This window comes from Engystomops pustulosus, chromosome 7 (genome assembly GCF_040894005.1).
Source record: "Engystomops pustulosus chromosome 7, aEngPut4.maternal, whole genome shotgun sequence".
Lineage (NCBI taxonomy): Eukaryota > Metazoa > Chordata > Amphibia > Anura > Leptodactylidae > Engystomops > Engystomops pustulosus.
Genome location: NC_092417.1, coordinates 111,703,920 through 111,831,440, shown reverse-complemented (window position 1 = coordinate 111,831,440; position 127,521 = coordinate 111,703,920). Strand labels below are relative to the sequence as shown.

The following is a 127,521-nucleotide window of genomic DNA, read 5'->3' as shown; positions in this document are numbered from 1 at the left end:
GTACACAGAGGTAAGGGTTTGGTCAGTTAGTAGGTGGTGGAAAGACATGAAGTTCAGTTAAAGAGAACCTTGGGAGATAGTAGACAGGCATCCATTGGTGTTCTGGAGTTGTCGAGGGGTGGAGCTTCCTGGATCATGTGACGCGGGTCACGTGACCGTGACGTCACTCGCATGGTCATGGATCATGTGATTGTGACGTCACACGCCGAGGGGGACCGCGATCTTTAAATAGCTGTAACTCACACTTTGTAAGTAGACCATGAGTAAGCTCACCTGAGCGAAACACGTCGGTCATTTCCTGCAAACCATGAAAATAGAGGTTGTGTATCTTGCCTAACGATTTTATGCCTTTTGGAATTTCAATAAAAGAAAATTTTTAGCATCATTTTTCCCTGAGACGCTGGATCGTTCTTCCTTCTTTGCTACGAAAAGTGTGATAATATAGTTGTAATAGGACGCTGGTAGTTCTATAAATTGTTATGCCATGTAACGATTAATGTCACTACCTTCCTTGTACTGTTTACTATATTTTATATCTTCTGTTTCTAGTCTCTGTATTGTACACTATAATTTATCACACTCAGGGTTAATACCAATAATATTTATTAACACACTAGAAGTATACAATGTTAATCACAATACCCACAAACCCACAGAATCCAACCCACCACAATGCATATAAACACACACACACACACACTATAATAATCCTCACACCTAACTATCCCTATTATTACAGAGAACGAAGGGGGACAGGGAGATTGACAGGAAAGCAGGGGTATAGAGGTAGGTTAATAGATGGAAACAGGGAAGCAGGGGTACAGAGATAGGTTAATAGATGGAAGCGGGGAAGCAGGGGTACAGAGATACAGGTACTCAGCCCAATCCGGGAAGGTGCTATAGTGTCTTCTCTATGGTGATCCTCTTAGCTCGTGGTGATGGCAGATTCCTTCTCCTTTCCTAGTTGGTCTGTAGGGAAGATTTTTCTCCCTCCTTTCCTAGCTGGTCTCCATGGAAGATTTCTTCCTTCTCTCCTCCACACTCATGCCCTTATAAGTCTGCCCCTTGTCCCTTCCCCCCAGAATGGTGAACAACAGATGTTTACCTTCATATCTTGTATATCCATTTGGTCACCCATTCAGCCACCCTCAGGTGGGAAATGACAAAAGACCCTAGATTCCCATCCAGACATATAGTCTCCGAATAACTGACCCTGGGTAGTTAAACAACTTTAGAGACAAAAGGGCCTGGATTCCCATCCAGATATAGAGATATAAATTGTCTCCGAATAACTGACCCTGAGGAGATTGAATGACTTTCCCATAATAAAGGGGGTTGACATCCTGTTGCCAAAGGCCCTCAGTACATCCTGAGTAAGGCAGGTGTGTGCTCTTTCCCAGGGGATAGGAATATGACAGAGGGATATTTTATATATCTATATATATTACAAATATCTATATACACTTCCTTTACATTCCCCCTGTTTTCACGGGACGTGACAATTAAATTTGAGGGAAGTGTTTTGTTGAATTTGCCTATTTAACCATATTTATCCCTGGTAATGATTCAGGATGGAACGAAGTATAATTTTGGATTTAGGTACCAAGACATCACTTTCCCACAGAGCCACCTTCCTGCCTGTCACCGTAACCCAGTATCCTCTGCCCACAGAGAACGTCATCTGCTTCTTGTCTCTTCCTCTCTGAATCACAGTCCTTTACTATGGTATGAGTCTCTTTGGTTGACCTTGTCTGTGTTGCCAGTCTCCTGCTGTAGCCAATCTCAATTGTTATCCTGAGCAATATAGGACTTCTTTAATACTTCCCACAGGCAGGTTTGATAGAAAGGCCATTTAGCACATGCAGCACCACCCTTGATCTGGTGTTATGGTCATGTAGAGTCATCATCCAATCTGTCACACAGGCAGCAACTTTTCATCAGAGGTGTTAACAATGAAGAACAATGAAGAACCTTGATTGAAGTGGTATCCATGGACAGAAAACCTGGATCTTTTCCAAGGCAAAACAGCAGACTAGAATGGGGGGCGATGTCTCAGAACCTAAGGTCAAATTGTGGGGAGGGGCATTGCCTCCCGTGTCCCCAATACCTGACATTCAATCCATTCTGTTATTAATCATACCATATATAAGGTTTAAAGGCAATTACTCACCATCATGTGGGGATACCTTACCTGTCCCTAAGGTCCCTACACATATAAATAACACAGGCACACTCTAAATATTGTGTCACCCTCATCTACCAAACACACAAATTCCCATCATTTAAAAAAAAAAATAAAAATTAACCCAATTAGAGTAAGGACTGTAGTCTGTAGTCATCAAGTTCTTAACGTCTGCCCTCTTATGAGTCCATGATGCTCTTCCTGTCTCTGTTGTGAGGGTTGATCAGTCCTCTCTGATTTTAACTTGAAAATAGTCCATTTTACATAACAGAGACCAGGAATAGAAGAATCACTGTCATTGGGCAAATTAGCATATCAAAGAACAAAGTTGCTTTGGGGCTGTATCCAAACAGTCTCTCCGAGCAGGACACTGCAGAGCCTTTTTTCCAGGACATGGACAATCCCTGCAATCTTTATCTGGTCAAAGTCCTTAATTTTCATTTGGACAGATATCCACACACTTTTCAGGGTTAATTGATGTTCTTTCCTTCAGATCTGCTACATCAATACCTACAAATAAATAAAAGGAACAATGGCCTCCTGGGAAGAGTTCTCCTCCTTTTGAGCAGTTAGTTTCTTCCTGTCATACTAGGTTCCAAATTAGTTTACATTTGACAAGATAAATCCACTGTGTAAACGTCCAGCACCCTTCTCAATGTACGTAACAGCAATTTAAACAAACCATCTATATTGATGCTAAAGTTAATGTATCTGCCTCTGGGACACTTCCCACCAGGAGATTTATATCTACCACAGTATACCTCAGTCATAGGGGTCCCGACCATACAACTATTGGAGAATCCACTCCATTACATATTAGTATCTGCCATTAACATTACAGTATCTAATACCCATTGTGCAGAGACGACAAGTAGTGTTATGCCACCTCCTGTACACAACTGTCCCCATAATGATTACCATAAATTATTGTATGGAAGAAGATCCCTCTATCTGATTATATCTCTGATCTAGTCCATCAGCATGTACCTTCAAACTGCTGATTTATATCTGCCACAGTATACCTCAGTCATAGGGGTCCCTACCATATGACAATTATTAGAGAATCCACTCCATTACATACCATATTCCATCTCTATGGATTGGTATCTGCCATTACCATTACAGTATCTAATACCCGTTCTGCATAGGTGACAAAGTAGTGTTATGCCACCTCCTGTACACAACTGTCCCCATAATGATAAACATAAATGATCATATGGAAGAAGATCTCTCTATCTGATTATATCTGTGATCTAGTCCATCAGCCTGTACCTTAAGCTTTCCAGTTTTACTAGGCTGCAGATCATTTCATAGTATTCTAACAGAGTTGGTGCAGTTTAACTTTAACATTTCAATTGGTCTTTAAATTGTGTGAGGCCTACATCCCCCCTGAATCCCTCAGCATACAATGTGCCTACAGGGTGCAGTTTACATATAAGGATCTATCACAAGAAAACAAACATTACACATACAGGTTACACATAAAACCAAAGACAACAGGTAATCACAAACAGACACCACATAGACAGGACCACAGAATGTAATTTAGGGCCTACTTGTGATTATCCTCCCCAGTTTTAACTGGTCATTTTGAATCATTAGCACATGGTGGGGCACACGTGGCTGGGAAGAAACCTTTTTATATCCATTTTCTTTGTGCCACACAGATGAATTTTCTATGGTGATGTTGCTAGACACCTTACAGCTACTTGCACACGAGCAATGTCTAGCAAAATGACCATAGCTGCCACATTTAAAACATTTCACAAAGCAATGTTTCTTCTGCCTTTCACTATTTGCCAATTTACAATCCTTAGCTATATGACCTAAGCCACCACAAGAAAAACATGTAATACATTTCATGCTTGGCTTAGGACAGTTTAGATTGTCTCTACATCTTCTAAACTTCTCCATAGCTAGGGATGCACTTCTGACAATCCTACTTTTACATGTCCTTACTATACCAGAAAGCAATGTTTTACCTTTACCTTTCTGGCTAGGATCACTGTTGGGGATGTTTAATCTGTTGCAAGCTTTATTCCCCCCTTTTTGCCCTGCAGAGGGCAAAACTTCTGAGGACTCTAGCCTTGACTTTAAGGTATAAGACAAGGCTGGCACAATTTTGGAAAAATTACTAATGATGTCTTGCAAGGTAGATATCAGTTGAGACCGGGCTGCAAGTTCATCATTGAGCTTAGCAATCACTACATCAGTAGATGCTGCCTGATCCTTAAATCTTTTGACCTCAGTATAGGACTGAGTCAACTGTGCCTCAATATCAGCATTGTGCTTACCAATTTCTATCAGTTTTGACTCCAGATTCACACTCTCTGCCAGTTGTGTCTGTAAGGCACAAACCTGCTTAGCGTTATAGACACAACATTTGCAGTGAGATTCTGGGCATTTATTACTTGACACCAAAACACCATGTTCTGGCCTCCACAGCGTCTCATTATAAACATAAATAAGTTTCGCCAGCATGTGGAGCCGTTTAGTAGCCTTATTTAATATTGACTGCTTCTTCATATATTCCTTGTCATAATTCTGCATTTGTTCTAACAAATCAGACCACAGCGTTTCAGCTGACTTGTATGATGTGGGTGGCTCTGGGTTAAATTTACTATTCTTAGCTAACTTCGACAGTGTGGAAAGATCCATACTTACTTGTTCCATGGCCATCTCCGCTGTTGGCGCTGTCCTCTTTGTCTGCGCTGCTTGAAAAAGGTCCTTTATCTTCCGGAACACCTTTTCCCGACCAACTGGACTTCAACCGTACAACATGAACACCAACATTGATGCAGTGGAACGACACCCGGATGGATTTCTCTTCCAACTACTCCTTGTCAAAGAGCCTCACACAGATTTGCAAAGAAAACAGAAAATTATTAATAATCATACAACAGTACACAAAATAAATTAAAATAGGTTCTCTGTTATTAATTCTTCCTTGTCCTCTCAAGCACAGCTGTGTTACCTGTCCGAACTTCAAGGCCTTGCACACAGTATGACACCACACTGCACCGTGTACCAATGTCACCTGTCCGTGCTTCTGCCTATCTTAGTTCACAGTATAAAGCAGCTTAACTTAATGAACACATAAGAACAAATTAATTAACAGTCGGGCCTGGCTCGCCAATGTAATAGGACGCTGGTAGTTCTATAAATTGTTATGCCATGTAACGATTAATGTCACTACCTTCCTTGTACTGTTTACTATATTTTATATCTTCTGTTTCTAGTCTCTGTATTGTACACTATAATTTATCACACTCAGGGTTAATACCAATAATATTTATTAACACACTAGAAGTATACAATGTTAATCACAATACCCACAAACCCACAGAATCCAACCCACCACAATGCATATAAACACACACACACACACACTATAATAATCCTCACACCTAACTATCCCTATTATTACAGAGAACGAAGGGGGACAGGGAGATTGACAGGAAAGCAGGGGTATAGAGGTAGGTTAATAGATGGAAACAGGGAAGCAGGGGTACAGAGATAGGTTAATAGATGGAAGCGGGGAAGCAGGGGTACAGAGATACAGGTACTCAGCCCAATCCGGGAAGGTGCTATAGTGTCTTCTCTATGGTGATCCTCTTAGCTCGTGGTGATGGCAGATTCCTTCTCCTTTCCTAGTTGGTCTGTAGGGAAGATTTTTCTCCCTCCTTTCCTAGCTGGTCTCCATGGAAGATTTCTTCCTTCTCTCCTCCACACTCATGCCCTTATAAGTCTGCCCCTTGTCCCTTCCCCCCAGAATGGTGAACAACAGATGTTTACCTTCATATCTTGTATATCCATTTGGTCACCCATTCAGCCACCCTCAGGTGGGAAATGACAAAAGACCCTAGATTCCCATCCAGACATATAGTCTCCGAATAACTGACCCTGGGTAGTTAAACAACTTTAGAGACAAAAGGGCCTGGATTCCCATCCAGATATAGAGATATAAATTGTCTCCGAATAACTGACCCTGAGGAGATTGAATGACTTTCCCATAATAAAGGGGGTTGACATCCTGTTGCCAAAGGCCCTCAGTACATCCTGAGTAAGGCAGGTGTGTGCTCTTTCCCAGGGGATAGGAATATGACAGAGGGATATTTTATATATCTATATATATTACAAATATCTATATACACTTCCTTTACAATAGTTATGAAGAAAACCAAGAGAGAACATGTCTAACAGAGGGAAAGTGTCCTTAAAGGAAATCTGCCATCAAAATCCAGAATGAAAAACCACGGGGACTTACTTGTAGATCCATCCAATCTTCTTCAGGGCACACGTTTACATCTAATGACAGTTTCCCATAGCCCTTTTAGTACTATTTACTAATCTTCTTTTATAATTAACATTAATGGTTGCACTGACTTTTACAAGTTGATAAAGTATACCTGGCTCCCTGCCAGCAAACTGCATTGGGTCTCGAGGGTTTTGGAGTCCCTGCTGTCATTATCATCATCTGCTATGATCTTTGTCGTTCCCCATCCCTCATGCAGACGTGAGCTGACAGTGATCTGCTTGGACCATGGGGTCAGCAAAAAGCTGCAGGAATGTTGACATTATCTGCTAGCAGAGCAGATAATGATGATGATTGTAGCCTTGTAACAGACATCCCTGTGACTCGATGAAGTTTGCTGGAAGGTAAACTTCTATATACTTTTAAATGTGATTGGAACCAGTAATGTTAATTATAAAAGCATATTGGGAATTTGTGTTTCCATTTTTTGCTCCCCTTCTAAAAAGCCATAACTTCTTTATTTTTCTGTGTATGGAGCTTTACAAGGGCTGGTTTTCTGCATAACAAATTGTACTTCCTAGTAGCTGTATTTAATATTTCATGCTGTGGAATGGAAAGCTGTTATCTTGTATAGGTTCTCACCCATTAGCGACCTGGTCCTTTTTAATTTTTGTGTTTCCGTTTTTTGCTCCCCACCTTCGTAAATCCCTATTTTTTTTTATTTTTCCATGTACAGAGCTGTGTGTGGACTTTTGTAAGTTGAAGTGATGGTATTTAATATTCCAAAGAAACACATTTGCACCGTTTTCTTGTAGGCCCTGTACTTACGCCTCTCCTTTATTCTTTCGGTTGGTACAATAAAAGGGATACCAAATTTATATAGGTAATGATGTGTTTTATTAGAGTTAAAAAAAAAATTAAAACCTGTATGAAAAAAAAAAGTCTTAATTTTGCCATCTTCTGACGCTAATAACTTTTTCATAGTACAGTGTACAGATCATGGTTAGTGATGGAGGTGCAGGTGCACGAGCCGTTATTACCACACAACTCCTATTACTCTCTGTGATAATAACGGCTCGTACACCTTCGTGTCCATCACATCACATGGACAGATTTCTATCCACTGGAAGTAAACAAAGAAGCTTCCTAAATCGGCAAGGAAAGCAGAGATCTAGAAAACCACAAGGAATTGATACAAAAAGTATATTGGAAAATTGTATAACTTTTCCTTACACAAAGCATAACAAATATTTGGTGAAAGTAGACAACTCCTTTAACTCTTGGGTGTCTGATCACTTCTACCATATACTGCAAACCGACATAAGAAACAGTCAAATTACTCTAAATGCAACTTGGTGGCAGTATAGCCATGTGACCAATGAAAGTGACACTGGCATGAGAAGAGAAAGTGTTGACTTTTTGGTACTTTTATTTAAAACGCAGTGGGGCACATTTACTAAGGGTCCAAACACCGCATTTTCGTTGGGTTTCCCGACTTTTTTCCGTTTGGCCCTGAATTGCCCCATCGGCGCCGGCTTGCATGCGACACAAATCGGGGGCCGTGGACGTCAGACAACTCGACTGATTCGGACAAACTGCGGAAGTTAAAAACCAAATTGTGTCACAAGATCAGCACTCACATGCACCGGGAAGAAAAAGGTGAACTCCGGCGGACCTCAACGGGGGAAGCAACACATGCAGGAAATTGGACGCAGGATCGCGGCAGACCTGAATCCTCATCAGAAAAGGCACAGCGGGGATCGCGATGGGACAGGTAAGTAAATGTGCCCCATTATGAATCTGCACATTAGGCTTTAAAGGAGTACAGGATTATATGCAGGAGATTGAATAGTTAAGTAAAGTTATTTACTCAAACACATACAGCTTTTAAGAATCAATGTTTCACATTTGTGTTGCAGTAATCTTACATATAGGAATAAAAAAAGCAAAAAAAACCCCACTGATTAATACTTTTTTTTTTTATTAATATATATCTAATCCAACCATTTACTTGATTAGAGTTGTAAAAATCAGGAATCTAGACTAGTCAGCATAGGTTACAAATATCATGTTTCTATTAGTTGATAGTAGGATACAAAGTTTGTATGTATAGCAAGAACAATGTACAAATTCAAAATACCTTATATCTGTAAGTTACAAATATCCAACAAAAACACTTTCCTGTAAAACACTTTCCTGTAAATATTAATTGATCAACCACTTTTAGGCTGAGTTCTCACATTTTACAACATAATCACAGCAAAAGCTTGGGTTTTCAGATAAAGAGCTCTAATTCAATTGATAATATACCAAACATATGTTTTTTCTCTACAAATCACAAATATTCTGAGACTGTTAAAGGATATCTACCATCAAAATCAAGCATGATAAACCAGGGGCTTCCTTTGAATATCGACGTGTATAATTATTTAAGTGAGACAGAAGGGCTCCTGGGAGTGCTACCATAGCCCCTCTGTGCTGCAGCTTTACAGCCTGCTACAGGGTGCATCTCCCCTCCCCCTGCACTTCCTGCTACTGCTAGATTACACAGGCAGATGGTCACAGTTCCTGGATCAATAGATAAGTGTCTCTGGTTTATCATAATGGATTGTGATGGTAGATTTTATTTAACCGAGTTGAGTTGAATTTTGGTGAAATGAGTTAAAGGACATCTACCACTCATGGTAGACTGTCCACACAATCATGCTTTTTACCTTAGGGGGTTGGTGGCAGTCTTTTTGTGGCTGCCTGGAAGCCTTGCGCATACGAGAGAACACCATTCCCTGCATAGCCAGATGGTAACCACTGTGGATGTGCAAGGAATGGTGCAGGTAGCTGATTGATGTCACTGACTGTCTGGGAAGAGCAGGGACGGCACAGAGGGGTGAATAATGAGTGGTAGGGGGTGTATAATTAGAGGACGGCGGAGCCAGGAGACCCTTAGGTGACGTCAGCCTCATTTACATATTTTTATAAAGTTATTTTCCTGCTTATTCTAGACCCCTGAAATTATGAAAAAGAATGCCATCAAGGTAACGAGCATGATTGTGTGGACAGTCTACCATCAATGATCTGGTGGTAGATGTCCTATAAGACTTTCTTTTGTAAATTTTGCATCTCTTCTCATTCCAGGAGAAGTGGGATTTAGATGAAATAAATATTCCAATCTATTTAAACAACATGACAGTAATATAATTCAGGTCAATATTGATGTAACAATATCAATTACCATTTTCCTTCCTTTTTATTTTTTATGACCAAATAAATAATTGTGAATTACAAAATTTTTTTTTTTAAATGCCTTTATTAGTTTTTTTTATTCTTAGAACCCATCAGAGACCAAGTGATTTTGATGTTCCAACTCAGTGGCCATCGATCCATTTCTCAGGATGGTGGGTATTGACAGGCCAGTCAAAACGTAGGATAGTGATAGGCCAGTGTCACAGGTGCTCCCGCCACCCATATCTCGGGTTGCGGGCTCATCCGTGCCCCTCCGTGTGCACCAGCGCAGCGCTTGCAAGGCTTACCTTTCCCCACGCCTGATTCTGGACCTTGTGCGTCTGAGGAAGGAGGAACTCCCTCCGAAACATCACAGGACACAGCAGGCTTTCGGCGTCTCAGTGGAAGCCAGGAATCCTTAGTGTGGACTTTATTTGGACTTCTGCATATCGAGCAGAGAACTGGTGATGTATATATGCTATTGATGTCTTTGTCATCCAAGATTTATATAAAGAAGATTATTTGGATTTCACATTTGGTCTACGTTTTGTTTGAAGTGGAGGGTAAGTATTTACAGGCCAGGTAGGATGATAAGTATTTACAGACCGGGTAGGATGGTGGGTATTGACAGGCCATGTAGGATGGTAAGTATTTAGCGGCCAGGGAGGATGGTGGGTATTGACAGTCCCGACAAAACAGGCAGGGAAAGCTCTAGCAAGAACAAAGTTTGTGTCCATGTAGCCTAATTCCTCTAACTGAACAATTCTCCCCTCAATGCATTTGTCAGCCAAATAATGGGCTATATTTGATCATATAACAAAAGCAAAACCAAAACTCCACGGCTGGCTCTGATTAGGTCATATTCACACTGTGAATGGAGTCTCATATAACAAAACCAAATCTATTAAACACTTTATGAACAGTTTCTGTCATAAAATGATTATTAAATAAGATCATAGAAAATCAAACAAGTTGTCAATGATTATCTAGTGTCAAGAACTATTTTATTTACATTATTATTATTAAGAGGATATTTATCACTTACGGAGGTTTTCTCTGAATTTATACATATCTTTTGGCGCAAGTAGTAAAGTTCAAGTTATTAAAAGTTCTGAACAGCATTCTTGCAATGTAAAGTAATCCCGTTGTTCTTAAATGTCCGAAATTTCTTCTTATCTAACTAAGCAATCGCCCTGCCAGGACCTTACAATAGTATTAATGGAACATTTTATGGTCTGATGAGGTAAAAGACATTTCTGTACCAATAGATATTACATATCAAGAAAGCAGTGCAGAACTATTAATGGATGTATATTGGTAAAGTACCTAATATCCTGCCCCCCAACACTTAAACACACATAACAAAAAGCATGAGGTAATGTGGCCAACCCTTTCAATGAAGTGAGAGAGATTTAAAGGGGTATTCTCATCTGGGCACATTTAATTTAATTCATCTGTCATGCATACATTTCATCAATTGGATGTTATTAAGAAAAAATGTGCCTGTCTGAAAATAATTTTCCATAAATGTAGTCATATGGTGCCTTACTAACAGAGAATAGCTGTCCTTGGATAAGACCACTGCTGCTGCAAAAAAAAATAGTTTTTTCAAATTAAATGTCTGGGAGTTACTGCATGTTCCACAGCCGTCCTGTGGTAATGATTGGTGGTTGGTAACCTCAATATTAAATGTCTGACCACTGCTGGAAGTGCATTGGTGGTTGTAACCAAAGACAGCTATTTAGTTTCTAAGGGACAACATGGCTACGTCTATGGTACATTATCTTCACACATGGACACTTTTTTAAAAATAACAAGTTACTGAAGAAATGTATATATATGAAGGATTAATTAATTTAATGTTCGTGCCCAGATGAAATTACTCCTTTAACTAAGTATTGAATTTGCTTATTAGAGGTTATATTAAATTGTCAATAGGTGAGATTTGTCAAAGTGCCTGAGAGCAAAACTATTCTGATTGCTCATGACAACCAATCACAGCTCGGCTTTCATTTTCCCACAGCAATTTATGAAATGAAAGCTGAGCTCTGATGGGCTGCCCGGAGCAATCACAATAGTTTTGCTCTCAGACACTCCTGATAAATGAGGCCCTTTATGTTTTTACTACCACACAAAAGAAACCTGCACAGCTAAAGGGTATTTTTAGAGTAACAAAAAGCGGCCAACACACTATAATGACAATTGCACCAACAAAAGACTAAGAGAAGTGTGTATAGGCCAAAAAATCTATACAAATCTTTATTGAATATTGACACCACATAACATCTAAAAACACCTAAAAAGTACATAAGTACATCCGACCATGACCCATGTATAAGATCACAATAGATCAATACATATCACATCGCACCAACAAACAATGAATGTATTATCTTTTGTCCCGTCTAAAAGGGTCAGTGTGAACTATAAATCATACAAAATATTGTTTGAGATAAATAGGAGATAAATGGACCCCTGAGGAAGTCGCACATAGCGACGAAACGCGTGGGGTATTTCGCCCACATAGCCCTTTGTTCACACTCTGTTTGCTACAAATATTATGGATGGGTAATTATGTACCGCTGATCAGCTATTCCTTATTTCAGAGTGTGCCATCTGTTCCTGTAGTATTGCATGCATTCTGTCATGTGTGAACTACACCTATTTATCTCAAACAATATTTTGTATGATTTATAGGGACAAAAGATACCGTATATACCGGCGTATAAGACGACTTTTGAAGACTGAAAAATCTTCAGTCTGGTCTGGGGTCGTCTTATACGCCGGTAATGTTTCTTCTCACCTTTTCCGCGATCCACCGAAGCTCCGCTGCTACACTCCGGCCGCCGGTGACAGCTCCGTGGGTGCCGGCGTCGCAGAGAATATGACGTCAGCACGCGGCTGACGTCATATTCTGTGAGCCGCCAGCGCTGAATGAGCTGTCACCGCCGGCCGGAGTGTAGCAGCGGAGCTTCGGTGGATCGCAGGAAAGGTGAGAAGCTGTTGTATTATTAATGTGCCAAGCAGGCTGGCTATATAGAGGGGGAGGCGGCAGGATGCAAACTGGGGGGCCGGCATTCTGCACAATTGGGGGGCCGCCAGGCTGTATAATAGCTGGCTGTATACTGGGGGTACAGGCTGGCAGTATACTAGGGGGGGGCAGTTTGGCTATATACAGGGGGGCTGGTTGTATACTGGGGGTAAAGGCTGGCAATATACAGGGCGAGCTGGCTGTTGGAAAAGGGGTAGTCTTATACGGCGAATATATCTTAAACTCTATATTTTTAACAGGAAAGTAGGGGGGTCGTCTTATACACCAGGTCGTCTTATACGCTGGAATATACGGTAATACATTCATTGTTTGTTGGTGCGATGTGATATGTACCGATCTATTGTGATCTTATACAAGGGTCATGATCGGATGTACTTATGTACTTTTTAGGTGTTTTTAAATGGATGTTATGTGGTGTCAATATTCAATAAAGATTTGTATAGATTTTTTGGCCTATACACACTTCTCTTAGTCTTTTGTTGGTGCCCTTTATGTTTTTAACAAACTCTGCATACATTTATAGTAAAAGTGATTACAAGAAACTTTTAATATATCTTATCATAGAAAAGTGCTTGTTTCTCCAGTAAGGGCTATTTCACACAGTCAAGCTAATAGTGTGATCTACTGGTCCAAACCAAAATCAGCAGAACAGAACAGAAATGCAAAGTTTAGCTCACACATGTCTCCTCTTAGCTCCTTTCAAGGCCCATCAGCTCCAAGAAAAATGACTTTCTCTGCTGAATTTCAGCTCATTGAGTTTGTAGATTATATAGAGCAGTGATTTTCAACCAGTGTGCCATGGCACACTAGTGTGACGCGACACATGGTCGGGTTTGCCGCGGGGAAAGTTCCCCAAACTATGGTGCCCCCTGTGTTTTGTTTCCCGGCAATTCGAAGCGATGTGCAGTCACGGCTTCTTACAATGTAGGAGACGTGTACAATAACACATGCGCAAGCTTTGAACCTTGCGCGACAAAATGACGTCACCAAGGCCGGCGCATCATCCTGAGAGCGGAGAGACTCTCGCATTTGCCCACCGCCAAGGTGATGCCCACCAATAATGCTGACTATATGAGCTTTTGCCTGAGTATATGAACTGTTGGCAGAATACTCAGCATATGAGCTGGTACTTTTAGTACTCCAGCAGTATACTGCATATAACAATGTGAAATGTAAAATGAGAAATACTATAGTCATGAGGCTGGAGTACTACAAGTACCAGCTCATATGCTGAGTATATGAGCTGGCACTCGTATTCTGGCCTCATGGCCATAGTACTTCTCATTGTACCCCTTTCTTTTGCAGTATATGAGCCACATAATAATCAGCACCATATACTAAAAACAGGGAGAAACTGAGAACTGTTGGGGAAGAGCTTTGTGTGCGTCTTTCCACCATTCCTGCCAGGATATCCCTTTTGTGTTTATCGAAACAGGCCCAGGTTTCACACTGAGTGAGTAAAATAAATTTAGAATCTATATTATTAACTATATGTATAATATAAAATTTTAGTGTAATTTTGTGCTATTTTGGTTGGTGGTGTGCCCAGGATTTTCTAAGTATAAAAAGTGTGCCGCGGCTCAAAAAAGGTTGAAAATCAGTGATATAGAGGTTCTGTGCAAAAGGGAGGGGGGGATAGTGAGTCACGGCAGCTAGTTCTCCATACAGCAGCTCTCAAACAAGTGCAAATAAGTACAAATCACAGAAAAGAAGTCACATAATGACCAGAACCTTTCTAATTCCTCATGTACACACAGTGGACTACTCACATGTTTAACCTGTCACCACAATCCCCCCACCAAACCGCACTCTGTACCTGTTAGTTCTTTTTTATACATGTTACACTGATTTCTCCATCCATGGGATTAGATCCACCATTCCACAAAAAAAGCACATTTACTTTACCCCCTCTGTCTCTAAAGATCTAGTTATGGAGGCGGAGCACCTCCAGCTTGCAGACAGGTGTCAGCAAGAAGGAGGAGGCAGGGTAACTTGACTGTATGCAGGAGATACCCCACCTCCTTGACTGGATGTTTAGGAACAGAGGGGAAAAATAAAAGTCTTTTTACAGGAATGGTGGCTCTAATCCCATGGTAGAGGCATCAGTGAAACATGTATGAAGGAAACTAAAAAGTACTAAGTGTGGTTTGCTGGGGGCATCAATGGTGACCAGTTCCATTTAAAGAAAGGTGAGAAAGGTCATCTTAACATATGTAGGAAAATATCTGATTTTACCTGCACAAACCCCCCCCCCCCCCCGAAAAAAAAAATATGAACATAAGTGCAAAACCATATATGTTGATATAAGTATGTATCAAAAAAACACCCTATAAAAGCATATTAAAGTGGGAGGTGGCAATTGTTCATTGAAATATATGGCATTCAGTTGGCACTATAAAACTTGATAAATAGATGTCTAATAATCTTATAAATGTTTCCTTCTTCATCATGGACAATAGAAATTGTAATGAAAGAGTCTATAATGTACATACAGTATTTTAGCACAGCACAAGTCCTTAGATGTTGTAGATGATGACAAGTTTACTTATATCTTTCAGCCTTGGTCTAATCACTGCTAGGTACCTCTTCTTACTGGCAGTACATTGTTAGGACATTCTTCTGGTTTCCTCTGACTAGCAGAACTGGTGGTCTCAGGTCCTGTGACAATGTCTCCAGCCAGGCCATGTACAGAGAGCTGGGACATTTACCTTTTCTGGCAACAGGCATTGTTCTAATAAAAACAGAAAAAACAATACATCTTTGTCATCTGCCTTCCTATAAATTACACCCATTAGGTGAGCAGGATATATAAAACACTTCCTTCTAAAACGCTATCCTTCCAGAGATATCAAAGGGTGGATGTGCTCATGTGTTTTCTTAACTCTTCCTTTTGGGATGATAAAGTGACGAGTCTTCACGTGGCCTAAGATAAGCCCATCTTATGAATGAGTCAGTTACATTTGAATTGCCTCTTACAAACTTAATATACTGTAGAGTTAACTTTGACTATTTGTGTACAATGACTCAATCTCTGCTCCATGCACTTTTGCCCCTCCCCCTGCAGTCCAGGACAGAGCTCACACACTGACACACAAACACAGAGTTTCTGCCGGCAGCTGAATTTAGACTGTAGAGCTACAGACAGATAAGTTCTGTCTGCAGCTTCACTTGAATGGAACATTGCTGAATACCTAGAACAGCTGCTAATAGTGCATGGAGAATTCAATGCTGATGCCATGGCTCTTTCTTGTGTTGTGGAACCTTAAAATAATCTAGCTAATAAGAAACCCCTGTGATTTTATGCTTTGTACTCACACAACAACAAGTGCAGCATCCCGCGAGTAGTCTAACAGGATTTCATTCATTCGGATTTGCCTCAAAGACTGTAAAATAACATACAAAAGTTACATAAATAACTTGCTATATCATACATGTATATTTACATATACATAGAAAGTACAGAGAAGCCCAGAAAAACAACACATTTGGATGCAGGCTAAAGGCTTGGTAACAGGTTCTTTCATTTACGTGCAAAAATGAAAAAGCACTACTCCATTGGAAAATTAATTGATTGCCTATGTGATCCTCATTCCATATGCAACGTGTGTGGCTCAAAGGCTCACACCTGAGCCGAAACATTGCATATGTAATAAAGACCACAGATACAGCTACATGGCAAAGTGAATACGAGTGTATATCAGAAATTTCTTCAACAACATGTGGTTCCTTCCTTGCGTTCTTCACTCAAACAGCGGCAATCACCAGTGTCCAAGCCAACCTCGTGCCCTGAAGGCCTAATCTCCTCCACCCAAGGACACCACATTGATCCCCCTTTTCCTCTTCTGGCTTGCTTGCAACACAGGCCGGAAAAGGAGAAGACGGAGCCGTAGGGAAAAAAAGCTGAGTGAGTATAAGGTGAGTATAGTTTTTTTTTTTAACCTGGCAACCTTCATGTAGGGCCTAGGTATGTGCGGGAGTGGGGTCTGGGATGCTGAAGGCCCGGGCGCCCACAAATACCACCTGCGTGAAGATCTGCCATTGCTATCACACAACAAAAGGTTAAAGCAGTTCCTTGAAAATGAAAATATTGAAACAATGAAATGGACTGTCCAGAGTCCAGAACTAAACCTCTGCAAACTCATTGGTGACAAAATTATGGCTAAGAAACCCACAACAGTCACAGAACTGTGAAAGACACTGGAAGAAGTGTGGACCAAAATCCCAGCAGAGCAGTGTGAGAGACTAGTGATGTCCTGTGGCCGCAGATGTGCTGAAGTCATTCATAGCAAAGGCCTGTGCACTAATGTAAAAGGCGGTTCTAGTGTTATGGTGAACCCCTGACAAAATCCATCAAATGTTGATCAATGGAGAATAAATTATTTCTGAATTTCAGAGTTTGGTATACAGTGCACAGTTTCTTATAGATGACATATAACAGTTCCCTTAAAAACAGCAGAGAAGAAGTGCTAAGTCAGATGTCTGGTTCACTTACTGGGTCTGCCCTGAAATATAAATGTCATCTGAGAAATCTGAAGAGTTAGAATAGAAGAATGTTTTGCATGTATTGTGATTAGGGATGAGCGGACCCCTTCATGTATGGGTACTCAAATGCACACCCCCACTGGTAACACAAGGTGCTGTTGGATGGGGGTTGATGCCAGACCTGAATGTTCGGCACAGATCCAAACATTGCAGGTTCAGGGCCATAATTGTGATACATTACTAAAGACTTGGCAGACAACTGCGGGAAGTGTGCCCTGCACAACAACAATATGATTGTATGCAGACCTTGGCCCGGTTTCTCTTGATTTCTTCATCTGATATCTTCCATGGACAGTCGCGTCTCATCTCATTTACCAGGAGTTCATCTTTAAAGCCATCATTCAGCATGTAAGGAGCAATGAGATCTTCAAACCGCTTCACACTGTCAACAAACACTTCAAATTTATTGCATTGCTACAAAGAATGACATGTAAATTGCAATATGTTGTCTTAGACAAAGTGCATGGTTAAACACTTAACAGACACTTTGATGAATCTGATGCAGTATAAATCTAAATTTTAAAGATGTGCCTCTCATTGAGAGCAGCAAGTCGGCAGGCGTGATATGATAACGTCATTGCCTGCCAATGAGGGGGGAGTGAGAGTGGGTCAGAGGGGAGAGATTCCAGGGGGGTCACAATAAGAGGGGGGAGATACAAGGGAGCAACTTTAAGAGGAGGGAGATGAGAGGCCATAAAATGAGGAGGGAGATAAAGAGGGCAATAATATGAAGGTGAGATGATTGGCTACAATATGAAAAGAAGATGAGAGGCCATAATATGAGGGGGAGATGAGTGTCCACATTATGAGGGGGAGATGAGAGGGTTCACAATATGAAGGGGAGATGAGAGGGGTCACAATATGAAGGGGAGATGAGAAGGTCCACAATATGAAGGGGAGATGAGAGGGAATAAGAGGGGGAGCTGGAGGAGGCACCAATTGTTTTAGAATGAGGTCCTGTTTAATGCTGAATCTTAAAGGAAACCTACCATTTAGAATGGTCGGTGAAAGCTGTAAGTTACTTTCTTTAGTGTTATAAACCGCGGTATCATGGTTTTAACACTTTTTAAACTTTAGAGCAGAGGAGGCTTCGGCGCTGCGCGCACACGGCAGTGCGCGCGCCTACATAGGAAATAGCGGAAATGTTGCGCGCGCACGGTCGCGCGCAGCGCCGAAGCCCCTTCTGCTCTAAAGTTTAAAAAGTGTTAAAACCGCGATACCGCGGTTTATAACACTAACGAAAGTAAGTACCGGCACCATGAGCTGGTGTCTGGTACTTACAGCTTACACCGACCATTCCAAATGGTAGGTTTCCTTTAAGGCCATGTTCACAAGATGCAATAGAATTTTTAAACATACATCAAGAACATCTGGAATATCTCCTCCCTGAGCACAGATGTCTTTAGGCCTAGATGCTTGTTTTCAGTAAGTAGCGAAGTGTGTGTTTGCCATGTCAAGAAAAAACTTGTCAGACACAAGTATTTAGATCAAGACACATCTGTGTTCAGGGAGGAGATACTGGGGATTCATTTGATGTGCGTTTCAAAATGCAATACAATCGCATGTTGTGAACATGGCATTATGCAGCTCTCACACTATGAGATGTTTTAGAAGTGTATGAGAGCTTAACTATGCTAGTTACCTGTGGCAACCAATCAGAGCTTTGATTTTGTAAACAGCTGCGGGAAAATTAAAGCTGATTGGTTTCCATGGGCAACTAAAACAGTTCTGCTATTACTTCTGATAATTCTCCAGCTATATGTTTGCATTGCATTTTAACCACTTTCTGACCAGGACTCAAAAGTCTTCTTTTTGATGCAACTTTAACATGGGACGTGCAACACATTTCTGTCGGACTTTGTATGAAGCACATGAGCACTGGAATGCCCATTACAGTGCAGAATTTTGTGTGGCATCGGGTATAGTGCAGCTGCGCCACAAAGTGCAGAAATGTGCCTCAGACACTTCTTAAATACACGTGCAAGTAGTTTGCACTGAAAAGAACGTGCTAAGTCAGACAGAAAACTGGCACACATAAAGATAGTTAAATGTAAAAAAAATGTTAAAGGACCTTTTTCCATTTTTCTTTTTTTTGCGGTTAAGTTTTCAAAAACTGGAGAAATATTTTTCCGGGATGTATAGTATATATTTTTAGTTTTAAAACTAACTCAAAATGACTAAAATGCCTATTATAAATAGGCAATAGGGTAAACGTGGTGACTATGGCGATGATTTTTATAGTGTAGTGGGGAATTGCCCAGGATAGTAAATGACTGCTCTTAGTTATAACAAAATAGAATGGGTTAACAAAAACTTTTAATATGTATCTATAGACTGTCACTGACTGTCACTGACTGTCACTGACACTCTCATTCCAGTGACCGTCTCTGACACTCTCATTCCAGCGACCGTCTCTGACACTCTCATTCCAGTGACCGTCTCTGACACTCTCATTCCAGTGACCGTCTCTGACACTCTCATTCCAGTGACCATCTCTGACACTCTCATTCCAGTGACCGTCTCTGACACTCTCATTCCAGTGACCGTCTCTGACACTCTCATTCCAGCGACCGTCTCTGACACTCTCATTCCAGTGACCGTCTCTGACACTCTCATTCCAGTGAATGTCTGTCTCTGACGCTCTCATTAGAGTGACTGTCTCTCATGCTCTCATTCCAGTGACGGTCTCTTACACTCTCATTCCATTGACTGTCTCTTACACTCTCATTCCATTGACTGTCTCTTACACTCTCATTCCATTGACTGTCTCTTACACTCTCATTCCATTGACTGTCTCTTACACTCTCATTCCATTGACCGTCTCTGACACTCTCATTCCAGTGACCGTCTCTGACGCTCTCATTCTAGTGACCGTCTCTGACACTCTCATTCCAGTGACCGTCTCTGACACTCTCATTCCAGTGAATGTCTGTCTCTGACGCTCTTATTAGAGTGACTGTCTCTCACGCTCTCATTCCAGTGACGGTCTCTTACACTCTCATTTAGTGACTGTCTGTCTCTGACGCTTTCAATAAAGTGACTGTCTCTGTCTCCGACTGCCACTTTGTCTATGGGGAGATTTATCAGAAGTGCCTGAGAGCAGAACTGCTCTTGTTGCCCACGGCAACCAATCAGAGATCAAGTTTTCTTTGCCTACAGCTGTTTATAAAATCACAGCTGATCTCTGATTGGTTTCCATGGGCAACTGGAACAGTTTTACCTCAGACATTTCTGATAATTCTCCCCCTATCTCATATTAATAAGTGGATGTTGGAAAGCGCGGGGTGAAAATTTCGGCTCAAAACCGAGTCTATGACATTCCCTGAGTCACAGAGAGCGACTGTGCAAAATTTGATGATGCATTTGCAATAAATTTCAAAATGCTATGCAGGGTATTATAATATGTTATAAGGGAAGTATCATGCTGTGTGGGGGGTCATGAAGAGGTATTTACCTTTACTGTGTGGGGCACTTAGGGGTGGTGTACGGGGGAATATATTTATTTGTATTGTAAGTTTTTCCTATAATCTTTAAGTTAAAATTATGCATATATATGGTACCTTAGTAAGATGTAAAGTAGTTCCTATTTTTCGGAAAAGGAAATCAAATATACCTTTTCAAGGAGTTATAGAAGACAGGTAAAGTAGTCTTAATATATCAACATTTGGAACATAGTCTTTGATTTTTGACACAAAATGAAGTCATGAACCGTCTATAGTGTGTCTATATCATAGACAAATATGTGAGGGTGATTTCTTGCTTTATGGACACAAATATTTTTTCCTTACTGTTCAGGTCGTGGTTTCTGGTTGATATCTGGTAAAACATGCACCTCATGAAACCCAATTCTGAACTTACTCAACAAGGAGATCATCCTGTAACACATTAAAAGATAACAAGGCTGAAACAATGGAATGTCAGTAAGACTTGCAGATAATGTCTATATTCCAGTTTTACTATGATGAATAAAAATAAATGCCATTGAGGTCTCATGCACACGACCGTATGCATTTTGCATTCCTGTATTTGTGGCCATTTTCTAGCCACCAAAACGGGGCGTGTGTCACCCATATGTAACTTAAATGCCACCATAACTGACTGTATCCTCAAATAAATTTGGCGGGCTGGCACCCACGTGACCTGGTCTCCTGGGAAACCCACGTCAAAAACAGGCTGTATACGGTGGACAACATGTATATACGGAAAGCCTTTTTTTGTACTCCCATACACTTCAATGGAGAGTCTGTACCTTAAAAGTTTAATAAGTATTCACTTATCCAGTTCACTGTGAGAAATCCAGATATCAAACAAATAGCCGTATTTCCTACAAAAGTCAATGAGGCTGTTTTTAGACCCCCAAAAAACTTGCGGTGGCCCTTTTTACGTCTAAATAAACAGTTATGAGGCTTTAGAGATAAAATATACATATAGTGAAAAAATATACTATATACTTAGGTGTACTAGTAGTTCATATCCAAACCTATCCTATGGCAGGTATGCCTTCATTAAGTTCGTATGTGGCACTACTGTATTAATTATTCCCAGTATCGGTGTTGTTATAGAAAGAGTTTATCCTTATACAACAGCCCTTTTATTTTATGGACTGTATTTATCATCGTAATACAGACATTTTATAGGGAATGTAACCACAAATCACTCTGATGACCATCAGACAGGATTAAATTTCTACCACTAACCTTTGCAAACTTTATTACCCTTACTAATCATATGCAAATAGCCAACTCAACATCAACTTTAGCACAGACCAACACACTTTCTAGAAAAGCACAGATTACACATTGGGACCTATTCATGTGCATGCCTGTTTATCTGGAATAGCTGCATACTACTGTGTGGTATAATATCCAATAACTTACGCTTTGCGTTCCTCGTCCATTCTGTTGATCTGTCCTCCCACAAACACACGGATTTTAACTTTCTCCCATCTCTTTTTACGGGTAAGTAGGTAGGGGATCAGTAGAGTCAGCCCTATGATAAAGAGAAATCTTAGTTTAACTGTGCGCAGACACTTGCTTCATATTTTGTAAGGTTGGCTGCACACAAATGTGCTCGGTCAACGGAAAGGGGATAGCGTGTTGGTCAGAGCACAGTTACAGTGTCAGCACTGTATGGCAGGCAGGGAGTCCTTGCATCATACTACACTATGATGCAAGGTTTCACGTACACTACACTTTGCTCAGTCCTTGGGATCTGACTAGCGCACTGGTCCATTTCCACAGACCACAGAAGTTCATGTGGAGAGAGGAGTATGGCCTGACATTTAGGTCAATACTTTCTACATTGTGATACCAACCAAAGTGATGGAGTTTGGTAAAGACTAGACTAAGGCTACATTCACATTAACGTGTGCCCGCCATGCTACATCGGCGCACTGAAGAGGAGGAGGGGCTGAGCGCTGCTGGCCCCTGCCTCTCTCGATAGAGACACATGGTGCATGGTACTGTAATATAGGGAAAGATAGGACATGTCCTATCTTTTCCCTGGGTACGTGCGGCACCGTACCGCTTCTTGCACACATTGTCGGCCTATGGGACAGTTTCCCCAACTGTCATGTGAATGTAGCATGAAAGAGGTAATTCCTGCCTATAGGTTATAGGGTAGTGCGGTTGTCTTTATGCTACATACACTTTTGAAAACAGAATAAAATTACTGGACTCTAATAATTTTTTTTATAAGTTAATAAAGGCAGGCAAGGTCTCAGCTTTAGTCTACTTTCACATTGCCAGAGCGATGCATGGCACCCGACTGTAAACATGGGAAAAGATAGCGCATGCTCTATCTTTTTCCCTGTACACAGTACAGTACCACTCGTCTACAGTACCACAACCGGATGCCATAGGCGTCTAAGGGGACGTCTATCCCTACAATGTCTGTGTAAAAGGGGCCTCATATTAATATACATACCGCCATCATCAAAGAGCCAGTAAATATCTATTGTCTTTTTTCCTTGGTTAATCTGGAAAATGGTGCTAGCCTGCTGCTCCACTGTTACAGCATCTGGGTCCACTGAAAAAAAAAAAGATGAATTATTATTGTTTATATTTATGGGAAAAATCTTATGATGTAAAGATGTCTAATGCTTTGTTGAGTACAGAGGTGGACGCGAGAGAGGAACCCTGTGCAAAACGTGTGCTCCTTCATATTCAATGGCTAATTTCATGATACATTTAATACAGCTCCCCCTTACCACTGAAGGCGACTGAACACTCATATCATTAAAGCTTATCTAACTGATGATACTCCCCTGTGATGGTCACAGCATGTGTCTGACACCGGTCACAGTAGTCTACATTGCTACATCTCATTTGTTAGACACTGACAGCCATTCCCTGATGACAATCTAATACAATACTGCAATATTGAGATTTATAAAACATTACTAAATTATGACTGATTTATAGTTTAGAACCTGCCAATATTTTATGATTAATAATTATTCACTACAACTTATTAATATGAATCACTTTCGAGTTTGATTGTCCCCCATGACTGGTCACTTACATGTTCCTTGAGGCATGCCGTCAGCCCCATTTTCAGTGACAGTTTTCAGCTTTGGTTCCTCTGTATGCTGATACACAGGATTAACTAGATAGAACAATATAATCATGTTATTATGTTATTAATGTTATAAAGAGATGCACACAGGAAAAAGCCCACTTACTATGAGCTTGCATGACCCGCGACATGTTCAGACCTTCTTTCATTCTTAGCAGGCACAGTCCACAGTTAAAATCGAAAGCATCACTGCAAGATGGGATAGTTTATATTTGTAGATCTGGACTCAAAACCACTAACGGTTTTGTATATAAACAAAATATACCTGCTTGGGAGGTACACTACATGCAAACGTACAGCCATTAGTTTAACCAACAAACTAGTATACAAGATACCACTTGTGAGGTGTTAGATTCCCTTTAAAGGACATCTACCACCAGGATAAAGGACTGTATGCAAATTAACCTGAGGGGCTCCATGTTCCATAGGTGTTAATGGAGCCTGGAGCCCCTAAGGCTTATTTGTATACAGTCCTTCATCCTGGTATTAGATGTCCTTTAAGGAGTAGAGGCAAGACAAGTAGAAATACATAGCAACATAGTTTCCATGGGTAGTAAATTCTAGAAGACAAATGGTAAATGTATCCACAATACACATAATAAATTTGTTATGAATGCAATTCCCATAATTTTCTTATCTTTAGAGGAGTTGACTGCTTTGGGCAAAGTGATTGATAAATCCCTGCAATGATCAGCAGCAGCCCGTGGGGTAACACAGGACAGGTACCTTATTTTACTACAGTAATATTAATGGGGCAGTGTGAATATGAGTGGAAAATTACTAACTTGGCATTCTCTAGTAGAGAAGCTGGAAATATTTGTACAACACACAGCAACATTAAATGCTACATCCCCCAAAAAACTACTGGATTATATGTAAAATATCTGACAGCTAATGGTCAAAGATGGTACTGTAAAAAATTGCAAATAATGTTTATACTACAAATCTTTGCTTTTTGAAAACTTATGATACTTGATTAATAATTCAGTAGGTTGGTTCTGTCTGGGATTAAGAAAATGTTGTTTCTTTGCCCTTCAATCACAGTTGGTCTTTAAAGGCTGCAGTGATAATGCCCTTTTCACGCAAAAGTTATTTTCCCAGGTCTAGGCTTGTAGGTCCATTTTTATGTTGTGTTTTGCAACCAATATTTGCCAGCTTGTTTTCATTTCTTGTCCTCAAAAACGGTCTTTGTGTCATCTGTATGCCCTCCCTGGACTGATACCAATCAACGTGATGGACATACAGATCTACATCCATGTGTCATGTGTTTTTTTTTTCTGCGGACCTGCCAAAATGGGAGGCAAGCTGAAATGATGTCATTGGCTTCTTGCCTGTTAGATAAACCTGAATGCAATCCTCAAAAACGTAAGACCCACACACTACATGCATACCCATTAAACAAAATAGAGACCCAAGTTATCCACAAATATAGGTCTCGAAAGAAGTACCGCAAAAATGTTTGTATGAAAGAGGCCTAATATTGGTGTGGGCATAATGGAGATCAGCAGTAACAGGAGTGCACTGGACCAGTTAGAAGAGGCAAGCATACTTATTGTGGTTGTAAAACATCTGGAACTAATAAACAGAATTTTCTTAATCCCATACACACCCCTTTAAGTATACACTGTATATATTGATCAGTTATTTCTCTTGCTTATATAGCACTGACATATTCTGTAGTGCTAAATTGCTCAGAGCGAGTACCCAGGGCAGATCCAAACTCCAAGCAGATATTGGTCATGACCAGATAACCCAGGACCCCAGAGCTACTGTTACTGCATACTAATATTGATGATCAGAATATGAGGTTTCATTAAAACATTGCAAATCTTTATACATACTGTAGGATGGCCACATAACTTTCAAGGTTTCGTGGGTGGGATGAGTGCCAGTTCTTCTTATATCCTAAAAACAGAACATTGGGTCTCATATAACCAAGTCCAGAAGCCTAAATAATAGAAAGAAGAAATTCTAGTTTGAGTAAATCAATGCAATGGGCATTTCAGATCACATCTAAAACTTACTCCACAGCTCCCGTCCTGCTACAGCTGAGATATGATCAGGGGCAGATGAAGACCGCTTTGGGCCCTGTATGAATATGATAGTCCTAAGATGTCAGGAATTCGCTACATATAGTACTAGATTTAAGTTTCTTGGGGAATGGAGGATGCGTCTCCTCTTCCTGTTTTCAAGCTGCAGTTTCAGGATCTCTAGAGGACCCTGAAAGTTTCTGAAATGGCTCTTATGTACATGTGTATTGAGAGGAGGAACAGATGTATGAGGATTTCATGGGTAAAGGTCCTTCTCTGTATAAATTTTGGTGGGTGGTTTGGGTGGCCATGGACCCCGGGCTACTATACAAACTGCCTATATTATAATCTACTACTGCATATGATATATTATATTTAGATTTTTGTTAACAACTTGGCACAGAGGACATGGATATGGATGCTATATTGTTCCTGTGGTAAAGATAAGTAATATCTTTGTACAATAATATGGACCGGACATCAGTATATGGTTTATTTTTATTTAATAAAAAAAATCATCTTGGTGCATTTAAAAAATGTTGTTTTCTTGTTGCTCATAGAAACTGATTTAAAGTCAGCTGCAGCAGAAAAAAAGCAGAAACAACATGCTTGTTTTAGAAATATGACACTTATTCTAAACAAAAAGGGACTATTACAATTCAATGCAAGGTGTTGTCCAGTCCACAGGATATGGATATAACTTGCTGATGATTGGGGGGCCTCAATGGATAATGAGAACGGGAGTCCATTGTACCGCAAATGAATGGAGCGGCAGGTCGGACATGTACGTTTCTGTTCCATTTACTACCGAGTACTGAGCTTGACTTTCTCTGTCAGCACTATAAAAATGTATACGTGTAGTAGTAGCATGTTTGACCAGCTACTCTTCATTTGGGGGTACTAGGGACCCCTGTTCTTGTGATCTGCAAGTTATGCGCTGTCCTGTGGATAGGAGAAAACTTGATGTGATTGGACAACCCCTTTAACTAGTAACTACTATTACCTGAATCAGCAACTGGGCTCCACTGCGCAGGTCATCAGCTATTATTCCTGTATAAAAGCCTCTGATTTTTCTCTTATTTAGCCACTTAATATGGCCATCTGGGTTCAACTCCTGGAGTTTTTGTTTACGTGGGCCCTGTGTAAAAAAGTGAAGTTCATGCATATATTGCCTTGGGTACAGTATATCATGTTGCAAAGTGGCACAGTATTATTGCAGCAGTTAAAATGGTTGCATGTCTATAGCTTTTAAAGAACAACGTCTTTTGGTCTATCTATATAGATAATACACATCACATCATACATTTAAACCCTGTACATGAAGAACATCCTTATTGCACACATGGAGCTGCTAAAGCTTTATCTCATACATACAGGTAAGGACTTACAATGATTACATTCCCACAGATCATCAGGCTTTGCTTTTTCGTAAATGTTCCTACAAAATCCACCAGTGCTGGCCGGAAGTTTGGAGGTCCTGTAAGGACTAAACACTGAGGTCTAAACAGATAGGATGAAACATTAATTTTTCATTTCATACACTGATCCTAGTATTTTAAAGTGAGACCCCATTATTCAGTGATAGCTATTTGAGATGAATGCTCAAAATTGCAGTGACAAATTTTCTCCTATAGGAACAAATTCTGTTTAAACAGATATAAGAGAATTCCCTTCAGTTCCTGGGCAGCTGTACCTTTCTATGCACTGAATTCCCCCTAGTGGTACCTGTTGTAAATTCTGTACTTAATATTGGAGGCATTTAACATACCTGGAATTATCATGCCCCCTTCTGCCATCCTCACGCCTTTGCCCCAACCTGGCACAGCCTACAGCAGAATTCTACGCCAGCCACCAGGCAGGATCTGGAGTTGAATTAATCCGAGCGATTGATCCAGTGCCTCATAGTATATACAGTAAGTCATACATTGTATATATGCAGGGGTGAGTGGGGACCCTGGTATGATATCTAGACTGGCTGCATTCACACGTGGAGTTTACATAGCATTTAAAAACGCAATAAAACAGGAGAGGAGATTTGCCTGATTACATTGCAGTTAACATTTGTGTTTACAAAATGCAATGTCAATTCAATGTGTTAGCGTTATGTTAACAGAAGACAAATGTTAACACAATATTAAGAAATGTGATAACGTTGCATTTTATAAACGCAAATGTTAATAGGAATGTAATTATGAAAATCTCCTTTCCTCAGTTATTGTACTGCGTTTCAAAATGCAATGTAAATGCCACATGTGAATGCTGACTGGTGACCAGTCTTGATAAATTCCCATCATTTTTAAAATAAACAATATCTATAAAACACCTGTTCTACTTTATCCAACGTAAAAATTGGTTGATTTGGGAATGGGTTGTGTGAGTTGGGATTTTGTTATGGAGCCTTGTATGTATCTGTATGTAATCCCTATGTTATAGTCATATAGTCACCTGAAATTTTTGATGTGATCCTCCACTTGGTTAAGCCCCACACAGTAAGAAAGAGCCATGTTATAGGATCCGGCCTGCACAGAGGAGCCCCAGTTTGCCTCTATAGAAACATTAAATGAGAGAAGATTATTCTCAATAAATGTCCCATCTCAAATTTGATAAGGTGTCTGAACATTAACAAAACAGCCGCCATTAATTAGTGACAGTAGTATTGATATTTGCAGAGAAAGTATGGGGGTGTTGTGTTGAGGAATTTTACTTAACCCCCTAATGACCTGGACCTTTTTTGTTTTTTCATTTCCATTTTTCACTCCCCACCTTCAAAAATCTATAACTTTTTTATTTTTACACATAAAGAGCTCTGTGAGGGCTAGTTTTCTGCTTAACAAATTGCACTTCATAGTGCCGGTATTTATTATTCCATGCCATGCACTGGGAATCGGGAAAAAAAATCCAAATGCACTGAAAATTATGAAAAACCGCATTTGCACTATTTTCTTGTGGGCTTGGATTTTACTGTGCGAATGACATGTCTACTCTATTCTTTGGGTCGGAACGAGTACGTGGATACCAAATTTGTATAGGTTTTATAATGTTTTCATATATTTATAAAAACTTATATTTATAAAAACTTATAAAACCTCCTGTACTGTACAAAAAATTTGGGGGGATTTTGCCATCTTTGGCACTAATAACTTTTTTATATTTCGTTGTACGGAGCTGTGGGTGTTGTCATTTTTTTCGACTTTTGATGACGTTTTTAATGCTACAATTTTTCGCACTGTACGGCCTTTTGATCACTTTTACTTTATTTTTTATATTTTTCAAAATGGCAAAAAAATGCCATTTTCAACTTTGACACTATTTTCCGTCAAAAGCAGTGAAAAAACATGGCTATATTTTGATGGATCGGGCATTTTCGGACACGGCGATACCTAATGTATGATTCTTACTGTTTATTTATATCAGTTCTAGGGATAGGGGGGTGATTTGAATTTTTAGGTTTTTTTCTTCAAATTTTTTTTACTTTTTAAATTTTTACTTTTACTATTTTTCATACCACCTAAAGTACTTTCATCCTAGTTTGTCTGATTTATCCTACCATATACTGCCATACTTCAGTGGAGATTTTCCTCCTAATTCATTACAATGTGCAAATTGCACATTGTAATGAAATGGTTAAAATGAAACAGTCTCGGGTCTTTGGAAGACCCAAGGCTGTCATGGCGACCGATCGGCACTCTCCGATGACGTCGCAGGGAGCGCCAATCAAAACCAAGATGGCTGCGCCCATGACGATCGTGGGTGTTAACCATAAATCTTTGCTGCAATATGCAGCAAAGACTTACCGGCTATGGAGAGGGCTCAGCCCGTGACTTTTACGGCGCGCGTCATTAAGGGGTTAAAAGATGAGGTATGATACTATGAAGTGATTGAATAAGTAGCCTGTTAGCTTTTAGAGTGCGTCCACAAGTTCAGTTTTTCAGATCCAGTTTTTGAAGCCAAAAGCAGGTGTGGATCAAAATAGGTTGAAACAAATAATTGGAAGGTGCTGCTCCTCCTCTTACTTTTACTCCATTCCAAGTTTGGGCATCAAAAACTGCATCTGAAAAACTGAACGTGTGGCTGCATCCTTAGTCTATGGCACAGTAGTTGTCCTGAACTCTGCTTTATTATACACATCTAGCCTATCCAGAGACACAGATTAGAATACCTTGGCCTACCCTACAGAAATGAAATTGTGGGTGGAATTAAAAAAAAAAACCAAAAACACTGATGTTAATGGAAAACTTCACACAAACTTTAGGGCATTTGAATTTAGCAAAATAAGCGATAGTCCTCAATATTATGTGTTCTGTTCAAATTATGATTTTATTTTGCATTGAAAACAATGTATGGTATATATTTTGAGTCTGAAATAACATAAAGAAAAATCTATATTTACACAAGAACATGTGAAAAACACAATACTTGCCAGGCTTCTTGTAGAGGACATAACCCAATAGGAATATGACAATACCAATAGCAATAAGAGCAGACTCCCAGGCCAGGAGGAACATGATGACCACTGATATTATCGCTCCAAATAATGAGGCCCATTTACTGTAATACTTAAAGGAAGGTCTCCATCCTGGAGGGGGAAATAGTTATAGAATTACTTTAGTTATTATTGTTACCATCATATGTATACAGTAGTATTTTACAATAAGCCTACAATTCTGTGCCCTATCTCCTGTCACAAAGACTGTTAGGCCACATGCAGATGGGGAGAAACTTGATGCATATTTTCTGTGTGGTTATGTGTGCGGATTTGATACAGGTTTTATTCTATGCACTGCAAAAGTTAGAATCTGCAATGAAATCTGCGTAAAATGCTGCAGATTCCTTAATATACCTAATAGGTGAAATACATATTGAACAGATCACCAATATGTCAGTGAAATGTAGAGAAATATAGAGAAAATGGTAGCATGCGTTACTCAGGTGGGATTTTTGCTCATTCTTCCCCGCAAACAGTCTTCATATCCTGCAGGTTCTGCAGGCTTCTTCTATGAACTCTGAACTTCAGTTCTTTCCATAGATTTTCTATTGGGTTCAGGCCAGGTGGTTGCCACTGCCATTCTAGCTGTCTTATTCTCTTTTTGTAAAGATTTCCTTGGCTGTCTGTTTGGCATTATTGTCTTGCTGAATTGTCCATCCTATTTTCAGCTTCATCACCTTGGTAGATGACTCTCCATAGTTTTTTGCAACTATCTCCATGTGTTCAATACCTTTTCCCTGTCTCGTTTCTCATTATTACACACATCCCCTTTCCACCAATGGATCTTTTTCCAATTTACGTTTCTGTTTTTTGTTACCCATCTTTGAAATCCATAATTATTGTTCCCTGTACAGAGCTGTACAAGATCTTATTTTTTTGCATAACAATTTGTACTCTCTAGTATTTTTTTCACCTTATGTGTGATCCTGTCTTTTTACTTTTGATACATGTTCAGTTTTTCCTATCTTGACAGGCGCAAATTTTGGCTTCTTTTTGAGACTTTTTGTTTCTCCTAATTACATTACTGTTAACATTTGAATTTACAAAACGCATAGTAAACGCAATGTTAACACATGCATTAACGTGGCGTTTATATTGTGTTTTGTAAATGCAAATTTTAACAGTAATGAAATAAGGCAAATCACCTCCCCTCAGCTGTTGTAATTACCGTATATTCCGGCGTATAAGACGACCTGCTGTATAAGACGACCCCCCTACTTTCCTGTTAAAATATAGAGTTTAAGATATATTCGCCGTATAAGACTACCCCTTTTCCAACGCATACAAAACACTGGTAAAAATTTAAAAAAAAACAGATTTGAATTTAACATGGTCCTTTTTTTAATTTAAATTCTTATGACATGCAGGTATATAGCAGGAAAACTGTCGCTCATAAACATAAGGCATACAACAACAACATTACCATCGTCCATCTTACTGTAAATGTTACCATACTGTACCTTAAATTTTTATTTTATTAAATATTCCATGCCATGTACTCAGAAGCGGGCAAAAAATTCCAAATGCAATGAAAATGGTGAAAAAACGCATTTGCGCCATTTTCTTGTGGGCTTGGATATTACGTCTTTCACTGAGCGCCCCAAATGACATGTCTACTTTATTCTTTGGGTCGGTACGATTAACGGGATACCAAATTTGTATAGGTTTTATAATGTTTTGATACATTTACAAAAATGAAAACCTCCTGTACAAAAATTATTTTTTTGATTTTGCCAACTTCTGCCGCTAATAACTTTTTTATACTTTGGTGTACGGAGCTGTGGGTGATGTCATTTTTTGCAAAATTTGATAATATTTTCAATGATATCATTTTTAGGACTGTACGACTTTTGATCACTTTTTATTGATTTTTTTAATATTTTTCAAAATGGCAAAAAAGTGTCATTTTCAACTTTGGGCGCTATTTTCCGTTACGGGGTTAAACGCATTGAAAAACCGTTATCATATTTTGATAGATTGGGCATTTTCGGACGCGTCGATACCTAATGTGTTTATGATTTTTACTGTTTATTTATATTTATGTCAGTTCTAGGGAAAGGGGGGTGATTTGAAATTTTATTTTATTTTATTTTTTTATTATAATTTTTTTTTTACTTATTTTTTTTAATTTATACTATTTTTCAGACTCCCTAGGGTACTTTAACCCTAGGTTGTCTGATCGATCCTATCATATACTGCCATACTACAGTATGACAGTATATGGGGATTTTCCTTCTCATTCATTACAATGTGCTATCAGCACATTGTAATGAAGGGGTTAAAACGAAATAGCCCCGAGGCTACCATGGAGACGGATTGCCTTCCCCGATGACGCCACGGGGAGCGGCGATCCCAGGTAAGATGGCGGCGCCCATGCACCGCTATCTTTTTGAGGCTGCCGGCAGCTTTGCCGGCAGCCATAGCTGTGAAAACACCCGCGATCGGTGCTAGCAATATGCAGCAAAGACTTACCGGCTATGGAGAGGGCTCAGCCCATGAGCCCTCTCCATGCAGCGCGGCCCGACCGCCGCCGTGAATACACAGCGGGCGGTCAATTACCGGCGTATAAGACGACCCCAGACCAGACAGAAGATTTTTCAGTCTTCAAAAGTCGTCATATACGCCGGAATATACGGTAGTTTAAAAATGCATTATAAACGCAATTAAACTGCTACGTGTGACCTCACCCTTAGAAGTAACCAATAAAATAAAATAAAAAAATTAAAAATTTTGACAAAAGAGGTTGCTGTGCAAAATTGGCGCAAAAATGGTGCAAAAACGTCAAAATGTTGCACGGAACATCTGGAAAACAAAGATGCATAAGGCAAAATGCACTACTTGTAGACCAAGGCGTACTTGAAAAAGAACAGGGTTAAAAGTCGCAAAAATGGCGCAAAAACGGCAAAAGTCACTAAAATTAGACAATTTGGCTAGCTGAAACTATGATACATGTGCCCCAGTATTTTACATGTCATGCCCTGCACTAGGAAGCTGGAAAAAAATTCCAAATGTGATGAAATTAACGGAAATATGTATTTGTGCCTTGGAGCCCTTCAAGCTTCATTGTAGATTTCTTTTAACGTTTGATAGCAGCACTTTAGGGGTTAACACACACGATTGGTGCCAGCCAGCTGTGGACTTTAGCTGCATAACCCACCTGATATTCTGTCAGCCTGTGACTTGGTGACTTAAGTCAACCTTAATGACTTGGTCCTTGTTCATTTGTGTTTTCAGCTTTTTGCTCCCCACCTTCAAAAATCTATACATTTTTTATTTATCTACAGTGCTGTATGAGGGGTTGCATTCTGTGTAACAAATTGTACGTTACAGTGATGGTATTTAATATTCCATGTTGTGTGATGGGAAGCGGGAAAAGAATTTGAAATGTGGTGAAATTGGCAGACAAATGCATTTGTGCTATATTCTTGTATGCTCTGTATTTACTCCTTTTGCTTTCATTCCAAATGACAACTTCTTATTCCTTGAATTGGTATGATCACAGGGATACCAAACTTACATAGATATTAATATGTTCAATTGATTTTTAAAAATTAACATCTTTTGTATGAAAAAAAGTCTTCATTTTGCCATGTTGTGACACCAATAACTTTTTCTTACTACAACATACAGACCTGTGTATGGTCTATTTTTTGCAGGATGATATGAAGTTTTTATTGCTACTTTTTTGAGGTCTGCACAACCTTTTGATCCCTTTTTATTCAAATTCTTGTGCCTTGTGTAAAGTGGTGGTTTGGATATTTGGGCTCTATTTTCGACTATGGGGTTCACTGCCGGGATTAACTGTTTTCATAATTTTATAGATGAGAATTTTTGGGACATGAGAATACCTAACATGTTTTCACTTGTTTATTTTTTATGTGTTCTACAGAAAGGGGGTGGTTGATTTGAATTTTTAGGTTTTTATTATTTTTTAACATTTTTTTGAACTTTAAAAAAAAAAATTGTCCCCAAAGGGTACCTTAACACTTAGAGGTCTGCTCGCTTCTACCATACACTGCAATATTGCAGTATGTGGCAGTTTTATAAGTCACTTCTTAGTGACTGCCTCAGGCAGATGCTTAGATATCAGGATGAGTGACTGGCCTGCAAGTCTAGCATAGACTCCCAGCTGTCATAGTAACCGATCGCTGGTTCCCCTCGATGATGCTAGTTGTATTTAAGCGCTGCTCCGGCGGCCATGTTTGTTTACATGGCGACCGGACCGGAGCGATAGCAGCGCGGGACACCCAGAGGATGCCCAAAGGTAAGTAGATCTTTATTTTTTTAAGCAGCCCCCTCCGGCCACCTTTAGTTTATTTTTATAACTCTCGGACAACCCCTTTAATATACAGGCATTTGGATTGGATGGGTTGTTAGCGACATCTGATAAGAATTTCAGCCCATTATAGCCATTTACTAGAAAGCTAGTACTTTAGAAAATTGAGGTGGTGGTGTGTTCAATCCTTATTTCTCAATAATAAAAACTTCCCAGTGTGGAGAATTTGCAGTGTATACAATTGTGTGGGCATACCCCATGAGTGAACGGAAAAGGCAAACTGGTGTCCAGATGAGGCTGCAGTAATTGAATATGTGGCAAGTTAAGAGAATATCTGCCATCATTTCACTCTTCATCAATTAAAAATGCTCAGGAGTTTGTCTAGTAGGACAAGATTGTATATTCTGTAGAGAACTCATTCTGTATTGCCTTGGCAATCTATCCAGAAAGTAACTGGAATTGGGCTTTGGGGTTTTCTGTAATACTTCCTATCTCAGACCCTTTAATACTAAAATGTGTAAACACTTACCTGGTGAATTTGTTATTGATGCATGAAAACAACTGAAATTAATCAAAGCGTATGAACACAAGAAGAAATTGGATATGATGGGAGCAATGGTGTTCAGCTCACCTGTAAGACAAAGACTCTCCATGTGATTCATATATATACTGACTTATTCAATATGACTTGCAATCCCTAGTCATAACATGTATTCTATCCAAAAACATTTGAAATGTGAAAAGATGATTTACCATGTTCAGGAAAAATCTGTAATCTACAGAGATGTATCCTGACAGCAAGTTCAGCTGAGTTTGCAAACAAGACCAAGGCACAAGCTGATTCATACTGTGATGCTGCACAAAGTGTAACACTGTAATATGACTTACCAATCAGAATAAATGCGCTTGCTATGACAAATGTTAGGATGTATCCCCGAATAGGCTCATTGTTCTTCCCATATCCTTTCCCAAAGAAGCCAATCAATGGATAGAGGTTGTCTTTGCAAAGACACTGCATGAACATTAACCATTAAATATATTACAAACAGACAAGGTTTCCCTAATGTTATCTTATTCCATTAACAATCCACATATCTTGTCATTAATATTAGTTTGAACTACTATTTTAAAGGAGCTTTGTAACTAGACCCTAAAGGATCACATGGACTTTGCGTTTGTAAGTTTGAAGCCTACAGTATCACATTGCATAAATAACAACATTAAGGGGCATTCACAAGCGGGATGCCCGCCGTGTGCTGGAGAGGAGGAGGAGGAGGTGACCCCCTCCTCCCTCCATAAAAACAGCGCGGCACAGCCGCACACTCGCAGAAAGACAGAGCATGTTCTATCTATTTGCGGTGTGTGGCCTGGATCAGTGCCACGGCCATGTGAATGAACCCTAATAAAGCCTATAAACTATATGATATTTAGACTTAAACAGACCGTACCTGAAATACTTTAGGAGCAGAAACAAGACAAGCCAAAGCAGATGACAAAGTGGCACCAAAAATCCCAGCAGTAACAAGAGGAGCAAATCCAGATACCATACTCATGGCCTGTAAAACAAATGTATTATAAAAGGAGATGTATTTCATTGCACGGAGGGAAACTGGGCTTATATACAGGTATAAGTAACAATAATGCTTAACCTGTTACCAGTTTAAGACTGTCCAGGTCATGTATCTAATATGGACCAAGGTGGTGGCATCATTCAAAAAATGTACTTTGAAGTAAGATTTAAATAATTTGTATAGAATCAGAAAGGGGGAGATCTCACCACTCAAGTCAAGCTTTTCCCAATCAAAGCAGATGTGCATTTGGAGGCTGGGTGAGCTTAACTTCACTGCTAAACTCTCCGCCTCCTTGACTTTATTCAACTAATTTGCATGTCACTTCAAAGCCGATTTTCTGAATGAGGCCACCACAGTGGGCCATGAACAAAACATGATCAGAAAAATATTAATCTGCTTCACAACATACAACGTAATGGTTTATTGAGTCAATTTCTGCTGACAGGTCTCCTTGAATACAACTGTTATAATCATCCACTTAAATAAATATGTTTCTTGCTATTTCGGGTTGTTTCTTCGGTTTTGTTGTTAACTCTGAGCACCGTGACTTCACCACTGCAAGAGCACTGTGGCATGGCTGCTGGAGGAGCACTGTGACATGGCTGCTGGAGGAGCACTGTGACATGGCTGCTGGAGGAGCTCTGTGACATGGCTGCTGGAGGAGCTCTGTGACATGGCTGCTGGAGGAGCTCTGTGACATGGCTGCTGGAGGAGCACTGTGACATGGCTGCTGGAGGAGCACTGTGACTTGGCTGCTGGGGGAGCACTGTGACTTGGCTGCTGGGGGAGCACTGTGACTTGGCTGCTGGAGGAGTACTGTGACTTGGCTGCTGGAGGAGTACTGTGACTTGGCTGCTGGAGGAGCACTGTGACATGGCTGCTGGAGAAGCACTGTGACATGGCTGCTGGAGAAGCACTGTGACATGGCTGCTGGAGGAGCACTGTGACATGGCTGCTGGAGGAGCACTGTGACATGGCTGCTGGAGGAGCACTGTGACTTGGCTGCTGGAGGAGTACTGTGACTTGGCTGCTGGAGGAGCACTGTGACATGGCTGCTGGAGAAGCACTGTGACATGGCTGCTGGAGAAGCACTGTGACATGGCTGCTGGAGGAGCACTGTGACATGGCTGCTGGAGGAGCCCTGTGACATGGCTGCTGGAGGAGCCCTGTGACTTGGCTACTGGAGGAGCCCTGTGACTTGGCTACTGGAGGAGCCCTGTGACTTGGCTACTGGAGGAGCCCTGTGACTTGGCTACTGGAGGAGCCCTGTGACTTGGCTACTGGAGGAGCCCTGTGACTTGGCTACTGGAGGAGCCCTGTGACTTGGCTACTGGAGGAGCCCTGTGACTTGGCTACTGGAGGAGCCCTGTGACTTGGCTACTGGAGGAGCCCTGTGACTTGGCTACTGGAGGAGCCCTGTGACTTGGCTGCTGGAGGTAAAATGAAGTAGTAAGGCAGCAATCCAAATCCTACACAGTCCTCGCGGCTGAAGGTTCTGATGCTCAAACCCAAAATCTGGCACTATTGATGGAGGAAGCCACAGAACCGCAAAGTTAAATACCAAAAGGCTTTATTCACATATCATCCAGGCATAACAGGTGTGACGTTTTGATTCTCAATGAATCTTGATGCTTGATAAAGATTCATTGAGAATCGAAACGTCGCGCCTGTTATGCCTGGATGATATGTGAATAAAGCCTTTTGGAATTTAACTTTGCGGTGCTGTGGCTTCCTCCATTGATATTGGCTACTGGAGGAGCCCTGTGACTTGGCTACTGGAGGAACCCTGTGACTTGGCAACTGGAGGAGCACTGTGACTTGGCAACTGGAGGAGCACTGTGACTTGGCAACTGGAGGAGCACAGTGACTTGGCAACTGGAGGAGCACTGTGACTTGGCAACTGGAGGAGCACTGTGACTTGGCAACTGGAGGACCACTGTGACTTGGCTACTGGAGGAGCACTGTGACTTGGCTACTGGAGGAGCACTGTGACTTGGCTACTGGAGGAGCACTGTGACATGGCTACTGGAGGAGCACTGTGACCTGGCTACTGGAGGAGCACTGTGACTTGGCAACTGGAGGAGCACTGTGACTTGGCAACTGGAGGAGCACTGTGACTTGGCAACTGGAGGACCACTGTGACTTGGCTACTGGAGGAGCACTGTGACTTGGCTACTGGAGGAGCACTGTGACTTGGCTACTGGAGGAGCACTGTGACTTGGCTACTGGAGGAGCACTGTGACTTGGCTACTGGAGGAGCACTGTGACCTGGCTACTGGAGGAGCACTGTGACTTGGCTACTGGAGGAGCACTGTGACTTGGCTACTGGAGGAGCACTGTGACTTGGCTACTGGAGGAGCACTGTGACTTGGCTACTGGAGGAGCACTGTGACCTGGCTACTGGAGGAGCACTGTGACTTGGCTACTGGAGGAGAACTGTGACTTGGCTACTGGAGGAGCACTGTGAATTGAGCTTTCTGGTTACCCTTAAAGGGCGGATTGTAATGCTGATACTGTATAAATGTAACTACTAAACAGGTCGCTTAACTATTGAAGAGTAGCTACATTTATACAGTACAAACATGACATGTGGAACTTCTAAGGCAACAAGGAGGCTGATGTGGCCTTCGGGGAAAATTAGATTTGGAATCAGTTGTTATGTGCACAGCCATAAGGGGCTGATCATTCTCTTTCTGATCAGGCTCTTTTAACCACTCTCATGTAAATGCATGCTAAGTTCAGCCAGTTGTGTACGTGGACTTTATAGGGCATGATTTTCAGATACCGCTCTTGTCTTTTCGGATATCAAAGGACTTAAAATGTTGAAATCTTTATTTTTCTATCGCCATCATCTGCTATAATGGGCAAAATGAGACATTCCCATATACATTACAAGGTCTGCTTGTCCAAATTAAATCATTGAGTTCAGTTGACATATGTGTATTGCCACCCTAGACCAAAAAAATTATGTCCATTTCCTTCCAAAATATTCTATAAAGGAAGAACATGTAAAGCCAAAAGACCCTTGTTTCATTGCTATCCCCTATCCACAGGGGATCAAGGGTAGATTTTTGATATGATTTATGCCAGGATGCATGCTCCACCTGCCGCTCCACCAATATTAGGGGGACCCCTGTGCTTGTAATCAGTGGTGGTCCTGATCATTGGACCACCCACCAAACAGATTTTTAACACTTACCGTATCTTGTGTATATGTGATAACAATGAACTTGTGACAATCACTTTGAGGACAGAATAAGAACAAAATTGGAAAATATGTATATTTATCAATCAACTATATTAAGATCACCTGGTAATAATTTATCAGCCCATATTTGCAGTTCTGTTCAAGGGCACAGCTGGTAAAGTTCCATCCGTATCCACAGGCTAGCCCAACACAGTTTGTGCCTCCTTCAATAATGGTATCATTCAGACTGCCGGAGGCATCTCGGACCACACAGGAGCCTGCAAGTGGATAAAGTGTTACAGTTACAAGTTGTTGTCCAAATTGAACTCTTCTAAAAGGTTCTAAACAAATAAGCCCCATTACGCAAATGGTTTTTTGAGTTGGTCTTTTTTTCATTTAATCTTCATTGGGGGCTTATTAAAGCCTATTATTAGGCAAGTTGTAAAATAGCTTAAAGGGGTTTGCTGTTTTAGCTCCTATCACTCAGTGATGGTCAGTGTAAAATTCCAGAGTGTTGGCGGGGAAGCAGAAACTTTGTGATCCCTCCAGCGGTATAAAATGCTGTGTGCTAAGATTATCATGGTACAGGTTTATCTACACTTCTTTTTAGCTTCTGAACATCCTACTAATATAGAAAAAAAAGAGATGAAACAGAGATGAGAGATGATGAGATCCATGCAATGGATAGAACACACAATGACACACTTCGGCACTGCTACATCTGAACTATAACATACACAGAGTGTCTCCCCCCTGGATAAAGACCTTATCTTATCTTAACCTGTAGAATAAGTCACTGCCTGATGCCATTTGTCTGTGTGTGAGCTCATCTTGTAATGGAGGGAGGAGCGGCTGGAGGCAGAAAGGTTAAGCTGTTCATGAGAAAAATCTGCCATGCCCGACCATAGAAGATTTACATTCGAATCCTGGGGCAACCGAAAGTGTATACACCAGGACTAATGGAATTATATCTGTGAAATGCTGTATTTTTGTTAATATCCGTAAATTAGAGAATGTGTTATGTTATCCTGAGTATATTTAATAATCTTGTCTTTGTGGGAATATCCCTTTAAAGGGAAGCTGACACCACATTTCCACAACTAAAGCTATTAACAGGTGCCAACAGAGCCCTTTTAACTAACTGACACCCTTCTTTTAGCTAACAATTTTCCTTTATATCCCCATAAATCAACTTTATATCGTATTACCTGTCAGAGGGCATGTGTCCTGCTCAGTTGGCTCCTCCCATCTACTCCTCCCTATTCCCCATGCCTCTTCTCAGTAAGTGGCCAGAGTGATGTCATCTAAGGGCCTTTACCCAGTTGGCCACTTCATGTCATGTGACTAGGGGATGTCATCTAAGTTTCTGTTACATTTCAAACATCTACCCCATGTATGGATCTGATCACATGAAATCACAGTATGCCTCCATGGACTCCTATTTCTCCCCATCCTCCACGGAGGTATGCTATGATTTCATTTGATCAGATACATACATGGGGTAGACATTTCAAATTTAACAGGACCTTCTGTCACATGACATGAAGTGGCCTAAGATGTAACATAACTGTCTCTCAATGTTTCACACAGCAGCTTGTCAATCAGGAACAAGGAGCAGGGGCATTGCAGTGAACACTGCATATACCGGACCCCATTACTATTATTGGACTCACTTCAGGTGATTTGCATACAAACTGTGTTTTTTTAACATTGCAGCCATGGAAAGGAACCATTTATAGATAAGGGAAATGCTTTTTTTTAATTATAGTTTTAATGACGTCATTATTTTGAGTGGGTTAAATTAAATGGGAGGTTCTCTCTAACACTGAGAAGAATGAAAAAACAAAATAATTGGATCTATTTACTGTATACAGTGTTCTGGTAAATTAGTACATTTCTAGTTTATTTGATCTCTTTACCAATAGTAGCAGATATAATTAGATAAGAGAAGGTTGTCCAAAAGATGGCCATAAGCGTGCCCTTTGGGATAGCCACTGCTGGGTCCTGAGCGAGAAAAACAGAATTACATTAATAATACAATCAGCACACAAAAATCACACATTTATTCATGACTTGTGAGAAAACAGAATGTGTGTGGGTGAGGAAAATGTGACTCATTCCAAGAAAGGTGAAGAAAGCAATTGAACTGATGTATTAGGGTTATTATACGCTATATTGTTTTTTATCTGCGTAATATAATTTTGCTTTGTTGTGATCTTTGTACCTTTAGATCTCCGGAAATATTAGCTCCTGCCAGAATCCCAGTGGCTGATGGAAAGAAAATTGAGAACATTCCAAAGAAGCTGCCATCCTTTCCCCTCCACTGAGGCACAAAATTTTCAGCAAAAATGTCAGCTGTATAAGAAGATAATAATATATATGGTAGTACAGTAACAATTGGAGATGGCATTGCTGACCATGTGGTACCTCCAACACTTACCTCTGTAGCTGAAGAAACCTTTGGCTTTTTTTTCATCTGTGGCTGGAATTACTGTCCCAACCAAATAGTTTGCAAATGACACCATAATCACAATGAAAAAGAGTACCTGAGCCTAAAACACAGAGATTCATACTGCATAATTTACACTATATTGTAAAATATATACAATTTTACATTTTTGTTAAAGAGAACCTGTCATCAGGTTCTGTCCTGCCAACCACTTGACAGGTTGCTGTAGTCTATAAAAAAAAAGTACATCTACAGATCACACCTGAGTGGGAGCTAACTGCAGTAACACAACTCATCCAATACTTTGATATTGGTAAAATATCAATATGCATAGCCTGAAAAAAATCCCTTGAATGTGTGATCTTCTAGAAATCACATATTTTTCTCATATATAAGTATCTAGCAACATTAGACAGTTTGTTCAATGGACAGTTGCTTTGCAACAATTTAGTTAAAAAAGCAGCACATAAGCAATACAATCTCAAGCCACCTACAAAACCAAATACCACCTGGTTAAATCTAAGAATCAGATTTCTTGTAAAGTTATCTATGAAGCAGTCCTTACCTTAGCCTCCCATTCCATGCCAGCCAGTGAAATCCCTAACAGTAAGGCTACAGTAATGATGCCAATAATTCTTATGTCATTAGAAGGATCCACAATGGTTGCGCCATTTTCCTATAGTTGTGGAAATATTAAGTGTCATTTACGGTATATATAATGGTCATCTATAAATTAGTAGTTTTAATAGATACATCTCAATTTGGCACCTGCATTAGATCACGAACTGTCTCTGCAAATCCAACAGTATGCATGGCGACTGCAACAGCATTGGCAAATGCAAATATCAATCCAATGGATCCTCCAAGCTCAGGTCCCAGACTTCTAGATATAAGGAAATATGTGCCACCTAAAGTTTATGTGAAGAAACATCCCAAAAGTTAGGCTTGTAGAGCCACAAGCAGGCCAGTACTTATTAAATGTATACAGAAAATGGGAGTGGCTGTGGGTGATGACCCTACACTCTACTCTGTCTCAGTCTGGTAGATCCCAAATTCTTCCAATCCACTGCAGAACAAGCTTTCATTACCAAAACGTTGTATTATGCTAGTTAGGCAGTAACCAGATTTTGGATGGCTGCACATCCCACCTCTCTCTGTGATTGGATCAGGGCAGTAAATCACACCCTCCCACTTTCTAATCATAGAAATTAGATATTTACTGTCCCCAAATTCTTCCCAATTCCTAGGCTAGACACACTCTCTCTCACCCTTATCTGGTTACACCATTAGAGGCGGCACTGGGGTGGGAATATGGTGCAGGTGCGAGGTTGTCTATTGTTACAAGGGCATGTGCCTCACTTTATTTAAACTTATTGTTGTACAGTGCACTCTGCACGTGTATGCCTAAAAACATGCAGGATGTTTCTAGATAATCATTTCTTTTTTTCTTTTTTTTTACAGTGGAGACGATCTGTCTATGGCAGCAGACCAAGTATACATATTGAATAATTGTATGCCGTTTCCCATTTTTGTATGCTTCTCCTTTATGTGATGTCCTGCGAAACCACTATTTATGTACTATGCTCACTGTGTGCATTGTATCCACAGATGCCCTTTAATAAGGATTTTTATTGTTTAAAAAAATGTGTACAGGGAATGAGATGTTATTTTACATCATTTTTGGATTAGTATGGACTTTCACACACTGCCACAGCCACAGAATCAGCCTTATATGAAAGCCCAATTGTGCTATATTGTTTTTTTTAAATTTTATTATGTCCAATGTAACCTCTGCTTTCGTCTCATTCCGAGCCGAAACGCGTGTCGGGGCGGGCAGCCATCCCGGGCAGTGGAACTACCTGACTTGTTTTCATTAGGTAAGGACTGTTGCCTCATCTGAGTAGACCCCCATACCCTTACTGTATTGGCCAGGCACGGTATTCATTACCAGCAAGTACGTTCTGAGGTCTCCTCGGCATATACAGCTAACCCAGTCCTGCATCAATATTTTACACCATTATGTTCCAGCTCTGTCTCGGTCTTTGACTGCCATTTTTCTGTGACCCACCATACTGTATGCTATGTATCTTGTCTATGTATGTGTTATATTTTTAATACATTTTCTTGTTGTTATAAATAAAATTTTCATTTTTTACTATCTTATCACAAATTAGTCGTTCCTCTCTTCCCTCCACTTCCATTGGGGGGATACCATTGGTTTTACTCCATGAACAAGCGCACATGTGCAATATTTAACATTCTGAAATGTAGATCCCCCTTCACATAAAAATATAGCCTTCACCTTCTATAGCAGAGAGCTAAGGAGCCATTTACAACACATTACAGTTTAAAGAGTAACTGTAAAGGTTTTTTACACAAATCAATAGCTCTTTCGATGTAAAACATTTTTGCCTATTATCTTTGTTACCTATATTCCATAGTTTCTTTGTTATACCCTCATATTACCTCAGAGCTGCAATGGCTGCTTCCTCTCCATTTGCTGTTAAGCCCTGTGAATCCGTACTTTGATTACACTTTGTTTCTCAGTCGGTTTCATGGGAGGGTATGAGCTGCTGCTCCCTGTTCACAGGGGAGGAGGTCATGTGACAGTGTATGAAGCAGAGCTGGATGTGTCCAAGACAGTGAATGCAGATGTCTCTTGCACAGAATAGTGAGGTAAAAGATCTTCCTGTTCCCCATCAGTCCCTCCATCCCTATCTGTGATTCTACAGAACTTTCCGTCTGTCTCCGCTCTTCATGCTGCTCACTTCTCCCACCTTGTCACAGGCATTATCAGCTCTCTACAGATAAGCTATTAACCCTTAATGTTCACACAGCACAGGTTTTGGACTGCATGTAACTGGTCCACTTATGATTTCTTTCACTTATTACATGTTCCCTGCTCCTTCATGTGATGGAAGCTGCCAGGCTGTCACCATATACATCCTATATGTGCACTGTGCATGTTCCCTGCTCCTCCATGTGATGGAAGCTGCCAGGCTGTCACCATATACATCCTATATGTGCACTGTGCATGTTCCCTGCTCCTCCATGTGATGGAAGCTGCCAGGCTGTCACCATATACATCTTGTATGTTCACTATGCAGTATTCAGTGGATTCACTTGTGGGGAACTAAACAGATTTAATGCTAAATTACTTTGAGAGAGAACACAAGGCATCATGGGATCTGCGGGTAAGCTAGCTGGCCTCAGCCTGAGGGCACAGACTGACAGACATTAGTCTCCACCCACTTCCCCTCTGGTGAGAAAGATTTTTGTCAAACACTTTCAGAAGAAAAATGCCATAGTTTTGGAAAGAAAAGGGTGAGCAGCACAAAGTAGGCATCGTTCTGTTTGTTTTCAAAGGGGGAATCATATAATAATTTGGTAAAATCACTATAGCTTTACAGTTACGCTTTAAGCCCAGTTCACATCTTGGACCCCAGTTATCTTCCATCACTAAAACAATAATAATGGAAGCTTCCATTATTTGTGTGGAAAATTGGAAGAAAACTGCATTGCTTTCTTTTCTGTCTTCAGTAACTGAAGACTAATGGAACTTGTGCAACAGACACAAACTAATGGACAAGTTATTTAGATGGAAAATCCGCAGGGACTACAGTAATTGCATGTATTAATTGCATTTGAAATTAGATTTTGAGGAAAACAGAGCTCCAACCCCCATAAGATATAGTTATAAAATAATCAGCTCAGAATGTTGGACCCAAAAATTGTGTCGTTTTCAAAGGTGAATTCTTGGATAAACATATCACCCTCTCTCTCTCCACAATTTTAAAACTGGCAGAAATACACCAGTGGGAACAAAGTGCCCCACACAGGTGCAATTGCATATATATCTGAAGTCATTGGTGGTGCTCCCATCCGTAGTTTCAAATGGTTACAAAGCATGCAGCAACCTATAGTATGCAATTTTTTTTATATAAAGGCTTTCATTTTCAATGAGAAATTTCAATGCTTTACCTTCATTACTACTTTACCTGATTTGACTTTCCCATTGGTAGAAATGGCTGAGATGGACAATCCCGTGATGCTGGTGACGGTTATAGACATAAAGATTATAAGCCAAGTGAGTGCTAAGGGAAGAGAAAGCAATAAATTACTGTGCAATATATGCATCTAACATGAAATACATTCATTCGGAGGTAAACATAGTACTGACCTATACCGGCCTGAGCTGTAATCCAAGGCAGTCGAAGATAAAGAATCACTCCCCATATATTAAGCATGCAGCGGATCTGCAAAGAAATGGCTACAAAGTTTTGGCAGCTTTTGGCAACAAATAGCAAGCAACAGGTTTAACCGAGCTCCTTGTTCCTAAAGCAAAGTGTAAAAAGGGCCACCACCTACTAGGTGCCATTTATGTACTGCCTCAGGTTTCAAGGCCATGGTGCAACTGCTACTTATGCACCACTTTAAACTGTAATGGAACATCAATAACTGTATCAAACACCCAAAATTGAGGCAACATGCACGCAACTGACGCTTATGTGTAATTCACCATTTTTACTGATCTATTTACCTCAGTGGCCAAAAATGTTATGCAAAACAGGCTGTCATTTTTTTGCAGCTTACCATTACTCCTTTTATCCACCCAAATCGGACAGGTTCCCCTGCTGTTTTCTGCACCACACCATTCTCCGCTTCTCCATCAGGAGAGTCATTACTGGCTTCATACACTGGAGGCTGCAGATGATCATGCTGTAGAGAGATAGGACTTTTATGTAGAGTTTACATCATACCCCAGACAATTCATGTGAAAACTCACAGGCTTCACAATGCAGAAAAGAGATGTTTTATTGTCCTCATAGCTAAAAGACATCTGCAATGTACCAAGCTCCTCTGAGCAATAAACATAGCAGTGAAGTCTCTCTCCAGACTCCATATTCAGAACATTCATTTCAATTTGGCCATACATAAATAATTTTATGTGTATCTATGAACCCATGGTCAGATGTAGATTTTGTATACATTTTCATGGTAAAGGAAATTGTGTCAGCAGTTTGGACAATGCACAACTTCAGACAATGGTTGCAGCACTGGAGAGCTGTTTAAAGGGAAGCTGACAACAGATATTGACATAATAAACCACCACAAATATTTTGACAAAGCAGCTGCACACCTTCCAGATCAAGTTTCTTTCATGGCATGGAGTGTGGTGGCATCATCCACAAAATCAACTTTGAAGTGAGTTGTAAATGTCTTGTATAAAGTCAAGGAGGTGGAGAATTAAGCACTGAAGTCAAGCTCTCCCCACCTCTGAATGATCTGGAAGGTGTTCAACTGCTTGATAATGAACTAGTAGTGGTTCCTGATGATAGGTTCCCTTTGAAGGGAAGTTGTGACCTATTTTTTAGTGCATATTTTTAGAGTGTATATATGCTTAAAGCGCACCAGTCACAAAGAATGTCATTTTTATCTGGTGACAGGTCCCAATTGCCTTTGCTATGCTGATTTTAAGAATCCCTTTGTCAGTATTCTGAATCATTTCAGTAGTTTATAATAGTTTATTTTACATATTTTAAGTGTGTGGCAGGTCTCGTAGGAGGGGATGTCAGCTGCAATAGTTTAGTACCTATGTCTCCTAATTCTTGCCCTTCTTGCTCTCCTTTACACCAAATCCCCTCCCAGTCTGCTCAATGCACATGACAGGAAGTGGGAAGGGAGCTGGATGAGTGGGGAGAAAAGGGAGACTGACACAGGCACAAACAGGGTTCAGCTGCCTTCCTCCAGGACTCACCACATGCTACCATTTTGAGGACTTTTTATTACATTTTTTATGTCATATAAAAAGGTGTAAAAGTCGTGTTTCGGACATTTGGCCGCCATTTACCGTTTTGGAGGTCACCGCTGGCAATAACTGGTTTAATATTTTGATAGATCGGGCATTTTGGGAAGCGGTGATACGTAATGTGTTTGTAATTTTTACTGTTTATTATGTTTTATATCAGTTCTAGGGAAAGGGGGGTGATTTGAATTTTTAAAATTTTATAATTTTTTTACATTTTTTAAAACTTTTTTTTCACTATTTCTTAGACCCTCTAGGGCAGTGATGGCGAACCTTTTAGAGTCCAAGTGCCCAAGCTGCAACCCAAAACCCTGCTTATTTATCGCAAGGTGCCCACCAAAAATTAAAACAGTAACTTATTGCTCCCTGTTCAACAACTTTCAATTATTTTGGCCTCCTGAGGACAACAACACAGTAGAAAGATGTCCCTCTGTACACAGAGAATCGTGGGGCAAGCAGGAGGTCCTCCAAAAATAATTAGACCCTGTCCACTCATTCTCCCTCTTCCTACAGTCCCAAGTAGCAAAGTAAGTATCAAAATATGACTGAAAGCAGCATCTTTTAAGTTGCTTGGAACTGCAGGAAGATTCTTTGAGTACGCTCTGGTGTGCTGGGGTGATGGCCCAGGTGCCCACAGAAAGGGCTCCGAGTGCCACCTCTGGCACCCGTGCCATAGGTTCGCCACCACTGCTCTAGGGTACATTAACCCTAGATGGTCAGATTGTTCCTACCATATACTGCAATGCTACTGTATTGCAGTATATGGCGTTTTTGCATAGGATTCATTACAATGAGCCACTGGCTCATTGTAATGAATCTGCAGAAACCATACAACTTTGCGTCTGGCGAAGATCCACTGCTGTCATGGCAACTGATCGCCGCCCCCCTCCCCGATGACGTTCGTGGGAGTGACAATTTGAAGAAAGATGGAGGTGCCCATGCGCCACCACGTTTTTAAGTGCCGCCGGTGGCTTTGCTGGCGGCAGAGAAGAGGTCGGCCTGTGAGCCCTCTTCATACTCCCTTCATAGCTCTGCTGTCGCAGAGCGTGAAGGGATTAAATAAACTCAGTATAACAAAATAACACATCAGTATAACAAAATAACATAACACTAATTCAAAGTTATTGAGGGCAGATTTATCAAGCAGTCTGAAAGTCTGAATATTTCTAGTTGCCCATGGAAACCAATCACAGCTCCCCTTTAAAATATTCATGAGCACTGGTAAAATGAAAGCTGAGCTGTGATTGGTTGCCATGGGCAACTGGAAATATTCTGACTTTCAGACTGATTTATAAATGTGCCCCATTGTTCTCCAGTCTGACGCTGCACTGAGCTGCTCTCTGCACCATAGCCCCACCCTTGCATTCCAAGATGAGCTCACACAGAGACATCCTGCTGGCAAGCAGGATCGTGAGGCGAGTAAAACTCCAAGCTACAGACAAGGGCTTTATCCAGAGGATGGGGAGGGAGGCATATAATATGGCTGACAGTGTATGTTATGGCTGTTATAGCAGAGCTGAGAATGTAATTGTGTGTTATATGCATCTCACAGATGTCATCATCTCTCATCTCTGATCTGTCTGATCTACACTCACCGGCCACTTTATTAGGTACACCTGTCCAACTGCTCGTTAACACTTAATTTCTAATCAGCCAATCACATGGCGGCAACTCAGTGCATTTAGGCATGTAGACATGGTCAAGACAATCTCCTGCAGTTCAAACTGAGCATCAGTATGGGGAAGAAAGGTGATTTGAGTGCCTCTGAACGTGGCATGGTTGTTGGTGCCAGAAGGGCTGGTCTGAGTATTTCAGAAACTGCTGATCTACTGGGATTTTCACGCACAACCATCTCTAGGGTTTACAGAGAATGGTCCGAAAAAGAAAAAACATCCAGTGAGCGGCGGTTCTGTGGGCGGAAATGCCTTGTTGATGCCAGAGGGGAATGGGCAGACTGGTTCAAGCTGATAGAAAATGACTCAAATCGCCACCCGTTACAACCAAGGTAGGCAGAAGAGCATCTCAGAACTCACAGTACGTCGAACTTTGAGGCAGATGGGCTAGAGCAGCAGAAGACCACACCGGGTGCCACTCCTTTCAGCTAAGAACAGGAAACTGAGGCTACAATTTGCACAAGCTCATCGAAATTGGACAGTAGAAGATTGGAAAAACGTTGCCTGGTCTTATGAGTCTCGATTTCTGCTGCGACATTTGGATGGTAGGGTCAGAATTTGACGTCAACAACATGAAAGCATGGATCCATCCTGCCTTGTATCAATGGTTCAGGCTTGTGGTGGTGGTGTCATGGTGTGGGGAATATTTTCTTAGCACTCTTTGGGCCCCTTGGTACCAATTGAGCATCGTTGCAACGCCACAGCCTACCTGAGTATTGTTGCTGACCATGTCCATCCCTTTATGACCACAATGTACCCAACATCTGATGGCTACTTTCAGCAGGATAATGCGCCATGTCATAAAGCTGGAATCATCTCAGACTGGTTTCTTGAACATGACAATGAGTTCACTGTACTCAAATGGCCTCCACAGTCACCAGATCTCAATCCAATAGAGCATCTTTGGGATGTGGTGGAACGGGAAATTCGCATCATGGATGTGCAGCCCACAAATCTGCGGCAACTGTGTGATGCCATCATGTCAATATGGACCAAAATCTCTGAGGAATGCTTCCAGCACCTTCTTGACTCTATGCCACAAATAATTGAGGAAGTTCTGAAGGCAAAAGGGGGTCCAACCCGTTACTAGCATGGTGTACCGAAAGTGGCCAGTGAGTGTATCTTTCCATGTGTCAGATACTAGTGAATGTTTAAAAGCTAAATGAAAGTGACACAGAATTTTACACTGTCTAGCAAGTGATAGGAGCTAAAACAGAGAAAAATTGTGAAGTAAGGGGTTAAAAATGATATTTATTGTGTAAAACATCACTAGAGGAATGTAATTTAAAAATTTTCTTTCATGGACAAACCCCTTTAATACAACGTCCATACGACCTACTTTTATGACTGTTTTTAGCTCAATGCTCACATTAAAATTTTACCATCAGGTAAAGTAAATCCATATGTTATATCTAAAACACAACTTTGAATATGATCTGTTTAATAGCAGAAAAAAGAAAAGGTGTGATTCGTGTATATACATGGTATTAGCTCAAAACACTGTACAATAAGTACCATTCTTTGTTAAATGTTGCCCTCCACTGGTGGAAATGGGTGCTACTCAATGGCGTTTACAATAATAAACCAATTAAAATCGCTCCAATGTAGGAAAATCTTTCCATCTGGAATAGTTGTACACTGTGTTACACTTGCCTAATTAGCCTCCATATATTGATAACTTTTTTGACCAGATTACACTCCTCTTTTATGGATGTTAATTCTCTCCACCAGATTAGTGCTACATTGCTTGGTGCTACTTGACTGCTATGAAATAATCTCCGAGTGGCTCCCATTCAATCCAAGTCACTTCATTCCAAACCCTTTTGACCTATTGGGCACACAGCATTCAGATTTATTCTACTCCTAATCATTGGTGATAAAAACTAGATGAAAGAAAGCAGTCCTCGGCCACCAACATGTTTTACCAGGAATCTGTTGTCCTTCAGGGGGTATCGGGTCTGGTCTGCACACTGGGTGTGTGTATGAGAGTCTTTTAAAACATACTACTGTGACAAAACATTGGTGAAGGACTCCCTTTAGTAGTATTCATCTCCCTAAAGGCTCTGATAACGCCCCCAAGAGCCCTTCTGGCTCATTTGTTTTACAAGTTTATTTTAGAAGGAAGGAGGCCATAGATAACAAACATAAGAAGACTAGTCCTGGCCCCGGCCCGACTGGCTCCACTTACATAGTGTACAGAGAGCTGGTGATGGGGCTGGGGGCATGAATAAATGATATAGTGGCGGAGCACGGAGGTGCTTTGCAGAGCAAGTTTGCTCATTTGCATATTTCATGAAGTTGGATTTCTACTGAATTAGTCAAAATTATACTAAAAGAAGATAAGTGCACCCGGTGACAGAACGGGATCAAGTAATCTGATGGTAAATGTCCTGTTGGAGATTAGTCAATGGCAATTGGTCTTTATGTAGATGTGCAGTGTTCACCCTACACAAACCCCCTAGAACAAATGATGCACTTGAGATGGTACTTCACCCATAGAAGACTGTGGCAAATCTAGTGCATAGTGAGAAGTTTTTCGGAGCAGGTTTTTGACCTAGTAACCAACATTATATAGGTAGCTAACGCTCTGCATTAGAGCGCTTATACCTCAGCCTGGTGGAGCTATAGGCTAAATTTTTAGATCTATTTGAGGTCTGCACTCATAATAACCTCATGCATTACGTTGAGACTATGGCTATAGATTATAAACACTTCTCTCTTCTTTTTGAGAGAAAAGTCAATTTGCGGTTCCTTCACTGTAGCCTGGCAATCCTCTCTCCTTTTATTTTGCTTTTCCTTTTCTCTTTTTTTTTTTTATGTTGTAGTAGAATCCTGGGCAATGTGTGGCCCCTGTGCCACATCCTGTCCTTTAACAGTCTCTGACTGGCCCATTTGAGCCCATTTGCCTGTTCGCCTGCACACCCAAATGCTGAGGCATCGTGGTTATTCGACCATGACCGGTCCCAGAGTGAAAGTGGGGTGCGTGGCTGTCACTGTGGAAGAGCATGGAGTAATGCACATCTTGTTCTGCCGCTATGCACAGCACCGCACCGCTCTCACTAGGCACCTTATTGCGGGAGAAGAACAGAGGAGAGACGCCACTGGAGAGATCAAAGGAAAGGTGAGTACTGCCATAAAAAGGGGTCAATGGAATCAGGGGACAAAAAATAGAGGTGTTTATAAAAGGGGGCATAAAGTGAGGAGAGGAAGCACTAGAAATGGGGACATAATGGAGGAAGCATTATAAAAGGGGGCATAAAGAGAGGGGGAATTATAAATGAGGGTATAAGGAGAGGGAGCACTATAAATGGGGACATTCCAATTTTTAATGTGGCCCCATAGGAAAATTAATTGCCCACCTATTTTGTAGTACCTGATAATGAGACATTTGTATGTATTGTATTTTTTTTGTTACTCTGTAGTTTGTTTTTAAAAATAAAACTGTATGGGATATGTGTGGGATTTCTATGAAAGTGTTATAAAAAATTATCTAAATGCAAACAAGAAGAGAGGACTCCAGTATAAAGGGTTAAATAGAAAAACCTTGGAAGCAGAACATTCAATTAGAGGAACAAGTGCAACATATAACTCGCTTGCAGGGTTTCATTACTGGTACAATGTCACCAGTAGTGTAACTGCATTTCACATTTTATTTCACGCTTACTGTTAATGGAGTAATTTCATAAATGCATATTTCAATGACATATTCAATTTATTTTTGAGTGCTAAGCTTATAAAGGTTGTGGAACAGGGTGATCCTGGAATCATAGTTATTTCAGCATTAAAAGCAACAACAAAAATACCATCTTGTCATAACCCTAGTATTTCAAACAACAGACTAGTAAGGTCAAAGAGTGTTGGAGTTTATGAGAATAGAGATATATGTGGTAGTCATCCCTGCAAGACAAGAGTAGCATCACCAGCTAAATCCAAATCCAAAGAATTTTTCAAGGTATGTGGTTAGGCCTGAATAACTGGAAATGTCTATGGAAACTCTAAATAAACTAAAAAGAGGAGGGAGTGAAAAAGATAAGAAAGTGGAAATTTATGACAAATAAATACAGATGTAGCCATTATTGAAATACACAGGTAGTAAATGATATAAAGTTGGAGAACTTCAGTTCTAGGCATTACTAAAATAGAGTAACTATTCTTCTCACCTTTAAAATGGAGTGAAGGTCCTCTAACGTTGGTCTGACTTTTTTCACTTCTCCGGAAACCTCAGTATTAGCATAGTGGTCATAGTTTGGAACAGCATCAAGAGTGTTATATCCAAATGTCCTCATGTAAAAGGTATTGGAGTGAGTGAGGTTGTTGGGGTTGAAGGTATCATACGTTGTTTCTTGCTGTCCATATTGAGATTTAGTACTCTCCTCACTGCTGATCAAGGAGCGGATGGTGAAGCGGCCACAGGATGGGGCACTTTCTGCTGTGGTCTCATCTCTGCTTTCAGCCATTTCATCACAAGACTGGTGTTCAAGCAAACTCATTCCATTAAATTGGGAACTGTGGGTTTTATACTTTGTGAAACCAGTAGGAACCAAACCTAAAAATCACTAACCAGAAGAAGAGATTATTAGATTCTTTGACTCCAAATGTCCCAGCCTCAGGCCCCAAAAAACCCTGCTCAATGAACTGAGAACATGTTGAGATGAGCGAGTTGATAAAAAAAATCCACAGTGAGTAAGGGGAAGGAAATGTAGTCTTTGCTTCCACCTCTTTCTATGTCACACTTATATATATGCTTTTGAAAGACTAATTTTTAAAGGCCCATTTGCAGATCCAAAAAATTGCTAAAAGATTCTCATTGAAGAATTTTCAGCTCTTATAGTAATACCACACAAAAAAAATGTTCTTACAGAGCCTATCCTGATCTACATGCCATACATTTAGGACAATCATATTTGGTCACTCTCTCTGCTGCTGGCCGCAGATGTTGGAGAGGCTGAAGAAAAGGAAGCTCTGTACGATTTTTAAGCTTTAGCAGAATAGAGGTTGCTCAGATATAGGGTATGTTTTGCCTCAATTCATTAATGGAAGTACCTGCATGGAATCCACTTGTAAACTGATTATACTTTTTCGCCTCGGAATTGACAAAACCAAACTACAGACGGTGCCCTACTTAAGAACACCTGAGTTACAGATGACCCCTAGTTACCAACGGACCTCTGGATGTTGGTAATTTACTGTACTTTAGCCCCAGGCTACAATAATCATCTGTAACAGTAATCAAACGTGTCTGAAGCTTTATTGTTAATCCTGGCTCTTATGACAACCCAACATTTTTAAAATCCAATTGTCACAGAGACCAAAAGAATTTTGACTGGGGTTACAACTATAAAGTATACAGTTCTGACTTACATACAAATTCAACTTAAGAACAAACCTACAGACCCTATCTTGTACACAACTGCCTGTACTGGTAAAAACCTGCAACTACCCTTTGTAATGAAAGGGAAGCAGATTCCTGGTGATTGTTTCCAAGGCAAAATTCTCAGCAATAAAAGAACAAAACAAGAAAAATGAGAAGATTGAAAAGATGGTGCTCAGGTTTAGTGCTTCTCTGCTATGAACCCTTTTAAAAATGTGCACATAAAGTGAATGACAGCCAAACCCTTTGATTTTAGTAGGGGTAATCAAACATCTTGTATCTGTGTTCAGGAAAGGGAACATTGGTCATGTTGGATTTTGTCCAACTATTTTGTTCCTAAGGGAGATAGGTAGGGTAAGAGAGATAACATAAATACATGGTTTCTGGTGGTGCAAACAGATTCAACAAGTGGTTAACAGCATACCACCGACACAAAAAACTGTTAAATGGTGCAGTGGGAGATGTTATTCATCCATTATATTCTAACAATTAACTAGTGAAATAAAGATTTCATTTCAAAAAGTTATTCACCCACCCTCTAGCTTTATCTCCGTGAGCACCCATTTAAGATGTGGTGTTAGGAAAGATTTCTATTGGTGTATTATGTGACTTTACTTACCATTTGCAGAGGAGCCCTCTGTATTATCCACCATGTGTATTTAGAGGCAGATATTCATCTGCTGAGGTGCGGCTGAAACCTCTCTCCCCGTGTAATCACCAAATATTCCAATGAGTATAACATAAATTGTATTTCCTGTACATTTCCATGGATTTTTTTTCCTCCAAAAACAATACATGTCTGTATTGACCAAAGCACTTGTCTGTTATTAGATGAAAATGGCCGTCCCAGTCTCTTTAATTCTATGTCATTAGGACGAATTGCTTTTTGTCTTTTTTGATCTGAGTCACTTTTAATATAATTTTGGTAATGGCTCAATAATTAACCCGTTTACCAGACCACCTTTCAGAACAACTCAATATAATGCATTCTTGCAGGGGCAAGCGAACTTGGGGAGCTTGTAAGAATAGGTGGCACAAGCCTAAATGCCAGTAAAGGACAGTAAACAAAAAATATCAGTAACACCAATTGTTCAACATTATCTAAATAGGATTGGCTGCAGCATCACTTTCCCAAATGAACATATTCTAAACAGCAACTACAAAGAGTGGTACAAGGTTGATTAACACATTGGGCCAAGGGTCCAGCTGAGGCATCAGGGAGAACCCTGTAAGGAAATTACCCACCAGTCCTTATGGTCGCACTGTGGCAGTGAAGTCGGAGAAGTATATCATGGGTGCAGCGCATTCACAATTTAGCTGGGTTTGTTTCCTGGCCTCATCCAGCATTGTGAGAGGAAGCGAACGACAGTGAGAACTTTAGATGTGAGTCCAATGTGCTCCATCGAACTTGCATATATGTTTCTTATGTTTATTTTTGTACATAGCAATATGTTTTATATATTTTTATGTTATAATAATAATAATCTTTATAAAGCGCCATCAAATTCCGTAGCGCTTTACAAATCATAGGGGACATATACAACTATATTACGTTACAAAGAACAAACAGTCATATGGAACAATAGGAGTGAGTGAGGGCCCTGCTCAAAAGAGCTTACATATGTTGCCCCCATTCGAACCTGTAGTCGGTGTAGGGTCCAAAAACTGGACAGTTCCTCTTTAGAGGAAATCTACCAACAAAATCAAGCATGGATAAACCAGGGACATTTATCCAGGCACTGTGACTTTGGTAATCTTCTTATATTTGTTATCCATGGCCTCCTTTCTTCTAAGGTCAACTTTTGAGATTAAGCCAAGAAGCCTGAAAAGGATACTGAGGCGGTTTCCAGATGCAGATTCATAGGTCGTTATTTTGTGCACGGATCACCTCCCCCTTCCACTTTGTCCTGCAACTTCTTAATCGGGAGTGATATTACATCAGGCTGAGGGAGGGGAGAAGTGCTGAGTGGGCAGGGGTGGTGACAATGTAACAGCCTATGAACTACAGTACATAGGGGCTCTGGGAACCACCCAGTAGCTTTTCAGGCTCTTTAGCATAATTGTAAAAGTTGATTTCTCCAAGGAAGGAGGCCACGGATAACAAATATAAGAAGATTATCACAGTCACAGTCTGGATCTATGAGTAAGAGCCCCTTCTTTATCATGTTTTGATGGTAGATTTTCTTTAACATTTATCTGCATCCTCAGACCCAGGATAGAGTTCAGCAGCAATAAATCGGTCTACTCCTACCCTGCATATAAAGTTTAGGCACAAGACAGTACTACTTCTATTTCATAAATGATCCAATTTCTTCAATTATACATATATATCAGAACAACACTACAATCACTATTGTCAGGATCGGCAGTAGTGGATCCTCTGAATCACTGCGGAAGATGAAACAAGCAGACACCTGGGACCGGAGTCTAAGTGGCTCCCGGTCTTCACCAGAGCATGCCGCAAAGCAGGATGGTCTTGCTGCAGCGTGGTACCACCAAGTTGTTCCACAAGCTTGACTTGTTGGTGGTGGCAGCCAAGGTCAAGGTAAAGGAACGGCAGACAATCTTGTAGTCGGGGACAGGCAGGAGGTCAGGACTGGCAGCACGGGATCAGAGTTGGGGACATAGCAATAGGTCAAGGCAGGCGGCAAAGGAGTGTAGTCAATAAGGAACCGGGGTCACAATGGGAAATCACAATAACAGCACAGGGCATCAGACAAAGTTTTCTCTAAAGCTACATTCCCATCATCCCTCTCCATAGGAATACACAGGCGCCGTATTCCGTAGAAAGTTAGGACGTCAGCCGTATATATGTCCCCCATACGTTCATGTGAATGATGCCTAAGGCACGAAGATCAGGCAGGGAAGACCGAAAGCGGCTGAGAATTTATCAGAATTGGCAGCCAGCCAGCGCTGGATCGCGGGAAGGTAAGAGCCGAGGCTGGGGACCAGGGGCACGCAGAGGAGAACGGGTGCGACCGCAAACCGAGTCGTGGGTCCCAGGAGCACCCATGACAACTATCTTGTATTTATGGGCACTGCACAGCATTACAACTCCAATGCTGCCAACTTGGACACAATATAGTACTACTACTACTCCAATATTGTAAAAATGGCGGCTACACAGTAATGCTTTTTTAACGTGAAAAACACCCTATACACGTCTAAGGAGAATTGCAACACGCTTTTCACTGATCCATTGCCATAGGTAAGACAGGCCACCGTCATCAGGCAGCATGCTTGTGCAAATACAGTTTAACTGGATAAAAATGTACATGAAAGAGTGATATAAAACGGATTGAACTCTGATTTGAAATGTCAGTCTCTCACAGCCCAAACCCAGATCGATCTCTATGCAATGCTCGTGTGAAAGGGGTCTGACTCTAAGCATTAACAGAGAGCACATTCATTTAAAGAAGAAATTTGTAAGGTTTCATTTACATTGTGCAGACACTACAGTCATTGAAAGCTACATAACAATCCATATTCTCAATATGTAAAAAAAAAAAAAAAAAAAAGCTGATGCTTTCTACAATGTCATTCAAAAAGAAATGCCATTTTCAATGCATCAGATTACAACTCTCATTAAAAGTTATTGAATTCTTAGGTCACATGCATCTGTAATGGGCCAGAAGATAGCCATCTATATCGACAGCAATTGAGACCGCAGGCAAATTAGTTCCACTGCAGTCACTTTGGCAGTATACTGAGAAGTTAATGGAAAAAGTGTATTGTCTGCCCTCAGGGTGAGGGGAAATTTATGGTTAAGGGAATTAGCTTTCCCTCCGCTCTGAACAGGGAGTAATATAGTGTAAAGCTCACCAGGTAGAAGATGAAGGAACACCAAAATACAACATTAAATAGTGGATTTTGATCAAAGTATTGGAGAGGCGTTTACGCCAGGTTTACTACAGAACCCACTGTTTACATTATTCATGCTTTTGCTAAAAATTAAAAAAACATTTATTAAATTATTTGATACTGTTCCCTTATGAAGAATGACTGGACCATTATACAAGTTATTATACCTCTTGTGCCCACCCGCCTCATCCTATTGTTCCATATGACTGCTTGTAATGTAATATTTGTAAAGCGCTGCAGAATTTGATGTTACTACATAAATAAAGAGCATTATTATTATTATTATGGGCAGCTATGTAATACAAGGTTATATAGAGCCTGCATGTGAGGGAGTACACAATATGCAGATGTATGCGACTGTTGTAATAGACTACACAGGGTGAGTCTGTGAGCAGTGACCTTGGAGACCCTGGCTCTACACATCAGTTGTATACACCGAAAGGTAGCAGATTTTGGTTAAACTTTTGTGAGAGAGGGACTTTGGCATCAATGTCCAGTTCTGTTCTCTTTCGAACATATAACGATTTTTACCTAGTATTTTTCAGGATATGTGAGACTAAACTTGATAAAACTATTATATTAAATTTTGTTTCCCATTAAAGTTTAAAAAAAAAAAAAAAAGTAAATTTGAATACACTTTTACAAAAATATGTACAGCATCCCTCACACTTATCCATGCAAAGGGTGCATGTACTTCCGCAAACAGTCTCCGTTCAGCCTTCAGCTAGTGGCCCGGAAGGGGACACATTTTGTTTCTAGATTCCACATAACCCAATATATCCACTGTATCAGCAGTGGGGGTCTGTGCATAAAAATCACATATCTGACAGCAACTCTTACAGTGGATATATTTAGTTCTGTAGCACCTTGAAAAAAAATCCTAATTCCATATTAAAGGGAAGAGTCACCCTTGAGAATGAATAGTATGTGCTGTTTTTTTTTTTATACACACTGGAGCAATAAAATGCAAATAATAATTGAAAGATTAGGGCAGCCATGTTTTCATTTGCAATGAAAACGTGTAGTCTTCTGTTAATTCTAGTTTGCACTGTTATTTTTTGGCTGTTCAAGGCCACGCCTTTCTAATTGTATAACAATGTACTGTGCGCCTTGTACTTAATCACAAACCTACACGTAGGACACATCAGAGAATCACGCTTGCTGGCCAGGAATGCTTCTCTGCAGCTGCAAAAACTGACATTAAAAGGAATTGTTTACAGAGATCAAGGGTAGATAAGGGGAGAACATTTGCTGACTGAATTGGTCAGCTATTCTTACCTAGGGCAAAGACTAACGAAATACAGTCATTTATTACAATCAGTAATTGGGGGGGGAATGTACTTCAGAGCGTATTGCTCATGTCACTAAAGTCTTTTTTATTCAAAGGGGTTGTTCAGCAGCGGTAAAATAGCAAATAGATAGATAGATCTCTTCGGTGGGCTTGAAAAACAGTAAACTACTTCTTGTTCACTGCCTCTAGTGCTCCCGTTCTCCCACAAGGTGCATTACTGCAATTTCTTTTACAAAGGCTGGCGGTCCCATTGGGATCACTGGCACGTGCCTGCAACAGGAGTTCAAGCTGTAGCACACACCTGATGGTGGTCGAGACAGCACCGCTAGCTTTAGTATGCAGAGGCTGGCAGTGAGGGCAGCACAGAGGCAGAACAACCCCTTTAAGTTCAAAGCCACTTAAAATGTAATATGTAACATTTCTTACTAGCCTGGATAAAATACCATTTTATCAGCGATCGTACAGGACATTACATACTGATCCAGTACACAACAAATCTTCTTACTTTACAAAGATGAAGGCCCTTTCATTTTATTCTTTGCACAATAGTAAGCATGTTTGAGACAAATTGTAGGACTGAACCAATGTACCAAATGCTTTACCTACATCAAGTTTCGGATTAGGCCGCATTCACACGACCATATGGGGAATGTACTTACAATGTACATACATCACTCATAGAAGGCAATGGCTGCATGGAGCGTGCCATGCTGAGGAAAAGATGTCCTATCATTCCCCGTGTTATGGGTTGTACCTAATGCATTGCATAACCCCTCTTCTCCATTGTGGCTGACGTATACCTGCCTGGTGGCCGTCGGGAGAGCAGGAGGGGGTGAGCGCCGAGAAACATGGGGTATGGCACCATATTACGGGAAAAGATAGGACATGTCTTAACTTTCTCCTGGCTACGGAACGGTACGGCAGTGTGACTATAGCCTTATAGAGGTTTCTTTAGCCCTATTTGAAACTATGAGGAAGATACTTCTATAGCTGAATTTAGTGAATTCTGCCATACTCCATGCCGCCTGTGCCTTATATTATTTTACCTACTGGGGACAGATGAATGGCACACGCTATTAAATACATATGGTTTTGTTTTTAGTCTGTGATCACGGAAAAGCCCATATTAATAAAAGAAATTTAGAAACAAAACAATTAAAATATAGTTTCAAACATGATACTTCAATAGAAAAAGAAGACTGCAAAACTGACTTGGTACAGTATATACTAAAGCTAACCAAATTCAGATGAATCAGGCTACTTCTGATTTCCACGGCAGACATGGAACTGGTGGTGAATATTATGATAGTGACAAATCAACAAGGTATTGAAAACAGAATAAGTTGTATTTAAAATATAACAAAACAACATAGTGTGGAAAGGATGAATAGGGGATCTGCATCAGTTCATTAAGACTTCCATCTGTACAAGTCGAGCATTTGTGTCTCCAGACATTCTGAATGGGATCATTCCAGCAAAGGTGATCAGAGCTCTGGCTTGACTTCGTAACACCTATATAAAATAATATAATAATAAGTCACATGCAAATACAAAGGAAGCAAATCATCTAGATAAGATACTGTGACCCACCGAGTCTTTATCCTCCAGAACTCGCTGCGGTCTTCCAAGAGTAGAGGGGCCACTGCTCTTCAACCTCTTGTATTTTGTGTATAATACGTTCATTGTAGCAAGAAGAACTTCTGACAAATTGTGTCTAATCTGGAGAGAAAATTTTCACCCATGTAATACAAAGAAAACGACTCCACTATAGTTTAATAAACACTCTACATTTGGGATAGAAAGAAATGTCACCTTGCATCATATTTCAATATGATGCAAGGAGCCACATTTTACAGCCCAACCTGGCACCATTCCATGCTTCAAAGGACTGAGCATGGTCAGGTGGCACCGGCCTTATGGAAAGCATCCACTATAATCAGTTGTTTTGGATTTCTTACCTCATCACTGAAGTTTCTGAAAGCAGCAACTCTCTCCTCCACTGTGTCCTGGCTCAGTGGCACAATCTTTAATTTGTCAATAATCTATAAATTAGATACATATTTTAAAATATGTCAGATATAGTGATGAAGCCTCTTTAATCTCCAGGTTGCAAAGGTCAATCCATGTTTTTACACATATTTTGATTGTAGGGTCCAATCTGAAGGGGTCAAACACTTAAAGAAAATCTACCATCAAAATCCATCCTGATAAACCAGGGACACTTACTCATAGATCCAGGGACTGTTATAATCTTCAAAGATTTGTTATCCATGGCCTCCTTCCTTCTAAAATCAACTTTTATAATTATACTTATGACCCTGAAGGGCGTATTTTTGGGTGTTTTCTGAGGCCCTAAGTGATGTGTTTTGAGGACTGCTACAATGAGCAAAGCAGGTCTCCCCTCCCACTGCTCTTCCTGCTGCTGCTAGATTACACAGTCAAAGGAGGGGGGAGCAAGGGGAGGGGGAGACATGTTCTGCTCATTGTAAACAACCTGTAAATGTGCAGCACTGAGGGCCTCTGGAAACAACAACCAGAGCCTCTCCGGTTTATTAGAAAAATATTAAACTTTTTTTTTATTTTAGAAGGAAGAAAGCCAAGGATCTATTAGTAAGTGATAAACTGGTTTATCATGATGGATTTTCATGGTAAATTTCATTTAAAGGGGTTTGCCCTTGACAGAAAGTTTTCAAATTCTACACAATAAAGCTCAATTTTAAACTCCTTACTTTGCAATTTTATTGATATTTTAGTTTCAGTGATGGTCAGTGTAAAAGTGTGAGCAGGGACTCTCATAATCCCTCTAGTGCTGTGAGATGTTATGTGCCAACTACGTGCTTACATTATCAGTGTTTCTCAAAACTTATTTAGCTTCTGAACATTCTACTAGTATCTTACACAGAAAAAGAGAGAAGAGAGATAAGAGATCAGAGTCTTGAGATCTCACACTGTCAGCTGTGCTACATCTCAACCTCTGCCCTGTCTGACCATAGTCAGAAAATTTACAGTTGGATCCCATGGCAACCGTAATTGTATATACCAGGATTTATAGAGACAGGTTGGAATTATATGTGTGAAATGCCATATTTTTTTTAATTAACACTGAATTAGAGAATGTGTTATTTTGTTATCTTGAGTATATTTAAGAAACGTGTCTTCATGGGAACCACCCCTTTAACAGCTTTACATCTTCTGGGGCAAAAAAAAAAATAAGCTAAGGGACTGTAGGTTACAGGTACAATCGCTTCCCTGATGCCTACTTTAAAAAAATAAAATAATAATAATAAAAAAAAAATTTTGTGAATATATTTTGTGAAATTTTGAGGAGTGAGCAGGGGTAGGTATGTGATAACGCACAATTATATTGTAATGCAAATCCTCAAAGAAAACAAAGAATTTGCATTACAGCTGTAATGGGCTTTTGCAACCTGTCTTTAGTAAAAATGAGATCCCTGGTGTCTTCAAGGTACTATAAGAAGTTAAAGGGGCACTTTCACAAAGAGCATTTATGAGCTACCCCCAGGATACGTCAAATGCTTGATAAATGCAGGTCCAACCTCTGGGGGTGTCCGCAAGCACACATCTCAGGGCTGAATAGACGCCGGTAATAACCTTTATTATATTTTGATAGATCGGACATTTGGGACACAGCAATTTCTAGCATGTTTAGGACTTTTACTGTTTATTTATAACAGTTCTAGGCAAAAGGGTGAGTGGTGATATGAACTTTATTTTTTTTTACTATTTTTCAGACCCCCTAGGGTACTTTAACCCTAGGTTGTTTGTTTGATCCTACCATATACTGTCATACTATATACTGCCATAGTATATGGACATTTTGCATATCTTGCAAATCGCACATTGTATTAGCTTTGAACAAAACAGTGTTGGTTCTTTGTATGACCCGAGGCTGTCATGGTGACAGATCCGCGCTCCGGGACGAAGTCAAGGGAGTGTCAATCCAAGTGTGCCGGCTTTTTAATGCTAGCATTGATCGCTAGTGTTACCTATGGGTGTTTGCTTCAATATGCAGCAAGCGTCCACCTTGAATTGAGAGGGCTCAGACCGCGAGCCTTGTTGGCAAAATTTATGGCTATCATCTGCACCATTCATTCCATATGGCTTAGTTATGCTTTAAACACAAATCACTCAAGTACAGATGTCTTCACAGGCTACTATCGCAAACTTACATCAAAGGCTAGATCAATGTGGCCACCATGATAGTTATCAAAGAAAGTCATCAGATCCAACAGAAGATAAAATGTGGAATTTATGGATTTTTCTGCACTTACACCTTGGGATCTGTACCTAGAGAGGAAAAAAGGAATTCCCAAGTTAAATTATAATCTAATATGTAATCATATATCTTGATCCAGGTTGAGGTTTTGAAAGACTTCTTCTGAAATGAGACGCTAGAATGCAGGTATCCCAAATTATTTGACAAGGCAAAAATCCAAGACAGTTATACTATACACAAATATAATGGGAAGAAATAAAGGCACAATTAAAGGATATAAACAACATATAAAATTTATTTATCCGCCACGGAGCTATGAAGGGTGTATGAAGAGTGCTCACGGGCTGAGCCCTCTTCATACAGAGATGGGCTTTGGTGCATATCGCGATCGGTGCTTGCATGGTCAGGTGTTAATCTGTTGTCTGCCTGCGGCACTGGAAGCACGGCGGCGCATGGGCGCTGCCATCTTACCTCTGATCGTTGCTCCCCCGAACATCATGGGGGGGGTGGCGATCGGTTGCCATGGTAGCTTCGGGTCTTCATTTGACCCGAGGCTACATGGTTTCTGCCTATTCATCTGACTATCTAGGGTTAATGTACCCTAGATGGTCTAAGAAAGTGAAAAAAAAAAAAAAAAAAGGGAAAAATTAATAAAATATTAAAAGGTCAAATCACCCCCTTTCCCTAGAACTGATATAAAATATAGTAAACAGTAAAAATCCCAAACACAATAGGTATTGCCGCGTCCCAAAACGCCCGATCTATCAAAATATAAAAACAGTTACGGCCGGCGGTGACCACCCGGACGGCAAATGGTGCCCAAATGTCCGAAATGCGACTTTTACACCTTTTTACATGACATAAAAAATGTAAAAAGGTATGAAAAAGTTATTAGCGTCAGAAGATGGCAAAAACATTTTTTTCTACACATTCGTTTAAATTTTGAAAATGTATTAAAACGCCATAAAACCTGTATAAATTTGGCATCACCGCGATCTACCGCACCAAAGAATAAAGTAAAAGGCGAAAGATTTTTGCGTTCTGAAGAGAAAGCAGAGTATGTACCAAAGAACATAGTAGAAGTGTTATTTGGAGCGAAGAGTGAAAGTTGTAAAAACTGAGCCCACAAGAACGTGACACACACGCGTTTTTTTTTTCTATTTTTCCAAATTTGGAATTTTTTTTTCCGGCTTCCCAGTACACGGCATGGAATAATGAATAACATCACGGGAAAGTAAAATTTGTTACACACAAAATAAGTCCTCACACAGCTCTGTACACGGAAAAATTAAGAAGTTATGGATTTTTGAAGATGGAGAGCGAGAAATGAGCGAAAATACCCTGAGTCCTTAAAGGAAACCTACCACTTAGAATGGCAGGTGTAAGCTGTAAGTACCGAGCACCAGCTCAGGGTGAGCTGGTGCCGGTACTTACTTTCGTTAGTGTTATAAACCGCGGTATCGCGGTTTTAACACTTTTTAAACTTTAGAGCAGCAGAGGCTTCGGCGCTGCGTGCGCACGATCGTGCGCGCGCCTACATAGGAAATAGCGGAGATGTTGCGCGCGCAAGGTCGCGCACAGCGCCGAAGCCTCTGCTGCTCTAAAGTTTAAACAGTGTTAAAACCGCGATACCGCGGTTTATAACACTAACGAAAGTAAGTACCGGCATCAGCTCACCCTGAGCTGGTGCTCGGTACTTACAGCTTACACCGACCATTCTAAATGGTAGGTTTCCTTTAAGGGGTTAGGAAAGGGCGATATTAAGTAAATACTGGCATGTGTACTAGTTTTACAACAAGATTCATATTGAGCAAATAAACACCTGCAATAGAATATAGGGGTGCACTGAAGTTTTCCTAATACATCCAGCTGATGACTTTCATACCTCTAAACTGCTGATCACAATCTTTTGCAAAGGTATAAAGAGAATCTTCTCACCTTTCAGCAATAGACAGTGCCATATTTTTCAGGCGCTCCTTATTGGACTGTGGAGAGCTGATTTGAGAAATAACTGGGCTCAACAACTTATTTGTCAACTCCAAAACCTTATCTGGGTTCTGTGAAGAGAGATTGACATATATTAACTTGTGCATTTAAAACTTTGCTTTAAAAAGGGATGGCATCACCTTAAAACTAAAAGCAATTAGGATTTTGACATTTACATCTATTAGGTAAATTCTACCATCTGTTAATTCTTCCCACTTACATTTTCACTTCGATTTTACACTAAATGCATGGTCAAAGGGGTAGGCCTCTTTAGCCTGGTTTTTGTAATTTAGTGTAAGAGTAGGTGGGATGAATATTAGGTAATTTACCAATATACACCTACTAAAAGTTCAGCACCAAAAGTTTTATTTTGTACAGTGAATCCTCATGTAATTTACCAGACATTCCTGTCCATGAAATGGCTGCAGGGTTGTGTGTTCTCTATCTGTTCAAGAAAAACCGCCCTGACAGGACCATTATCTTATATTCATTAATGTTATCATAAGGTCCTGGCAGGGTGAATGTATATGGACAGTCATCTGTAGCCATTTCATGGACAGGAATGTCTGGTTGAGGAGGTAAAAGACAGGAAACTTCATTTTACATATCAAGAAAGCAGTGCAGAACTATTTAATAGATGTATGTTGCACCCACCACAGGTACAAAAAGACATGATGTACAGTGGCCAACCACTTTAAACAAAATAATTATCGTAATGATGTAACTACATTTCCTGCACTGATGAAAAAAACAAAACAAAAAAAACACACAACATTCTCCAAAACCTTCGGATCAATGTAAGGTGCAGGTTATCATGAGATGCTACAATGTAGGATATTTACCTTTGCCAGATCATACAGCTTTGCAGCTTCCTCAAAGAGCCCCTTTTGTTCTGCTACAGACGCCACTTCGCTTATGATAGGATTTGTGTCCCTCGTAAACTTGTCAATTGCTCCTGGCTGTCAATAAAGTAAAAATTTTGAATAAGGCCAACACTTTACACTAATAAAGGAAGCGGTTTCTAATTTGCTAAATGCTAAATTCCATTACCTTTCTTGTACCATCTTTCTCCAGTTTCCCTAGAAGCATATCAAACTATAAAAAAAAGAATCACGAGAGTCAGAAATCACCTTGAAAAAAAGGAATTTGAAGTTTTAAAGGGAACCTGTCTCAAGGGACCTCATTTTCACTAAAGACAAGTTGCAGAAGCCCATTACAGCTGGATCGCAGAGATGCCTTTCAGCCTTTTCTAGGCATTTGCATAAAAATATAATTGTGTGTTTTAACTTACCTGACAAAATCATTTGGTCCCAAGGTAGGTTTGGATGCATTTGGAAACAAAAAAACATGTGACTTGCCTGTGCTGCTCAATCACTCCTCAACTCTCAGCCCCCACCTTTCTGCTCCTGTACAACTCATCCCGGGGGAATTTATTTTTAATGCATCCAAATCAAAACATACCCTGGGACTCACTTAAAGGGGTATTCTCGTCTCGGCATTCACATTCAGTATCATTAATCTGCCATATATAAAGATTTCTTCAATTGGATGTTATTAAAAAAAATGTTCCTGTGTGAAGATAATTTCTCATAAATGTAGTCATGTTGTTCCTTAGAAACCAGATAGCTTCCTCGGATACGACCACGTCACACTCTCGCAGGGGTGTCCAGACTTGTGCTATAGAGTCCTGCCGGACCACCAGGATTCAGCAATCATTACCACAGGACGACTGTGGGACATGTAGTAACTCCAGGACATTTTATATACAATAACCTTTTGTTTATTTGTGCAATCACTCCAGCAGAGGTGGCCGTATCCGAGGAAACTATCTCATTTCTAAGGGACCACATGACTACATTTATGGAAAATTATCTTCACACAGGAACATTTTTTTTAATAACATCTAATTGAAGAAATGTTTATTAATGGCAGATTAATCAAACTGAATGTTAATGCCCAGACGAGACTACCCCTTTAAGGATTTTGTCAGGAAGCCAGGTAGGTTAAAACACACAATTATATTGTAATGCAAATACTCAGGACGGGTAGAAAGGCATCTTTGAAATGCAGGTGTCATGAGCTTCTGTAAATTGTCTTTAAGGAAAATTAGGGCCCTGGTGACAGGTTCCCTTTAAGAATAAAAATATCTGTACCTCTCGACTTTCAATCACTAGTTCGCTGACACACCGCAGAAACATGTTCTTGTCCTGAGTGTCTTTCTCATTTCTACAAGTTAAAAAGTGACCTGGTATTAGAATCCAATTAGAGAATAAGAGAATGCAGTCAATACTTACGATTTAATTTACTAAACTGATCAGAAAGCACAGAAAAATGAAAGAACGGGCTCAACAAGGACAAAGCTTGCGGAAGCAAAAAGCTCCCCCATGAACTTTGTTCATGTTTTACATCGTCTCCTGACACACCGGGATGCAAAGAGACCTGGTTTATAATTATGGATTATATGGACAGTTCATTTCACATGTGGGGAACAGTGAAATAATATATATTATGAGCATGAAAGGTCCACTCACGCATTGATGACAGTATAACAATAATCCTCCTAAACATGAAATCTTTCTTTAAGTTTATAGGATACATACCTGAGGAAATAAAAATACTGCAAAGCTTCTCGAGGATCTGTTGGTTCAAACTTCCGGGTGTAAAGCATGAGAAGTCGAACAAAGTTGAGACGTCGAACACCAACAGGGTCCCCTCCTTCTTGGCTCACTGCAATGATTTATTACATTACGCAGTTTGTATGTAATAAATATAAAATAGATGCAAACAGAAAGAAGTGATTGTGCCACTAGAGAATGATTGCCTATCCTAATATTTATTATTAATGCTTAAAAAGGTTTTATGCTTTTCCAAAAAAAAAAAAAAAAAAAAAAAGCCTGAAGCCGGCTGTGCGTGGCCAGCTGGAAGCTCCCCGAGCGTAGCTTTTGTGCCCCTGTAAACAAACAGGGGTACAGATCAGACGGTCCACGCCACAGAAAATTGGGAGAGACGGAGGAGGGGAGTACACTTTTATTATTATTTTTTTTTAAAAGTCAGTCAGACCCAGTCTGGTATCTAATAATTTAGTAACTTTGAGACAAAACCCTTTAAAAACATAATATTGGTCACTACCAGGCTCCATTGCTTCCATTCCTGGCAGGCAGGAAGTGCTAACCTCACATTTATTATGGCCTGTGGTCTCATGCAGAGCTCAGGGGATTTCAACATTTCTGGTCCAAGGAAAGGGATAAAAAAAAAAAAAAAGTGACAAAATTGTAAAGTGCTTTATACTTACACAGTTGTGCACTCTGTGAAGAAGACTTCAATAACAATTTTAATTCAAAAAGAGCAAGTGCCACATGTACAGCATGACAACGTGTACGTTCTGTACGGAACAAGTGGGCAATAGCGGCTTCGAACTGAGCAGTAAGGAATAGGACTTGAAAATACAGGAAGGGATGTTGGTTTGCAGCAAAGTGTGATTCCCCTGCAACACAAAACAATCGTATAAAAAAACTTTTGTTAAATTTTCATGTATTTATCATATACATGAATGCATTGCTATTACCATAATCTTCAAGAAGCTGCTTCTGGAACTGTGGAAGAGTAAGCCTGTCCTGAGGAGAGCTGCTGCTGTCGTCATCAAAGCAAATCTGATTCAGCTGTACAGAAAAGACAATAGTAAAAGGTAGAAGAATTTATCTATGCTTCTGGATGTCATGTTTTGATTATTTGTACCAAGCAAAAATAAAAATGGAAGGAAGGCGACATTGTACATTATACCTACAGATAGTCCTCAGATTCATCCATTCAAGGCACTTGATTCAAGGCTCAAGTGAGAAAAGGAAGACCTTTCATGCAATGATGAGTTTTGGGTACCCCCCTCTTATACATGTTATTTATATTTATTGTTAGTTAGGTGGAGGGCACTGTCAATAGGTGGTTGTGTGGGTGTATCCCAGTTTTTAGTAACCAATCGGTAGAAGGCAAGTAAAGGTATATATAACTATTTGAATTGGAAAAGTTAAGTTGTGAGGTTTTTTTTGTTCAATTATGGAGATAACCTGTTTATGAGTAAAACGAGAGATCCGCTGATAAGTTCAATGGAGAGCATTTTTATGACCACCAGTTCACACTGTTAGCCTATTTAATAATTTAATAAGGTGTGCAAGACAATGTTAGTGTAATAACCCTTACCTTCAACCACAGATAGTCCTCTGTTTTATCGGCAACCTCAATATGATTATCTGCAACATCACAGCGGCCAATAATACAGTAAACTGCTCTCTTGTAGGGATCAGTGCTTGACCTTACAGCTCTTCTGTAATGTAGGCGAAGTTTGTTTTCTGTTGATGGACATAACCTGTAGCGAAAAGGTAAGAAACTAAAACACTACAGAAAAGAGCTATGAAATTCAAAACTACAAATGAATTCTAAATTGAGTATTTAAATTGTAATGGTAATTTAAGCAAGGGAAGTCTCATTTACTTGGTGCAGTTACCTGCGATCATCGCTGTGAACATATTCCTGGAACCAGTTCTTAAACTCCCCCAACTGATGCTGTACTCTATTCACAACCTGCTGTGCTGCCAAGATATCACCACAACGCAAGCAATAGTATATCAGTGCCCAAACTGGGTACCCTTCCAGTTCACCGTCCTGCAAATTCACAATTATTAAAGCATTGTTCTTCAAGAACATCATCAAATATACGCATTCATTTGCCAAACAATAACCTGTAGTCCAGGTAGGGGTGCAGGAAGTCTGATATTAAGGAAGCTTCGCACTATATGGTAAGTCCCAGGAACACCTCCCAGCTGAGCTTGTTGCAGGTTAGCATATACACTTGTCATAGTGTAGTTTTTATAACTGTAAATAAATCAAAATGTACACAGTAAGAATACAAAAAATAGATTCACTATGAGCAAAACACACACACACATATATATATTTAATTCATTTTCATAACATCATCCGAGAAAAGGTAAAAGTTTGATAAAAGCCAATGTTCAATGGGCCATAGAAAAAATAAATCCTGACAACTATGCCAGCCATAATAAATACTTAGAAGAACATCCCATCATAAAAAGAAACAATTTCACTTCCAAGAAAGGCATTAAGACCCCTTGTATCAACTCCTGATTATGTCCGATATTACCACCGTGTGATAAGTCTGGTGATATCGTAACTGTTACAGTAAAGAATATTTCCTGTATTAAAGCCAATGTGATACCATCTAAACATCTGTTCCTAAACTTACCTTTCTTCCAGGAACCTTAATGCTTGCCTAACAAAAGCCATATGCATCTGAACTGAACAGCGACTTTTCAACGTATCAGAAGCTGGAACTAGTAGAACATCAGTCATCTGTTTCACCATCGCCCAAACATCAGATACATTCTGCAGAAAAGAAACAACATGACATATAACAATCATAATTAAATATCAAAAATATAGATTTTCTGTAAAACTCTTGGATACAACCGTTACCAGTTTCCTACCTTATCATCCAATCTCTCCGCAACAGCAGTGCACAGGTCAACCAAGTTTGGCTTCAAGTTTCCACTCACAACCTTCTCATTGTATAGATAAATCTACAGTGAACAACAGCTTTATTTGCAATACTGTATAACAAAATATTGTTTTCCTTTGTTTGCAATTTTGTTTACTATGAAATAGATATTCTTGCATCCCAAAATGCCAGATCTAACACATATACAAATAAATAAAATCTCAAAGATCAAGAGAAAATGAGCAGAGAAGAGTCGCATTTGAAAGTCAAGTTTAAAGGATGCAGGGGGAGTGTCATGATCCTTTTATCTTTGAAATGTACCCAGAAAAATGGTATCTTTCAGATAGCATCATACTTTTGTTTCGGTGAGCTACAGAATTGTAAACGGAGGGCTGTACACAAGAATAGACTGTCCGACCCAGTATCCGTTTGAGTGGAGCTCTGCTATGATCATTGCTAGTGATGTGTAGAGTCCTAGCTCCTGCTCACTGTCTCCTCTCATTGACGCCACTGTCTGTTGTAGGTCACGCCTGATGTCAAGGGAGCTGCCTTACAAGGTAGCTAAAAGAGGTGTGGTTTTCATTATCCCATCCTGGAAAACTTTGCATATTTTCCCAGAATCCCCCTAGCGGCGCAGCCATGGCTATAAGACTCCACACGCCTACATGGTGGCCTTAATTGGCATTCTCCTTAAGGAGAACTCTTTCTTCCCGGGGAAGGATGCACAGAGATGGGTCTGGCAATCACGGCAATCTGCCAGCTGGCTCTATATAATGAAAGACATGGCTGCATGGGGAGGAGATTCGACTCCCCATCAGGTTAGAGGCTGTCACTGAGGACCATAAATTATAACACACAGGGGGGGGATTTATCTATGTAGTTTCTTGGCGTATAATTGTTGCAAATACTTGCACAAACATCATTTATGCAGGGTTTTTTAGCGAGAAAAAAATGCAGCTCTACAGTCACACAAACGCGGAAAAAATACACAACCAATTTTCAGAACAGCGCACATTTAATCGCAAAACTACACCACATAGGAGATGGTGTATGTGGGTCCATTGCTACTACACAAGGAAGTTTTTGCTGAATTTTAGGTTTGAGGTATCTGAGAATTTCCTGTGCAAAAAGGCAGAAATTGGGCAGATGTTAAACATACGTGCGACTGGTACAGTCTATTCGCACAGAGCACAAACAGCTGATACTCCCATCAGAAGGCATTTAACACTGCACAGACACCGGACTATAAATCTAACTGGTGGAAACCTGCCAGTCTAACATATAGACAACTACTCAAAATCCTGCCTAATGATAAATCTCCCCCACAGAGCCCAGCTTCAGACTCTGCTGTGGCTGTATGGCTCATTGCTCTTGGATGGGTGTAATTAATCTGAAATCAGTCCCTACATTTTTGTTTACATTTGAAGATTTACATTGTTTATAACAAGGCGATTAATAAAACGTAAAGGGATACCCCATGGTTATGTGGCTGAAGTGAGTATGTATTATGAGGCCAGATGCTGCATCAGGGTGCAAAGTAGATTCAGTTCCTGACGCTGATTCATTAAGAATGAATCAGACTGTAGAAGTATGATAAAATCTTACCAATAGTTTTCATTTGCTCACCTGTCGTGCATATGCCATTTCTACATTATCAAGAGAACTGCGACCTGGAGCTCCATGATCACTGATGTAACTTGTCTGAAAAGTAAATAAACATATTTGTTACAAACATTTGTTATAAACATATGCGTGTATTAATAACAAGATATATATTAGCACCATTGAGCAGGGGTGGCCAAAAAGGGTTCAGGTCTACAAGAAAGTGAAAGTCTTTTGATGCGAACAATTTGTTATAAACATATGCATGTATTAATAACAAAAATATACATTATATCAATACAGAAAACATGATTTGAAGACAAGCAATTTATCTCATACTTCAGTCTCCTGTGAGAATCCCAAATCATCTTCACCGGATGCGAGGAGTGTGTGGAGGATTCGCTGTTTCACTTGTTCCCACTCAACTAGCATTGACTCCCTGTGATACTCTTCTGCCATAGCAAATGTCTGGAGAACATATACATTAATTTAAATGTGATTCTGAAAATGTTTTGAAAATGAAAAGTTAACATATAAAACTTGCCAGAGCAAAAGGCCTCTATATTCTGTCCTCTCCTACCTCCTCTTAATCACAAGTAACATCTGTCACTGTGACTGTATTCTGTTACTTTAAACGGAAAACGTCAGCAGCTCTTCACCATTCTAGGTGGCAATTAAGTCAGCAGCAAATTACAAAGTATAATCCATTTGCGATTATTCCAGATACACGCTACAGAAAAAGCACAGCAACAAAACTCTTCTTGAAGAGTTGTATCTTTTCTATGGGTGAATAAAGAGTTTTGTGGGGGTGCTACTTATGTGGAGTGTGTATGGTTTTAGGGGATTTTTAGCAGGGCTCACCACAGATGAAAATTAACTCTCGACACCATTTGATATTGGAGGAGATTTTTATTTCATTATTTTTTTTAAATGGTGAAAAGGCAGGTTTTAAGACAAAAAGGGTGAGGAAGACCACTGAATAGGGAGTGTGTGGGTTAAGTAGGTATTAATAATTTCCTTTATTGGGCACTACTCCTTTCGGCTGGGGTCCCTAGACTTCATCAGGTGCAAATACATACAAGTTAAAAACTCCATATTTATAGTAACAAATTTCATCATAACAGATAGGGATGTCATATGTAAGAAAATAGTGATTCAGAAAAGTGAAAAAAAAACAACAACATTAAATATCAGTCATTTAAAATCTTAAAATTCAACATCACAGAATGAACATATTAAAGAAAAAAAAAAATAGAAGTACATTGTGTCCTTATTGGTTTGCTCATACATATTAGTGGGATTTCCAACTGATATGGAGCTGGTATGCTTATGCAGGCCTTTAAAAGTCTAACTACAGAGAGCCAGTCTGCATACCAGTCCATCTAAGATCCTATTTATCATATACCATAATAAAAAAACAAATGATCAATAGAAATCTATTGGTTCCATTTGAAAATGTATAAAGATATATAAGGCTACATAACAAATCCATTTGTTTGAACATTACCAGATTACCGTATATACTCGAGTATAAGCTGAGGCCCCTAATTTTGCCACTAAAAACTGGGAAAACCTATTGACTTGAGTATAAGCCAAACCCCCAAATTTTACCACAAAAAAAAAAATGGGAAAACCTATTGACTCAAATACAGGGAGAGGGTGGGTAATGCATTGGTCACATCCTCGCCCCGGTACACAGCCAGCCAGTGCCCCGCTACACAGCCAGCCAGCCATCCGCACCCCCCCCCTCCCCTTGTGCAGACATTTGATTTAAAAAAAAAAAAAAAAAAAAATCTAAACTCACCTTTCTGGCACCCCTGCACGTCTTCTGTGCAATTTGTCGGCGCACAGAACTGACGTCAGCCACCTGGTGCTGACCGACAGATCGCACAAAAGACCTGCGGAGGCGCCGGGAAGGTGAGTTTTGATATTTTTTTATTTTTAAACTAGAGTATAAGCTGAGTTTGTGTTTTTCAGCACATTTTTTGTGCTGAACTCAGCTTATACTCAAGTATATACGGTACATGGTAACTAAAGAGAAGTGAATTATATTAGTTTCCTTTCTTTCTTAGGTCTACAAGAACACAGGGCAACATCAAAAAAGGCTTTCTTTTACATGATCTATCAAAGCATTAAACATCAAAAAATTAGAAGGTTTTAAAGATGCCTAAAGACCATGCCCAGAAAGTGTTCATAACATCTATGAAAGTGCCTGTTACCAAGCACAACTCGAGAAGGTTAGTATACCTTTATTCCTAACTCCTTCAATTTACAAAAGGTAATTGTGCACTAGGTAGCGCTATTTTCTCTGTCTCTATATTTTTGAGCATACTCCTGATGCAAGGAAGAATGGCAGAGAATCCCCAAATCAAGGTGTGAAAAACTTGTTGCATCATTTCCAAGAAGACTCATGGCTGTACTAGTTTGAAAGGTGCTGCTTCTCAATACTGAGCAAAGGGGCTGAATACTTATGACCACAAGATATTTCAGGTTTTTTTGTTCAAAAAAATTAGAAAAATATCTTAATGTCTGTGTTTTTCTGTCAAGAATGGGCAATTTGATCTTACCAATTGGCTGTAATGAAACAGAGTGAAAACATTAAATGGGTCTGAATACTTTTCCTCCCCACTGTATATGGCTTGTGTAACTGTAGCAACTCACCCTCCTCCTTGATTCATCAATGGCAGACAACAGAGCATTATCCTTCTCATTCTTCAAAAAACCCTACAAATAAAATAAACAGCAAGTCAGATTTAATTCCCTAAATTTTCCCTTTCTTAATTTAACATTTGGTAAAACAGTTCAGAAAGTGTATTTTTATATCAGACCGTCCTCCCAGAGTTAACTTTTTAAAGAGACTTCAGTATTGTCAGTCCCTGGGGGTTACGTATAGGATAGGTTTTACAGTTTTTTCTTAAGTTGAATGTGTATGCAAGTTTGAACTGACGTTTTATCACTTTAACTTCAGACAAAATTTATTTTTTCCCTGTGACAGGATTATGAATAAAAAACTTTGTTATAAGCACTTTACAACTGTTCATTGCAGCCAAAGAGCTTCACCAGAGGTCACAATGGGCAGAGAGGTCCATCTGTTAGTAGGGTGTCCGTAAGTCAGTGATCGCTGGTATTTACATATTTTAATTGAATTAAAGAATAACTGTAAAGGATTTTTTCACAAATCAATAGCTCTTGGGATGTAAAACTGCTTGATCTTTATTATCTATATTACATAGTTTCCTTGCTATCCCCCTCAGATAACCTCAGAGCTGCAATAGTTACTTCCACTCCAGGTGCTGATAAGCCCTGTGAACCCATACTTTGTTTCGGGAGGAGCTGCTACTCCCTCCTCACAGGGGAGGAGGTCATGTGACAGTGAATGTAGCAGAGCTAGAAGTGTCCAGGACAGTGAATGCAGATGTCTCCTGCACAGAATAGTAAGGTACAAGATCTCCCTGTTCCCCATCAGTCCCTCCACCCCAGTTTGTGATTCTACGGAACTTTCTCTGTTTGTCTCCTGTCCTTATGCTGCTCCCCTCCTCCCCCTTGTCATGGGCAGCATCAGCTCTGTCAACATAAGCTATAAGCAAAAGACTTCCTGTAACTAGTTTAATAGGATTTCTTCCACTTATTACATGTTCCCTGCTCGTCCATGTGATGGAAGCTGCCAGGCTGTCACCATATACATCCTGTATGTGGAGTGTGCAGTGGATTTACTTATGGGAAACTTTTTGGATTTAAAGCTAAATTACTTTGCTAGATAACACAAGGCATCATGGGATCTGTGGGCAAGTTAACAGGCCTCAGGCTGAGGACATAGACTGACAGACATTAGTCTCCACCCACTTCACCTCTGGAGAGATATTTTTGTCAAACACATTAAAAACAGAAAATGCCAGAACGTTGGAACGAAAAGGATGAGCAGCACAAAGTAGGCATTGTTCTGTTTAATTTCATAGGGGAATCACATATAATAATTTGGTAAAATCACTATAGCTTTACAGTTACACTTTAAAGATTTAATTCTTTCTGACCAAATTAAAAGCAGCCCCAACTAATACACGGATTGCTTTTGGTTTACTATCTTAGTCCTTGTAACATCAATAAAAATTTAGCTTCCAAAGCCACGGCCTGCTGAGCTACAGTGCGGGAAGGTATCCAAAACCTTTATTGAGATCATGAAAGATAGCAACTACATGCCTCTATAATGGAAGTTAAATACAATGAGGGGAATCCCCATCAACAGGTGGCCATTTAAAGCATATTCGAAACCTTGGGCCTGAGCAGACAATAATTTGTATTACTATTGGACTTGAATACGAAGAACTATGCACTCTGATCATCCACTGGCAAATCCAGTGCTTACCTATACCTCCAAATCAGAGACTACATTACTTAGATGGCTTTGCCCACTATTTTGGATGAAGAGTGGAGAAGAAAATTCAAAAGAAGCGTACTCAGGAAAATAAAAAATTCTAATTACAGGTACATAAATGAGGATGTAAAGTTTCAGTAATTCCGACTTGCAAGTCAGCAAAAATGAAAATCTAATGCACTAAAACTCCAGATTTTACATTTTCTGCTTTGCAGAGATGTATTAAGAGAGAATTATGGTTCTACTAGTGTCATACACACTCACAGTATTAGCTTTTTACGCACTCACCTGAATATCTGTGTCCTTTACTGGCTCAAGAGGTTCAAATGTTGTGGCAGCACTCAGACTCTCAAGTCTTTGTGAGATATGAGATATGTCCAATCCTTTGGAGCCCAACAAAACAGAGCTATGTTGGGGACAACAAGAATGTGTTATTTATAACACTAACATATACCATAGCACTGCAGATGCATTGTAATCTTTCACACACCAGATCTTGCACTAAGAACACTTCAGCAATTTTCTTAAATAACAGAAAAATACCTCATCTAAAACATCTACAGGCCTTTGTATCAACTCATGGGTCATTGGAGTACATTAGGGCCCATAGAAGTCTACATCTATCAAAAATAAGCAACTTGGAAATTGAATAGAGGCTGATAAAATGTATCTAAAGCACTGGGTGGCAGACATCATGCTTGTATCAGAAAATAAGGCACATTTTAAACAATACATAACCATGCTACTTTTTTTCCAATTAAAATCAGTCCTTACGCTTTAACATTGGCTGACTCCTGAGAGGTACGGGTCATGGTCCTGGAGCGGAGCCTCTCTCCAGCCTGCTGGATCTCCTGAAGATTTCTTTCCACATGAGGCAACTCTGTTACTCCCTCAGTCTCCGCAGCCAACTGTTCCGCTTGCTGCAGCAGCTCTCCAAATCCCTCAATGTCCATCTTGAGGGCTGAATTGTCAGAAGACACCGTATAAAACACAAAAAAAGATTAATAAAATGCATCACAGGAAGAGCACAAAGATTTATAGGGGTTGTCCTGTACAAAAAAAAAAATATTTAAGGCTTTGCAGTTCGGTCAAATAATAAAACAGAACTTGGATCATGGCTTTCTGGGTCATAAACAACAAATATGGGAGGCAGCATACTTACATCCACTATGGTAGTTACTAGATGCATGTGGAGGAGCTTTAAAGAGAACCTGTCAGGCAAATTAACCCCTGAAACTAAATATAGTTTCATAAACTGCCATTAGAAAGCATTGTCCCTATCCCTAGATTGTCCCTCTACATGACTGTAAACTTAAAGGGGTATTCTCATCTGGGCATTCACATTCAGTTTCATTAATCTTCCATATATAAACATTTCTTCAATTGGATGTTATTAAAAAAAGTGTTCCTGTGTGAAGATAATTTCCCATAAACATAGCCATGTTGTCCCTTAGAAACGAGATAGCATCCTCGGATACGACCACCTCACACTCTGGCAGCAGTGGCCAGACATGCGCTATAGAGTCCTGCCTGACTACAAGGATTCAGCGATCATTGCAACAGGACGGCTGTAAGTCATGTAGTAATTCCCGGATATTTCATATACAAAAACTTTTTGTTTATTTGTGAAATCCATCCAGCAGAGGTGGCCGTATACGAGGAAGCCATCTCGTTTCTAAGGGACAACATGGCAACATTTATGGAAAATTATCTTCACACAAGAACATTTTTTTTTAATAACATCTAAGTGAAGAAATGTTTATATATGGCAGATTAATCAAACTGAAGGTGAATGCCCAGACGAGAATACCCCTTTAAGCAATCAGGTTCTAAAGCTGTACGCAAATGACCTGAGAGATGTCCAAAATGCTTGACTGACAGCCTGTATAAAGATGTGACAATCCTGTGCTGGCTGCCTCTCTAGACTTCCTGGTGCTGGAGCCCCCTGCAGCCTGTGTGTGTGTTTACCTGCTCTAGGATGCAGCCATATGTATAGCAGACCATGTCAGATACATGTGTAGCTGATGTCTGGGTCTCACATGTGTATAGCAGAACAGGTCAGATTCATGTGTAGCTGTTGTCTGTCTCACACACTTGTATGGAGGGACAGAGCATGTCAGCAGATAAAGTACAAGCACTGGCAATGCTTTACTATACATTACACACAGACATGAGGAGGGGGAGTGGAACAAGGGCGTCATCACTGTCTCTCTCCATGTCCCTAGCCTCATTCACATAATAAATAAAATATGATTTTACAATGATTAATGTATGAATTGACTAGATAAAAGTCTGGGATGTAATTCTTGTGAGCTGCATCAACAGGTAGTGGTGACAGAACTAGTGACAAAGACCTGATGTCCGTTAAAGAAAATCTACCATTGAAATCCAGCATGGTAAACCAGGGACTCTTAGTCATAGATCCAGGTACTGTGACTGTGGTAATCTTATATTTGTTGTCCATGGCCTCCTTCCTTCTAATATCAACCACTGTGTGCTGAAACGTCCTCTGATGCTGTGATATTACATCAGACAGAGGTAGGAGGTGAAACAGTGTAACATCCTGTGAAGCTGCAGCAGGGAGGAGCTTGGTTACATACCCACGGACCTTTCGGGCTAATTAGAATAATTATAATTGTTCACTTTAGAAGGAAGGAGGCTGGAAAGCAAATAAAAGATTACGGGAGTCACTGTGCCTGGAGTAAGCAATTTTGATGGTAGATTTTCTTTAGGCCTTTTTAATGGCATATCATGGCTCCCATAGAGTTCTATGGCACCTGGTTACGGTGCACACGGTGTTGCTGGCTTTCCATGGAGAGGTAAGGAGCGAGGACCGCTCACCACGGTTATGGCCCCGCCAAGCACACGGGCCCTCAGCATTATTTCTGGCCCCCTTCAGAGCTCTTTCAATATCTAGATATTTTCTACTACAAAAAGTAAGGAAATGAACTTGCGCAAACGGCTGTATCAAAGAGCCTGTCTCCCACAGCAACTCCCCGAACTGAGGAACTTGAAGAGGCCACTTCACATCTCTATTAGGTCTTTTGTTATTTTGATGCGGTCACATATGGCGCTAGCATTGCATTGCTTTAATACAAGACACCAGGTTCTGGTAGCTGACCATGTGCGTTTCCATGGAAATGTATGTGATCAGGCCAAGTCACACTCCCGCAAAACACTAGCACGTGTAACAGAGATATGACCTAGCCATAAGGCAAGTTGTCCATTTCATACCATTTTGTGACATTTATTATGGGTCGCAAAACAGCAGCAATTATATGTTTTTCTGCCATTTAACGTAAAGGATTATTATTCTTATAGCTCCATGTTTATTTTTATATGCATTCTTAGAAAATAAGAGTGATCTTTAAATTTAACATCCAATTTGCATATGACATTTAAGGTGATGCTTATAGTAAACTTGCAATATTTAACATAAAGGTTATATCATTCCCGGCCTGTGGGGGCTGCTAGTTTAATGGGGTAACATCTGATGACAGGTTGCCTTGAAGAGAAGGGGCACATAAACCAATCAGGTTGCCACTTGCATCAGATCAGCCAGGACTTCCCCAGCCCCTCCAGAATTAATAATATACTATATAGACGAGAATTCAGCCTCTCATCACATGGGTCTATACTTCCTATCCCTGTCACTATGGCGGTGCCGCCTCCCACACAATCACTGCCGCATGGTTTATCATTTCCATGGACATCTCTCTCTATATGAACTCCTGGTACTTATAGTTCTCCAGCCCCCTGAGCGATACCATGCGTGGCCTACAGCGGCTCCGCAGCTCGCACAGTGTGCCATACCTCTCCTCCAGTGCTCTCCTCCCGCTCTCCAGCCGCTACTCTCTGATTGGTCTGCGAGTCATTCCCAGAACGCATTGCGATTCAAAAACTTTATCGATAATAAGAATACTTAACAGAGAGGGGCTCATTATTGAAGGACAATCTTTACCTTTAGTATGGAGAAGCGTGTTACATTTTGTAGCCCGCAGCACAATTGTCTCACAATATGAATGAAATACAAATTCCTGTGTGAGGGGCCGGCGTGTATGTAGTGTGGATATATTAGCATAATCCATTCCGCTTCAGTTTGACCATTTCTTAAAGCCGCTACCTAGGTGCATTCAGTGCCAGGAGTCTAAAACCTCCATTGTATAGAACTAGTATCCTATAATATGGATATCCCCCAGCACATTACTTGTGATAAACTGGATACTTATAAATCGCCCACATTAAGTGAGCATATTCAGTTACTATCTAATGTATATTCCTGGTGTGACAGTATTATACAGTCACTATCTGGTGTATATGTATAGTCCTGGTGTGACAGTATTATACAGTCACTATCTGCTGTATATGTATAGTCCTGGTGTGACAGTATTATACAGTCACTATCTGGTGTATATGTATAGTCCTGGTGTGGCAGTATTATACCATAGTGTATAAAAAGAGAAAAAACAGGTTCAGCTCACCTCCCTTAAAGCCAATGTACATAGATAACGGCGTAGATGCACAGACGGCTGCGTGGGCAGCAGTCTTGATGTGTAATCTGTACAATTCCAGGGAAAACTCCAGCATTCCAGACAAAAATAGGTTAAAAATCCATTCCTTTATTTAACAAAATAAATTAAAACATGCACATGTAGTCAAAAACTGACGCGTTTCGGACTATTACAGTCCTTAGTCGTAGCGTAAAACAGAATGACACATGCAAGAATTATATAGGGAAAAGGAACTCCTAGACACCCCTTCTGGTTTGCAAACTGATGTCACATCAGGGCAAAGTGGATCAACGTAAAACAAAAATATGGAAATATGTAAATATTACAAACATTAGGAGGGAGAGCATGTCAGCAGATAAAGCACAGACACTAGCAATGCTTTACTACACATTACACACAGACATGAGCAGGGGGAGGAGAGGGGAGGGGGAACAGGGGTGACATCACTGTCTCTGACCATGTGACCAACTTCATTTACTTAATAAAGAAAAGATGATTTTACAATGATTAATGTATGAATAAATAAAGGCTGGGATGGAATCATTGTGAGCTGCTCCCACAGTAGTGGTTGACAGAAAAAGTGACCTGATGACAGGTGTCCTTTAATATAAAGGAGCCACAGTGTGAGGTAGAGGTTGGGAGGAGGCACTAAGGGAGGAATTATACTGTGTGTGGATGAGAAAGGGGGTGGGACAAAAGATGTGGCTAGGGGTGGATTTCTGCGGCGTCCTACGCACACCTCAAGTTTTGTTCCTCTTACACCACTGCAAAGGTTGGGAGGTATACATCACAACAGGTGAGAAGAGTAGATTTGTCTGATTACATTGCTATTAACATTGTGCAATGTAATCAGGCAAATCTCCTCTTCTCAGCTGTTGTAATGAGTTTCAAAACGCATGTGTTCACAACACGTGTGAGTGCGACGTAACACTCTGTCCAGCTGTGTTTATTTAAACTGATTGCACTTGATTTGAAAAGCCACACACCTGTCTATTTAAGAATTCACAGTTCACAGCGCATTCCTGAGCACATGAGAATCATCAGGTCTAAGGAATTGCCCAAGGAGCTCAGGGACAGAATTGTGCCAAAACACAGATGTTTCCAAGGTTACATAAGAATTTCTGCAGCACTCAAGATTCCTAGGAGCACAGTGGCTTCCATAATCTTTAAATGGAAGAAGTTCGGCATAACCACAACTCTTTCTCGACAGAGGTAAAGAAACACCACAAGATCACTGTGGCTGGGGTCCAGAGATGCAGTAAGGAGATGGGAGAACCGGAGAACTATTTGTGGCTTTATGGCAGAGTGTGCCTCTCCTCAGTGCAAGATGTATGAAAGCTGCAAACAGATTGGACTCCCAGACTGAGAAATAAGATTCTCTGATCTGAGGAGACAAAGATTGAACCTTTTGGTGTGAATTTTAAGAGGTATGTGTGAAAAAAAACAGGCACTGCTCATCACCTGCCAAATACAATCCCAACAGTGAAACAAGGTGGTGGCAGCATCCTGGGCCGATTGTAGATGGAAAATTGAAATCCCTCCCCCCCTCGCATAATAGGTATAAAAAAAGACCTCATTTGACATCCACAATTAAATTAACCAGTGACTTTGCTAACCAACTAACATTTAAGTTTGGACAGTCTACCATGAATAAATGTTATAGATGTTCCTTATAGTAAAAAGCATTAACACAATTTGACCACTAGGTGGTGCATGTAAATAGAAAAGCACCCAAAAGAGCAGAGACTCCACTATAAGTAGCATTGTAAGTATTGGAGGACAAGTAAGTAGCATTATAACTCTCTTCTTTTTATTATACACATTAATGTGTTCTATTTTTTTACAGGATTAGGGACCCTTTGGATTATTTTTCAACAAGAGGATTTTATTTCATTTAATAAAATGGTCAATTAAGGGTTTGGGGGAGTATTTTTTTCAGTAAAATATTTTTTCATTTGTGTGTGAGTTTTATTTATTTTAACCACAATGAAGACTTAATATTAGTAATATTCGGTATCTTATAGACGGCGACAATTACTAAGGCTAGGGCTTAGTGCTAGCACCATCCCCCAAATAATTACCCCGGCACCCACCACCACCAAGGGTGTAAGGAAGAGCTGGGTACCCACAGGAACAGACCATCTACACTGATGAAATTATTTTTTTACACAGATAATTAGCACACATTGACCTCACACATGCGTAAGAAATAGTCCACCCACAATTGTAACTTGAAAGAATGGCACTAAATGGGGAAAATTTGTGTCACACAAAAAGTCAAAATAGTAAAATATTTTGCTGTCAGTGTTCCTCGGAAGTGAATAAATTATAACACAATACCTTACAATAAAACAACCAAACGGGTAGGGATTGTCAATTGACATATTTGACTGCCCAAATAAAGCTAAGCCCCAACCACCGGGAGCTCGGGCCCCTTGAACAAGTACTCGCGGTTAATAAACACACGGAGACTTGTATTTAAGTTGTCATGTGGGTTGACATGAGGGTCGGCCGCAGCTTTTATATAATTTAACCATCGTATAACCATTACTTTTTTGTTTTCTTGTAATTTTTTTGTAAACATTAATTGAACACATAAACATATTTAAATAACACCATACATAAAGTGCAAAACGTAAAACGTGCAAATATAACAACGAAAATGCCTCAAACAAAGGGTGGGAAACATGAATCCAGAAAGAGGGTGAGTGGAGGCTGCAGCCTGTATTTCCGCTATGCTCACTTCCTGTACCACCCACGCCACAAGCCTAGCCCCTAGTCACGTAGCCTACACCACCATAGCATACACAGGAAATCTAGAGGGGGGGGGGGAATAACTCACTCAAATGGGCCATGTTCTGTACCTAAAACCCACTAGCTAAAACCCCCTTTGTGCAGTCATTAGCCCAACGGCTATATGCCTCCGGGTTTGCAAGATTTACTTCAAAGGAAATAACAGTAACAGAAAAAGGGGATCCTTTCCCTTCTACACTGATGGTCTGGTCCTGGGGTGGTGGCAGGCTTGTTTTGCTAGGCCAGGAAGGGCCAACAGCGTCATAACCTGCCCTGTACTGCTATGCAGCTGCTGCTGGTTGTATCCGGCTGGAGAAAGAACAAATATGGTAAATAGTAATAGTAAATAGTAATTTATAATTTTTAAAAATGTTTTTTTTTAAAAAGTGTGGGATTCCCCTAGTTTTCCTTCTCCAGCCAGATACAACCAGCAGCCTAGGAGGACCATGGCAGAATGAGCCACTGTTTTAGGCTCTTTCTGGCCAAGTAAAATTAAGCCTGCTGCCACCCCAGAACAGACCATCAGTGTAGACAGTCTGTTCCTGCAGATACCCGGCTCTTCCAGACATCGTTGCCGTTGGGTTCCCGGGGTAATCATTTGGGGCTTGCTGCTAGTCTCTTCAGGCTAACACTAAGCCCCAGCCTTAGTAAATGTCGCCTTCTATAAGAAACCGAATATTACTAAGTCTTCAATGTGGTTAAAATAAATAAAACTCACAAACAAATTAAAAAATATTTTATTGAAATAAAAACTCCCCCAGACCTTTGATGGGCCATTTTATTAAATGTAATCAAATGCTCTTGTTGAAATATAATCCAAAGGGTCCCAAAACCTGTAAAAAAAACATTAACCCCTTAAGGACGCAGGGTATTTTCGCTAATTTCTCGCTCTCCATCTTCAAAAATCCCTAACTTTTTCATTTTTCCGTGTATAGAGCTGTGTGAGGGCTTATTTGTGCGTAACAAATTTTACTTTCCCATGATGTTATTTATTATTCCATGCCATGTAGTGGGAAGCCGCAAAAAAATTCCAAATGTGGAAAAATGGAAAAAAACTGCATGTGCGTCATGTTCTTGTGGGCTCAGTTTTTACGACTTTCACTCTGCGCTCCAAATAACACCTCTACTTTATTCTTTGGTTCGGTACGATCGCGGTGATACCAAATTTATACAGGTTTTATTGCGTTTTAATACATTTTCAAAAATTAAACGAATGTGTACAAAAAAGAAAAAAAATTTTTTGCCATCTTCTGACGCGAATAACTTTTTCATACTTTAGCGCATGGAGCTGTGTGAGGTGTCATTTTTTGCGAAATGAGGCGACGTTCTCATTGCTACCGTTTTGAGGACTGTGCAACATTTTGATAATTTTTTATTACATTTTTTATGTCATCTAAAAAGGTATAAAAGTCGCGTTTTGGACATTTGGGCGCCATTTGCCGTTTCGGAGGTCATCGCCGTCAATAACCATTTTTATATTTTGATAGATCGGGCATTTTGGGACGCGGCGATACCTAATGTGTGATTTTTACTATTTATTATATTTTATATCAGTTCTAGGGAAAGGGGGGTGATTTGAACTTTTAATATTTTATTATTTTTTTGCATTTTTTAAACTTTTTTTTTTCTTTTTTTTCCCACTATTTCTTAGACCCTCTAGGGTACATTAACCCTAGATGGTCTGATCGCTGTATCGCAGTATATGGCATTTCTGCCCGTGAGCCTTCTTCATACAACCTTCACAGCTCCATGGCGGATATATCCGACACGGAGCGTGAAGGGGTTAATGTGTATAATAAAAATATGTAACCTTCCACTGAAATGCATTCAATCGGTAAGAAGCACCTGGTGTTTTGCATTGTTTACATGCAAAACACTGGGTGCTCGCTACTGATCGCATGCGTTTCAGTGGAAATTCACACGAACGCATGTCTGCATGGCTACGGACGGATATCTGATGTGCTGGAGAGGAGGAGGGATGCCCTCTTCATATGACCATGCACACAGGGAAAGATAGGATATGTTCTATCTTTTCCCCATGTACGGAGCTAAGGCAGCAGTGAAGATCCCTGTTCCATTGAAGGTGCCTTTGTTAACCAGTGGTGCTCCAAGGATTAACAAATACAAAAGTAGTTATCCTTGCCCCACTGAAGGTGCCTGTGACTGGATCATCACTTTGTTAACCCCTCCTCAGGCTGCTCCTCTTCCTTCTCAACAGGAACACCCTGCGCTGCTCCTATTCACGGCACACTTCCTGACAGCCGACAGGCATTCCATTCCACGGTGTGCCGGCCCTGGCCATTACAGGGCATAGTGCTGTAGTCTATCCACAGTGCGCCGTGGCCATTAAGGGGGGCAGCTACGCAGCCGGACAGCGGCGCCGCCGGCCCGGCAGCACCTCCCAGCACCTGGTGGTGGCGCAGAATTAAAGGGGTATTCTAGTCTGGGCACTCACATTCAGTTTCATTAATCTGCCATATATAAACATTTCTTCAATTACATGTTATAAAAAAAATGTTCCTGTGTGAAGATAATTTCTCATTAATGTAGTCATGTTGTCCCTTAGAAACGAGATGGCTTCCTCGGATACGGCCACCTCTGCTGGAGTGATTGCACAAAGAAACAAAAGGTTATTGTATATAAAATGTCCGGGAGTTACTACATGTTGCACAGCCGTCCTGTGGTAATGATTGTTGAATCCTGGTGGTCCGGCAGGACTCTATAGCGCATGTCTGGCCAACGTTGCCAGAGTGTGACGTGGTCGTGTCCGAGGAAGCCATCTCGTTTCTAAGGGACTGCATGGCTACATTTATGATAAATTATCTTCACACAGGAACATTTTTTTTAATAACATCCAATTGAAGAAATGTTTACTTATGGCAAATGAATTAAATTAAATGTAAATGCCCAGATGGGAATACCCCTTTAACTATAGTGGATGCAGAGGCATGGCCCTGGCAGCATCATGCTGGAGAGGACATCTGATTACAATTGAAGGAAAGATGAATGCAGCAAAACAGAGATATCCTGTATGAAAACCTCTTCCAGAGTGCTCTGGACCTCAGACTGGGCCGAAGGTTCACCTTCCAACTAGACAATGACCCTAACCACACAGTGAAAATAACAAAGCAGAGGCTTCATAACAACTCTGTGACAATTCATGACTGGCTCAGTGGGAGCCCTGACCTAAACAAAATTGAGCATCTCTGGAGAGACTTGAAAATGTCTTCCACCAACATTCACCATCCAACCTGAGGGAGCTGGAGAGGATCTGCAAGGAAGAATGGCAGAGGATCCTCAAATCCAGGTGTGAAAAACATGTTGCATCATTCCCAAGGAGACCAAGTCTGTACTAGCTCGAAAGGTGCTTTTACTCAATATTGAGCAAAAGGCCTGAATCACTATGTGATATTTCAGTTTCTTTGGTTTAATACATTAGCAAAAATATCTACATTTCTGTTTTTTTCTGTCAAGATGGGGTGCAGAGTGTATATTAATGAGCATAAAAAGAAATTTTTTGATCTTTGCAATTGGATACAATGAAACAAAGATTAAAAAATGTAAAGGGGTCTGAATACTTTCTGTACCCACTGTACAACTTCCAACACAATTCTGTTGAGTCGCTGTATTAAATTTGTCGCAAACTCTGACAAAGCACTAACATGCCCCTTTTGGTTCCCCATTTTGTTGGACACAATGTAGCTATGACTCAAAACTGGCACAGACACTTCATAAATACATGTGCAATCCGATTCAACCTTCTTTTATGTACAATGTCACTGAAAAACAGAAGACAGAAGACTATGCTGGGTAAAAGATACGGCTGCCTTTCAACCCTCAGAGGAGAGCCATATCCTTCTGACTTCTGCAAGGAAACGTTTTTGGGTTCCATTTCCTAGTCCCTTTATAACCCAGTGCTCCCTGCACATAGAAATCATGCCTTCTAAATTTGTCTTGGAGCGATCCAAAGTGCTGTTCATTGTCAGTCTCCGGGAATGCCCTGGCCTGGGCTACCCCTCTTTGGGACAGAGACGACCCGGTCACGACTACTCTCATGGCATTTCTGGCGGAGTTCTGGTCTGTGTTTGAAGAACCTGCTCGGGCCTCCTCTGCCGAGACTGCATTGTTTAACCTGCGCCAAGGCAACTCGTCTGTGGGAGAGTGTGCCGTTCAGTTCCGCACCCTGGCTTCTGAACTTGCCTGGAACGATCCAGGCCTCATCTTCACCTTTAAGAAAGGACTCTCTGCGCACGTCAAAGACGCTTTGGTGGCTTGTGACCTGCCGTCAACTCTGAGTGGTCTTATCACTCTGGCCACAGATTGATGTTCGGTTTAAGGAGCGTGCAGAGGAACTACACTCCCTGCACCCTCAAGCCTGTATAAGACATTTTCCTCGCCTGGCTCCTGCCTTCCAAAAGCCGCTCCAGTATCCATCTGTATTGTCTGCTGAGGAACAGGAGCGTTCCAGATGACGTCAGGAGAACCTCTGGTTGTATTGTGCCAGCCCTGAGCACTTCATCGGGACATGTCCGGGAAACGCCAGGGTTCTTGGGAGAAGCGTCCCTAGGTGTGAGCAGAGCTTCTCCACGCCTGACTATTCCCGTGCTCCTCAGCGTTGGCACCAGCACACAGATCCAGGTTTCTGCTGTCCTGGAATTGTGGACGCAGCCCTGGTCTCCTAGCATCACTTCCCGGTGGTTCGTCTCGAGTAACCTTTGTCCATTGCCTCGGTCAGTGGCCAGATTCTCTCCATAACCATCTGGTTTCGCATGGAACCACTGCTCCTGCAAGTTGGTGCCTTACATAAAGAGAGACTTTCTTTATTTGTTCTACCCCAAATCACATCTGCTCTCCTGTTGGGTCTCCCCTGGTTGCAGTGTCATGCCCCTGTGCCTCTGGAGGGGCTTCCAGCTCCATACCTGGACTTTGCAGATCTGTTCTCCAAGAAACAGACTGAGACTCTTCCTCCACATCGTCCCTACGATTGTCCCATTGACCTGCTGCCCGACTCTTCTCCTCCACGGGGTCGGGTGTACCCACTCTTGGTACCTGAGACTGCTGCCATGTCTGAGTATATCCAGGAGAATCTGCAAAGAGGCTTTATATGCAAATTCTCCTCTCCAGCTGGCGCAGGTTTCTTTTTTGTCACCAAGAAGGATGGCTCTCTCCGCCCATCTTAACATGGTCACCCCTAAGAATCTCTATCCCCTTCGCTGATCACGGAGCTGTTTGACCGTTTATGGGGAGCGAGAGTCTTTTCCAAATTAGATCTTCGTGGGGCCTACAATCTCATCCGCATCAGGAAGGGTGATGAGTGGAAGACCGCCTTTAACACCGTGATGGGCATTTTGAATATTTAGTTATGCCCTTTGGACTTTTTAATGCACCAGCTGTTTTCCAAGAATTTGTTAATGACATCTTCAGGGACTTATTGTACAGTTGTGTTGTGTTTACCTGGATGACATCCTTGTGTATTCTCCTGACCTGGGGACATTCTTCTCTTTTGCCTGGGCACCCTGGGGTGCAGCGCTCTGTGGCCCTCATTTACCGATTCTATTGGTGGCCTGACTTGGTCAAGGACATTCAGGATTTTGTGGGTTCCTGTGCCTCTTGTGCCTTACAACAAAAACCTGCTGATCTTCTGTTGCTGTTACCCGTGCCTACCTGCCTGTGGTCTCATGTGGCTATGGACTTTATTACGGATCTTCCGCCATTATCTGGCAATACTGTCATCTGGGTGGTGACTGACCGCTTTTATAAGATGTCCCATTTTGTCCCTCTACCAGGTTTGCCTTGTGCTCCACGTCTTGCCAGCCTCTTCTTCCAGCACATCTTCCAGCTTCATGCCCTTCCCTGGCACATCGTTTCGGATCGAGGAGTTCAGTTCATGTCCAAGTTCTGGAGATCTCTGTGCAGCCAGCTGCAGGTGAAGTTGGACTTTTCTTCTGCCTATCACCCTCAGTCTACTGGCCAAGTGGAGAGGGTGACTCAGTCTTTGGGTTGCTACCTCTGCCACTTTTTGTCCACCCTTCAGGACAACTGGGCTTTTCTTCTACCATGAGCGGAGTTCTCCTACAATTCCCTGGACTCCACTTCTGCCGGTTCTGCTCCCTTCTTTATTAACTATGGACTGCATCCATGACCTCCTCTTCCATTACTCGTGCCTGCAGAGGTTCCGGCTGTGGGACTTGGTACAGGATCTAAAAGCCATCTGGGAACAAGTCTGTACCTCATTGCTCCAAGCTTCGGCTCCGACCAAGCGCCAAGCAGACAAAAAACGCAGACCATTTTCTGTTTTAGCTCCTGGTGACAGGGTCTGGCTATCCTCCAAGCACATACAGCTGAAGATCCCTGTCTACAAATTGGGCCTACGATTCTTGGGTCCATTTAATCCGGGTCGCATCAACCTGGTTGGCCTACAAATTGCGGCTGCCTCCTAACATGCGCATACCCAACTCCTTTCACGTTTCTCTGCTCAAACCAGCCATCTTCAACCGTTTCTGGAAGGTTCCTCCTCCTCCGGCGCCACAGGCTGATTCTACCAATGTCTTTGAGGTGAAGGAGATTCAGGATGTGCAGACTCCAGATTCCGGTCCCAGGTTTGGGCTAGTACCCCCTCCCGCGGTGGTCCAGAGGATCCATGCATCCCAAATCCTAACAGGACTAAGCCAGTGGCCTGTATTTTTTTATTATTAAAATGGTAAATCAGTATGTGTCAGGAATTTTTTTTATTTTAATAAAAGGATACATAAAATTATGTTGTTTTTTTAAACTTTCTGTTAATTTTACCTTAGTAATGATGCTATTGAATAAAAAGGGCCCATTAATAGGGCCAAATCAGGTACAATCCATTATCCAACCCAAAATGAAAGCCCAAAATCAGTGTGCTCACCACAGTGATGTCAAATGTGTTCATACCCGCTTTGCATTTTGTACTTCTTAGAGTGAGGGTAACTATCAAGTGTACTGTACCTCTGCATGAAAAAATAATAAAAGTATTTATCTGTGCCGAGCCGCAGTGTACACACCTTCCAAGCTGTAGTGGGCTAGAGTCTTCTAAAATAATAAAAAATGACACTATTACTTTATTTTTGTAATTGATTTAAAAGATTTTTAATAAATACAATTCATTATGACAGTTTTCCTGGCTTTACAGTGTTTCCTAGACTTTCAGTAGATTGTTTTTATTAACTCTCAGTCATACCACCTGACAAATCTCCTGTACAATATATACAGCATACTATTCCTTATTACAAAGACACATTTGAACAGATTTACAATACTCTAAAAGAAAAACTGTCTTTGTTGCCCAAATGAACCAATTACAACACAGTTTTATCTTTACCGTACTTTAGCATTTTGCGCTTGGAAAATGAATGATACATTGTAATTGCTTTCTTTATGCAATTAATAGCCTTTTTACGATTTACAGGTCAGTTACTGACAACTTTTTTTTATGACTGGCCTAAATAAATGTACATATGATCACCTAATGCTTGTTTGTTGGGTAATTAGATTATTTATGCAGCATAAAAATATATAGAATGTAGCCAACACATAGCCCAAACAAATCCTTGCGGTCTATACAGTAGTAATAATTGCAGACAGTGACTGGAAATGAATCTTTTTATTTAATCATTTTTTTTATCTGCCCCATTTATTGTTATTTTATGTGCCTGACTACCAGACATAGACATTGCCCTGTGTTTATCAGGATACTATGCTAGATAATAAAAATAACCTATGGCCCTGACTTTACAACCAGCAAGTGAGGTAATCAGGTCAGATAATCAGAATAGAAAGTTATAATCACCTTGTACTAAAGAGGATTACAAGCTGCAGGATTTATAGATCAAACACTGGACCAACACAGCATCTGAAAAGTTTCACATTTACTGTTTTCCTGCCTCAAATATTAAGACCAAACATTTCTTGATACTTTTTATAAATTGAGAATCTGGGATAATGTAGATTTTAGCGTGGAAATCAGAAATATCACCTTTAATTTCCATCATTGTGAACATCTTTTTTCACTAGCAAATATCTAATGTAGGAATGAATATGCCAAAATGTACATCCCCTTAATCATTAAAGGAAGTTAACTAGTTCCTAAATCACTGCAGAGATAAAATTGGCAATTTGGAGCAAATGCCACATTTATCTGTATGAAAATGCAGTTTTCTGTACATCAGGGGTTTGGCCATCACTGCTGGTGCACATTTTCTTCTTTCTAGTCCATGTTTCTATGAGAGCGATCAATTGTTTTATATATATTATTGGGGCAGCGCTGAGGAGCAATAGGACATAGTGATAGTCATAGAAAGAAATGTAGAACATAGATCATTTGCATGCAGATAAAAACATTTTCTCTTAAATGACAGACTGCATGGGAAAAGTATGTATGGAAAACCTATAAAGCGCTACACTTTACGATGATGTCTTTTACTATTGATGTCTCTTGCCAGCTGGAAGACTCAAAAGAGAGGAAGGGCAAAGATCATTCTGTATGATATAATAATAAATATTGGCCTGTTGCCTGCAATTACATGTCATTGCTGGTACATCTCAGAAAATATCAAGTATAGTTAAAAACTATACTTACTAAATTAAGGGCTTAGGGTTGAAGGTAAATGTCTCATGTGATCCTGTCAGTTCAAGGCTGGTAAAGGGGTGGAAATGTAGGGTGAGCTATTTGCTAGTCGCATGGTAGGAGATCATTTAGGGGGGAAAATTGTTCAGCTGTGATAGAATTTAGTACTTATGCTGTAAAGTAAACCCATTCAAGTAAAAGTTCTACATAAACCATCTAATGAATAGTTGTCCATCTGGTACATCCATGGCTAGCTGTGTCTTCTGTCTCCGTCGGTTGCTATATGTAGTCCATCTGTCCATTTTTGTAGCTCAGTGTTTCTCTGGAATAAAGATTCCATGCAGATCGAGATGAACATCTGCTTTGACAGACGCACGCCCCACTTCCTTAAAGGTCTTGGCATCCAAAATGAGTAAAAATGGGGATTTTTTAGGGTCAGAAGATACAATAGAGGATAAGATTATTCCTGAAAGATAACATACAGTTTACAATTAGCACAGACTGCAGGAGCCTCATCAGAACTAATGCAGAAGAATAGTAGTAGAGCAGCCCATAGCTATCAGTCTGGTTCCGATTGTCATCTTGCATAAAAGCAAGAATTTGGTTGGTTCCAGAAACCATAACTTTTATTTTTCAGTTTAAATAATATATGAGGGCTTGTTTTATGCATGACAAATCCTACTTTCTAGATGCATCATTTAATATTCCGTACAATGTATTGAGAATATAGCAAAAAAATTGCAGTGCAATGACCGAGAAGCACAGTTGCCTGTTCTTATACTGCAGTACTTATACTTATACTGTATACTGTTGTTCTTACAGCTTTTTCATTGAGGTCCCAATGACCTATCCCTTTTTGGGACAGTATGATCACAGAGATATCAAATTTTGCTATGCTTTAATGCTTGAATGGGTTATATTTGAAGTAAAGGACACCTACCACCAGGATGAAGGATTGTAAACCATGCATACTGACATACTCGTGTGCGCCCCCTTTGGCAAGAGCCACTCTTTTAGCTTGTTATGCCCTGGTTTAAAAAAAAAAAAAAATTATGCAAATAAATCTAGGCTTATTTGCATAATTATAACAGCCTTTTTTTCTTAAAAACAAGGGCATAAGAAGCTTAATGAAGATTTTTTTAACATCTTTATTTTTTTTATTTTTAACTTCTTCATATGCCCTTCTATGTTTGAACCATTCAGATTGACAGGCCAGGGTTCAGTTGACGTTCCCCAGACAGGCCTATAAAGCTAGTTGCCTATTGCCTCCATGTTTAGTACATCATATTTTGCATTATTTTTATTTTTATCACACATTAAGAAGTATGTATTGAGATTCTTGCATAATGTATGCAAGCCACTGACACTTACCATCATCCTCTTCCTTGCCATTGGGATCTGGTACAAACAAAGGCTCTGCAGGCCAGCACATGTCATCAGTCCATTCCAACATCTGCTTTGTCATTGTGTCAAATTTCACTATCTATCACAGAAAGAATATAAGTTAAGACAGGAGGATAGGGAAACAGATGCCCTAATAAATATGCATATTTACCACAACTGCATATAAAAAATAGGGAAAATAATAAGAGGCCAAGCAGTCGATTTTGTTGTTATAGTGCGAGGACTCGCCTTCTGTACAAGGTGTGCAGTGAATGGGTCTGGCCCACATACAGATCTGTTTTCACTGGCTGTACACAATCATGTGCAGGAGGTCTTAGAGCAGTGGTGGCGAACCTATGGCACGGGTGCCAGAGGTGACACTCAGAGCACTTTCTGTGGGCATTCAGGCCATCACTGCAGGACGGTGTTCACCAAACAGGTGAGATGCCGCTCTCAGCGCTATTTTAAAGCAACACTTCATTGGCTGTTTGTAACTGCGGGAAAAGTGAGAAGGTGTTGACAGAACTGCATTATCTTTGGAGGTCGTCCTGCTGGACCCACCATTCTTCCTGTACATAGAGACCCTGGAGAGAATGCTTAAAATGCCACATTGACATTTGGTTGTAGTTTGGGCACTCAGTTTCTAAAAGGTTCGCCATCACTGGCTTAGGGACTAATTTGAGCTGTTTATATTCCAAAATAGCTACAGAATTTAATCCTTACATTTACTGTGTACAGAGCTGCATAAGGGAGTGTTTTTTACGTGTCATTATTAAATATTCCATGCCGTGTTCTTGGCATCTAGAAGAAAATCCCAAATGCAGTGAAATTGACAAAAATACTCGTTTGATGCATTATCTTGTGGGCTCTGTGTTTACGACTATCACTGTTTTCTCCAGATGACACCTCCCCTTTATTCTTTTGGTCAATTTGATTGCTAAAATACAACACTTCCAAAGGTTTTATTTTGTTTTAGTAGGTTGAAAAAATGTTAAATCCTTTGTACAAAAACCTTTATTTTTTTAAAGATTACATTTTTAAGGTGTTTAACATAAACATCTTCATGGTTACAATGTCTAAAGAGATGCATAATTTGAAAATAATGAAAAAAGGTAGTTGTAAAAAAAAGGAAGGAAACAAAATGTAAAGTGGAACAGCATTTGGAATTTTTTTATGATTCCGACACATTGCACAATATTAAAGTAAATCTGTCAGCAGTTTTGACCATACAAAGCTGAAGACAGTGTAAGTGAGGAGCCCTGTAGATCTGAGTTACCATACATTTCTGTATGTTGTTGGTAGCAGCAGGACTAAAAAAAATAATTATTTTTCAGGATTGTAGCTGAACTTGCAGTATTTGGGTATCCTCCTGAATGTCCTTTCACAGCACAGTTCTTGCCCTCTGCTCAAACTACCTTCACACAATATGGAAATCAGAACATATGCTAGCTGTATTTGCTAAAGCTAGCACAAGTCCTCATTCACTACTCAGAGCCCTTTCTGTGGGCACTCAGGCCATTACCAGAGATGACTCCAGGTATCTTCCTGCAGTCCCAGACAGCCCAGGACTTGCTGTGCACAGAGCTATTTTAAAGTGACAGCTGTACCTGGGATTATTTTCTGGTTTATTGGTGTCCTCAGAGTGCTGGTATCAATTAAAAATAAGCGGGTCTTTGTTGTAGTTTCGGAACTCGGTGTCTAAAAGGTTTGCCATCACTGCTATATGGGATCATGCATTTGGCTGTGCATTCCTCTGTGCATGAGCCAACTGCCCCAGACGCAGAAGAAGAGCAGGTCCTATTCCTGCTTGTGTTTGCATCCCGGCAGTCATCTTCAATTGTCATTCAAGATTGAAGACTCCCCCAGTGCTCTGAATCCTGGAGTATTGATCCATTTTCACAGTTTTACACAGATCTCCAGGGCCAATATCTAACACTGTCTTCAGCTTTCTATGATCAAACAGTCCATAAACTCCCATTGGATGGTGTCACTGAGAGCAGGGCCCTCACTCATATTATTCTATATGACTTTTTGTAATGTAATATTATATTTGCATATTTCCCCTATTATTTTTAAAGCTATTATTTGTTGGCGTAAATAAAGATTATTATTATCATTTAATACAATTTATCAAACAGAAAACAAGTTATCATACAGGTCTGTAAAAGGAAAGATTACAAGTTATGGCTTTAGGAATGAGAGGAGTTAAAAACAGAAACCTAAAACAAGTAAAAAGGGATGCCACTTTAAGGAGTTAAAAATTGTGTGAAAAACCTGAATGTCTAAACACACCTAAAGGATGCTATTATATGGTGGTGCAGAAATGGCAATCTCAATCACTGTTCATTATTATCTCAAATGTTTTCACTCTGTAATTCTGCAGACTATGACAGCATTAAATTAATTAAATTATTAACATATTTACATGTGCAGATAAATGTTTTAATGTTTTTTTACACTAATGAAAATACTGTGTAAGGCTACATTCAGACAGCCGTTGGGGGACATATATACGTCCCCCATTTGCCGGCAATCGGCGGACGGAGCGTGCGGCACCGTAATGTTCCGTACCCGGGGAAAAGATACAACAGCAGCTCTCACCCCCTCCTCCTCTCCCGTGGTACGGTATGGAGGGCACATGTTCATGTTAATTTGCCCTTATATAAACCTTTATAGGAGCCTGGCTTGGTTTGAGATCGTTCTCTCCCTGAATTCTGCGTTTTGGTAAAGGTGCAATGTGTAGCTAAAATGAATGATAACAAAAGGCTATACCTTGGTGGGAATTGGACGCCATTCAACATGTGACGCGTAAACATATCTGTACTTCTTGCCATTGTAATCATAGTTAATTCTAGGTAATTCAATTCCTGAAAATGTAATAAATATTTTATGCATGAGACACAGTATATAAGAGCATACATTGTTACTTTTGCCCTCATGCACACGACAATAAGGTGTTTTCTGCTCTGTATATACGTCTGTATTCTGTCCGTAAATACAGGACGTATTGCAACAGTATGGCAACGTTTTCTACCGTATCAGTATAAAATACGGTGGGCTGGCAGATGATGGAAGGCTGACTATTGGCTGGATGACAGAATGCACCTCCCACTGGTTCTGGATACTGCACATATATATGCGGCAGAATACGCTGCACAGCCATACGCAGCATGTATTTAGCCCGTATTTTATACGTTCCCATTGACTTCTATGGGCTGTACAGAACGGAAATGCTTTGGAAAATAGGACATGCTCTATATTTTTTTACAGTTCGCTTGCGGTACGGCAGAGTGGACAATACGGCCATGTACATGGATGACCGTATTACCCATTGGACTGCATGGAGCCATATCCCGGCCGTATATATGGCCGTTTTTATACGGTTGTGTGCATGAGGCCTTAAACAAACAGAAGTGTTTACTGCTAATATTATTACAAGGGTTTTTATAGTTAATTCTAGATAATTCCATTCCTGAAAATATAATACATATTTTATACATGAGTAATATAACAAGATAAATTGTTACTGTTGAAGGGGCAGAACAGTAATACAGGGCACAATACAGTAGCAGTATCCAAATCCTGTGCACATCCCTAGAAAAATCCACATTGAAAATGCCTTATGATATCTTGGTGCAGAATTCAACCTTTGCAATGAAAAGGTTGAGCTCCATTCCATCTGCCACAGTAAAATCATGGCATTTGTTTTTAAATGTTTATTCGTTTTTTTGGCAAAATTAATTACAGTTGGGTAAATTCCGGAGCCATTATGATATTTCTGCAGATAGCCATATAACTTTTGTGTAGTTTACCAGCTCCAAAATGACCGCTCAAGTAAAAACAGCATTGAACAGTGCACTTTATTAGTTTTCCATACTGATCTCATATTTCAGAAAATACATTTCTGTTTTTAGCCAGAAAGCTATGTTTGTAACATTGATAAAGTGCCGGGTTTTTTTTACAAGGTCATTTAAGGATCTAGTAGACTACCTTTAAGTGGAGTTTTTTACCTTCAGAAACAGATGTGAAAATAGTTTTTTTTGTATTAATTGTATATGCTGAGAGGATGACAGTTTTAACATTACATTCTGATGTACTAATTTAAAGGAACCTGTCACCACAAATTATTACATATACAGTTAATGACAGGTTTCCATAGAGCCCTATTAAGTTGCCTTACATCTCCATAATTAAACTTTATGTTATATTACATGGCATCAGAGGGGGTGTGTCCTGCTGGTTGGCTCTTCCTACCTGCTCCTCCCCATATCCATGCCTCTTCTCAGCATGTCATGTGATTACAGTCACATCAACTAAGGTCCTGTTTTGCAACAGAAATCACATCAGTCTCCATGGACTTCTACTCCTATCCATCCTCCATGGAATTCTACTTCTCCCAATCCTCCATGGAGGCATGCTGTGATTTCACGTGAGCAAATACATACATGGGGTAGATACTGTAAATGTAACAGGCCTTAGATGACGTCATCCCAGTCACATGACTCTAAGTGCCCAAGGATGTTCCACACAGCAGAATATCATAGCACTTAGACCTGTCAATCAGGAACAAGGTTTCAGGGCAATGTAAGTACCTTGCAGGTGGTGACATACCGGACAAAGAGAGATGTTATAAATAGCAGTTCCATTATTTATTCATAAGTGTCCATTGTGTAAGTCCTAGCATAATCCATAGAAAATTACTCCTATTTATAATTTCATACCTTCACATAAAATCTCTGGCTGACAAAATATCTCTCCATCCTTGTCTTTCACTGCTGTTGCTGTTGTAGGAATCTTTACTAGGTTAACTCCCACTTCTGCTTTCTAGGAAATTACAAAACATATTCTAAGTCAATATGCATATATTAAAGGGAATCTTTAACCAGGTTTATTATTGCCAGCCTGAGGACCTCACAAAGTAGTAAATGATATTGCTTTTTGATAGCACTTGCGATTATTTTCCCCAATCCGCCACTTTCCGTGAAGGAAGGGGGGGGGGGGTGTGGCCAGGTGCCGGCCGTGGGACGGTGGAGGACGTTACTGTCACCACACCTGCGCACTTGCTGCAGCGGGCAAATTTTCACATGTGAAAAGTCGCTGGGCCTGGGGTAGAGATAAACGCTGCGCAGGACCCTGCCAGATACATCAAGAGGCCGAAGCCTTTTGATGTATCTTGCTGCAGAAGAGCAGCGGCGGGGCTATCATACGCTCCTGGCGTCTGATATATAACCCTCTTGATATCTTTTTGTGTGTTGTTGGTAGAAGCAGGACTGTGAACATTGCATTTAAATTTTAGAATTGTAACTGGATTTGATGCACTCTTCACTGAATAGGGGACAGTGCCCCTGCTCCGAGTAAGAGGCTTCTGGTTAGTTATTACAGCAGATGGGAATAGTGGGGAACAGTTTAAATGCTAAGATCAAAGAACACAGAAGTTTGAGGAGATGCCCCCCGTACATCTAGTCCAGCTACAATTCTGGAAAAAAAAGGCCTTTCACTATTCACAACAACAGTATAGTTACACAGATCTCCACGGCTGCTGCCAAACACTGTCTGCAGCTTTATTTTGTCAAAACTAACAACAGATTCCAATTAAAGTGCAACTTTCATTTAGATTTATCACCAACATGTAACATTTCTTTATTTTGCTCCTTTGCAATAGATACAAAACTTTATGAACTAGTGAACCCAGAGTAATATTTGGGTATATTATGTTGGAGCAACTACAAATGTATCGGCAACACCTAATGTAACAATGACGTGAGATATTTAGAAACTGACCTTGTCAAACTGTAAGGGGACAACAAACCGCTTGCAGGTTGGTACTGATGTTATTGTAGTCTCTTGATTTAAGTCTTTCCTTAAATTGGCCATGTAAAACATTTCATACAAACTATTGTCCTTGTATGCAATAATGTCAAACACTATGTGGCCATCTTCTTCATAAGCATTAACATGATGGTAGGCCACCAAAGCGTCACTGTAGAACTTCTCTGCAACAGGCTTTTTGGTCCTTTTATCAACGATGTGAAACCAAGTCTAAAAATAAAAAAAATCAAACAAAAAAAGGGCAAATCAATTTAGAAATCATCAGCCAAAATTCAATCCTTAAAATTTAAAGGTTGATTCGTTTATCAGTACATACAAGATATGAATTTAGGTGCAAACATGAAAATACATGCAAAAGAAATGGTGGAGGCCATTGACGACACTATGACCTCATCCTGATAGGTAGTATTGGTCTATAAATAATGCCCCCGAGGCTTCACAGTATGAGTAGCAAACCTATGCATGTAACTGACACAGTCTAACAACAGTGGTAGTTATGAACTATGTGAAAATTACTATGTATTATATAACAATGAATATTACATACAATTCCATACAATTATATTACAATGAAGCTTCAGGCATAGGAAGGGATAATTAGCTCACACATTTAAGGGGCCAGCGCGGCACTGATTGGCTCTGGTCGTACCCAGAATCCTTTTAATACCAGCCTCTCCCTGCACACCCGCCGGATCTTTGTGCCTTACAGCCTTAGAAATAGCTTATTCCCATGTCTTCTGCGATTAGTGTGATTTCCCATTATGACCGGACCTGTTCCCATTTACGCTCCTCCACTGCCAGCCTTGACCTTCCGCTCTGCTTCTGAGCCTGTGCCGCTTGTCCTGACCTCCTGCCTGTCCCTGACCACGAACCTACCTTCCGTTTCTGTACTGCACCTTGGCTGCCACCATGGACAAAGTCAAACCTTTGGAACGACCTGATGGTACCACGCTGCAGCAAGTCCAACCTGCTTTGCGGAAGGCTCTGGTGAAAACTGGGTGCCACTTAGAAACTGATCCCAGGTGTCAGCTTACGTCATCGCCCGTTGTGGTCCAGTGGGTCTACTACCTGTGGAGCCTGACACTGCTCTTTGCAATGAACTGTTCCACAGCTCCTCCTCTTTGCTCTAAGTGACTGCTGTAAATATCCACCTAATATCCTGATATATCTCCTACTCTCCCCAGAGGGGAGGGACTGTGGAGAGCAGTAAGCAAGAGCTGTAGAGGTGGATTATAACTTCGATTTTCACAGTCCTGTCACTACTAATAACACACACAAAGAAAGGGCCACACATCTACTACAGTACTGCCAATTTACACTGTCTGCCACTTTGTATAGTCAGAACTCAACGACATCTTATATTTTCACACCTGTTCAGATAATGGTGCATCATATAGTACATATGTACATTGGGGTACAACATCTGTCATGAAACAGTGGAGATAAATGGCAGGGAATTATGTCCATTCCTATTTTATTACCATAACAGAAAAATATAACGGGGCTTATTTACGAAGGGTCCCACGGCTGCATTTTCATCAGGTTTCCCAACTTTTCGGGGATGGCGCCAGGGATTATGTGGCATGCGATTGGTTTTCACGCAACAGAAATGGGGGGGGGGGCGTGGGCCAATGTAATCGGACAAAGTGCGGAATCTAACATATAAATTTGTGCCACAACCCAAGCACTTTCATGCACCGGGAAGAAGAAGGTGGACTCCGGCAGACATGCGACACATGCAGGATATCGGGCGCAGGATCTTCTTGAATCGCGGCAGATGAGCATTCCGGCGTACACTCCGGGAACGGGGATGTAAGTAAATGTGCCCCAATATGTTTCTATAGGTTTTATTAAACCCAGCTTTTAGTACATCTTTAGCTTGTGGATCTGCAATGAACTCACCTTCTCATCCTTATTGAAGCTGATGCACGAAGCCCAGTTAACTTTACGGAAATATGCAGTTGCTAACTTCAAGATATCCAGCTTTAATGGCTGCTCTATTAGAATAATGTAGTTTTCTGTCATTCCAAAGCTATGGTAGTAACTAGGGCTCAAAAGATGATGTGCAGGTATAGAACACAGAACCTCAGCACTTTTCAAGGGCGACTTGTTCTTATCTTTATCTGGGAAAAGATTATATTTCATTATCCATATGGAGATATTAAAGTAATTATTTGCACAGAAAGTATGGAAAGTATTAGAAGTATATGACCTATACTGCCAATCATAGTCATAGCTTATACTTAAAGGAAACCTACCAGTTAGAATGGCAGGGGGTACTTACAGCTTATGTAATGGTAGGTTTCCTTTAAGGAAAGTAGGCACAGACTAGTGGGGACCACTATAATGGAAGCACTGGAGTACAGCAGGATTTATCAGTCAAGTATATCATTCATTTACAGTACAAACCAAAAGTTTGAACACACCTTCTCATTCAGAGAATTTTCTGTATTTTCATTACTATAAAAATTGTAGATTCACATTGAAGTCATCAAAACTATGAATTAACACATGTGGAATTATATATTTAACAAAAAAGTGTGAAACAACTGAAAATTTTCTAGATTCTTCAAAGTAGCCACCTTTTGTTTTGATTACTTTTGGCCCTTTTGCCTTTACTATGCGGTGCAGCTCACCCAAATCATCTCAATTGGGTTCAGGTCTGGAGACAGAGGAAGCAAGATCAGCTGTTGTAGCACCCCATCACTCTCCTTCTTGGTCAAATAACCCTTACACAGCCTGTAGGTGTTTTTTGGGCCATTGTCCTGTTGAAAAATAACTAAACGCAAACCAAATGGAATAGCAGCAGCTGCAAGATGCTGCGGTAACCGTGTTGGTTTAGTATTCCTTCAATTTTGAATAAATCCCCAACAGTGTCACCAGCAAAGCATCCCCAAAGTGTCACCAGCAAAGCATCCCCACACCATAACACCTCCTCCTCCATGCTTCTCGGTGGGAACCAGGCATGTAGAGTCCATTTGTTTATCTTTTCTGCATTGCACAACGACATGGTAGTAGAAACCAAAGATCTCAAATTTGGACTTATCAGACCAAAGCACAGATTTTCACTGGACTAATGTCCATTCCTTGTGTTCTTTAGCCCAAACAAGTCTCTTGTGCTTGTTGTCTGTCCTTAGCAGTGGTTTCCTAGCAACTATTTTACCACGAAGGCTGCTGCACACAGTCTCCTCTTACCAGTTGTTGTAGATATGTGTCTGCTGATAGATCTCTGTGTGGCATTGACTTGGTCTCTAATGTAAGCTGCTGTTAACCTGCGATTTCTGAGGCTGGTGACCTTATTATCAGCAGCAGAGGTCTTCCTTTCCTGGGGCGGTCCTCATGTGAGCCAGTTTCTTTGTAGCGCTTCATGTTTTATGCAACTGCAGTTGGGGACACTTTCAAAGTTTTACCAATTTTTCAGACTGACTGACCTTCATTTCTGAATGAAATAATGTTTTTCTTTATGCAGCTGCTTTTTTCTATCCATAATACAAATTCTAACAGTCTATTCACTTGACTTCTGCACAACACAACTGATAATCGCAACTCCATTTATAAGGCAAGAAATCCCACTTATTAAACCTGACAGGGCACAACTGTGATGTGAAAACCTTTTCTGGTTACTACCTCTTGAAGCTCATCACGAGAATGGCAAGAATGTGCAAATAGTAATCAAAGCAAAAGGTGGCTAGAATATAAGACACATATAATTCCACATGTGTTAATAGTTAACATAGCCTTTGGTGTGAATCTACAATTTTTATAGTCATGAAAATACAGAAAACTCATTTGCCATTTGCTATTGGCCATTTGCCATCAAAGGGGCTATACAGCACTGTTTTAAGGAATATTCTATAAAGGAAGTTCCCCTTTAGAAATCTGAGGTTTGCTATAGACTTCTATAAGTGCTGTATTTTTGTGCTGTACTGTTCAAATCAAGTACAGAGCCATAAACATCTTTAAAATATATATGCAGTTTCATAAAGATTTTTAACAAATTGTCATATCTGTGGAGAGCACAGGCTGGGAGAAGGAAGATGCAGAGAATGAAGGAGTCTGTAGAACAGCCCGAGATGCATAGAGAAACACAAAATAGGTGTTAAACTTAACATTAGATAAAACTTAATATGAAAATCAGATTAGACTGACACTTCGCCTTTGCCTTATGTTGCGGGTTGGGGACGGGAGCTAGAGACAACAATATTTTCGGAAGATTGGCAAAAAGCCTTTTTCTATTCTCACAAACTCTCCTCAGGACAGGAACGTAACTACACAATAATTTCGAGATGGTACCACGTTCCTAGTCTCATACATTCCATCTAACCCTCAATCCTGAACATGTGCTGGAGATGTGGTACAGAAAGAGGAGATATGCTCCATGTCTGGTGGTCCTGGAGCAAAACAGGCGATCACCAGCTCACAGGTTGAAAACTCCCCTGAGGTGTCCCTGCTTTCTCTACTCCCTGGGCCCAATGGGTTTCAGACGCATAGTTTGGTACAATATTGTCTGAGCGGCCAGATCAGTGATCCCCCACAAGTGGCGTTCCAATGGCCCACCTCCAGTCGCTGAATGGGCACTGGAGATACAGATCTTCCATATGGAGGAACTCATGGCGGAATTCCTTAAAGTGTGGCAACCCTGGTTTCTTTTTCAGGGCACCCAGGCCTTCCACGACCTGTTTGAGGATGGCTAGGAGAGGGGAGAGGAGGGCAGGGTACCTATCTCTCAGCCCTCCCTGCCCCTTCCATACTTTCTCCCTTCCCAACTTTTTTCTTGATCCCCTCCACCTTGTCTGTGTCTCCCCTCTGCCACATGTTTCTTCTTTACAATCTGTTTTTAGTGTGTATATATATAGCTCCTATGTTTTCTTGATTCAGTAATGAAGCTACCTTACTCCCTGTATTCTACTTGTGGTATTGAAGCTTGCCTGCCCTGAACTCTGTGGTATTCTGTTAGTATTACTCATATGGCTATGTTCCCCTATGCTCTCTTTGAATACTGTATAATATTCCTATTGTATAGTATATTTCTTATTGTACGTTTGTATAACACTTGTTTAATAAATTGATTATACATAAAATCAGATTAGACTTGGTACTGAATTTAGGAACAAATAAAGAAAAATCAGAGATCATTGATCCATCTTCTCTTCTACCACACCTACACTTTGTAAAATATCTTTGCATCCACAGATCTGCACACACACAAGCCTCTACTGAGTGAAGAGATAAAAACTTACAGACTGCTGCCCTGATGGGCTCCACTTAGAAGGATAATAAAGGAATGGCTTCTTTGTGGTAATAAAAGTAATAAGCAATACTGTTCAATATGACAAGAGCTATTGATCTATGAAAAAAGTATGACTGTAAAAAAATTAAAAACATTTGGCTCAAGGAATAGTTCTTATTAGTGTCTTACCTGACACTGTTGGTGGAACTTTAAAAATGATGTACTTTGTTTTCCCTTTGTCACCAATAGATGTCCCCATATTCAAAGTGTTCCCTTCATTGTCATAGTGGGGGTGAGATGTGGCCAAATTTACTGTTACATATTTCATGTAGTCTACCTGTAAAAAGAAAAACAAGACAAGCATAAAAAAAAGAGAATGCTTTCAGATGGACATCAAGGATAATATATACAGTGGCTTGCAAATGTATTACGACCCCTTGAACTTTTCTGCCTTTTTGTGCTTAGATATAAAATATATCTAATATATTCAGATATAAAAATGTTAATTTTTTGGTGAAGAATCAACAACAAGTGGGACACAATTGTGAAGTGGAACTAATTATTGGATATTTAAAACTTTTGTTTAAAAAAGTTTTTGACAGTGGGATGGTGTGTTCAGGGTGATGAGTTGCATTGCTTTTGGTTTCTTCCACATATTTGGTGTCTCCCAGGTGGCTTGTGGCAAATTTTAATTGAGACTTTTATGGATATCTTTGAGAAATGGCTTTCTTCTTGCCACTCTTCCATAAAGGGCAGATTTGTGCAGTGTACGACTGATTGTTGTCCTATAACCAGACTCTCCCACCTCAGCTGTAGATCTCTGCAGTTCACCCAGAGTGATCATGGGCATCTTGGCTTCATCTCTGATCTGTCTTCTCCTTGTTTGAGATGAAAGTTTACAGAGACGCCTGGTCTTGGGAGATTTGCAGTGGTCTGATACTCCTTCCTCTACAATATGACCGCTTGCATAGTTCTCCTTGGGGTGTTTAAAGTTTGTGAAATCTTTTTGTAAAGATTGTGAAATCTTTGTGAAATCTTTTTGTATCCAAATCTTGCTTTAAACTGCTCCAGAACAACATCACGGACCTGCCTGGTGTGTTCCTTGGTCTTCATGATGCTCTCTGCGTTTTAACCCTTTAACGGCCTGTGATGTAATGGAGAGGCCTCAGCACCAATCGCAGGTGCCGGCAGCTTCAAAAAGATGGCGCCGCCTTGGTGAAGATCGTTGCTCCCCATGATGTGATTGGGGAGCGTCGACTGGTTGCCATGACAGCCTTGGGTCTTCTGAAGAACCGAGGCTGTCTCGTTTTAACCCATTCATTACAATTAGCACATTGTAATGAATGAGGAAAATCCCCATATTATGCCATACTGTAGTATGGCAACATATAGTAGGATCAATTAGACAACCTAGGGTTAAAGTACCCTAGGGGGCCTTAAAAATAGTAAAAACTCTATATAGTACACCAGGCATATCTCACTCCAATACGTTTATACATAATGGGAAGTGCACCCAACACTGGGACGTGCACCCAACACCCTACATGTTGGAAAATGTAACTGCTTTCCTTTCTGATTTACTCTCCTTGAGAGTGAGTTCTAGCCCCGAAATATGCCTGCTTAGATTATCGTCAGAAGAGACCTGGTCACACTATCATGGAATCTTTCTACAAGAATCCATTTTCATGGCCACTAAATTTATTGGTACGATCCCAACACACCCACATTGAGGATGTGGAAATCTAACATCAATCAGATGCTCCCCTATGAATCTCTAATTTTCAAGCACAGGAGCTGCCAGAATAAATTTACTCATATGGGGAACATGGTGCGAATCTAACCGTACCAATTCGTACGCACTCTCTATCCTATTGCCTTAGACATAATGTGGCACATTTACTAAGGGTCCGTGGACCGCATTGTGGTTTTTAGCGACGATTTCCGTGTTGCACTGCATTTAGTAGGGGTTTTTGGCGCACACGATCGGATTTTGGCGCTTTGGCGTCGGTTTTCACGCGACACAAAACGGGGAAGGGGGGGGCACGATCCGACTGATTCGGACAACCCGTGGGATTTAACATCACAAATTGTTTCGTAATCACATACACCTGGAAGAAGAAGGTGAACTCCAGTGGACCTCGGCGGAGAAGTGACAGATACAGGATCTCGGGCGCACGATGTTGGTGAATCGCGCCGGACTTGTTCTTCGTCGGACCGTTCGGATCGGGGATCATGACAGGACCGGGTAAGTAAATGTGCCCCCTTTCAATAAATGTAATTATACACCTCTGCTGACCTCTGCTGGAGGTGAGGGTCCCAGAACACATTACCCCAGGTTCTCATTTAGTGTCTGCATTTAGACTCATGTCGGTAAACCACAGAGTCTAAATTCTTATCATAGTTTTTAATGAAATATTTATGTGGAAGGTTTAAATGGAAGGTTCTCTTTAATTGTGTTCTCCATTGACAACACAATAGCCCCAAGCCCACAGGCTAACTTGCTGATCATGGGAGTCTCAGTGATGGGACCCCCATGGATCACGAGAATGGGGGTCCGTTATACCCCAGATGCATAGAGTAGCCAGTCATGTATGTGATGGCTGCTCTATTCATCTCTATGGCCCTGACACTAATAGCGGAGCGTATTACTTTGCTATATCCATTAGCATATTTCCATAGAGATGAAAACAGCAGCCTCCGTATGTGTGACTGGATGCTCTGTGCTCCGGGAGTACAATGGTCCCCCATTCTTATGATTCCATCACTGAGACCCCCACTGATCAGCAAGTTAGCCCCTTTTGTGCTGATAGGTGACTTGTTGTCACTGCAGAACTCCTTTAACCTAATGGCAGAAATTGTGTTTGTTTTTCTGTAGTAGCACTTATTTACATGTGACCGTGCCTACCTTTTCTAGTGTGTCCAGTGACTGAGGATCAATCTTTCTGGTAAAATTGGTTTCAGAGGAAGCATAATAATCATCTCCATACTTTATGATGTTGATAAGGCAATTATCAGTGAACTCAGGTACTACATGTGACAAGTAAGTGAAGGCCCTGTAATGAATGTGTAACACATTAAAGATAAAGGCATTGATACAACCTGGAATCTGCAAACAATTATAAAACTAAGTGTTGTTATCAATAATGTAACTTTTTACAAAACCACTAACATTTTTACAGTGAAAAAAGTAATAACTTTGGTCACATGGGGTTAGATGCATAAGCCTAGCAGAAAAGCAGCTCATGTTCCTAATGTATTTATTGTCCTTTCTTATCTGCTATTTGTTTTTTGGTACATTGCCCTGCATGTATGTAGTGTCCCAAAGTTCAATATGAATGTCCCATCCACATGAATGTGTTTTGAATCTATTTGCTTTCCACTGATTTATATGTTTTAACACTGTTCTTATGTGATAATGCACTCTAGGTATGTAATTTAGTGATTCTATCTTTAAGGGGTATTCCAGGAATAAGCATAGTTCATAAACAAATGTATCATCATTAAAATCTAAGCTAATATGCTAATAGTTGTTATTTACATTTTTTTCCCCTTAGCAGAAAAATGTTGTGGACATACATTATGATGGAGAGTTAAAATGCAACTGGCCCTTTAATCAGTTCATTGATCTTGCTCCAGGAGAGGAGACACAGGACTGAAGAGGGCTGCTGGTCACATGTCCACATCACATGTCCTGTACCTGCCTAGGCAGACCATGTGATCAACACGAAGTTTGGCTGTAGACGGTTGGTTGCAGTGCATCCAGTATGCCCATGTGCTGTGAGGTAATGTGCAGTGATGGCAGTTACACATAATTACTATGGCAACAGACAATCTGTTACATTATCACTGTGAGCAGAGCCGGAGAGGGAGGAAATGTTATTGAGAACTGAAGGATCATGGGACTCGTAGTTTTCAGTCGCGGCCATCTTTGCAATAACTTTAGAAAGCCCATAAAATTTTGTGAATCATAAAAGTTAACTATTTAAGTTCCATTTTGTGATTAATAACATTGAGCTTTGTTGTATTCACTTATTTATAGCATTAAGGTTCAAGCCCTGCTAGATTTATAGGCCATAGTTACAATAGATACAATAATACAATACTTTAGTTAGTAGTGTGGATATGTGTTTTAGGAGAGGCAAGTAATGAGAACACACGTGTTAGTTGAGAAGAGAGGATCAGCCAGACACACAACATCAGTAGGAGCATATTAACCTAACCCCTAATCCCCCTTTAAGTTGAGATAAATGTGGCTGCACTTTATGTACATGCTCAGGAGTAAAGCTCCTCTGCTATAGTTTTGAGGAATAAGGCACTGGGAAGGAATGCCAGTATTCATCTCAAGCACTGCTAGAGGGCCCTAGAAAACAGGACTGTGAATTGGAAGTTGATACCGTTTTGGTGGCATTATACAATGTGGCATTATATATTGACATAGTAGGTGTGCATTTACTTTGAATAGAGAAGGGAGGGGGAACTTGTGCATGTGAGAGCCAAACTGACAGCGGATAACATGTTACTAGTCCTAGGGAGTATTAAACAACCAAACTCTGAATGTAGAAGAATCTGTGATTTGAAAATTACCAATTGTGAATGCATGATGTGAAAAGCTACATGCAGAAAACAGTTGGAGAGTTATGGAAAATCTACCATAAAAATCAAGCATGAGCACTCAGGAAGTGTTCAGGAAGCAGGTGAGGGTTAGACAGTGTAACAGTCTGTAAAGCCGAATCACATAGGGGCTTATTTACTAAGGTCCCGTGGCCGCATTTCCGTCAGGTTTTCCGACGCTTTCGGGGATCATGCCAGGGATTTAAATCAATTTGTGTCACAAGTCAAGCACTAACATGCACCGGGAGGAAGATGTGAACTCCGGCTGACTTGAGCGGAGAAGCGACAGATGCAAGATATCGAGTGCATGATCTTCATGAATAGCGGCAGATGCACATTCCGGCGGACAACGCACCTTGAGGATCGCGCAGGGACCAGGTAAGTAAATGTATCCCATAGGGTCTGGGGTAGCCTCTCAGACTCATTAGCATAATTCTAAAGTTTTAAAAAGAATGTGCCAAAAATGAACTGAATTGCGTGATATTTAGCAATTTTTTACACCCCTTAGTCAAGTTGCAACTTCAGAAATACTATGGTCCTTGAAATATGGAGGCAGCCAAGAGAAGATTGGAAAACTACAATGCCAAATTATAATCTACTATGTTCCTACTAAAGACAACATCAGACTTAAACTTACTTGGCGAAGATGTTTTTGCAGGGATCTGGATAAGCCATTGTGCCAAATTCGGATACCACTATTCTGTTGGCCTCCATATTGGAGTTATAGGTGTCACTGCGGAGGAATTTACTTCTGTAGTACACTTCACCTATAAATCAACGGATCACAGCATATTTGGTTTGTCTTTAATGGGTGAGGCATAAGGACTGTGTATTCTCTGTATGTTTGCCAAGTGTAATTAATTTTACATTCTCTAATATATTTTTGAAACATCTGTTGATAAATAAGTCCAGGGCCAGGAAGTGGCATAGGTGTGAGTTTAATTGATGAGAATGGGACATTTTGTTATTGTAAACCTAAAATAATATTCTTCATACCAAAACAACAGAACAAGCAGTCAATGGGGCAAATTTATCAAGCTGTCTCGAAGTCAGAATATTTCTAGTTGCCCATGGCAACCAATCACAGCTCCCCTTTAAAATATTCATGAGCACTGGTAAAATGAAAGCTGAGCTGTGATTGGTTGCCATGGGCAACTAGAAATATTCTGACTTTCAGACAGCTTGATAAATCTGCCCCAATAAGTCATTATGGAGAAATTCATTAATGCACATGTGGATTTTTGCAAAAAATGCCTTCAGAGTCTTTGTCGAGACTTTTAGACCTTTTTTTGCACTTTTCCGACTTGTCCAGCAACGGAGGAATGATCGGGTGGAAGAAAGTTTGTGTGCACGATTTAAAGCAGCTCAAAGCACTTCTAAAATAGAATCCGACAGTAGTAATCTTCACCACAATTCATTATCACAATGATGAATCTGGCGCTGCACTAGACTAGTGAATTCCCCCCCTTGTCTTTTGTCACAATACAGGTCTGTTTCTATTGTCATCCACCAAGCCATTCCAAGCTGCCTGTGCCTGTGCCAAATGATACATAAATCAATAATTTCAGCATCTGGTGGGAAAAGTGATTATTTTTCTGTTACCCAGAGAGTCCAGCGAGCAGAATATTCTAATTGTTTCAACTTTTGGAAAATGTACACATGTAGCATTGTTTACACGACTGGCTTAACATGTTAACTAGATGATGACTGATAATGTTACCAAATTTGAGCTAATTAAGTCTGTAATTAGACTTAATTAGCTAAAATTTGGTAATACTTTAAGCAAATTTACTTATAATTGGGGTCAAAGGGTTAGATTGTCTTAAACACAAAGGGGCAGATTTATCAAGCAGTCTGAAAGTCTGAATATTTCCAGTTGCCCATGGCAACCAATCACAGCTCAGCTTTCATTTCACCAGTGCTCATGAATATTTTAAAGGGGAGCTGTGATTGGTTGCCATGGGCAATTGGAAATATTCTGACTTTCAGACTGCTTGATAAATCTGCCCCACAGGTTTCTGACAGTGTAGCCATGAATGGTGTCAGATGCCTGTGAGGCTGAATGGTTGCTAATATTTTAGTATTACAAACTTACCATTTTTGAAAGTGAAGCTGTGCAATAAAGAGAGGCCATCAAACCAGTGGTTATATGACATTTCCCCCACAGAGTGTTTCCCAGGACCATTTCGTATCAGAGTACCTTGTAGCCAGGTTGGTATGCAGCCTGAGTCATGGAAGAAAAAACTTTGATTAGCATCTTTCATTGTGAATGAATACAACACATTGCACATGAGTGACTTGCATGTTATCTCTCCACCATTAAAATGCATTATTGCTTGAGCAGGATAAAAAATGTGAATTACAATACACACACTTGAGAATGTCTATTCACCATTTTGTTTATAGCTAGATGTGAGCAGACCCAAACTCTAAGTTTGGTTCTGGGTCCAGCAAAGTGTCCAGGTCAATTGGACACCCGAACCCCTGGACCTTAGAACCCCAGAACAGAGAGTTCTGGTCTGATCATCTCTATTTCTATGTAAGCTAAGCAAGTAAAAGTCCACCATAAAAAATTCCAGAGGGCACAGTTTTCTGGAATTATAATTATTGAAATATATAAAGCATATTGTGATTGTAAGGTTTGAGGAATCATATTGTGTAATTTTCATTAAATTCCTTTGTTATCACCCATATCCCCAAGATCAGTGACATTAGATGTTAACCAGTGACAATCTAACATGGAAAGCTTTATTTAGTATGACACAGTCTAGTTGTTTGTTTGCGAGTCTTGTTTCATGTATTCACTTTGGGGTAAGGAGCGATAGTTTACAAGTTTACAAGTTTTGATAGTTGAAGTTTTGAGTGAAAGAAAAAAACCCTTCTATAATACTAGGGACTGGGTTCAAGGAGGGTAAATAATATTGTGAGCCCTTAGCTTCAGCCCCTCAACAGTCCTGCTTGCTTGCCTCTGCATATCCTAGGTCAGTGATGGCGAACCTATGGCACTGTTGCCAAAGAGCCCTTTCTGTGGGCACTCAGTTCATCAACCTAGGACAGAGTTCACTAAACAGGACCAAATCCATTAAAACTTCCTGCAGTCCTAGGTAACTTATGAGATGCTGCGCTCGGCACTATTTTACAGCGACACTTCATTGACTGTTTGGAACTGCTTGGAAAGTGAGAAGGTGTTAAAAGAAGTGCATTTGTGGTCCTCCTGCTGGACCCACCATTCTTCCTAAACAGAGAGACCCTGTAGAGAAGCTGCAATGATAGTCTGAATTTGCCCACCTTCTTTCAACTGTATTGGTGGCCTCAGGGGGCCGATACAATTAAAAGATGTGTAAGAACAGGTAACAATAAGTTACTGCTTAATATGGCATGTTGGCACATCAGGGTAAATAAGTGGGTTTTGGTTGTAGTTTGGGCACTCGGTCTCTAAAAGGTTCGCCATCACTGTCCTAGGTGATACGGGACACCTCCTTACACCAAAATGCAGAAACTAAACAAGACAAACAAACAAAAAGATAAACACTTTAAGAGAGGTAAACAATTCTGGTCACAACTTATATAGCATATAAGATACAGAATCAGATACGCAAAGGATAATCACAGAATAATAGCCAAAAATAAGAAAGCCAGAGGACAATGCAGTCATTTTATTCAATGTATCCAGGAGAGGGCAAGTTCAGGTCATTAACTAGAATAAACAATGAAATCCTTCAACATTTATGTCACATCACACAATAGACATGATATACATATATATGTCAACTGGCACAAAGACAAACCTGAGTTCAACCAGGGTTCCTGTCTGTATGTTAGCTGGGACACTTTACTTTTACTTTAGTGCACAAGGCACATGTTACAAATAATGCAATGGGAAACTATTGATGTGGTATAACAGCGAGAAAATCTCAGAAAAATATTCTTAATTTATGTTTTCAAAATAAATTAATTAAAACAATCAAATAAGGGTTAAATATATAGTATTTAAGATACCTTAGCTGCCTCTAAAGCCAGCAGGATCTTGTCATGTATCAAAAGTAGTATGGACTCTCGGGATAGGGATGTAATATTACCACTGTATAAGGCCTTGGTTCAGCCCCACCTGGAATATGCCGTCCAGTTCTGGGCACCATTCATAAAAAGGATGCCCTGGAGAGGGTACAACGAAGAGCCACAAAAATGATAAGGGGTATGGAGGGTCTCAGTTATAAGGAAAGATTAAAACAACTAGATGTATTTAGTCTGGAAAAGAGACGACTAAAAGGGGACATGATTGATTTATATAAATAAATAAGGTGGAAAGTTGTTCCAGATTAAATCAAATCAAGACAAGAGAGACAAGGGGGTACTGTCTCCGCCTGGAGAAAAGAAGGTTTAATCACCGGGGACGACAGGGCTTTTTTACTATGAGGTGTCAATCTGTGGAATAGCCTGCCTCAGGCGCTGGTCACAGCAGAGACAGCAGAGAGCTTCAAAAGGGGTCTAGAACCCTTTTTACATCTAAATAACATTGATGAGTTATTTTATATAGAATTGTTCTCCTAAATCCCTTCCTCATCCAATCCCTACCCTTCTATGGTTGAACTTGATGGACATGTGTCTTTTTTCAACCATATAAACTATGATGATAAGATCAGATAGGACAGTGATGGCGAACCTTTTAGAGTCGGAGTGCCCAAACTTCAACCCTTCAACCAAAAGCCACTTATTTATTGCAAAGTGCCAGCACAGATATTTAAGCAGTAATTTATTCCTCCTTGTTCATTGACAACTTTCAATCCTTCAGCCTCCCAAGGACACCAGCCCAGTTGAAAGGAGGTGGGCAAATTCATCTATCATTGTAGGAAGATTCTGCAGGAAGATTCCATGAGTTCTGTCTGGTGAACTTCATTCTGGGCTGATGGCCTGGGTGCCCACAGAAAGGGCTCAGAGTGCTGCCTCTGGCACCCGTGCCATAGGTTCGCCACCACTGAAATAGGAGAACATATCACATTTTTCTAATCTAGTAGACATAATCATCTTTATTTATATAGCGCCAACAAATTCTGCAGAGCTTTACAAATCATAGGGGACATATACAAATATAATATTACATTACAGAGTACAAACAATCATATGGAACAATAGGAGTGAGGGCCCTGTTCGCAAGAGCTTACAGTCTATGATGAAGGGGGGTGACACAGTAGGTATAAGAGCTTGTATAATGATCCAGCCATTCTTTATAAGGGAACGAATGAGAGGTTCGAATTAAGGGAAAGATTAATATAATATAACCGGCAGATTGAAGAGCACAGGTTGGGCTGCTGCATTAAGAATAGATTGTAGAGGAGAGAGTATAGTGATTAAAATACCAATTAGTAGGGAGTTACAGTAGTCTATTTGAGAGTGAATTGGAGCAATTATTATCATTTTAGAGGTTTTCAATGTAAGAAAAGGGTGGATTCTGGAGATATTTTTGAGATGCATGTAGCAAGAGCAAGCAACAGATTAAATATATACGGTGCAAAGTCCAGCACAACCCCAAGACATCAGGCCTGCTGTCTCTGTGCTATAGTGATCCCACAGACTGAGATGGAGAGGTCAGGGTTGGGTCGGTTAGTAGATGGTGGAAAGACAAGAAGTTCTTAGAAAGATGAAGTTCCAAGAAGAGAGAGGACATGATGTTAGAGAAAGCAGATAGACAGTCACTAGTGTTCTGGATTAAGGCTGGGGTGATGTTATGTGCAGAAGTATATAGCTGGGTATCATCAGCATAGAGATGATACTGGAAACCAAATCTGCTAATGGATTGTCCAATGGGGGCAGTATAGAGGGAGAAGAGAAGAGGACCTAGGACTGAGCTCTGAGGAACCCAGACACCGAGAGGAAGATGAGAAAAGAAAGATCCAGAAAAGGAGACACTGAAAGTGCGGTCAGAGAGATAGGAAGAAAACCACGAGAGTACAGTGTCCTTTAGGCCAAGGGAACGAAGCCTCCCAAGGAGGAGCTGGTGGTCCACAGTATCGATTGGTGCCAAAAGACCCAGGAATAGGAATAGGAGAGAATAGTCACCTTGGATTTAGCAATGAGGAGATTATTGGAGACCAGTTTCAGTGGAATACATAAGGCGGATACCAGATTGTAGGGGGTCAAGGAGGGAGTTAACTGAGAGATAACGAGTTAGTCGAGAATGGACCAGGCGTTCCAGAAGTTTGCAGATGAAAGGGAGATTAGAAACTGGATGGGTCCAGGGAAAGTTTCTTTAGTAGTGGGGTAACAACTTCATACTTGAAAGAAGAGGGGACGACACCAGAAGAGAGAGAAAAGTTGAAGAATCTAGTGAGGTGAGAAGTGACTGCTGAGGAGAGACACTTTACTTTTTAGAAAGGATCGTATAAATAAAAAAGGTGGAGGGGTTTGTTTATATGTGAATTCTTGCCTCAAGCCCGTCCTGCGAGATGACATCAGTAACGCAAATGTGGAGTCCCTATGGGTTGAGATAAGAGGAGGGAAAAAGAATAATAAAATATTACTAGGGGTTTGTTATAAGGCTCCAAATATAATGGAGGCAGCAGAGGAAATGCTGATAAGTGAAATGGATGCGGCTTCAAAGCAAGGTGAAGTACTTATCATGGGGGACTTCAATTACCCAGATATCGACTGGGGGGCAGAAACCTGCAGGTCCTTCAAAGGCAGCAGGTTCTTGTCAACAACAAAAGACAATTACCTGTCGCAACTAGTCCTGGAGCCAACAAGAGGGGGGGGGGCACTGCTGGACCTTATCCTTACCAACAGACCTGATAGGGTATCAAAACTACAGGTTGGGGGGAACCTGGGGAATAGTGATCATAATATCATTGATTTTGTATTACGCTTTACTAAGAGCGATAGTGAAGGGGCAACCAACACTCTAAACTTCAGGAGGGCAAATTTTCAGCAACTAAGGGAAGACCTTAAAGGCATAGACTGGGATAATGTTCTCAAAGACAAAAGCCCCCCCCCCAAAAAAATGGGACTTTTTCTCATATATTCTGAAAAAGTCCTGTGAGAAACACATACCTTATGGGAAAAAGCATAAAAGGAACAAGAAAAACCCTATGTGGCTAACTAGTCTTGTAAGGAAAGCAATAAGCGAGAAAGATAAAGCGTTTAAGGTGCTAAAACGTGAAGGTAGCGATGAGGCATTACAGGATTATAGAGAGAAAAATAAATCCTGTAAAAAGCAGATAAAGGCCGCAAAAATAGAGACTGAGAGAAATATTGCCAGGGAGAGCAAAAATAATCCCAAATTATTTTTCAAGTATATAAATGATAAGAAACTAAAAACAGAGAGTGTGGGTCCCCTTAGAAATAACATGGGGGTCATGGTGGAAGGAAATGAGGAAAGGGCCAATCTACTGAATGTTGCCTTCTCAACTATCTTTACCCAGGAAAATCCCCTGGTGGAAGACACAATGAGGAATAATGTTAATTCTTTTTATAATGTCAACAGTTTAACCCAGGAAGAGGTACGGCGCCGCCTCGCAACCACTAAGATAGATAAATCACCTGGGCCAGATGGCATACACCCCCGGGTTCTGCATGAATTATGTACGGTGATAGACAAACCGTTATTTTTAATATTTGAAGATTCACTGAGGACTGGTTATGTTCCACAGGAATGGTGCATAGCAAATGTGGTACCAATATACAAAAAAGGATCAAATAGCGATCCTGGAAACTACAGACCCGTGAGTCTAACTGCTGTGGTGGGGAAAATATTTGAGGGGTTTATTAGAGATGCTATCCTGGAGTATCTCACTGTGCACAACCTTATAACCCAGCGTCAGCATGGGTTTATGAGAGATCGGTCCTGTCAGACTAATCTGATTGGTTTCTACGAGGTGGTAAGTTCAAGACTGGATCTGGGGGACGCTGTGGATGTTGTATATCTGGACTTTTCAAAGGCATTTGACACCGTGCTGCATAAAAGGTTGGTATATAAAATGAGACTGCTGGGAATAGGAGAAAATCTGTGTATTTGGGTAAGTAATTGGCTTAGTGATAGAAAACAGAGGGTGGTCATTAATGGCACATTCTCAGATTGGGTTGATGTTACCAGCGGAGTGCCACAGGGGTCAGTATTGGGGCCACTTTTTAATATTTTTATTAATGACCTTGTAGTGGGTTTACGCAGTCAAGTTTCAATATTTGCAGATGATACTAAGCTGTGTAAAGTAATAAATACTGAGGTCGATAGTTTAGCATTACAGAGGGATTTGTGGAAGCTTGAGGGATGGGCAGAGAAATGGTTGATGAGGTTCAATGTAGATAAATGTAAAGTTATGCACTTGGGCCATGGAAACAAAAAGTATAATTATGTTCTAAACGGTCAATCACTTAGTAAAACTGAAGCTGAAAAGGACTTGGGGGTATTGGTGGATGGTAAACTTAGTTTTAGTGACCAGAGCCAGGCGGCTGCTGCTAAAGCAAATAAAATAATGGGATGTATCAAGAGAGGAATAGATTCTCATGATAAAGACATAGTTTTGCCCTTATACAAATCCCTGGTCAGACCACACATGGAATATTGTGTACAGTTTTGGGCACCAGTGTATAAAAAGGATATAGTAGAGCTGGAACGGGTGCAGAGGAGAACAACCAGGATTATTAGGGGAATGGGGTAACTAGAATACACTGACAGATTAAAAAATTTGGGATTATTCAGTTTAGAAAAAAGACGACTTTTTTGAGGGGAGACCTCATTACAATGTACAAATACCTGAACGGACAGTACAAGGATCTCTCCAAAGATCTTTTTATACCTCGGCCTGTGACCAGGACAAGGGGGCATCCTCTACGCCTAGAGGAGAGGCGATTCTACCATAGCCATAGACAAAGGTTCTTTACTGTAAGAGCAGTGAGACTATGGAACTCTCTGCCGCAGGAGGTTGTTATGGCGGACTCTATGTACATGTTCAAGAGAGGCCTGGATGACTTTCTGGAGAGAAAAAATATCACGGGTTATGGGGATAAAACATTTATTTAATTCTTAAAGGTTGGACTTGATGGACTTGCGTCTCCTTCCAGCCTTATATACTATGATACTATACTATGATAGACTGGTGATCAGGCATGGGGCGAGGTGGGTGGAGGGCAGTTAGGTAAATGTCCGAGCTGGCGAGTTTGCTCCCATATTTACTAAGAGTCCGGGTAGCCACAGCCTATGCCCCCCAGTAAATAGGTAGCCACAGCCCATACCCCCCAGTAAACAGGTAGCCACAGCCCATGCCCCCAGTAAATAGGTAGCCACAGCCAATGCCCCCCAGTAAATAGGTAGCCACAGCCCATGCCTCCCAGTATACAGGTAGCCACAGCACATATTCCCAGTAGACAGGTAGCCACAGCACATGTCCCCCAGTATATAGGTAGCCCCAACACATACTCCCAGTAAATAGGTAGCCACAGCACACACTCCCAGTAAATAAGTAGCCACAGCACATACTACCAGTAGATAGGTAGCCACAGCACATGCTTCCCAGTATATAGGTAGCCCCAGCACATACCACCAGTAGGTAGGTAGTCACAGCACATACTCCCAGTAGGTAGGTAGCCCCAACACATACTCCCAGTAGATAGGTAGTCACAAAAAAAAATTATCAGCACTCCCTGCAGCCAGCACCTGATCGCTCCCATGCTCTTCTCTTTGACGATGGCGCCTGGGTCGTACAAAGGACGTAAGAGGCGGTAACATCGCTGCCTGTGTCCAGTGATCAGTCTAAGAGACACACAGCAGCCACCACTATTTATTAAAGAGCCAGATGCAGCCAACAAAAGAGCCATAGGTTTCCTACCCCTGCCCTAACCTAATAGGGCTCCTGTATGAGCCGAGAATTTTGTAATTTGCTATTTGTAACATTTTGTTACAAATGCTCTATCCATTGACCAGTCTATGTGACATTCTCCAATGTATTTATAGCATTTTGTTAATCCAGAAAGAGACAAAGGATGAACAATGCTATTGCTGAATAGTGTACCAGATTCTCAGTAAACAATTTTGCACTTGTGTCCACAGTCTATGGGTCTCCAAGACAAATGCTATAATTAGAAAACTTCTCAGTGACCTGAAACTAATGGGGCACATTTACTTACCCGGTCACTCGAGTTCACAGAAAGTGCATTGTCCGTGTGTAATGCAGTGTGCGGCTATTCACTAAGATCATATGCCTGAAATCATGAATGTGTGGCTTCTCCGTTCAGGTCCGACAGAGTTCACCATCTGGTGCATCTTTAACATAGGGCATGCTACACAAATTGAATGTTAAATACCAGGCTCAGTCCCAATCAGTCAGACCGACCGACGGCACACCCTCCTAATTTGTGTGACACAATCGCAGCACACACACTTCTTAAATATTTGTGCAAGCCATTTTAGCTATGAAAAATAGGAAGAGTCCGACTTAAGTGCGTCACAAAGCCCTTAGTAAATGTGCTTCAATGTGTCAGAGCTGACAATAAGATTACATCTATAATCCCTGATTCCCTTTCATTATTCTAAAAAGCTGCTCACACATGCAGTAATATCAAGATGTTTCATTGTTTCTGCTTTATGCTCTTGAGTTGAATATTTACTGAATAATCATTTTGTGATTATGTGGACATTGAGCCAAAGGTCACTGCGGATCTTGTAGTCCAAAGAACATGTGATTCACTCCAGATAAACAATAGCTGCTGAGGACATGAAACAGAACTGGCATTGTCTAAAAAGTAGTGAAGTAATGATTGTTTACTTGTAGATGTAATATCCATAGTAAATGGAGCAAAGAGAGTCTGTCAGTGGTAGTGGTAGACACACAGTTACATATGTGTGGGCAAAATCATGGCACACTGTATGGCATGTTCCAGCAACCAGGGGCAGAATATAAGCTGAAAGTTACCCAAAAATATATATTTATATTTATTTATTTATACTATAAATACAGAACAAAAAAAATGAATGTACCATATATAGAGCACCAAAACAATGAATGTACCAGAACAATTAAGCTACCATATTAATGTACCAACTAATGTACCAATTAATGTACCATAAATATAGAACCCGAACAATGATTGTACCATGAACACAAAAAAGAATGTCTGTACCATAAAAACGGCTCCAGAAGAATGCACATACCATAAATACAGCGCCTAAACTAAGCTAAAAACAAATACAGCACTAGAATAATGCATATACCATAAATACCACACCAGATGAATGTACCATACATACAGCAAAAAAACTATGAATGTACCACAAATTCCATTTTGTGTAAATATTCTTCCTTGTATATCCTTAACTCCTTCCTGCTAATTACCTTTTTCCATTTTGCATTTCATCTTTTTGAAGCGATAACAGACGCGATTGGTGCTAGCAAAATGCAGCAAAGACTTACAGGCTATGGAGAGGGCTCAGCCCGTGAGCCCTCTCCATGTACCCGCACTTGGCACTTAACCTCTTAGTAATAACCCGAGGCGCGGCATAATATTACGGTGCCCGTCAGGTTATTACTAAGAGGTTAAGTGCCAAAGCAGTTAATGGCTGCAGTTATTACTCCCTGCAAATACGGATTATTATTGTAGCTTATCTCCAGGGGCCACTGAACAGGAAGAAACACAGGGCCTGGAGCAGGAGCTCCAATGTTAATTTGGCTTTGTCCACACCTCCTTGCTCCTCCACCGATCACTTTAAAATATCAATACACAATGCATATCCTGGACTGCCTGTAACTACAGGAGGATGCCTTAAGTCCTTGAGCGCAGGGCTCCGAGTGCCACCACTGCCCTAGGGTATCTGATCTCTCTTACCATATACTGCACTACAATTGTATTTTGTTATATGGTAAATTTACTGCTCACCTGTTAGAGTCTGCCTCTGACACTGTCTTCAGCCCCATATCCACTTCATTACAGTCATCCCTTTCATACCTTCATGTTGTTATACAGACTTGCATCTGTACAATTCATTAATTTGATAGTCATGTGGTCCTATGACATAATTGCAAGTCCTCCAACCCAGGAGAAAATAACAAATGAATTTCTATATAGACATACATTTGCTATATCTAACTGGGTGGTTGGACCGATGATGTCAACAAAAGGCCAACACGGAAATGCAGTTTGCTTAATGCATATGCAATATCCCCCACCGGTACCTACCCCTTTTCTTGAGGCAGCTGGGCCCAGAATACCGGAGTGACTGGCGATTGCGGCCTAGGCACGCTGATGTCACGGTTCTTGGTATGGGGACCGGAGGGCTATCCTAGAGCCTGGCAGGTCTCCAGCAGGTTATGTGGGCAAGAAATATAGAGGGAGAGGCTGATGTAAGTGTAAGATAGGTCCCTGGGTTATGGATGGGGAGCCAGTGGTGGTAGGCAGCCGTATCCAGGGATCAGACAGAGGCAACGTTATGCAAATTAACTCACGGTTCTTTATTGTACAGCAGACAATGGGCCTAAACATTCTCAAAAGTTTTGAGAATGACACAAATATTATATTTTCACATGATCTGTTGCCCTCTGGTTTTTATATGTGTTTGTCAGATGTTTTTATCACATAAAGAAATACAAGTGCAATTATATTATGAGTAACAAAAGTTTTTATTGACAGAATGAGTTAATGCAGCAAGTCAATATTTGCAATGTTGACCCTTCTTCTTCAGGACCTCTGCAATTCTCCCTGGCAGCTCCCAATCAACTTCTGGACCAAATCCTGACTGCAGTCCATTCTTGCACAATCAATGCTTGCATTTTGTCACAATTTGTTTTTGGTTGTCCACCTGTCTCTTGATGATTGACCACAAGTTCTCAATGGGATTATGATCTGGGGAGTTTCCAGGCCATGGAACCAAAATCTCTATATTTTGTTCCCTAAACCATTTAGTTATCCCCTTTGCTTTATGGCAAGGTGCTCCATCATGCTGGAAAAGGCATTGTTGTTCACCAAACTGCTCTTGGACGGTTGGGAGAAGTTGCTCTTGGAGGACATTCTGGTACCATTCTTTATTCGTGGATGTGTTTTTAGCTAAGACTGTGAAAGAGACGATTCCCTTGGCTGAGAAGCAACCCCACACATGAATGGTTGCAGGATGCTTTACAGTTGGCATGAGACAAGACTGATGGTATCGCTCACCTTGTCTTCTCCAAACAAGCTGTTTTCCAGATTTTCCAAACAATCGGAAAGGGGATTCATCAGAGAAAATTACTTTACCCCAGTCCTCAGCAGTCCACTCCCTGTACCTTTTGCAGAATATCAGTCTGTCCCTGATGTTTTTTTCTGGAGAGAAGTGGCTTCTTTGCTGCCCTCCTTGACACCAGGCCTTGCTCCAAACGTCTCCGCCTCACAGTGCATGCAGATGCACTGACACCTGCCTGCTGGCATTCCTGAGCAAGCTCTGCACTGCTGGTAGCCCGATCCTGAAGCTGAAAGACTTTTAAGAGACGGTCCTGGTGCTTGCTGGTCCTCCTTGGGTGCCCTGGAGTGTTTTTGGCAACAATGGAACCTCTAAGCTTGAATTCCTTGATGATGCAATAGATTGTTGACTGAGGTGCAATCTTTCTAGTTGCGATACTCTTCCCTGTTGACTGCACGTGTTTCTTTAGAGATAACCATGGTTAACAGAAGAGAAACAATGTTGCCAAGCACCAGCCTCCTTTTAAAGTGTCCAGTGGTGTGATTCTTACTTAATCATGACACCAGCCCTGTCCTCATCAACACCCACACCTGGGTTAATGGAGCAATCACTGAAACGATGTTAGCTGCTCCTTTTAAGGCAGGCCTGCAATGAAGTTGATGTGTTTTGGGGGAAAAAGTTCATTTTCTAGGCAAATATTGACTTTATAATTAATTGCTGTTAAGCTGATCACTCTTTATAACATTCTGGAGTATATGCAAATTGCCATTATAATACGGTAGACTGTAAAAATTAACATTTGTATCATTCTCAAAACTTATGGCCAGGGCTGTAAGGCACAGAAGTAAATATCCTGTTTGTGATGCCACTTGCAAGATCCCTGGGTAATGGATGGGGAGCCCGTGGTGGTGACAGAACAATTCATGGTTCTTTATTGAACAACAGCAGACAACGGGTTTACTGGAGTGGTCGTGGAGAGGGTCCTCAGGAATACTGCACCAGCCTGGTAGTGGGATATGTCCAAACTGTGGAAGCTGCAGCTCTGAGTCTCCTGACTCTGGTCCTGGGATCAGGTTAAGTGTCAGTACTGACGGTGTACTAAACACTCTCTCTCTCTTCACTCAGACCATGTGGTCTGGACTGCTGGTAATAGACAGGCTCCTAAGAAGGAGCATGAGGTCCAAGAGCCTTGCTGGAAAGAGGACTTGCTCCTCCCTGCCCAGGGGTTTTATTCTCTTGGTCAGGTGGTAGCACCTCTCCAATAACACTCCAGTGTACATGGCAGAAACATCATTGGTCAATAACTTTGACCCACTTAACCATTTTCTGTTCAGGCAGGATCTACAGCGTAATAGCTGATATTCCGTAATGTCCAGGTACTAGAACCTTCATAGAGAGTTTGTGACTCCCTCCATCAGCTCCTAACCTGGAGAGGGTGTTGTTCGCAACCACCAGTCTGCCTATGTATTGGCAAGGATGTTGCACATACATATTTTATTGCAGCAAAAAACGGCCAATCTTGCTACAACATAACTGCAAAATGTGATGTAAATGCGGTCTAATAATCACCTCTCTGATTTGAACATTACATCTACAGTTTATCTTCCAATCAGTGTTAATCTAAGAGGAAATGTGTGTTTATTCTTATCTCACATATAATATCCATTGTGCCTTATTCCTGACAACATTGTAAATTTACTTCCTAGGCCATTAGGTATTTATCTCAAACAAGGCATCCATACATTTTAAATGTTTAGCTGCCACCTATTCCTCCTGAATTATACACATTCACCTTTGGCTCCGATGAGTATTTTCAATTGGGAGAAGCAATATGCTGTGGTCAGCGACTTCCATGGGAACATAGACTCTCATGGGAACAGTCAGGCATTGTGGCCAGTCATTTTTTTGTGTCATTGTTTACTCAGTTTCATTATTGTCAGGTCTTGTCTACTTATCTTAATACATAATCAGTAGTGGTGTTACTAAATATCTGTTTTTACTAGTACAAAAAGTTCACAAACATTGGAGCAAATTCACTATCATGTCACATAGTAACACTGTGTAAAGGTAAACTAGACAGTCTGAAAATGTGCCAGCTTTTACGACCGATTACACACATATTGTTGCATTGCAATCCTTGTGAAGCACAAAAACAGACACGCTCAGTGAAGCATCTTACATCCAATACAGCATTTTGTAGTGCCTAAGTAGCCATGCTTTCATTGCAGGATTAGGTATTATTAAAGTTACCATCTGCTTCAGAAGCTGATTGGTGCTGGAAACTGTTGTAAGCCCCCAACAATTAGATATGGGGGGCTATGTTGACGGATGACAGAGTAAAAAATCATGGACTACCTATGCTAAACAACATAGTGCATGTTTAGTCTCTATGTACCAGCACATCATTGCTATGGCCCACCATTGGCTGAACACTGACATGCTATACTGTAATAGCTGCAGCACTTAAAAGAACAGGGAGGTTGTTTTTTGTTTTAGATTTTAGCATTAACAGTTGAAAAAACATCATGTTTAATAATATGCACTCATTGTAATTCTTTGTAATTCTTTGTCACTTAGCTTCCAAGTTACATATCCTAAGTACCTGCTGTGTATGGTGAGAGATAATTCTCAAATACAAAGAAAGTCTTCTCTGTTCTAGTCAGTTCTGTGGCTGTGCATACTCAGGTTATCCATAGAGCAACAGTCACTTACATTTTATATTAGCACAAAAAATTATTATTATAAAAAAAAAAATTGAAGCAGAGTATAATGGTGTGATGAATGTTTTGAACTACAAAACCCCCAAACCCCTCCTTAAGAAGATGACTCAGACATAACCAGACACATATCATCCCACATATTCATTTCCTGTGCACAAGCTGTATATAGAAGAGAAATGGCTGAGAGCCCCTTACCTTGTACCTCTGCTTTTATTGGCTCAGGACATTCCTGGCGGTTTTTAGAGAAGACAACATTTACTACAGATTCTACCAGGTGATCTGTGTTCTCCATGACTGGTCCTTTCGTTGTGGAAGATAAGAGCTCAGCTCTCCCAGCGACTTCTTTCCCTCACAGCTCATTTATAGAGATATCTTGGTCAAAGTACAGCCTAGCTTATGGTGTGTTTATCTGTACAATAGCAGAACCCCCCTCCTCACTCACACCCCACACATACTCCCCCTCCTGGGACTGAATGAAGGATCTTCTCTGTGTACAAAAGCAAAAAAAAAATAAAAATAGGATAGTGCTAACAAAATGATTAACCTGTGCATTGCCAACAATGTACATCATCACCAGACAGGTCTTAATACAACAGATTAATTAAAATAACATAGAATAAAGTAAAGTTACAATTCATTTATACTTTCTGTTAATCACTGAAAAAATTTTGTCATTTCCAGAGGTCAGCACTAACCTAGACAGTAAAGGAGTGCATCGAATCTTATGTTTAAAGAAATTGATCTCTTAACCAGTAGATACTGAAGAGTGAAACTGTGTCCTCCTCCCTTAATATTGTTTATTGGTCAACTGAAAAGGTGACAAGATATTGCTGGCTTTCAAAACTACTGTACTTATGTTTCGTTTTATGACACTGTATGACATAATGGGGTACATTTACTAAGGGGTTTTTGCCACACTTCAGTCAGACTTTGCACATTCTTCTAGGCTAAAACGGCTTGCACATGTATTTAAGAAATTTCTGTACCGCTTTTGTTTAGCACGCAACCCTTTTGTGGCACAGCTGCGCTGGCCTCCATGCAACACAAATTAGGGGGCATGCCGTCGGTGGTCTGGCTGATTTGGACTGAGCACCATATTTAACTTTCATATTGTGTTGCACGCCTTATGTTAAAGGTGCACCACAAAAAAGTTGGTGATCTTACCCAGTACAACCTTTCTAAGTGC

At 40.6% G+C, this 127,521-nt stretch overlaps 3 protein-coding genes across 4 annotated transcripts; all 3 read right to left on the bottom strand.

The window, feature by feature from the left end:
• Positions 1-15,015: 15,015 nt before the first annotated feature.
• On the bottom strand, positions 15,016-53,841 carry SLC12A3 (solute carrier family 12 member 3). Its single transcript, XM_072117575.1, has 26 exons — positions 53,465-53,841; positions 46,419-46,544; positions 46,006-46,081; positions 45,824-45,919; positions 42,594-42,733; positions 42,391-42,501; positions 41,817-41,928; positions 41,601-41,731; positions 41,296-41,380; positions 39,500-39,654; positions 36,067-36,174; positions 35,507-35,630; positions 35,148-35,249; positions 30,277-30,432; positions 28,302-28,401; positions 27,245-27,356; positions 26,860-26,994; positions 25,668-25,774; positions 23,933-24,015; positions 23,773-23,856; positions 23,176-23,277; positions 22,128-22,239; positions 21,039-21,125; positions 17,497-17,632; positions 16,024-16,091; positions 15,016-15,439 (listed from the first exon to the last, which is right to left on the bottom strand). The coding sequence occupies exons 1-26, from the start codon at positions 53,792-53,794 to the stop codon at positions 15,298-15,300; spliced, it is 3,120 nt and encodes a 1,039-aa protein (XP_071973676.1). The 5' UTR covers positions 53,795-53,841; the 3' UTR covers positions 15,016-15,297.
• A 7,313-nt stretch (positions 53,842-61,154) lies between these two features.
• Positions 61,155-81,457, bottom strand: NUP93 (nucleoporin 93). The gene is made up of 22 exons (XM_072117574.1): positions 81,347-81,457; positions 78,308-78,494; positions 77,822-77,939; positions 75,823-75,885; positions 73,501-73,629; positions 73,186-73,260; positions 71,549-71,641; positions 71,308-71,447; positions 70,784-70,916; positions 70,549-70,706; positions 70,245-70,410; positions 69,616-69,709; positions 69,343-69,534; positions 68,651-68,777; positions 68,204-68,276; positions 67,101-67,145; positions 66,893-67,009; positions 66,003-66,121; positions 64,018-64,135; positions 61,786-61,869; positions 61,418-61,546; positions 61,155-61,339 (listed from the first exon to the last, which is right to left on the bottom strand). Exons 2-22 carry the CDS (start codon positions 78,484-78,486, stop codon positions 61,229-61,231), a joined length of 2,463 nt encoding a protein of 820 aa, XP_071973675.1. The 5' UTR covers positions 78,487-78,494; positions 81,347-81,457; the 3' UTR covers positions 61,155-61,228.
• A 10,988-nt stretch (positions 81,458-92,445) lies between these two features.
• BCO1 (beta-carotene oxygenase 1) lies at positions 92,446-126,774 on the bottom strand. Of its 2 annotated transcripts, none has more exons than XM_072117572.1 (11): positions 126,531-126,774; positions 112,576-112,704; positions 111,118-111,247; positions 108,775-108,922; positions 106,059-106,206; positions 102,542-102,762; positions 100,592-100,849; positions 99,532-99,634; positions 97,583-97,677; positions 94,799-94,910; positions 92,446-93,893 (listed from the first exon to the last, which is right to left on the bottom strand). In XM_072117572.1, exons 1-11 carry the CDS (start codon positions 126,625-126,627, stop codon positions 93,739-93,741), a joined length of 1,596 nt encoding a protein of 531 aa, XP_071973673.1. In that variant the 5' UTR covers positions 126,628-126,774; the 3' UTR covers positions 92,446-93,738. The 2 variants fall into 2 exon arrangements, with proteins under 2 accessions (XP_071973673.1, XP_071973674.1); XM_072117573.1 differs by lacking the exon at positions 126,531-126,774 and adding an exon at positions 120,597-120,739.
• Between the last annotated feature and the right edge of the window lie 747 nt (positions 126,775-127,521).

What these genes read in the sequence shown, in the direction of transcription:
- BCO1 (XM_072117572.1), bottom strand. Translation starts at nt 126,627, where the DNA reads ATGGAGAACACAGATCACCTGGTAGAATCTGTAGTAAATGTTGTCTTC. An exon ending in GCTTCAATAAGGATGAGAAG is followed by an intron (nt 100,850 to 102,541) that starts GTGAGTTCATTG and finishes TTTTATTTTTAG; the next exon opens with ACTTGGTTTCACATCGTTGA. An exon ending in TGGCAAGGAAGAGGATGATG is followed by an intron (nt 93,894 to 94,798) that starts GTAAGTGTCAGT and finishes GTTATCTTTCAG; the next exon opens with GAATAATCTTATCCTCTATT.
- SLC12A3 (XM_072117575.1), bottom strand. Translation starts at nt 53,794, where the DNA reads ATGAGTTTGCTTGAACACCAGTCTTGTGATGAAATGGCTGAAAGCAGA. An exon ending in ACCTTCACTCCATTTTAAAG is followed by an intron (nt 46,545 to 53,464) that starts GTGAGAAGAATA and finishes ATCTCTCTACAG; the next exon opens with CATGATCATCTGCAGCCTCC. An exon ending in GGCTGATAAATTATTACCAG is followed by an intron (nt 36,175 to 39,499) that starts GTGATCTTAATA and finishes TTTGTTTTACAG; the next exon opens with GCCATGAGTATGGTATCTGG.
- NUP93 (XM_072117574.1), bottom strand. Translation starts at nt 78,486, where the DNA reads ATGGACATTGAGGGATTTGGAGAGCTGCTGCAGCAAGCGGAACAGTTG. An exon ending in CGGAGAGATTGGATGATAAG is followed by an intron (nt 71,448 to 71,548) that starts GTAGGAAACTGG and finishes TCTTTTCTGCAG; the next exon opens with AATGTATCTGATGTTTGGGC. An exon ending in AGGACTATCTGTGGTTGAAG is followed by an intron (nt 69,710 to 70,244) that starts GTAAGGGTTATT and finishes TTTTCTGTACAG; the next exon opens with CTGAATCAGATTTGCTTTGA.